General features: G+C 32.7%; 1 protein-coding gene across 1 annotated transcript; it reads left to right on the forward strand.

The window, feature by feature from the left end:
- Window positions 1–36928: 36928 nt before the first annotated feature.
- otp (orthopedia homeobox) lies at window positions 36929–121406 on the forward strand. The gene is made up of 5 exons (XM_085943238.1): window positions 36929–36968; window positions 41822–42174; window positions 111246–111408; window positions 113153–113317; window positions 121090–121406. Exons 1-5 carry the CDS (start codon window positions 36929–36931, stop codon window positions 121326–121328), a joined length of 960 nt encoding a protein of 319 aa, XP_085799364.1. The 3' UTR covers window positions 121329–121406.
- Window positions 121407–121896: the final 490 nt, after the last annotated feature.

Below are 121896 nucleotides of genomic sequence, written 5' to 3' on the forward strand. Positions count from 1 at the left end.
AAATTTGAAAAAATCGTTGTTATGTCCATAAAACGTTTTAAATTGTAAATACTAGAAATGGTTGTCATTATAGATACCTAATTAAAGTTTGTTCGTATTACCATTTTATAAAATTCAAAAATCCCTTTAAAACGCATGTTAAATGAGAACTTTTAGATCGAATAATATAGAAACAGGAAGACGATATAGTATTTACAGTAACAATTTTCAATTTATAGTTAACACCAATATTATTGATTGAATCGAATGACCGCGGTTCTCTATCAATGCGCCTCTGTTTTCGGGGCAGGGGTGTGTTCGGGGCTTCCCCGCAAAATGTCAGGGCGGGAAATCAAGAGTAATGCCAACACGAAACTGCACTACGAACGACGGTCCTCCGGGACAATATGGCGAAGCTCTGCGTCGCTTTCTCGCATTTACCCCTCTCTTTCTTTCGCGGATCAGACCTTCCTAAACTTTTCCAGCGAAAAATATAAGCTTATTGCAAAAATATCCCGAAAGAAAAGTTTTGACATTTTCCTTAATTCATACAAATACATACACAAAGAATTTTCCGACAAGTTTTCTTCTGGGTATGCTATCAATGAAATCCTTGTCCACCCGAAAAGTGTTTTTTAAAGCATTTATTTATTTATTCATGGATTCGCGTTTTTTGATCAACACCATCCAACCACTGCAGGGGTTTGGTTTGGCAAGACATGGGTCGGGTTGCTCATGTGGACACGACCAGCAGGACGCAGAGCACGTCCTGTGGGACTGTCCACTTATGGGCCCCGAACGAGCAGAGTTGTTTGCCCGGGTCCGACCCCATTCGGGCCCAATAGGACACGCGGACATGGTGGCAACCGAAGTCAATTTTGCGGCCTTTACTAAATTCGCCAGAGCGTACGGGGAGCGGGACACTCTCGACTCCCCTTGCGACTCTTCAAATTAAAGTCACTCTGATAGTTGCCATATAAATTAACATCATGCATTCGCACTTCGGTGCAAGGTTGCATCACCAGTCCCGTGCGGCTCTGCTCGGGACAAAATGAGGGTTTAAATTCTTTGATCTGGCACACGTAAGGGTTATGTTAGCCGGCCACGTATGACGTGGCTGCCAATGACATATTAAATGGACAACTCACTTCATACCGGCGCGCACGAGAAATTGTGCATAAAAGTCATTCACAGATGTATAGGTAGATGTCACGTGACCATATGACGTATCCATTTCCATTATGCGATACAAGCTTCGAGAATTTATAGTAATATAACCTTTATTGTAATGGCGTATTAGTGTCATGACTCATTGCGTTAGAAACAGATTCTCGGTTACTTACGACTTCTCGGATATTAGACGCAAGTGAACCCAGCGCATCACAGGCGACTGTCCAATGGTTTCTGTCATTCAATTGCATTGAATAAACATTATCTTAAAATGGCATTTTATAAATAATAATTAATACTAACACATGAAAAGTGATATCCCATCTTTCTTGGAGTGTTTAGTAGATTTTTTTTACAATTTTTAACTAGGCACATTGGCATTTTGTAACACAATAATAACGGTGGAGTCGAAACCTGACAGTCAGAAATTTTGTATGGGCAGACCCAGCGGTGTCGCCAGACCGCTTGCAAGCAGAATGTTCATTTGAGCGTAGGATACCGATATTAAAATATAAATTTCGCCATCCGGCAGACCCGACACAAAGTGAGTGTCATTTTATTTTCTAGATGCTTCGTCCATATTCATGTCATTGCGTGGCTGCATATACATAACGGGAGCGGAGGTGGGAATTTTACACACCATCCTGTTTTTTTTGGCAAACTTTAAAATTTCAGTGATATATTGTTGGTAAAAAGTACACTATTATTAATTGACAACATCACATTACCAATATTACCAATCGACTGCTTAGTCTGCAAACCAGCTAACTCCACTTTTGACCAAAAATGAGATTTTGGTGGAATGTTGTTATAAAGCATGTTTTCTATACTCATACAAAATTTCAAACTCCTAAACCTATAAATACTAAATGCGTTACCGCTCTTCACAAAAAAACTGCCAACTGCAAGTGCCAAATTTCTAATATCGTTAATGGAACAACTTTCTCTTCATACAAATTGTCTTTACCTGTATATAAAAGGGAAGCTAAAATAGTATATTAATTCATAGTACAGCTTATTTGTAAAAAAATCCAAGTGTATTTTTGGAATTGTTAAATTATTACGTTTTTTCTATTTCCTAATTTGCCCAAATGGAGTTAGCCAGTTTGCAGATTAAACAGTCGCAAATTTTTTTTATACAATTGGCACACACCTTTATCAATATAATTATACATGACAATAATCACAACACTTATCTGAGACTTTTAATGATAAAAAAACACACGTGACTTCACCTGTCAAAAAAAATAATATTATTATAATGCACTAACTTTCAGAATGTAAATACCTAGCTTCTAATATTATAAATATTAACAGTTATAAATTCACGGTGCAATAATTGATTAACAGTTTGGGAACGTCTACGGAAGCATTTCCAGGGGAATGTTCTATGATGGCTTTTTAACGTTTGATAAATCGTCCGCGAATAAAATGATTCAATGAAGATTTTTCGATTCTATTTATATTCCTTCCTAATGTCTCTTTCGCTATATAAGTACTTGGTGGGAATTTATTATTTCACAAGTATTTTATTTGCGAGTTCAAAATATATCGTTTAGAAAAGTTTAAATATATAATGGTAACGAGGTTAATTATTAACAATAAGTAGCAATTAATTATTGCAGGTAGATACTTTGGATTCGAATGAAATACTTTAGACCGCTTGGATAACATTCATGGTTTTATATAAACAACTTTCTATTGGCCATGCAAACATGTTTTAGTTTAAAAAATAAAAGAGATCTAATTATTCTTTTTCAGTGGTGTATCTCTTATCCCCGGGAACGAAACGATTAAACAAGTCACACAAAATGGAGCAGTTCACTGACTTTATTTCAAATACCTAACTGATAATAATGCTGTCAATATTATCAGATATTTAGGTATGAATTATTGATACTTAAGAGCACCTACTTTCTAACATACTTACGGGAATCAACAACCCATGCCGTGTCAGCATATTTATCGGCGAGATTAAATAACTCACATAGCTGACTGCAATTATGATTTCCTTAATATCCGTTTTCCCAAATAGTTAGCCAATATCCAATTATCGCAAACTCCATATAGTAGCTGACTTAATTTTAATAGTTATTCCCTAAATACTATTTTCAAGATATTATTTTGATAATGAGTAGGTACGTCGATAAATAATGGATCACAATTATTGATTGAGAATGCCACTCTATCATAACTTCCCGGACTGTCAGTATTTCAGTCTCTATATCGCTCCGCACAGCATCTCAACTACCGAGCCTTGGACCTCGGAGTAGTATCATTACTCTTGTAACATAACTCTTGTACTAACTGTACTTCTTATTCCTTCTTACTTGTTAGTCATACTTATTTGTTTTTATTGAAAAAGATTGCAGATAGTGCTAGTGAGTTTTTTAAATTTCAATTAATCCCTGAATAAACTACACTATATTAGGTATATAATATATGTCATGCGCAATCCGACAAAAATAGTGCACATTTTTCAGTCATACTTATTTCTTTTCCTTGAATTAAGAATACATATTACAGATGGTGTTGGTTAGTTTTTTTAAATTCATTTAGCCCTGCCTGACCAAACCATAATCAATAAAAAATATTCTTCTTTCTATAAAATATTTGAAATTATGGAATAATTTTAGATATTTGATAGATAGAAGAATATATTTTAATGTTATCTGCTATGGATTGGATCAGACAGAGTATAATTGAATTTTTTAAAAACTAACAAACACTATCTACACAATGCAAATCAATGATAACCAATACATTTGACTGACAAAGTTTAGTATGCACTATTTATGTCGGATCTTGGCAGCCTACCTCCACCCTTCATACCTCATCTGTTATGGTTTGGTTCAGGTAGGGGTTAATTTAATTTTAAAAATTTACCAGTACCATCTACAAATTGTATTCTTAGTAGGTACCTACTATAAACACAAATAAGTATGACTGACAAAGTTTAGTTTGCACTATTTATGCCAAATCTTAACAGCCTACCTCCACCCTTTGCCACTGCCATGTAGTTCCGCCATTGTCTGTACATATTGTGGAAGTTTATTGTTTATTGGCAAAAATTTGAAATTACTATTTATGTCTCGTAATATGAAATATTATAAAATATATTCAAAAATGGAATACAATAAACAAAAGGCAATACCTGAAATGTCACATCGTATCAATTGTTTTTAAGCTCTTCTTTATTCACATTTTCAAAGCACACGTCAAATATTCACTCATAATACCAGACACGTGACTTTCAAAGGTAAGTAAGTACACATTTGTATCGTGAGGGTGAACATAATAATAATAATTTTGTTCCCTTATGAAAATATACACAATTGAAGGGGGCTGGGAGGGGGCGGTCGGCGCATCTCTCTCGAAAAGCAATAATGCAACAACTGTCGCTTATTAAATGATGCAATACCTGTATTAGATTTAATTTAACGCTGTTATTACATCCTTTGATGTGCGCCACGTCACAATATTATGATGAAACACTGTGACATTTCGGAGAATATCATAACTTACTCTAGGTAGGTCCATTATAATAGCGTTGTCGGAAATGTGCCAATTTATTAAATTTCCAACTGAAACAATGAACAAGATAAAAAAATAATATATAGTAAAGTTTAAGAGCGTACTTCAGTGAAACGGCAAATAATTTTCAACAGTAGGTGCGACGAAATTTCTCACTAGTCGCCAATCGGAGACCGATAGTCGAGGTGTCCGCACGTCGATTTGTTTTGTCATGGCGTCGGATGGAAATATTCTTAAATCGTGTAAAAATGACTAAATAACTTTACGGTTGTACTTACAAAAGAAAACAATTCAATGAATATACCTACTATTATTTTTAGTAATATAACAATAAACATAACATTAAATGGACGCATGTTGGATTTTTATGACAAGTTATATTTCGTTCGGCACGCGTCATTTGCACAATCCGCACATCGCCTAGCCACGATCTTTTTAGACCATGCCTCAACTGAAGTATAGCCATTATTTTTGGTTCCACAATACAGGTCAGGGTCAATTCGCCTGAAAGTAGCAAATTCCTTGCTTGACAGTTCTCTGCTACGAAGCGCCTTCCATTGGCGCTGATATCTGTTCATAAAAGCTTTGGCAATAATTACTTTTCGCCATCTTCAATGATTTGCTCGTCTTCTGCCCACGGAAGTCGTCCAATCGATTTCAGCCGTGTAAAAGAGATTTTCACACCGGTATGCTTTGTAATATTATATACCTAGTGTTTCTGTTTATTCCGTGATTATTAAACTGCCGCCAAAACATCTTCCTTATAATAATATAAAAAGAAAAGCAAAAATTAAAAAATTCAAAACGTTTCTTTGTCACGTTTCTTGATAATGTTTTTCTGTTAAAAAACTCTTTTCACCTATTTTCCGTATACCTAGTGACTTTAAATTCAATGGACAGGTGCTTACGTAGTGTCAATATAAATCATTACCAAAATTAGTGGCAGTTTGGTTCTCCAAGGGCATGGCTTTTTAAAATTGTATATATTAAAACTTCAAGAGTTGTTTTAAGATATAAATTTTGTTTTCACTATTTTCCGATATTAAAACATATTATATTATTTATACTGAATACATAATGATACATATTCAAAACAGGTGAATTTATAATACAATTTCTTAATACCGTGTCCGATCCTATGGACCTCCACAGGGTGGAGGTTGTATTAACAAAATTTAGTTTTTACGATAAATTGATGCTATCAATTTTCTTAAACTATTGATTCTATACTCTGGTCCAAACACACATTAAAAAACAACGTATGAATTTTCCAGACCCGAGATTTGAACTCGGGACCCACGACGTTATAAGCTAATCCAATAACGGCTCGTACATCTTGGGCGAATTTAATTACACGTACATATTTTCTAATTATATTATATAATAATAATTTGACGGTACTCTCTCAAAACAATGGGGAACTGTTCACAGCATGCAAAAGATACTACCAATAAAACGTCCCACATCACGCCACATTTACTCACATATGAAACAGTACCGGATATCTAGTAAATCATTGTATTTATTTATTGGTTTATGAATAGATACTCGTACTTATAGGTAATACATGAATAATGTATAATTGTAATACTTAAGGCGTGCGCTGCATCAACAGCATCTATGGACGGCACGCCACTGTATCTATATGGAAGAAGATTTTTGACAAACCTTAAAATTTCAGTGATTATAAAAAACTTATATTGTTGATGAATACACTATTTACAATACCATATTACTAATCTACCAATATCTTTTATACAATAGACACGCACCCATATATACAAGAAAATAAACACAATATTTACTTAAGACTTTTATTAATAAAAAAACACACACGTGACTTCACCTGTCAAAAAGAATAAATGCATTAACTTTTACATCAATAAAGAGGCTGCACAAGATAATTCCTATTATCCATATTGGCCTGTCAACCCATTCTCTGCGGCACGTGTCTATAACCGGAGTTTGCGCAGACACCGCAGGGGTTAGAATTTAGTACCTATAAGCCTTCCGGCATATTATTTTCGTAACTAGTTCCATGTCGTTAGTATATTAAAGTGATTATTGTTCTTTATTCGAAAAAACTATTTAGGTTTTTCATTTTGTATTAAGTATTACTTCGGTAATTTAGAAAACAATCGTTTCGAATAATTTCTCAAAAAAAATATTTGTTTTTATCAGTTTGCCCTATTTAATACCTACATTATAAACTACTAGATGGAAAGCTCATCCAAGTATGTACGATGAAATCACTAAACCAGGGGTAGTAAACCTGGACCCTACCGCCCACTTGTGGGCGTTCCAGCTTTTATGGTGGGCGGTAGGGGTTTTTAAAACATTTTCATTATGTTTTCATAAAATTCCCCCAGAAAAAAAATTGAGCCAGATATCCAGTATTTAGTTTCGCAGCATCAGCCTCAGGGATCTCATTAATAATTTTATTAATTAAATGTGATTTCATCAGACTTCATGCTTCTATATATGCAAAGTATAAATAAAAAGATAGATTTAACTACAATAAGTTGTTTTATAAAGATGCATTCTGCCAAACTTAGCGAAAGTCTGACATAAAGTATTTGGTAAGTAAGAAGCCGGTGGGCGGTTAGAAAATTTTACTACTAACAGGGATACAAAAGTGGGCGGTAGGTATAAAAAGATTGACTACCCCTGCTCTCAACTCCTATTAATTATTAGGAACTATATACTGGCATCTATAATTATTTAAGAATGTTCCTCATGTAAAATATCAGGAAAAAAAATCCTAAAGTCCATCCATAAAGTTTGTATCAAATCCTATTATCATTTTTTACCATAATACACTACCAAAGAAAATGTCTTGAGTATGATAAAGTATTATTTATATAATTATCAATAAATGAAGTCATCTAACTAAATGGTTTTCTAAAATCTTTCAATAAACCCTTTCACACTTTCCAAAATGTTCCTCATTATTTTAAGAGACCGCCACAATATTCAATATGCACTTATAATAATTAATTGAATCAATGGCTTTTTTCAATGCGCAATGCAAATGACAGCTACGGCATTTTGTTTTGTTCATCTGAAATCAAGTACCAGATAATGTTTTTTTTTAAATGGAACTACCCAATTGACCCGTTCGCTTTCGGGCTTCATTTTTATGAAAATGTAAAATTACCTACATCAATAATTTTAAGGCAAATAAAAGAATTCCTCTCAATGCCCGAAAGATATATCCATCATAACATGGCTTTTGAATAAAAACAAATTTTTCGTAGCTAATATTTCATACACTTTCTATTCTTTTTAAATGATTGTCCGTTCAAAACGACATCATGCGGGTATTTTTGAAACTTCTTAGGTCATGCAAACACCCGTAGCAGACATCTTGTAAAATGGTATTTAGCGACATTTCAAGATGGTTAACTTAATAAAAAATGACATGATTTAACATTGTTTTATTTGAATATAATGAAAATATTTAATTTTTGTTTTAAAACAGATAAAGGCAACATAACTATTCGAATATGGGACATATTTGTCCAGACATAAAAAATTGGTTATAAATGTTTTGATTATGTGAATATCTCTTTTATTTAAATAAAATGAATATAATAGGCACCGACCAACAAAAAATTTCCTTAATGTAACAGGAGATAACAGAAAAAAAAATTGGTGTATATACTTATGTACGCGCGTTAAAAGTTATACTTCTTTGGCGTAACAAAACAAAAACAAAACTTGTGATAAACTAGATTCTTTGACTAGCTTTTAATTATCTTGTTAAATTACACACTCAAGAAAAAGAACCGCTTATTGGAACGCCGTTGGTTTATTTCTATACACTTTAACTTATATTACTAAATTATATAATGGTTTCTCTTTGTTTTTATTTTTAAAGTACCAACTGTCACTATAACGTTTAATCGTTTGGAAGTTAAGGAACTGCAAATAGCCGACAAAATTAAATTCGCTGCCTAGCGGAACAGTTCTAAACTATGTTATACTGTATAATTGTCACGATTACAGTACCATACCGTGGCGTAAAGGTAGTGCGTTCGGCTGATAACCGAACAATCGGTGGTTCGAATCCAATCGAGTGCGTTTTTTTTCGTGTGAAAAAATGAAGTATGTGTTACATGTCACACGCCAAAAATACACTCTGATCTGATTTCCCAAACGCGTCAAAAGAAGTAAAACTTCAAAAAATACTCTATGTGAAAACCGCTAATTTTTAAGTCTCATTTTCTTTGGTTAAACTTGGTAGACTCCGATGGACGGTATAATGTAGCAACAATGGACAGTGCCCAACAGTATACCAGGCAGGATGGTCGGAGATCAGCTGGCAGGCCCAGACTGGCCGAGAATAAGGGGAGAAAGAAGAAATTCTCGGAGGAAAGCAGGATACGCCCAGGGTTGTTCAGCTACTGATAATAATGAGTCTCGTTTTCATCAGTCAAAAAAAATATGGAATAAACTTCAACGATTTCATTCTTGATTTTGGGCCAACTAGCTTAGATCTCTTAACTATCCATTATATACCTACTCCAAGATCTCCCTGGCCAATCCATCGTTGTTTATTATTTTGTCCAAGGTATTTTACCAATAATAATAATGAATTTGAGTGATTAATTGAAATAATCTCTAATGCCTGTGTGACATATTCTGGCAAAATCAATTTATAAAAGAATTATTACATTTCATTTGTTTTTATAGTACAGACATGTCCAACTTCAAAGAAGCAATGATCAGCTATTCAGTATCAAAACTAACAGTGATTTACCCCACTCTCCAATTATCATTTTTCTACTTGAATAAATGTAAGTATTATATTTGGCGGACGATACTGAAATATTACAAATTAAAAAGCACGTATCGCTACAAATAAATACTATATTTCCTATTCGTCCTGAAAGTTATGGTCCTTTTTGGAGACTTGTTTCACTCATCGTAAACTGTAATTCTCCTACTATACAAAGAGAGGTAGAGTTGCCACTTCATAACTTTGCACTCCGGCTCTAGGATGAAGATTATGTAATATTATATTAAGATTTTTTTTACATATATTATCTATATATTTCTACGTATATAAAGACAAGTGAATATCAATAATTTTATGCGAGGTACTCAGTCGTATTAGTGTAATAAAAAGTTAAAAAAAAAATCAAAGTTATAAAATGTTGAAATTCTCAATCGAATGGGGAAGGACCGAGAAGTTCTACGTAGTATCAAAACCAGGAAACTACAGTACCTCGGCAGCATTATGAGAGGACAAATATACAGCATTTCCCAACTTGTCATTCAAGGAAAGATCACTAGGAAGCGTAGCAGAGGACGGCGCCGCATTTCGTGGTTTAAGAACCTCCGTGATTGGTACGAGTGCAGCTCCACTGAACTGTTCCGGGTAGCAGACGACAAAGATAAGATCGCCTTGATGGTGGCCAACCTCCGCTAGGGGATGGCACAATAAGAAGAAGATAAAGCGTTTACTCTACTGCATAACAGTAAGGGGAAACTATTCCTTGGTTTATAGCGTGGAGATTCAGATCTTCTCTTTTCCTCACTATTGCAACAAAAATCAGATCATACGATGAGGTCACACGAGATTCCTAATGGTTAATTTTAAAACGACTCTCACGAAAGCTTTTTAATTAAATAAGAATAGACGTGATTAATGCATACCTATTTATTAAAATCGCAATGAAATCATTTTATATTAAAACTGAATGAACATGGTTTTTACATTTTTACGTCTCAATTCCTATGTGGCGATGTTGTGATCGACCAAAATCCATCGTCATTATACTCTGAGTTTGTCACTGTAAAAATTTATAATCTTAACTTCCACTTCCACATATCGAGTCCACAATAGATTCCTTAGATTACTCTACTTAAGAACATACGGGTTCTTTCCTTATGACAATGATAATAAAATGAATTTCCCGACTCGTTTTCTTCTGGGTATGCTATCAATGCAATCCCTTTCCACCCGAAGAGTGATTGCTCTTTTAAAGCATTTCTTTTTACTTCTTCGTGGATTCATTTACAATCCGTATATACTGGCAAATATTAATTTTCATGTTCCCACCAATATCACTCGTAACTCGACGGTCTTCAAGATACCTCGTCGCAGGACAGATGTTATGTTTCATGATGCTGTGTATCGTGCGATTAACTTATTTGATGGCACCATAAAGGTGATTTATTTTTTATTAATTATAATATAATGTTTGTGGACGTGTTAAATAGGTTAAATTTATAATTGTATATATTATCATGTTTCTTTAATATTTACATATACACATGCTGTCTTTTCTACTGTCTTTTTATATTAGTTGTTATTTGTAATTAAGATATTTTTATAATTTTGTATTTATTATGTATTATGGCGCATTGGCCAATCGCTGTAATGCCGTAATACTATTTTTCTAAATAAATAAATATCTAGTTAAATACTTTTGCAAACACATAATATTTTACTAAATCTTGATTTAAAAGCAAAGTTTTTCCAGCTAAAATTGTATTTGATATACCTACCTACGTTATTTTATTTACCAGCGTCATAAAACAATAAATTATCATGTCGATCACTAAGTTTGTTAGAAAACAAACAATGTTTACTTAGAAATGGCTGTTAACACTGGTATTAGTACAGCATCCTACGACAACTCTATTTAAACCTGGGGAAACGAACATTACATATTAAATAAATTTTATTGATTCAACCGGCACGTGTCGATGCACGTGTCCAGGTGTGACGTCAGTAGGCTCGCCGCGTGTGCAGCCGCGTGCAATAGGCGATTGCTTAACTACCCGCCATGCTGAAAGGTTTTATTAGGGAGAGGATGACCTTTGTGAATTATAGATTGTTAGATTGGTGAGTAGTCCTATACCTGTGAAGGTGAAGGCTGAATCTGCATTGCCATATTTAAATGATTTTTAAGCAAAATACTCATTCTGCGTATCTACATTCCAAACCCAATGCCTTTTAATCCTAGAATCTCACCCTTTAACTAAAAATACTCATTATTGAAGACGACGATGATGATTTCATATAATATGCAAATATTATTGATTTTATTTTATGCGTATAAGTACATAACATCAATTGAATTATGATATCAGAAGTTGCAGTAGTTAGTAATAAGTATTTACTCAATTTGTGATTTGAGTAGAATAATTTAATATTTTTATTAGTTATACTTCTTTTGGCGCGTTTGGGAAATCAGATCAGTGTATTTTTGGCATGTGACACATAATTTATTTTTCACACTATAAAAAACGCACTCGATTGGATTCGAACCACCGATTGTTCGGTTATCAGCCGAATGCACTACCTTTACGCCACGGTATGGTACTGCGATCGTGACGATTATACAGTATAATATTATAGTTTAGAATTATTGTTCCGTTGCCTAGGCAGCAAATTTATTATTGTCGGCTATTTGCAAGTCGTTACGTAAACAAACGATTAAGCGTCAGTTAGCAATATAAGTTAAAGTGTATAGAAATAAACCAACGGTGTTCCAATAAGTGGTCATTTTTTTGAGTGTGTAATTTAACAAGATAATTAAGAGCTAGTCAAAGAATCCAGTTTATCACAAGTTTTGTTTTGTTATGTTACGCGCCAAAGAAGTATAACTTAAGTACACACTCCGTTTTTTTATTTAATGGTTTGAACTGTTTCGATACTCTTTTAAAATCTGATGATGAATCATTGCGTCAAATAATTTTGCCGCAAGTGGTAGTGGACATATGGGAAACGTAGAAAAAGACAGCATATTCAAATAAAAATGCGATAACCTGCGATTAGGGCCTAATCATACAAAATGAAACTCTAACTACAAATATATATTATTATACATATCAGTGGTGATGGCTGACTTTTAGAAAGAGCCTGAAAGAGGTAGGTTGTGGAAATCTGAAAAAAGAGCACACTTGTCAGGTATACTTTACTATATGAACAAAAAAACACTAATTACAACGACACACTAATTTGATGAAATTTCAATAGCTCATTGACGACATAATATTGAGCGATGAGTTTAAATTATGTATTTTCCTAAGTATAGATAGTATGATACACATCAAAAATCATTAGATAAAATTATTTTTTTTTGTAAAATAATCCATATTTATTCATAAGTAGGTTAAATTTCTAATTATTAATTATATTCGATAAATCTGCAGTCATATATAATAATAGTATTCGCAAAAGTTTTAGGCTTGGCGATCGAAGCCTACCATATTGCATACAATGCGATAGACAGATTGAGGTCACGTAACGTAAAGTCCATACAAAAAAACATCAGCATTCCTCGACGAATAATCCGATAAATACGTTAAAGATAGAATGCGCACTGTCGTATATTTTTTAAACCTTTGACAGATTGTTCGGTAATCTATATGTATTATACGTTCTACGTATACGACAGATGTCGTTGGTAGATTAAATTACTTTTATAGAATATAAAACAATCAAGAAATTATATGAATACTATTATTATTACTAATATATATTCAATTGAAAACTATTTTTCGTATTAATTAACCGACGAATTAACTCGCGGGTTCTTGTAAACATCATAACTCCTGAATAAACATTCTGTGTATATTTTCTAAACAATATTTATCATTTTAATGTGAAAATATTCACAATAAACTCGATAAACATGTCGTGTTGGTAAGTTTTCACAAATATTTATCATTCCGTTCCTATTTCATATTTTTTAAAGAATTTATTTTATTCCAAAAATAGCTGGCCCACAAGTGTCCACCTAGTAAAAATTGGCTGGCAGTGATAAGGTTTAATAATCGCCTAATATGGAGTCTTTGCTACTGATGTATATAATATGCTAATCTACAAATACAGCTAGTAGCTTCACGGCAAGAATACATACTTATATTCATGATGAATACTTATGTGATATTGAAGATTATATTTCCATATTTAAACGTGTGTATGTTTTAGAATGTATATTAATATCTTTATGATATCCTTGGATAACTTTTGTCCTTTTTATATGGCAAATTTTATTCCCAAAAATGCCCGATTTTCCTCGAAAATTGCAATAATTCCTCGTTAATATCGAAAAAGCTTAATACTCTCGTCGTGATGGGTACAGCAATATGGCTGTAACTGAGAATGGAGTCCGCCGTTGTCGTATAGCGCCGTTAAACGGCCCATTTGTATGATCCCCGTTTGCCGTTACCCCAGAACTGATTTTCATCGAATCGCAGGGGCGTACGATTAAAAGTCTTCTTGTATCGTCCAATAACAACAGCATTCTAAATAATTACAAGATAAAAAGAACTTTTTATATGCCACGTTTTTATATTTTCTGTTGAATCGTAATATAAACTTGACAATTCAATGTATTAATAAATACTTTTTTTGTACTTGATAGAAATACTGAATAAATATTATAGAATACTGAAATGTCATTTTGACATTTAATATTGATTTCCATAGTAACGCACGTATATACTAATAATTTAGTTGCTAGGACCCCCTTATCAACCAATAATAGTAAGGAGTAACTATTACTTTTAACGAATTTTTTCCGAAACTTAAAACTGAATTAACTGAAAATGAATTCAAGTCTGCTTAAAGATGGCCAAAAGTATTAAAAGAATGCACTGTCGTCGTGTTCTGATAATATATTCTAAAAGTTTCAAATGTCTAGTTATTCGGGAAGTTAGTTAAAAATCGATTGCAAGATTTGTACTGGACAAACAACCACCGGACAAACAAGAATACGATAGAAATGTTGTAAATACGTATAAAAGTAAAACTATAGGTACTCGATAGTTTAAACAGTATATTTTTTATCTTTTGTAAAATGCGTCAACACCACTGGCGGCATTATTGAGCGAGGCATTTTCGTTATTGAGCTCAGCAGTTTCGTTACGACCGTAAACGTTCGTTGTAACGGCGCGTTCATGCGTCGTTAGGCCGTGAACGAAACGCCGTTATGCGTTGTGTAACAAATATCTTCGATTTCATCTAGGGTGAGGAGAAAGTATGCCGGTGTTTGACTTTAAGGTGATGTCTCTAGGTAAAGTTGTTATCGAAAAATAGCTAGAAAAGTTTATTAATCGGTAAATATATATTCAAAAGTAATGAGAAAAATAAAATAAAAAATTAAGATGTATCGTGGAGTTCTATATACCAAAAATACGTGTCAAATTCGGTACATTTCTATCGGGTGGTAAGAATGAATGACATAAGATTTATTATCAAAATTACGATAAAAATGTACGTAAATCTATTACCTAGGGAAACGCTAAACGTTAATTGGAATTTATTATATCCTTATATCTTTTTTTTCAAATTTAAAAAACATCGATTTAGAGGTTAGAAAGCATGCAATTAAAATCGAAACATCTCGGTTCAGACTTAATTTATCGCAAAAAACGATTAGCGTTTCTATTAAAAATATTATTTAATAATTTTTAGGCTAGTTATTTAAATTTAATCTTGTATTTTTGTATATTAACGAATCGATTGTAAATAAAATGAATATTTGACAAGACTTTATCGACATATGCTGCTAACGCGGAAATAAATCGAACTATTTTTGAAACAGTACTTGCATAGATTAAAAAATACATACACACACACATACATTGAAAATAAAGGTTCGCCAGGTACGAAGACAAAAACTGTGTTAATTCTGCTGTCAATAATTTTTGTTTGCGATATTGGAGCATATGTCAATGGACTACATATATCAACCTCCACTTTCTGAAATAGTGTTGTGTAATTATTTCAGATATTTATTACTGTTTTGACGTACCTACCTTTTATAAAGCGATTTTAAAATAAATATAGTTTCATAATAATATAAAGAAAGCATACGAGCGAAAATGCCTAAGATACTTCTGACACACATCAAATTTAATCTTTGTCTAGTAACTGTACAATTTATCCATATTTATGTTAAGTGTTTAAAATGTTATAAGTAAAAAAAAATCGTCTATTCACGTGGTAGTCGCGAAAATTATGAACAATATACAATGTTAAAAATAATAAGAATTGTTAAAATTTCTAGTCACAATATTATTCAAAGACAAATTAACCCGATCAAAACAGCCTCGACAAACTTCCACTTCACTAACTTTTGTTCTATATGTTTATCCTGGATACAGCGGCAAACACATTTTGAAAATAGCCGATATACTGGATTATTTGTTAGTTTGGGTTAGTTTAAGTTAGATTAGGTAATCCTAACAAATAATCCAGTATATAGGCTATTTTCAAAATGTCTTTGCCGCTGTATCCAGGATAACCGACTTGTACCCTAATTTTAATTACATACATACTATTGTACTATATTTGGGCCATCAAACGTTCATTCCTGTCTACGGCCTTAAAATTATTATCTACGTGCCTATATAACTGTATGCCGTCCTGTCAAAAAGTGGAGGTTGATAATTTAGTATGTAGAAAATAGAAGTTATTATTAGTCTCCATAAAATATAGGGTAAACAATTCAGTGAATGAACACATAAGAGGTGAATTTGAAAATAAATTAAATTAAAAACGATTAAATGAACTAAGAAAATTATAACAATAGGTAGGTACAATAAATTGTGTATAACCGTGGTATTACTAATTTTATGCCGTGATGCTTTGATAGTTGAACTTTTCATAATATTTGGATCACTATTTAGTTGCTCATTTATCTGCTACATCATAAAGTCGTAAATATTGTTTTTTTATGAAGCAATCATAAATACAAAAAATTAAGATCTACTTTTCAATCATAGTAGATACCTAGGAATATGGTTTAGGTGTTGATAATTTTTAATTATTTATTCGAGATCTTCAGGGAATTACAAAAGTCCACACCTAGAAACCACTGGGCCAATAAGGTTTCTTTTTATATCTCCAAATCCATTTCACTTACACATTTATAGGTAAAATAAATAAAACTATCTTTTATTTTATCTTGCACTGTTCTTTAAAATCGACATTAGATTTTTTCAAAGAAATAACGTTCTGTCTTTTTCTTAGAATATTATGTAATCAGTGGTGCACTTACTTCAAATTCTAAATTTTTTTCTTACGTTTTACAATTTTTTTTTTAATTTGTCACTTATTTTGTCCTTGGGTTTGCTTATCAAGATTTGTTCGCATGTTTATTTACGTTTTTTCTTACCTCCAACTTCTTTTTTATTCAATTCGTTGCGTGTCTTACTTTATTCTTATCTCAGATATAGTTAGTTAGTTAATACAAACCGTCCACTCTGTGGAGGCCCATATGAACCCATTAGGATCGGACATGGTTGAAACGAAATGAATTGGGATGTCTATATAATATCGACATTGTCATAATTATAACTACAGTCGAACTCGGTTATTACAATCTCGGACATAGCGAGATCTCGGATTTAATGAGGAAACAGTCGTTGACATTTGGTATATGATTTTCTCCGTACATTTTTATTCACTGTTATAACGAGATACTTATCGGATATACCGAGCTAAAATACTGGTAATGTGTTGATCGTTTAAAGACATTTCGACCCTAAGCAATAAAATCCGATCGGACAGGATGCCGCCGGGGACAGATTACGTTTATGACACTAGTTAAGTGTCTAATTGTTGTTTTCGCCGACAATAAAAATACCTATTCTCTGATATAACGAGTACCGCTTATAACGAGCACATTCAGCCGGTCCAACCTTCCTAGTAATAACCAAGTACAACTGTATATTCCTTATTTTGTTTAATAATAATTCGAATGGCATTTGTTTTGCTATTCATTTCATATCATTCTTTTATTCCACCTCTAGTAGAAATTCGATGTAATTGTCAATTGTACAAGATTAAACTCAATCTTATAAACATTTGTACTTAAATGTTCATTTACTACTATAAATGAATTTTACTGTAGAAAAATATTTATATTAATTCGTATTGACAACGTAAAAAAATCTGGTTCATTGACTGGACAGGATACCCTTGTATTGCCACTGTAAAAAAAACTACGGTAAACAAAATGTAAAAATCATAAACACTTTAAATCAAATCAAATAGATATGTTAGAATTGTAAATATTTTATGGGGAAAATATTAATTGTAAATATTTTTACATAGGTAAGTAAATATATAATAAATTTAAATGCATTTTTATCAAGCTTATGATTTTTAATATGTGGCGACACACAATATTTTATTTTATATTTTATTGCCATCTGGTTGCGATCGACGAAAGTTTTTAGTAACACATTTTTAGAAATTCATGGTAGATGCCTGTAGATGCCTTTAGATGGCGTTGAAGTCACATTTGATCGTAAATTGAGGCAAAGAATTCGCCTTAAGGAAATTTTATTTAAAGTTACATTACTTAACATTATGTACAAGGATACGTTATAGGTAGTAATTATATGTCACATTATGTCGTAGTTTCCGTTTCCAGAAACATTTAATTCGGTACTGAACGACTAACACTAAACACTATTGAAGCCTTTTATCATAAGTATTTACTGTTTACTTGTTTAAATACTGTGACCAACATAATAATTAATTAGTAAGGGATGAACCTGACGACTGTCTGCGATGGGTGATCACATAATACTAGGGATTGCAATACCGAATGAAAATGTCAACACCGGTTTTTCGGTATTTCTTATTAAATACCGGTATATCTTAAACGGAAGTAAGTGCTTATCTATAAATATAGCTATTAAAATCTTTTTAAAATATTATGTTATAGCAAAAACCTACATGCCCACATTTATTTTGTTGACATTTAAAAATATGTATTGATCATAATTGTAGAACTAGAGATTTTTTACAAATAATTTGAATATATTGATAATTTTAACTAAAGCCCTCAAAAGTTCACCAAGCGCAAATAAGTCCGGCTGCAGGAAAATCTTCTTAAATTCGACGCTTGTACAGTCATCAATAATTATTATAGAATAATTGAACATTTTTGTCACGGATATGTTTTTTATTTCGAAATAATATTATGATAATTTGTATAATATATTTGATGAAATTTGTTTTATTATTTTTTCATCTATGTTGGATTCACTCAATATGTTTGCACTTTAGCAGCACGTAACTTATAATTCATTTTCAAAAACTTAAACGAGTATGCTTTCTTAATACCGAAAATTCCGGTATTTTGGATTTTTAAAACCGGTATTTCGGTATTGATAAATAATGGAATACCGGTATTGCAATCCCTACATAATACGTAATGGACAAACATGCACCGCATTTAATGGTTCAGAAAGAAAACTTAATACGGTAAGACAATGAATTAAGTAGTTTGATAGCCTACAAATACACTTTCAATTGCAAGAAGTGATTGACTGAATAATGGAAATGGAGAACTGAAAATAGTAGAATAGTCGCTTGAGGCGAAGAAGATCCCCGCATGGTACTAAATAAAAGGACATGTGGACTAACAGGCGAGTGCTTAAAGTCAGACAACGTTATCTACAAAAAAGTGTTTTTTTTTTTTTTTGAGATAACGTTATTTTACATTTACGGCTACATGATAGTCAAACAACGTTATGTCAATCTTTTCTAATTTCTTATTAAATCGTCAGTAAAGTTTAACGCTAACCACATAATTAAGTTACCCTTGTTTTCATATTTTTTTTAAACTATCCCTATACATTTTAACATCATCATAAGCAAGATAAATGTACAATACACAATAAATTATAAAATATTAACATTAGGTTTTAAATAAACATTTCCCTTGTTGAGTTACAAGAATCTAAAATAACGATTTTTGGCTCTCCTGTAAAGTTGCACTTTTGTAGATAGTGTTGTTTGACACTAAGCCCTCGCAGGTATATTATATTATTGGGGAACAATTTGACTGCACACAATACATTTTTTTTTAAATCTGTTATTGTTAGTTAAAAAGGTTTTACATAATTTTCATAGGTGCCGATGGCTCCGTTTTTATAGAAAAAAAAATCTTGCACTCTGCAGTCAAATAACTCGGAAAATGTTAATATTTGATATTTTTACATATTGTATTATATAATTTAAATCTGGTGTTCTGGTTTTTATTAAATTACGTATTTTATTAAAATCAGTCAAAGCTCACATGAGAGCGTGGCGACCTCAATTTGGGTATCTACTCCTGAGACATTCCCAGACGTAAACAACTGCTGATTTTTCACATCTAAACGTGAGGCCTCGTATAAACTAGATTAAAACCGAGCGTGGTGCAGAGCGGATTGGATTGTAGGGTCCATGCTTGTGGGTGTTTTGGTGGACATTTTTTTACTTAAACGTGGGCAATAATGACAAATAATATGTTTGATTTTCTTTTGTCAAACATTGCTGTATTTTTCTTCCAGTCCTACTTATCTTAATAGATAAAACTCTCTACCAGTTTATCAAAGCATACCTACTGATAGATCGATACAGCTACTGCAATATTATTACATTTGTAATTTGAATCTGAGGCATAAATGCATTTCAACATAACTTATCGATCTTTTAGCTTGGGCTGATATATTATGTGCATATTTTCTATTTACCTGCAGCAATAATACCAGTTACAATGCGTATTAATAGTGAAGTATCGAATACCTGGATTCCAGACGCGATACTTCAGTATCTAGTTGCTAAGTATATGAACGGTATATCATGAGAGCGTCATACGAGAACAGGTACTATCTAATTGTCAAAGGCACTGCTATATGAATAATTACTGGATTCAACAAGGCTTTAATTAATAGTTGTATACTGTATTAATTGTGATAGCATTTACTTGGTAGAACTCTATATTATAACAGTACAATGTTGATTATAATCAATTTCTAGAAATTAATATTATTATAGTCGATAACTATACAATTTTGGTTATTACAGAATTAATAAGACGATACAAATGTAAATTTCTTAATTCCTAAATATGCCATTATGCTGTGATAATTCCGCCCGGCTGAGTGATCTGTTACATTCTATTATAACAAGGCCAAACGGCCTTTTATCCTCGCCATCTGTAGTACTTGCATTTTTATACATAATAATGAAGAGCTCATGGCCCTTCGTCGTGGTTCTGAGGAAAGAAAGAAAAATAAATAACAGGGGAAAATAGGGGTTATGTTATACAGTGGTTTCTCTAGTGGTAGCACTGAAAAATATTTTATTTTTATAAATTACCTAAGGGTAATAAATTACATCTCTTTTGTCTACTACTGTAGGAATATATATTTATATGGAGTATGTATTTACTGATAAACAACTTAATCCGAATCAGCATATTGATCGGCCATATTAAATACTCATATACCGTACTGTCCAATTATGGCAAACGCAGTAGATAGCTGATTGTAATGATTGTTTCCGCGATATCCAATTTTCCACATAGTCAGCTATACCCGATGACGCAAACTCCATATAGTAGCTGACTCAATTATAACAGTTATTTCCTAAATATTCTTTTCAAGATATTATTTTGATTGTGAGTACGTCAATAAATAGCGGATTGGACATGTCACTCGAATATAAGTTCCCGGTCTGTTAGTATCTCAGTCTTGGAATTGCTGCGCACAACATCTCATTTTACTGAAATTGGATCTCGGAACAGTATCATAAGTATTGTAACATAACTACTGTAACAGATACTCTTGTACCGACTGTTTTCGCTGAAAATAAAACTCGCTCCTCCATCCATCGGAGCAACCAGCAAATCACGACTTCTTCATCCCCACAGCCACAGCTTGGCCACAGCATTTCCTCATGGTTTCGAAAAATTGATGGGGATGGCTGGATCGTAATTGATAAGATCATTGATCAAATGGTTTGGGAAATTTGCTGTCATGCAATTCTGTTTTTAGAAAGTTTCAAGACGTGCTCGTAGATAGTTTCAACGTTCAAGTTAAGATACTGCGTGGTGGTGCTGGAGGGTCATTAATTTTTGGGTTAGAATGAAAGGTGGGGGTACATATGGATCACACATTGGTTCACGTAACATTGTAGTTTATTAAAACATAGAGGTTAGGGTAAAAAGTAGTCCGCACAGACATGTTTCTTTATTAAAACATAAGAGTTCATTATAGTTATAGTAAAAAAGGTTGGTGGTGACCGTGAACAGGCTCGCCGCGAACTCGAAACGTGTGGGTCTTCATCTGAATGCGGCTAAGACCAAATCCATGTGCAGTGCTGCATGCATCGACGCCGACACTCGGGTTTCGGGTCTGCCCGTCGAGCTGGTATCCAGATTCAAATACTTGGGTGCCACGGTTGCCGATGATGGTGGTATTTCTGGTGAGCTTGGAATCCGCATGGGTGTGGCGGGCTCTGGATTCAACCAGCTTGGAGTCGCATGGAGGTCAAGGCTGTATTCTGTGAGGACCAAATGTCGTTTGTTTAACGCGTGCGTGCTATCTGTGCTCCTGTATGGCTGTGAGACATGGCATCTTACTAAGCTTCAAGAGTCTCGGCTTTTGAGCTTTGAGAATCGATGTCTCCGATGTCTAGTGATACATTGGTACGACCGTGTTACAGACACCCGAGTTCTTGAGCAGACACAACAGCCTTCGGTGATTGGAGTTATCACGAAGAGACTATTTACGTGGCTGGGACACGTATTCCGGATGCCGCCAAAGAGTGCGGCACTTCGTACCCTTGTAGCACAGCCTCAAGGGTTCTATCGCCGTAGCCGGCTCTCCCTCACCCTGCAGCGGTGCTACAAGAGCGACCTACGTGCTGCATGTCTGACATGGCGGGAGCTGCAAGCGTTGGCGATGGACCGAGGGAAGTGGCGCCAACTTGTGCTTGCCCTATGCCCCAATGTTGGGACGTGACAGGGTGGAAGAAGAAGAAGATAGTTAAATTTTTGTTACAGTGGTAAAAGGTTATTAGTACGTAGAAGGGATAGCATTATAGCCCCAGAAAATCTTTGATTGTCTCCAGACACACAATGTCACGGAGAGGTTAAATAACCTTGGATCTTTTAATATTAGGTTTGCACCAGTGGCGAAGACTTCATACTAGGCGATTATCTGAAGCCCACCTTCTTAAGAAAAATATTTTTTAATTGCATATTGACTTATTTATATAATGAATATATTCTATAAAATAATTTATTTTGCCAACGAGAGATGCCGTATGTGTAGGAATTTACTACACAGATAATTACAAAACGGTCTGCAAATGTTTTAAAAAATATACCACATCGCGCCATCTGTCATGATGTAAATAAAGGTCGGATTATGTTTCAAATAATTCTCAATTTTTTTCAAATGAACTATCGAATTGTATGAACTAAGGTAAGCTTCGATCGCAGAGCCTAAAACTAAATAATTCATAATAAGATAATTGAAAAAAATAATTTCTATGGTGTTTAATCGAATATTATTAAATATAGACTGTTTTTAAAAATAAAAAGAAATTTTAACTAATAATTTTTGATGTTTGTAAATGTTTTGAAAAAATACGTACCTACTTAATTTAAACTGATCGCTTAATTTTATGTCGTCAGTGAGTATTTGAAGTTTCATTAAATTAGTGTGTACCTATTCATTAGTAGTAATATCGTATTATCTTCTTATTTCTCGTAAATATACCAGACAAGTGTGTTATTTTTATCAGATCTCCACATCCTACCTCTTTCCAAGAGTCACCCCTCGCCACTGGTTTGCACTGTTCACTTTTTCATTATTTTACTCAAATGTGCACATAAATTTTAAAACTTTACTTTCCCCCTTCACGATCGCTAAGTTAAAACCTGATCAGTGCCACGGACGAATTAACTCGCAGGTTCTAGTAAACGTCATAATTTCTGAATAAACTATTTGTGTATATTTTCTAAACAATATTTATCATTTTAGTGTGAAAATATTCACGATAAACTCGAGAAACATGTTGATTTGATAAATTTTCACAAATATTTATCATTCTGTTCCTATTTCATATTTTTAAGGGCTTTATTTTATTTCAAAAATAGCTGGCCTACAAGACTGAATACGTGTATTAATTAAAGCTCTAAGTACCAAAAAGTATATTGCCTGTAGTTACAAAATACCGAGTCATTGCAGTAAAATTTCATGGAGCAGACCTTTTGAAAAACGTGGTTTTACAGTGTGAAGCAATCACGGCAGCTTCTATAATTTTAGGTATTAAGAACTCGCAAGTGTCAACACACCATCGTCATCCATTTTATATTGAATGAGGTTTACCACTGTAGTGCTATATTTACACCACTATAAATAAAACAGGCCAACGGACTTACAACGTCGACAGGTTTAAATATTTTGCTGTATTTTTTTGACTTGCGTGAGGCACTTAGACCACAGTTGAAGTTATTGGCGTTAGTATGTAGAACACTTTTCTATAAAATGACAGTTTTTTTTGTTTTTGGTACTTAGCGCCTTAATTAATACACGTTTTCATTAGTGTCCACGTAGTAAAAAATGTCTGGCAGTGATAATGTTATTAAATTTAATACGAGTGATGCATTTGAATACTGTATTCATTAGATACTAATGGTTTTGTATAGTATAATACCACGTTTACACGTGCATCAATTTACTGCTGACAATACGTTTTATCACGGCCATAACAAGAAAATGCACGTTATATCGTTGTTACGTTATATTGTTGTAAGTTGCAAGATTGGATGCATGGATCAAAAGAGTTCAGAAGCTTCTGAATTTTCACGCAATAATTGGTACCCGCATGGTTGTGCGCATGCGCAGTAGAACTGTAATGGCGGACCTGCTGGAAAAAATACGAACTACACTGCACAGAATATTTTGACAGATTTGCACAGATTATCTGTCCGAAACTATCCAAACCTCTATGATCTTGTCAAATGGTACCATACAATAAATCATCGCGTCTCGCTTACGCTTGGAGAATGAGATTGGAGAGACACTCAGCATTTTTACGTGTTAACTTCGCGATAATTTAAAATACACGCTATTGGTGCAAATAAATCCATACACGTGTACAGGCACTATTATAGCAAAAATTGACTCGATTATTGAGAGTAACAATCAGAAATACGTTCATAACAAGTATAATTGTCACCATTTTTCAATAGTTATGAAACCTTCATAATACAGTGCATAAGACGTTGTACTTTCATCCGGAGGCTCCGGGTTTGATTCCCGGTAAGGTCACGATAATATATTTATATGAGTTTATCAAAGAATGGGTGTTAGTGATTGTTTCACTTATATTACTGTAATAACACTGTTTCAATGGACCTCATGGCCTGATGTAGTTTAAAAAAACATAATTAATTATTCGGCGTTGTTTGAGCATAACCTGCTGCATAATGTTGAATTTACAGGAGAGTAATTTTAAGCTGTGAATTGCCCCCATAAATCTCGATTCATTTTTTTTTGTCTAATATACATTTTAAAATAAATAAAGAAGATGACAATAATTGCATTTTAAATTATTCCACTAATTAAGAAAATAATATCTGTGACAAAATATGATAATGTCTTTGGTCATGTTTTGACGAAACTAGCCGACGTTTTTGTCCACATATTATCACACCATGGCGTTTTGAGCATTTTCAAATGAAATACAGATAATAATATCTGGTTATTAGGTACCAAAATGAAAATAATAGGTACCTACCTACTATACTATATACCCAATGTGGACTTTTAACGTAAAATTACTAAAATAGCAGTTATTTGGTTATGGCCAAACAATACCGAATTATTTATAATATAAGAATAGTTTTTAGGTTAAGCACTGTTGATTAAATATGGCTTCAAAAAATGAATGATAAAAATGAGGGGATTGAAGTCATTAATCAGTCTCCGTTGAACAAAATAAATGTTATTAATTTCATAGATAAAGTGAAAAATTAACAGTGTTTTCAACAAAATTCGTTATAGGTACTATAAAATATCTACATGTGTAAATATGTTCAAACACGCGCGTTAACATCATTTTACTCCCTACTTCAATTATAGTTTGTCAATTTATGGCTACGGCCGTATGTTGTAGCTTAACCACTGGGGAATGCCAAAAGAAATGGTGTATTTAAAAAAAACACTACCTTATTCTTAGGTCAATAATTATTATAAAGCAATCATTATTCGTAGAATGTTTATCACACTTGAATGGTCAAAGATATAGCTTATAATGAGTATCTTTAGAATTATCTTCAAATGTGTTAATCTTGCCCATTTTTTGAATAATAAAATGCCTAATTCTTGTCAAATTTGGGATCACAGAGATTATCAATATAATTTTTTATCGTAAATATTTCACTATAATAATGTCGATATAAATTATACTGATAGTTTTATAAATGCGTTTAAAAATTAATACAAGTAAAAAATCTTAACACCACTGCACATTTATGTACTGAAATATGACTCTATTCTAAAACATTAGAGCGGAAGTTTAAAAAAATACTATTTTATGTAATAAGAATACTTTATGCAATCATCCAATGTTTAAAATAAATATAAAGGATAATAAGGCTTCAAAATTATATAAATAGATTATCTACAACGTTAAATGTATGGCCAGGATCATGCTTTGAAAATAGAAAAAAAGCTTTATTTTGACCCACGCTGAGCACGTCCGCCCTTAAGTATATTTTTTTATAATTCGCGTTGCTAAAAAATCTGAATTTGAAAGTAATTTATTTTTTACACTATTGCATAGCTAATGCAAGCGATCAATAATCTCCCATATTATTCAACATTCCAGCGTCAGATCCCTCCATCTCCGCTAGACGAGTCAAAAGAAAGAAGAAGAGATGACACTTGACATTTTGATTGATATTAATATCCCACCACCGGGGTTGCACAAGGATGGTGGGTAGGTTAGTAAGTAGCTACATATTATAATATATTTGTGCAGACTTGAGAGAATCTACCCGCCTAAGTTTGTTAGGGTTGCTACTAGCACCGAGAAAACAATTAAGCCACTGAGAAATCAATCAAGTTATAAAAAAACTACCCTTATCTCGGTACAAAACCATAACATTTTAAAAATATATCATTTCGACATTGTCATCGTAGGTAAAAGAATTTTCAAAAATCAAAGACTTAGAAGATAAAATCGATTTATTAAAACATTTAAAAGGGGGCCTCGAAACAGTTTAAACTTGTCATTCAATTAATGAACAATACAAAAAAGACGCGTATTTCTTACAAACTGAATATAAAATATGACCCAAAGCATAAAAAATACTTATCTACGTCTAACATCAAAGGGGCTTTTAACGTAACCTCTCAAACAGATACGTACTAATAATTATGTATAGTTACAAGGTATATTTTTAATAAATATGTATTATGGATATTTGTACTTGATACATTGGTAATAAGAGGCCTCAAAATCAGGCAATGCTAACTACCCCTAACCCCGCCACTACGCCTCGTAAATCGGTGCTAAAACCGTCGTCTACGCGTTGCACGATTATTGTGGAAGGAAGCTGCAAGAGAGATGCTGTTAAAATATAGCACTCATTATAACAAGTACAACCAACTTATTGTAATTGTTTCAATAAGTGCTAATACTCTGATACAAACCTACCCTAAGTTTGATAATATTTATCACTTTATTACTTTAGCGGTCGATAAGTATAGAATAGACCCACTGGTCACTTAAAGGTGGATGCCAAATAAGTGGAGAATAGTATTGAAACACAATTCATTTACGAAACTGTAACCAATTTGCAAGACCAAATACATTTTCGAGATGCATTTGAAATGAGGTACTGGTGACAGATGCTAAAGCGCGAAATATATTGAAGTGCATATCGCATACTATCACGTGACGTCAAAGTAAGCTGCCGCTACGGGGAAAAGTGTGTAATGCCGTTTTTCCCGTAGCACATTTTGAACCTTTAAACGAACATTGACAGTTAGCAAAATTTGCCGTAATCACCAGAACAACAATGAGGTCACATCACGTTGCACTGCATCTGCATGACTCAATGAACGTTTTTTTTATCATTTTCTACATACCTACACATTTTCGAATCATGTCAAAATCGCGTGTTTTTTATTTTGTTGGCACTATTTATTTTCTATAATAATCTATGGTCTGCGGGTTGGTTTCGATCAAAATATTGTTGAATTTACAGAGACACAATACTAGGTTACTCCATCATTGAATTTACAGAAAATATTTTGCAAAATGACGAAACCATAGACTAAAATAAATTGTCACCGTGACAGTACGCGACATGCATCTAAATGTAATCACAACTTTAGAGACTTCTGATTGACCAAACAAACATACTATTTCATAGTTATTAGTGAACTTTAGATTCAACACAATCTCTGCACGACTTCGGACTTGCACCGGGCTCCCTTCAGATTGGGGTCACAATGCTACGGACTTTCACTAACCCTATCCCAGAATGACGGTGGAGGAATCAGACAGCCAAATCATCCAAGTTACAATCCTGATAAAGAAGGAGCTTTAATATTACCACAAAATTAATATATAAAAATAAGTAGGTACCTGCATATAGGAAAAGTGTTTGCTATTTTTAATAACACGTCAAACACATATAATATAATATAATAATATATGTTACCACTACATACATAGCTACTCAGGCATCTTTATACATAGGTATGCATAGCATACAAAGAGTTTTTTTTTTCATTTCCTTTGAAAAGTTTTCAGGTACAAACAAATTCGTTTTAAAATTTTCCTCACAAATCAAGCTACACTCATACCTACCTATAGGCTACATATATTCTAAAACAAAAAGAAAATTCCTTGACACTATAGCATAGGGGCGAAAAGACTATCACACTATTGTTTTATTTTGCAATTGGGCACGGGGTAGCAATTGGATTGAAGTCTAATGCTTTTCACAAACGCTGAAAAGCTATAAATATAAAGCCTATAAGTAATTATTTTTATTATTCAACGAATAATTCACAATATTTAAGAATGTAACATTCTAATTATTGAACATACATAATTTTGAAAACACTTCTGAGAAAATATATTATACTTAACCAATAGAAAAATCTTATTCTTGCGGGGTGTCTTACTCTTTCCAAAAAGATTTTTTCCATTGGTTATAATATATTTTCTCGTATTTGTGTGTTTTCAAAATTATGAAATATAAACTCTACAATAATTGAGACTGTTAGTTTCAAAGTCGATAAGTACCCTCTCCATTCTGCCATTGTCAAATAGATTTTTTTTTCTTTTTACAAGTATATTAGTAAATAATTATAAAATACAAATGGCGAAATAAAATAGAAAATCTCTAAAATGAATCAATAATATGTTTAACGTTGATCTAAAAATATTAAAAAAAAAAAAAAAAAATGGTGACTGATAAATATAACTCAATTTCCAATCAACCTCTGCACTAATAGTATTTTACTAATAAACAGAGCTGGATTTGATAGTTTATGAATATACATACGATGGAAAAATCCAAATCATGAATAATATCAACAACAAAAAATAGAGGTTAACGACTTAATTACGAAACGAAAATCTTAAATAAATTATATACTTCACCATCCGATTTAGTCATTGTTACCATTTTCACGAGCTTTATAATAGTTTAAGCTATGTTAAATTTTTATAAATATTCTTCCCACAATCTTGTATATTGAACCAATTAAGTTATATAATCTCATATGGTTGACATCTATCTTTGTATAGAAATAATCAATGTCATTTATTTAGCAATCAAATTTTAACGTTTTGAAAATGGAACAGAGATCAAAAACAAAAAATAGGGGTCGGTACATGACGGATAGTGTATGTTTTGGTTTTTACTTAAATTCTTTACTCGACGATCTCAAAGATTGTTTTGAGTTCATCATTAATTTATAATCTGTTCAGAGTATTGACAAACAAGGGAAAGTTTTTCAATAATATCGTGAGGTTACTACCAAAAGTTGTTAAGTCGATAAGTTAGGTATTTAGAGTTAACAAACGATTATGTGTCTATATAAGAATATGTATGCTGGGAAAAGTCAAGATCATCCAATATATAGATGGAACATGCACATAAAGAACAAAGAAACTAGCAACGTGCCTGATGTTAGAGGACATGCCAAACTTCAAATTTCAAATATCCATAACATGATTTCGAGACTTACCAATTTTAGCAGAACCGATGAACATAGTTTTAATGGGTCTAATTAGTCTGTTAAGATTCTACTGTACTACTGTATAAAAGAGGAAACGGTGATTATTTTGTTTATGAATAAAAATAAAAAATAAATAATTTTCAATTATCTAGTTTAGACCATTTTCTTTTTCCAACAACATCACGTTTATTTCAAAATACAAAGAGAAATATTGCGCCCGGCATACCCTCCAAACGGTTGCCATAGCAGCGATCCAGCCAAAAAGGGAGACAAAGCTATATGTATATTCCGATGAGGAACAGGGAGCTAGTAACAAATATTGTATAAGCGCGTTCGTAGCTTTGTATGGAATGCGATTCGCAAGAGGATACTGGAAGCTTTGTGCCGACGTAGAGGGTCTACGTAGAAATATGTTATAAATTTTACGTACCTATAAACGGCTACGGTTTTATATTGAAACAACGCAATAAATTGTTTAATTTTAATAATAAATTCTGCACAATAATTAAAGAGAATTTTATACAGTTTTGTTTTGTTTTAGTAACAGAATTAAGTGGAAATAATATCTGCGTAGCACAGATTTGTAATGATTTGATTAAAATCATTATTATTGTTTTAATTATAGATCTACCATCATAAATTGGCGTTTCAGCGAGGGCGCTAGTATGACATTGAGAATTTTACCATAACTAACAAAAAAATAGTAATTTATAATTTATTATTGGTAGTAGATTTCTGTACAAATATTATGCAATCCATAATTCGAGAAACATGTTGTAAAATTAAATGGCATTTATAACAAATTTATCCTCGATAAACAATTTTAGTTTCAAATTCGACCGGCTGCCAACTTACGATGGTAGATCTTTAGTCAGTATATATAATTATGTTTAATTGTTGATATAATAGTGTATGTCAGAGGTTATCCCACAGGTACAGGAGGCGCCAGTTACCTACACAAATTCGACAAAAAGAAGCCTCAAAGAACTCCCGCAAATCGTAATTAAGGATTCCATGTACCTACATACCTATAATTTTGAATCAAGCTGTCAAATTTAAGCTAGGTGGTCAGTTTTTCAGACTAATCCAGATGGTCTATGTCAAATATATATTCAAAATTGTAATAGGAGGACGGTATTTTTCAAAGTAATATTAGGTTATAGTTGTATTCAAATCCATAATTTTCTTTCTTCGGTATGGTCACCAAAACTTAAGCTTGATATAAATAAAAAATATTTCAAGTTATACTTGTACATTCTTATTCTTTATAAGAATCGATGTTTTTTAAAAATAAATATGAAAAATCATTAAAACTATAACTAATCAAAAATCTTTTCAGTGTATTAAAGAAAAGTTAATAAGCTATATTTTAACAATAAGCATTACCATAAAATAATATATGATAATAAGATGGGACCCTGTAACGAATTGTAATAAACTTAACTTTTTAAAGTTTATCTTTAAAAACAATAATGTTTTGCAATAAATACCTACCTACCTACGTTTTTCTGAAGTAAAACAATTTAAAATATAAATTATCAGAAAAATTTCTCAAATTGCAAGATTCGTAATGTTCAGCTAGACGACGCATTCGTCATTGAAAAACTGTTATACCTATATATAATATGTATAGTATGTACATATTATATGTAGTGAATAGGTAAGTACACATTTTAAATTCAAGACGTTTACAGCATGACATGGGGGAGAAAAAGAAAATAGTTGACAATAATAAAATTTGATTGTTATTTTTCATGTTTTTGTAATCTATAATTATTATGAATATAAATATTTTCAGAATATACATGCTACACATCTAAATATCGTATAGGTCTAAACACCCGCAAAATTCAATTAGTTTCTAAATCCTAGTAATAGGTACATATTAATGTAGCAAATATTATCTACTAATGTATTTTTCTCAACAGCATCCTTTTAAGCAAAAGTCACCGCACGCCAAAGTTGTGAAGAACGGGTACCTTCAACATCCATCTATATCAGGAGACCTCATTTGTTATTAGTGTTGAAACTAGATAATATGTGCTAAGTAAATGACTTTTTTATTGTTTTCTACTCTAGGGAGCGAACACTGGTGACATGTTTGAATGTCATCTTGTGAAAATAATTCTGCCCAATGCGGCCTCCTCAAAGGTTTTAGCTCCATGGTAAATAAAAATACTACGACATCAATAATTTTTGAAGTAAATACTTTTACGTGCGGCACCAACACAAAATTCTTGGGATCATGAAAACAGCTGATCGGTGACGAAAAAACCGTCATGGAGAACTCAAAAAAACAAAATAAAAATCAAAAGCAGTGGGCGAGATCTGACCCATAGACTTTTCGAGTATCAAGCGCGCACGCAGCCAATTACACCATTTTGGGGATCCGGTGAATGACATTTTGTGTATATCAATAATAAAACTATTATTTTAGACGCAAACCAATTGTTTATATAAAAACATTAGTTCGTGTTAATATCAACAGATGAAAATATAAAATTGATATTTTTTTTTAAAGAAAATTAGTTTGAATACAAATATTTTGAAAAATCAAAAAAATATCAATTAAACCAATTCAAAAAATATAAATGTAATTTACTATGGGTGATACTTAGGTATAACGTGTATCTAGATGTCCAAGAATTGTAACCAAAATAAAATTTGTATTTCTTTTGCGAGTGCTCAATCACAGAAAATATTGTCGGACAATTAAATGTGTACCTAGTATAAAAATGTATAAGTATCACTATTTTTTCTACATTTTTCTCTGAGAGCTGGTTTCAAAGCGTCTCCTACTTGTGCGGGATAATAATATAAAAATTTCATAAAGCAGTTCCACTGAGTTCGAAACATCAAATTTGTGAAATTCCATTTGTCTAATATTCGTTTTTAACCACTTCAATATGCAATATCACGAATGCTTTGTTCACCGTAACAATGACGCCACGCCTCCCCTTCACAGGCCACGCCCGAATTTTCACGAAAAGTGATTTATATGACGTCCCATTGGTGGGAATTAACACAATGGAATCGTCCATCCGAGACCACTTAGTGAGATAGAAACACACAAGAACAATACACTAAAACGAAACAAAAAACTCGATGCAACATTCTTTAGTCATCGTAACAAAGACAGCGCTATGCAATTGACAATATACACCGATGAAACAGCGATACGATTGCAGCTGATAGATTTTAAAGGGGTAGATTTTCCGGCAGAATACACGTGACTACAATATTTCTATCTCTTTCATTTACATCAATATTCAATGATGACTAAAAGAGACACTAAATGCATGCATGATGCTTCATGCTATATTCAATAGGGTTGCTTCAAAATTCAAATGTGCAGAATATGAATATATTTATCTCTGTTTCTAAAAACAGATTGTGTGCTGCAAGAAAGAGATGTAATATTTTATGCGATGCAGTGCTTCTATTTGTATCTTTGATTCAATATAAAAGCGGATTTGAGAGTTGTCTCTTTTGCTTATATATGAGATTGTAACTAGTGTGAAAGAGACGTAAAAGCATTGTGTAATATTGCACATTCGTCATATTGTTTTGTACAGAAAACAAAGAATTCAGAAAGGAGTACTATGGACATTTCTCAGTCAGTTCGGAGATAGCATTTAATAGAGACAAATTTGATATGTGTATTAATAATTTTAATTTGTCTCTGTGGTTTAATTTTGGATTAATTCCGAGACAATATTCAATTACATGGAACGTTTTAGTCTAGTAACATTCGGTTTTAAACGGTTTTATAAAATTGTGAGTATTAAAATGTGCGGTTATGTTTATCTAATATCCAGTGGATTTTCTTTAATAAAAAAAACAATCAAAATTTTAAAATACATTTACTAAATTGATATAATGATTATATCCATTCGTTGATAATATTAAAAATTCATAATTTTATGACAAAAAATATCGTACAGATAAATCAGTGGTGTGCAAAAAAAAATCGATGGAAAGGGTTAAAATAAAAAATAAAATAGAAAATTTATGTGTGTATCTTAGCACTGGTTGTCGATGTGCACCTACGTTACGTTTATTTACAAAAAATAATGGTTTTGAAACAAAGTTTTTGTTAATTATTATATATTATGAAATGTTTTTTGCGATTGCAAAATTATTAGCAAAAGCTTTCTTTCCAACCACTATAATAAAGTTCTATGGTCACATAAACGCCAGCTCAATTAATACACATATATACCTACTGTTAAAATATACAAGCTTTCTAAGTACCTAAGCAGTTACACGTTAGCTAGATACATAAAACTCCAGTTTTTTTAATAACTATGCCAATATAAAGTAACAGAGTACATAAATATTAGGTACTATAGTAGTGGTACTACCTATAATGATTAAGAAACTAAAACAGTTAAATATTATGAAAATGTACTTATCTTATACAATCACTTAAATCTGTCAAGGAAAACGTATCTGATATATGAAAACTAGTAGCGAGCGGTGGAGGTAGGTTGTTAAGATTCGACATAAATAGTGCACACTAAATTTTGTCACTCATACGTATATGTTTTCATTGAGCCAAGAATGAAATTCATTAAACCCTGCGTAACCCAAACCATAATAGCTTAGGTATGCTATGGACGATCTGAGAAAAATAGTTCACAACTTTTCAGTCATACTTATTTGTTTTCGTTGAATTAATATTATTACAGATTAGTTATTTTTAAATTCATTAAGCCCTGCCATAGCAACCCATAATCAATAAAAAAATATTCTTCTAAGTATCTATAAAATATCTAAAATTATGTATGGTTTATTAATTGGCTAAATTTTAAATATTTTTTGACTATTATGTACTATGGCGTGGACTAGGCAAGGTTTAATTTAATTTTAAAAATTTCTTTTTTTCTTTCTTTTGACCATGTCCGATCATAATATCGTCACTGTTCTGGCAGATGACACTAATTCGAAAAAATGACATATTGAGTTAGTTATACCAAAATGTTCCCTATTTAAAATTTACCGTCTGGAAACCTTCTTAATAAATAAACAGTCTTTATTTTAAAGTCATCCTTTTTACGATTACTTAATAAACTCACATGATAGACCATTTCAAACATTTTAAAAACTTCAAAGTCAAATTACTCAAAACTAGTATTCTCCAGTTAGTGTGTTCTGCCAGAACAGAGACGATATGGTCATATGGGCCTCCACAGAGTAGAGGTTTTGATTAACAGATTTTGTTTTTTACAAGAAATGGATGTCAGCTACTTGCTAAACCTATTAGGTCCATACCCTGACAGACACAAATTGAAAAACAATACGTGTACTTGCCAGACCCAGGATTCGAACCAGGGTCCCACGGTGTTATAGTCCAATGCTTAAGCCGCGCGGCCACTGTGGGTGTAAAAAGAATTTTAAAAACTAACAAACACTATCTACACACCTTCGCTCAATGAAAACAAATACGTTTGACCGACACAGTTTAATGTGCACTATTTATGTCGCATCTTAACTGCCTACCTCCAAATTTTACCACTTACTAAAAGAACTAGTAAACGCTAGATGATATCTATATTTACTTATACGCGGTTTAAATGAGAATTTTGCCATTCTTCGTATTATTTACATGTGTGTCCCTGATATCTTCGCAAATCGGGAGCATCAGTAGTTCGTTCTTCCAAGGTGCAGAGCTAGCCTGCCAAATGGGAGGATAATAACTCTGTTCAACCAAATCGCTTCGGATGGTGATATATTCCACTTTCATGAGGATGATTATAGGAGAACGTTGAATAAATTCTTAAAATATGGTCTACTTAGCTCATTCGGAGTACTTCCATGTATCTACTTTATATTAAATTTGTAGTTTTTCTAATACTGCGTCTATTGCTTTGTTTTTATACTGTTTTAAAACTATTTCTTTTTTTCAATTTCATGTTGAGGACGTCTTAAACTTATAATTTGTAATGTTCACTAAATTGATTTTTTTCAACAAAAATATTTGAAAAAAATTTTGCTAATTTCGGCTAATTTCGTAGTAGGTACGTACTACTACATCAAATAAAAAATATTTTGCCTACCTATATACACACACGTTTTTTACCATGTTCGATCCTAAGAAAATCATAATATGGGGATTCGAACCACATGAGATAAATTATGGGCAGACACGTTACCGCTCGGCTATCGTCAGCGTCAAAATAATATAAAAAATATTAAATCATGTTACCTAGGATACATACGGGAAGTTTTAAATATTCTATCCTATTCTGAAAATTGTACCTACCAACAAAGAAGTAACGGTATTTAAGAAAAAATAAAACGAAGAAAAATAAAAGAGAATAGAGGAACATTTTCTTTAAAATATTTTGATACAGACTTATTTTTACTCAAGTTTTTTATTTCATGCAATAAGGTACATAGGTACTAGAATTTTCCGACATTTGATAAAAATAAATATATTTTTAATATGAAAGCTGGTATAATGGCTAGATATTTATAAGGTAGATAGTTCAGTGACGTCCTTTGAGATTAGGGTAGGTAGGACAAGCGTGGTGAAGGGTGGTAAATTACAACTTTCGAAAATATGTAGGTTCCGTAAAAATAACTTTATTTTCATTTGCGACGCTAAAACTACAGGTACATTTTCGTACAAGGAACGTCAATTGAATAAATTCGTACTTATGTAAAAATTTGATTAATAATTTCGTAAATATCTTATATTTATATTAATAATGAAGTCATTTGTACCTAAGTCCTACCTATAGGTAGTTTAAATTGTTTTTTTTTTTAATTCTAATGTAGGTATTAGATTGACTAAGTGAAAATTATTATTTTTTTAATAACTAACATTTGTAAAAATAATTTTAAAAAAATAGTGACATTCAAAATTAAAAAAAAAACATAAAAGTAAAATTACTAGTGACTATTTTAATTTCTTAAGTGAATAAAAGTCTGTGAGACCAATTTGAAAATAACAGTTTCTTAAAAAAAGCATAAATAAAAATTATTCAAAAGTATTAGGGACGCACGCGAAATCCCGGTACTGGTTATTTTTTACAAACCGGTAAAAATGTCGCGATGCCGCGCCTAATCGTCGGTTCGCCGTGGCGGTGGTGACCGCGGGAGGTGGTCACCCGCTCCTCCGCGGTGAGGGTCTGGACTTCCCGAGGGTCCAGGCATCCACGGCTCCAAGATTTTGTCCCAATTCGGGTTGCGGCACGGCCCGCCGGCCGCCATGCTCAACAACCTGACAGCGGTCGCCAACGCCATCGGCGGTGAGTGTGAGAAACATTTATACTTTTATTTAATTTAATTACAAATAAGTAGGTATGAACATAGAATTTTAAATCCATATTTGTTTTAGTTTTAGTTTCAGAAACAATTTAATTTTTGTTGAGCCTCTTCAAACCAAGATTTGGTTCTCATCAGAAGTTAACGTTGCTATCAAATTATGTGGATATGTGGACCTAGGTAAACCTAATTAAATACTATTAAATTTACTTACTCACCTGATTTTAAATTGTTATTAATTTTATATAGATAAAATTAAGATACGTACTCACGTTAATTTATAAATCGGAAAATGCCTTTGCTATCTGAAATTATACTCTAATAGCAAGCCCCAGTAGCGAGGAGTGGGTGTAGGTTGTTAAGATTTAACATAAATAATGCACACTAAACGTTGCCAGTCATACCTATTTTTTTTCATTAAACTAAGAAAACAATTTGCAGATGGTGTTGGACAGTTTTAAAGTAAAATTCAATTAAACTTTGCCTAAATCAAACCATAATAGTTTAGGTATGTTAAAGGCGATTCGACAAAAATAGTGCGCACTTTTTCAAAGTTTTGTATGCAAGTTATCTCTATCTCCATCCTTCATCAGTGCTGAATACATTAGTTCCTAAATTTCATTGATTTATGGATTAAACTTAGATCAATATAACTATTATCCATTGAGATTTTAACCATCTGTGGCATACATAGAATAGGCCATAGATTTAGATTTATGTTTTATAGTGGAGTCATATTATTTTCATTCAACTTTTTAATATATTTAACTTTTCACATCGAATATGTTGACTGTGACGGAATAGTGCTAGAGTCACTGAACATGATTAACAAAATGACAATAAAAAGATCAATGTTTTAGATTAATTATTTTTAGAGGTTTGTAGATGATCAAAGTAGTTTATTTATATTATAAATATTGTTACTGATGTCACTGCTGTATATCATTCACATAACATATATTTTTAAACTACCTTTTCAAAATTAATAACAATTTTTTTGATCCGCTAGTGCAGTACTTCTCAAACTGGGGGGCGCGGCCTCCTAGGGGGCCTTGTAGCTCCTGCCAGGGAGCCGCGATATATTTCAATATTTGAAAAAAAATCATAAAAATGATCACTGGACGATAATATTATGTATAATATATATTTAATACTCTAATAACTTAAATGAATACCACGTTACAATTGGATAATAACACCATTTGCTAAATCCTTAAAATATGATTATATGGCGTGGACAGCTCAAGAAGAATTGATTAGTATTAGATCAGATAATTCCCTTGAAGTCGAGTTTAATGGAAGAAGTCTTGCAGAATTTTAGATAAGGCGACAACAAGAATATCTGTCAATCGCAAAAGTAGCATTGTTAATCGTAGTTACTTTTGCGACAATATACTTATATGCAAAACAGCATTTTTATCTTTACTGGTAATACAAAAATAAACACACTAGGTCGTGTCGTTCAACGGACACTTTGGAGCAAACCCTGCGAATTAGCATTTCAAACATTGTACCGCATATTGGTATATTATGTAAAAATATGCAGTTACACCCCCTCTCATCAAATTGTTTTTAAATTTTTAATAAAATGTACCCATAACAATAATAATTTTTAATCGTAACTAAAGTACTGTTGGTCACCAAAGATTAAATTTTTTTGATTTTTTTTTCTGATTTCTGGGGGGGGCGTGGTATGAAAAAGTTTGAAAAGCACTGTGCTAGTGGGTTACGAGTTATTGAATGAATGAACATTTACATAAAGAAAACAAAGTGGAAAGTGAGGGCTCGTTACATCATTCAAAATAATCTATCGACACAAGTGTAATCTTTGCGAAGGTGACGTAATTTTCTAACATACTGATAGACTTAAATAAAAAAAATGGTTAACCAAAGAATCCTGCATTTTTTGTCAGCGTCCGGAAAATAATTCCTGCGAAAATCTTCGGCAGGTCGCGAATCGTGACTCTATGTTTGCCATCCTCTCACGACGACTCCCGCTTGAGTAAGATGAATAAGACTTGCTAATTGGAGACGCACACCAGCTCAGTCACGAATTGCAGTAAGCCTTATCACGATATGGAGGAAAACATCTTTCAAATGCCTATTACGTACTACCTACAAAATGGTGTTACATATTTACATGATTTCAATAGCTTCCTTTGTGAAAAATGACATAGTAATAATATTATGTAGGAATGACATGACACTGGAATTATATGGAGTACATAATTACTATATTATTACATATTATATATTACAGACAGTAGTGATTTATCGAACGGGCACCGAAAATACCCATGTTTTTAAAAAGTGTGATCACGTGATCGGGGGGGCTGACAGGGCTTTAGCCTAGGTCCCGGGCTCAGGGGGGCCGGTGTGGCGAGTCAATCACATATTTAAGATACACATCACAAATTTGCTCTAATAGTAGGTAAAAACAGTCGCCTGCGGCGCTATTTCACGAGAGAGAATTTTACATTTAAAAAATGAGGTCATTAGATGCATTTTGATTGTTTTGTGTTGATACTCGACAATTAGGTACATAATTCAAGTAGATGTATTAAAACTACAAGAATCTCTAAAAATAAACCGAAGGCCCTTACTTTTTCCTATAACACAATTTTTAAAACGCTTCTGTTGTGCGTCACACATTAAACTTAGCGATAAGTAGGGGGCCCGCGAAAGACCCGTTTTATATTCTGGAAAATTTTAATTTTTATGCACCCGTCAATTACATGCGTGGTCGCAGCCATGACCTATTTTGGGTGAAAGCTGTTTCCTCATGTCAGGCTCACCAGGCACCAATAGCGAGGGCTGTGCGGCTGGTCAATGCACTCCCTAGAGACGAAGATATTTTTGGCGATCCATTATATATTCTGTTTTTTAAATTCTATTTTTTTGTTTAATTTGTTTATTTTTGAATTATTGTTGTTTTTTTTTATTTTATTTCTTTTGTATAAAACTATTTTTGCTTTGTTTTTATTCTCTACCTTGTTTTTTTCTAACTGATTACTTTTATATATGTAATTTTTATTCAAAATGTCATATTGTGAACGTCCTGAATTAATAATTTGTTATGTACTCAACGTGTCTTTTTCAAATAAATAAATTTAAAAAAAATATTCTAAATAAATTCAACTTTTACCTGAGACTTCCAATTAGTATCTAAACGTCCACTGGGGTCTATGGGTCTATAGGTGCAGGAACACAAAAATATGAGAAGTATTTTGCCTTCTGGTTGAGACTGTAAGTAGGTTTAATTCCAGGGTGTAGAAAATGCGGAATATACTTACAAACATATTATAAAAGAATAATTGTTATATTCAATGGTTACATACTATTATTAATTATGCTTCATAATAAGTATACATAAAAAGTTAGTCACATAAATAAAACGCGCATTCAAGATTTGGTTCGTAGAGTCGCAAAAATCCATCTGGAAATTTTAAAAATATCCTTTTTATGAATTATTACATATTGACATTTCCTTACAAATTGGGATATTTATCATCATCCTTTTATGTCAGTAAATAATATGATGTGAAAATAAATTACATATTATAGGCATGGCCCCCACGAAGCGGGCCCCCAGGCCAAGATCTTTGGCGGGCCCCCTAACTATCACGAAGGTTAAAGGCAGCCTGACGCTCTACAGTGGCGTTTTCTAAATGGTGTTCGAGGTCTCAATAAAAATTCAGTGTATTTTTAGCGATTTTTAACACATCTAAATATGGAGTTGTCCGTATCAACACACAATAACCAAAAATTGCATCGCACAACCATACTTCGCAGGCGACTTTTTTATTATTAGGGCATATTTAAGATGTGTGTTTATCTCAATTATATGGTCGACCCGCCACGCCGGGCCCCCCTGAACACGGGCTCCTAGGCTAGAGCCCTGTCAACCCCTCCCCCCCTTATGGGGCCATGATTATAGGTATTGACGTAGTTAGTATGAAGTAAAAACCGTTCTTCTTGTAGAGCAATTCTCCAGGCGGATTTTGTGACTCTGTGACTTAATTTGTAATATATCTGGAGACTCGAGAGGTTGTGTATTTCTTGAGAATTATAACATGACCACTATTAAGTAATAAACCGAAAATGACTTCAAAGCCGTAGTCTATGGCAACTGGCTTTCGCATTACTATTTTATTAATAATACCATGTACTTACTGTAGTCTATATGATTTTCGACAATAAAGAGGCGTACCTACATGTATTTTATGTATTACAACATACCTAATATTTGACACAAATTTCGATTCAAGCATGATTGAATTATTGTGAATTAACTACAAATATACCTAGTCTCAATATGATATTAAAATATTTTCAAAAACAATAAAATATAATATTAAAATTCTAAAGCCGGGTACACGTTAGCGAGCGTTCCAGATACTGTAACCAACTCTAGATGCGAAATAATTATTTATTAGGCTCGCGAACTAATCATTTGGCGTACATACAGGTTACTGTATCTGCAGCGGCCACAGTTTATTTTTTTATAGTTTATTAAATTTATTTATTTAGTTAAAGACTGATCATTTTAATTTATTAGTCTACTAACAGCTGCAACGGATTACATCTAAAATTACACTGATTATCGTAAGTATGTAAATATCTATCGATATGCAATTCGAAAAACCAATAAAGCACGTTTTTTATATATATTTTTTTTTGCGGGCGATTTTGTCTAGGCGGATTTGTCCGGGCGGTATCGACGAGCACTTTTACGGGCGCATTTGGTTTGGCGGCAATATACGGGCGCCCTCAATATTACTACATGTGCGATGCTAACTCAATGCTAAATATTTAATCCATTTTTTTCTTCATACAGGGCATAAGGACGTCTGCAGCGACGACCTGAAACGTCACCACGAAGCCTTACTATCGGGCGCCCGCCTTCCACCAGGCCTCCACCTGGAGCAGTCTTCTGCCAGAATAGACTCCCAACAGGCCCACTCGTTAGGGTCAGGCCACAATCACTCCAACCAACAACAACAACAGCAGTCACACCACCAGGGTTCAGGAGACCAGGATAAACCGGCGAAGCAGAAGCGGCATAGAACCAGGTTTACTCCAGCCCAGTTGAATGAGTTGGAGAGGTGTTTTTCGAAGACGCACTATCCTGATATCTTCATGAGAGAAGAGATTGCAATGAGGATCGGATTGACTGAATCTAGGGTGCAGGTTTGTTAATGTCAATCACTACTTTATTTGTAAATAAGTTATAGGTTAATTTTCATCTGAAGGTTATAATATATGAAACGTACGACAATATAATTGCGGGTGATCGCAATACTATATTTGACATTCAAAGGTTAATAAATATCATTGCAATATTAGATGAACTGCAGATCAATATAAACTATTTATTATATCTAAGAGTTCGGCTTACTGTATTTTTCGCAAAATAACGGTGTATTTTTCTTATGGCCATGGCCCCCACACGATGAAGCGGGCCCCCAGACCACGTATCCGAAAGTCGATTGGTTTATTGTCTATCCTCGAAATCTGTCAGCGCTTGGAGAATGTATATGCCTTAATGAGCCTCTACTGTTTAACGATATTGGACCACTTGAATGTTTCACCTTTAGTCAGAATAAACGTTTTTACTTTATGGAATAAAATATTGTGTCATTGTTCAGGATCAGAAAAATAATTCTGTTGACTTATCGAGAAGATACCTAAACATTAAATTGATAAACCGTCGACTTTCAAACTTTTTTATAGCTTATACTATTTTTAATTTAATACATTGGACGCTAAAGACGCGTCCAGGGCGTAACGATTAAGGTGGCCATTCGATATAATAATTAGCATGCTATCTAAATGTGATAATTAAAAAGTAATTATCTAGACGATCTTTATATACAAGATTTAAGAATACAGCATTCGTTATCGATGATGCATAATTTGGAAAACATCAAAAACATATATTAAAATAATTATAAGATAAAAAGAACTTTTTATATACAACGTTTTTAAATTTTCCGTTGAATCATATAAACTTGACAATTCTATGTATTGATAATTTAGGACAAATAAGGCAATTGTCAACAAATCATTTTTTTGCTATTTTGCAACAAACAAACAAATATAGAATACTGAAATGTCATTTTGATTTCCATAGTAACGCACGTATATATTAATAATTTAGTTGCTAGGACCACCCCCATAGCAACCAATAATAGTGAATTGGATTACGGATTTCTTCCGAAATAACTTTTCATACAAAGCAGAATTAACTGAAAATGAATTCAATTCTACTGAAAGATGGCTAAAAGTATTAAAAAATGCATTGGCATCGTGTTCTGATATATTCTAAAAGTTTCAAATGTCTAGCTAGTTGGGAAGTTAGTTAAAAATCGATTGCAAGATTTATACCAGATTAACAACCACCGGACAAACAATAATTCGAGCTAAGAAAAACGTGGTAAAATAATTGTACCGAACGTACGTATTGCGTGAACCAACTTATTACGGCTAACGTTTGTTATTAATCAAACAATATATTAATCAAATAATATATTATAAGTTATCATAATTTACTAATTATCTACTATGCGTATAAGGTAGTATCACTAACTCTACCTAGTCAAGGTATGTATTTAATACTTTGATTCAAAATGAGAATTTTAGTTAACACTCGACCACGTAGTTATTAGCAAATATCGGATATTTAGTATTGTGCAAATTACTTATTTGGTAAAGGACATTGGCCGGAATCCGATAGATACAGGTTTGAGTCCCAGTCGGTATATTTGTTTCCAATATTATTGTATGTTATATTAAGACTTTATGAAGTACACCAAATTGTGTATGTTGTGTATATGCATGAAATGTTTTCAAATTATGTATATTCAATATATAGAATTTTACATTCTCAAATCTTGTGTCTTATTCGTTGAATAAAAAAAATAGTTTATTAAATCATTAGCAAGTCTAAGTACATTATTAAAACTAAATACTGGAGTAATCCGCGACGTCGGTTAGTAATTATTAAGGAATTAATTGATACCTATCTTCACTTAATATACTAAAACCGATAGCCAACATTATAACGCAATTTGATAAGCGTTTCATATGATAACTACTAGTAAAAATCATTGTAATTAACTAAGATGTCCGTAGCTTAATTGGAAAAGCATACTGGCGCGAATCCAGCAGATAAAGGTTCAAGTCCCGTCGGGCGTCGTATTTTTTTCTACAAAAGGATTTTTTCTAGTGTGTACCCATATGCATGAGATGTTTTCAAATTATATATTATATTCAATATATGGAATGTTACATTCTTAAATCTTGTGTCTTATTCGTTGAATAAAAAAAATAGTTTATTAAATTTCAGACACCTATATCTGCAATTTTAATAACTGTGTAGGTTTGCGGTGATGTATCTACCTGTTATTTAGTTAGACAATGACCCAACATTGGAATTTTTGCAATATTCACAGGTGTCAATATTGATTTGTACGTAAAATTGACTATAATAATATGAAAGTGTCACAACTATAAGTACTGTGAAAAAATGAATAATTGCTTGTTACATTTAACACATTTTGGCTGTCTGCGTACAAAACGGTTTTTTTTATTATTTTAAGTGTTTGGTAAATTTAAAAACATGTAATATTATACAATCATTTCATCGTATTTATCAGGCGTGCATACAATGCGGGGATCTTCGGGTTCCTCCCCAGAAACAAAAAAAATACAAATTATTTAGTTGAATGAAATTTTACTTATTTTTCCTCATATTAGAGATTAATAAATATAATTCCGATAGGCTATATCCCAATACATTTTTACGCAGGGTTTTGAATGTGTGAGTAGTGTGTGTTACAACTTTCAAATACTCCAATATTGAATGAGCGTCGGTGGATAAAGCGAGAGCAGTTGTCAGAACGAAATATAAACGTATTCTTTATACGTGTTTAACTGTATCCCATATTCTTCCACACTCGAGATCGATTGCCTGTTTCTCCACACCCGTTAGGTATTTCAGTTCTCATTATTTCTGAGTTCTCTATTTTTCCTATTCACGATATGATCATGACCTGGATGATTTGTCTATCGAACAGCCTTCCATTTGGACTCACTCCAACGCAAGACCCGTGGCACTCATGAATTACTGCAGCCAGCTGGGTCACCCAATATTTGCTTAATATTCTGATGTGTTATGTCTAAAAGACAAAACAGCGTGGATGACACAAACGGCAATTAACGATCCTAATAATTATGACCATTAGGCCACGTGCATTCGATTACTATTTCTCCCAATAATTCATAGGCGCACCGCACCCTTAATTATACCTGCAGACCAGGTGATTATTACTAGACTCAAAGTGTGGAGTGACTGGGTATCGGAATGTACCCGGACTATTAAGTGGGGTAAATATAGAAGTCAGCGGCATTTGCTATATTTTGTTAACCGGTCTTAAAAGTAAATAATAAATTATTATTGATATTTTTCGAATTGGACTCTCTCCCAAACCATTGTTCTGTCTGCACATATAGTTACCATTGAGTTTAGATACGAAAAATGAGCTTAAAATATAGCATCTTAAACTATTTTCTTAGAACAGAACAAGCCAAACTGTTTTTTTTTTTTACATTTTACAGTAGTGCACTTTTAAACCTTTTTTGTCATCAATTTGAAAACTGTAAATATAAGAATATTGATTTAAATATATGATAATACATTAGTTCAAAGCATTGTTTATGTGAAAAAAAAACATTAATAATTACAAGATAAAAAGAACTTTTTATATACAACGTCTTTAAATTTTCTTTTGAATCATATAAACTTGATTGACTAGCTTGAACGATCAAAAAATTTGTACTTGATAGAAATACTGAATAATGAAATGTCATTTCATATCGATTTCCATAGTAATGCACGTATAAATTATTTAATAATTTAGTTGCTAGGACCCCCTAGCAACCAATAATGGTATCGAAATAACTTTTCATACAAAACAGAATTAACTAAAAATTAATTCAATTCTACTTAAAGATGGCTAAAAATATAAAAAAAAATGCATTGACATCGTGTTCTGATATATTCTAAAAGTTTCAAATGTCTAGCTAGTCGGGAAGTTAGATTTGTACCGGACATACAATCACCTGACAAATAAGAATACGACCTAAGAAAAACTTTGTAAAAAGTAACTATATTCTGTTATATATCGTATTACCTTACCGTAGTTACCTATCTATATAATATATCTGATGAATATTAAAATTCTTAAAACCAAAAAGCCGAAAGTCCGTAGTAGACGTAACGCGGCTGAAAAATCTTAAATTGCACTTTTCGGAAAGTGTTCATTTTTCACATACGATACACTGAATCTTGAGGAATACATTATTTATAATGAATTTCGTCTATGTACTTAAATCATTAGATATATATATATATATTTATATGTACATTGTTATTATTATTTTAACTATCCGTTCGATTATTTCATTCATACACTTTTTCATTGAGACTTCCAGCATCGATTTCAATACAACGTATTGTAACAAGATAATGTTAAGACATCACGTATGATTCTCACGGCATTAATAATGTCTTCGGCTTCGGTTTATTACACTTTTTTAGTATCATCCACGGCAGCACAATACTTGCTACAATGTCGAGGATCACATCTCCGACGACGCGGTAGATCGGACCTTGCTTTGTGAAGTATTTTATGTTGCCTACTTGAGATGACCATGGCTTGATATTTAATCGGGATAATCTTTCGAAAAAACTATTGTCGGTCTTCCAAATGCAGGCCTCAAAAATATAATTTCAATGTACACCCTCGATTACCCCTACGCAACATATTATATATATGACCATTATGCTTTAAATACATTATCATCACGTTATGTGCTATCACGTGCTGTTACAGTAAGATTTCGCTACGGGAAAAATGGTGTAATGTCGTTTTTTGGTATTTAAAACGTTATCAGACTGATGCGACCATCCCGTATCACATTTTGAACCTATAAACGAACATTTTCAGTTATTGAAATCGCCAGAATAACAATGAGCCCACCTCACGCTTACCGCGCTACATCAGCAACTGCATGACTCAATGAACGCTTTTTATTATTTTCCACATGCCTATACATTTTCGACTCATATCAAAATCGGGTGTTCTTTATTTTTAGTGGTTTTCTCTGTGGATTTTTTATTTAATTAATATATATGTCTGATGTTTACGTCTGTTATCTATGGTTTGCTGGTTGGGTTCTGTTCAAAATATTATCTATGGATGCAATATCACAAGTAATTTTAAGGTACGCACACGTAGAAACTGTTAAAACTAATTGAAATTAGCATGAATAATGAATAATAATTCAAAATACTAATACATTAGAGCTGGCACTCTACATCATTGAATTAATAGAGATAGTAATCATTCAAAATATTCTGCAAAATGACGAACCCTCAGACTAAATTGTCACCGTGCCCGCACGTAACGTGATCATAATGTAATCGCCGCTTTAACCTCATCCTATATCCGATATCATAGATATATCTCATTAGTTAACTCCATCAATTTCTATTGTTCCCAGAATGGACGATTTTACACCTCTTGAGTGTAGTATTTTTATTGTTTATAATTACTAATGATTTATTAGGTTTCACGATTTATTATACGCTTATTGAGTGTTGATAAGATATGAGGTTTTTTACAAACACTTCAACCTTCAACTATTCATAATTTGTTTGTTATATATATTTTTTATTGGATCGTAGACTTAATAGGTAGGTGATAAGTTTTTACCTACTTCATTATATTGATTGATTATATAAATTAGAGTTAATAGTGTTCGTTGTCAGTGTGTGTTTGCCTTTTGGTGAGTGTACACAGCGCCTGAAGATGCCGAAAGACGAAACCCGCGTCGCAAAAAACGACTCAAATGGAATAGTACAAAACTTAAATCTATTCGAACTTAAATTCAAATTCCATCAAGTAGCTTAGGTCGATAGAATTAATAATATAATTATCTGACAGGAATGTTGATATTGGAAAGTATATAAGACTAAGTATATAAGGGAATATAGTATGGCTTTGCTATTTTTGGTAGTTTTATGTATATTGCGGATAAGCACATTATACGTGGAACGTTTATTAATCGATTAAGAGATTTTGTGAACTTCTTGATTGATAGGTTTGATTTCTTGTATCGTGTTAACTGGTCGATGCATTGTATTGTTAGTTTAAATAAAACGCAAATTTTATCATATCTACTGATTACACTTTAATTAAATATAAACACAAGTTGAAAATGCCCCTCTGAGGCGGACAAAACTTGTCCAGTTATATTTAGTAAAAGTGACATCTGTATGTGCATTTTATTTGAACCAATATTAAAGGTTTGATATCGACTGGTTTTATTGTAAGAATAATTTACTTTCTTTTTCTCATTGATGGTGTTTCTACAGGCTACCTAGAGATTTCAATACTGAATGAAAATACTACTACCGCTATTTATGTTTTTCCTATTGAATATCGGTATTAACACCGGGCAACGGAAGTAAACCAGACATCGCGTAACCCGACAAAAATACAGTCATGTTAAACCTTTTATGTTAATAAATACATTTTGTTTGCATTTTTAATACCGAATATATCGGTGTCGAAAAAAACTGGGATACCGATTTTAAAATACTGATATTGCAATCCCTAAGACTAACCGACTATGCCTACATGTTCCGATCGAGATTACTTGAACCGATACTAACTACAAACTCTTTGTTCATATACAGCGGCTTAACTATTAATTACATACATCCAAATAACTTTATTTGAAAATGTGGTTACCATTTTTGGTTGTCGGAAAAGGACGTAAGAAACGAGACGGTACGACGATCGGCACACAGAAGCCTGAATGTTTGATGAGCCTTTTTGGCACCTCGCGGTCAAATCTCGCACCATGGTGACATACGAGAATACACTCATGGGAACGGGAGCGAACTGGGAATATTAAATATAATAAAACGTTAAAACCTTACACAACCAACCAACCAACAACATACATTATTTATTTGAGAATGTAATATTCTATAATATTATAATAGTGAACCTACATAATTAGGATTTTATGTAAGAACTACTAGTTCTAATCGTTGTAATTAAGTAGGATGGCCGTAGCTTAATTGAAAAAGCACACTAAACGCAAATCCAGCGGTTGCAGGTTCAAGTCCCATTGGGTGTCATATTTTCTCTAAAATGGATTTTTTTTAGTAGGTATATGCATGAGATGTTTTCAAAATTTGTATGTTCAATATATTTTTTTGTAAAAATATTTACATTCTGCATATTAATTAATTATGCTCAACGGTAACGTAGTTAGTAGAGTGGGGATAACTCTAATGACGTGTCTGGCAAACCGTTACTTCCCGTGAGAGGAGGCAGGTTGCTTAGAAGCATAAAATTATAAAGGGCAGCAAATAGAGGAAGGAATACGATCATTACAACTTTTGACAGCACTGGCAGTTCTCCATGAAGTGGACGATACGGTTGCTTCGATGGAAAGTACCGACATCTTAGTTTTAAAATTAACAAGGGGCCCTCCAAACCTGACAGCGTCTTGGATTTCGACATATTTAAAATCACCGCTGTTTGAGAGTGGGTTTCCCCTAATTTTAATGAGGTTAATCCTCAGTAGATTAATGTACTATTTTTTTTTTCATTTTTTTTTGCATTATTAAAATAGGTAAAACTTCTTTGTCTGAGGCATATGATACAAAAATGCTTAACAAAATATCATAACGTTGGTATTAGGGCAGCATAATATGCGAGGAGCTATATTATAAGCGAACCTGAAAATAATATAAAGAAACATTTTAACTACAAAATATACGAAACAAATGAAATTAATTCTATTGCCAGATCTTCCGACCATGTCCGATCCTAATAAGATCATATGGGCCTCCACAGAGTGGGGGTTTGTTTTAACAGATTTTATTTTTACGAGAAATGGATGTCGGCCACTTGTTTAACCTATTAGGTCCATACTCTAACTCTAACTCACACAACGGGACCCACGACGCTATAGGCCGACGCTTAAGCCGCGCGGCCAACGGCCTGATCTATGAAACGTAATTTTTTTTCGGCGAGAGATGAATACAATTTCTTAATCCAAAAAATACAAAAATTTAAATATTACAAATTATTAATTTACACTTGTCTTGATCATTATTAGATTATACTTTCCACGGACTTGCATACGAAATATATATTTTTTATTGTATAAAACAGGACCATGTTTTTACCTACGATTTCGTCGAATTCGGTTCTGTAAAAATAAAGGTACAATTACATACAAATCCTTTCATTCATTCTTCCATATTCGGTCATTATGTCGTGATTTTTTTTTTAACAGTTAAAAGACTCGTAGAAAAATATTATAAAAATATAGGTTTTAGTGTATACAGTCTACTACAGTCTACACGTATCTAAAATATGGCGGTATATTTTACGAATTCTTTTATGAATAATATCATCAATGATTAATTTGAAATATATCGAAGACAACAATCTAATTTTTCTTTGTATAAGTTCAATAATATAATGGCCATAATTTATTATCTATCATAAATAGTGTACATTAAACGTTACTAATCAAACGTATTTCTTTTCATTGAATTAAGATGACAATAATGTTTGTTAGTATTTAAAATTCAATAAACCCCTTCCTAATCAAAGGTATAGGAGATACTAGTAAAATAATATTCTTTTATCTATAAAATATCTAAAATTATACCATTTATCCACCTATATCACTTTAGATATTTTATTAATTTTAATCGATTATGGTGTGGTTAGGCAGGAATAAAAAAAATCTAAAGAACACCATTTTTTAATAATATGTATTCTTAATTTAACGAAAATAAATAAGTATGAATGAAAAAGTGTGCACTGTTTTTGTCTGATCACCCATAGTATAATATACATAAACTACTGTGGTTTCGTTTAGGCAGGGTTTAATTGAAGCTTAAAAACTAACCAGCATCATCTGCAAATTGTATTATTAGTTCAACGAAAAGAATTAAGTATGAAATATGAATGATAAAGTTTTGTGTATACTATTTATGTCGAATCTTAACAACCTACCTCCACTCCTCGCCGATGTTATCTACGGATAATTTTTTTCGTTCGTTTGGAATTGTCAATCGTCATAAAGATACATAATTTTGAAAAACATCAAAAACATACTTACATATTGTTGGTACCGTGATTCAAACCACAAAATCCAATATTAATGAATTTTGTAAAGCACTTTAGTTGTGTGATTATTCATTGTAGGTATTGTAATTAGGTAGAATTCAGCTAATTCTCTTCAATTCAAAAATAACGGTCAATATAAATGCATTTCAAAAAGTCATCAAATTTATACACTAAATTCAACTATGTTCACCCCACAAAATTACATTATAAATCATTAATAGTACGAGACGTTGATTCGCAAACAGAATATGATTCTACGATACTTATACAGGGATATTTTTAATCGTGGCTCTTTTCAAAGAAAACTAAACTGAAACTCTCATTAGTTTTAATACTACTGACCTACGAATTGGAGGGCTGGACATAATTAAAATAGATGAGGCAATTTTGGACATGTTGAAAGAAAGATGTTGGGTAGGGTCTTTGGAACCGTATGTAAAGATGGCACGTGCAACACCTAGGTCATAATTATGTGAATATGACTTACTCAAATAAATGGAAAAGAACAGAAAAGTTCTGCATAGTATCATACCCATAAAACTACGTACCCTGACACATTATACCTATAGGATATAATATTAACCACATCAGTCCCTATCTTGTTATCAAAGGAAAGATCAGCGGTAAACGTCGCAGAAGACGAAGTCCCATTTTGTGGGTTAAGAACTACGTGATTAAGACAAGTGTAGCTCCACTATTCAGGGTAGTAGATCAGTAACGTTCCATAGGGGTAGACAGGTCATACATTGCTTAGAGGTGGCATTGAACGAATTTGAACGTGACAATTTTTGAAAACAGTAAAGTTGTAGATGATGTGGTCCCTTAGAAAGTACCAACATCTAAGCTTTAAAAAAATACATGGGACCTCCAAATTGCATGTACCTAAAATCACAGCCGGTTGAGAGTAGATTTCGTATAAATTCTCTCTAAAGCTCAGTAGATGGTATATATCAGTGGCGAAGACTCCATACTAGGCGATTATTTAAAGCCTAGGTACCTTCTTAAGAAAAATATTTCTTAATTGCATATTGACATATTTATATAAATGTATTATTTTATATTGTATAAAAATAATTTAATTTACCAACGACAGATGTCGTATAGTATGTTGAAATGTATTATAATGATTACCACAGCGCGCTATCTGTTTTGACGTAAATAAATGTCGGATTCTTTCTCAAGGAATTGTGATATTTTTTCGTGTGGACTTTACATCACGTAACCTCAGTCAGTCTATCGAATTGTATAAAAGATGGTAGGCTCCTATCGCAGAGCCTAAAATCTTCGCCCATAATATTATGACTGCACTTTGTTCAAAATAATTAATAATTAGATAATTTAAAAAAATCTATTGCATTTAATCACATATTAATTATCTACTTAATGATTTTTAATGTGTATAAATGTTTTGAAAAATACATAATTTAAACTCATCGCTCAATTTTATGTCGTCAGTAAGTTTTTGAAGTTTCATTGAATTAGTATGTTGTTGTCATTAGTGTGTATGTATTAAATTGTAGTAATATCGTAATATTATAAATAATTGTAGTAAGTCCTGACAAGTGTACTCTTTTTCTCAGTCTCTCAGTCTCCACTCCTCTTTCTAAAAGTCACCCTTCACCACTGGTATATAATATGTAATTTTTTTCAAAATTTAGGTTGCACTTGCTTAAGATTATAAAATATGTAGGTATCTACCTAACAACTTTGCATACACTTTGAGATTAAAAATGAAAGGGGCTGTTTTCTAAGTCTGCCTCAGGTTAGCACTTTGCCTAAGACCATCACTGTAGCATATGAAATAGCAAAGCTCGTCCTGATGATGATCGACGTCAGTAAGTGAATGACATTCTATAAAAATGTATTATCAAACATAATATATTACCAATACAATCAACGGTTAACTTAGCCAGTGGACGACGCCGAATTCCATAGCTTTAAAAGCTCTGTAATCGGTACAAGTACTTACAAATCCATCGAGTTATTCCGGGTAGCAAGTGATAAAGAAAAGATCGCTCTCATGGTGGCCGATGTCCAATAAGGAATGACACAAGAAGAACTATTATACAAAAATATAAATATGGGTGTTCTACTAGAAAAGCTATCTCATTTTTATTTTGTTCTACAATATAAAAGCCGGTAAATATATATATTGGTAATCCTGCGCTAGTACCTATATGTGGTAGGGGAAGGTTGCCGGAATTACTACCGATCGAATTGAGCGCTAAAACTGCCGTAAAACGAAACGAGATCGGCATTATTCCAAACCGTTTCGATCCATCCCTAACAAAGTGATTACGTGAACAAAAAACAAATACAAATAGGATCTAAGTTTGCCCGTCGTTTAGCTATACGCAGGAACACAATCAAGGTATTTTTTTTTACAGAAGTAAGTTAAAAACAAAAGGGCTACTTTACATTTTATTAAATACACAACAGCCACTCACTGTAGTGTTCAAATTAAACCAAATATCGTTTAGTTTAAACAATGGTTATAATTTACATTACATATTATGTGTCTTAATTTATCTGTCTGTAACGCATAAACTGTCTCTCTCTGACGCATGTAACTTTTTATGAGAAAGAGTTTGCGTCTTTGTAGTGTGATAAAATTTCCACGTTTTACCCCTTTCATGCGTTCTGCACTACATCGCTTATTCTTCTTCAGTTCTTTAGCTATGAATCTTAGTATCTTATATTACTATGTTTATTACAATTTAAAAATTGTATTTTTGATCGCAATTGACAAGATTGTTGACAGGTGATAGTGTCACCTGTCAACTTTTAAGTTAGAAAAGTTAGTTAAGAAAAGTTAACTAACAATTAGTGTCAACAAACTATCAAATCATACTATCACAAACAAACAATCGACCATTGCCTGAGACCCAAGCACGAATCAAATCGCGAAAATACCTTTTAATAAAATTCTTCCGTTATCTTAGTATAGTTCTCGATTTTTTTTTGGGCATAGTAAATGGATATAAACGTCATTGTAGTTATTGATTGGTATATTTTTATATAATCAATGACGTTTGACACATTTGGTTAGTTTGATTAGTTGCAAAAAACACCACCGGAGCGCGACCATCTATTTTGACCAATGCATGAGCATTTAACACATTTGGTTTAGTTGCAAAAAACACCACCGTAGCGCTACTATCTAATTTGTCCAACGCATGATTAAAATAACTAATATATAACGCAGAAAAATTATCGCCGAATTCACGCACTCGGCAGATATTTTGCCTAATTCAAGAATAAAGCAACGAGCTTGCATTTTTCATGAAATAGGCAAAATTTTGCCGATTTTATGTACTATGCAATTTCACACATTCCGCATAATACATATAAAAACTCCTCAAAACTATAATTAGTTTCAATGTGTAGATAATGAAAAGTTCATAACCCCTTTTCTCTTGACCTACTCAATATAGTAAGTAGTGGTTTTCCTTGGAGCACATGAGGCCCTCATTTTGACAGAAAGTTCAAAAATCCTAACACAAAACCTACTTACAATTATTATGCTTATGTTCAAAATCTGATCGTAAAAGAAGTCCTGCATCACAACTCTATTACTGTATGTTCAACACTTAGTGGAAGCTTATTAGCACGGTCTTAATTTTGTAAGGGGCCTCCAAACAAGTCTAAATCTATCATTCAACAAAAATTAAAAACACTACAAAACTAACTGCGACTCATCCACAAATGACGTCACATGATTATTTTGAATAAAATTCCCCCTCTTTTTTTATTTTTAAATCTCAAGCTTTCTGGGATTGCAATGCCATATTTATTTATACTATTTTCTCACGGTCTCCTTTAATTATGTGTAAAAATGCAATAAAAGTATTTAAAATTGGCGACCGCCCATGACACATTAATTGTTTGATTTCTAGGCGCGCACCTCACCTCACATTGTGTTATTACAACGTTTTTCTTAGCTCATATTCTTATTTTCCCGGTGGTTCGTTGTCCGGTACAAATCTTGCAATCGATTTTAACTAACTTCCCGACTAGCTAGACTTGGTTTTCTTTTAAAGTAATAAAGTTCGGATAACACGGCACTAAGATATGACTGTCATATTGATTTTAGTTTAAGCTGAAAGGTTTACATATTAGACTATAGATACATCTAGACGCCACCCGTTGCATTGCTAAATGAAGCTACGTGTCGTGCGTTTGGTTTGTGGGCGAGCGAACGCATTCGCCTAAAAATGTTCGAGACCATAGACCATTTTCGCTAGTGCTCGCCCAAAGTGCTCGCACTAGACGCTCAGAATTAAAATATAATTTTCTATTTTTTTATGTTATATAGTATTTTTAAGCGGTCAAAATGCAACTAATTAGGTAAAGATATCTATAATTTAAGTTATTTTAAAGAAACACTAGGTCACTGATATTAAAATAAATAATAATATACAAATAAATTGTCACGAACATGTATCAACTTACCTATGAAACGTAATACCATCTTCTTGCTTATGAGTACAGCTACCATATTTTAATACAACACGCAGAACCACCTTTCCTATTTAATTAACTAAAAATATTTACCACTGACTTTACGTTTAACACAAAAAATAGCAAATTTAGCAACACGAACTCGCAAATTATCGACGCTGCGTGAAGCGATTCAGCACGATTTGCCGGCGATACTTTTGGAAACTAACTAAAAAATAGGTAGACCTTTTATCTTACTCTAGCGCGTGTCGCAGAAATTATAAGGGTGCCGAATACTTTCTCACTCGCACTCTTGCCAATGCATTTTTTAATACTTTTAGCCATCTTTAAGTAGAATTGAATTCATTTTCAGTTAATTCTGCTTTGTATGAAAAGTTATTTCGTACACCATTATTGGTTGCTAGGGGTCTGAGGTCCTAGCAACCAAATTATTAATATATACGTGCGTTATGGAAATCAATGTGTCAAAATGACATTTCAGTATTATTTCTATTAAGTACAAATTTTTTTGATCGTTTAAGCTAATCAAGTCAAGTTTATATGATTCAACAGAAAATTTAAAAACGTTGTATTTATAAAAAGTTCTTTTTATCTTGTAATTATTATATATATTATACCTATACGTAAAAATTTTGTGTCAATTTATTTTTTGTACTATGTCTATCTGGTCAAAGATGTTGAAGTGATAATTACATTATTATGTAGATGGCGTTTTTTTATTATGAGACAATTAGTTTCAAAGTCGGTAACCTCCATATTCTGTAAAGTAAGATAATTGTAAAAAATCGTCAAGTACCTGCTTTCAATTTAAAACTGACAATATAATATTTTCCTTTTTGCAAACATATTAGAGAATACGAATAGAGAAATAAAATTACCTTACCTTAAGGTTATTAAAACTAACAAAATATCATGTTTAAAATAACTCCTAACATGCGTAAATAGTGCACACAAGTTTCTCTTGAGATATCGAGAATACTAAACGTCCACTAAGTTGGTACCAACAATGTATTAGCTTTAAAAGTTTCATTAATATTAGACCAATATTTTTAAACTATAATCAAACAAACGGACAGACAGATACTCAAATATCATTATTAGTATGTATAGATTGTGACATATGTACGTCGCAAGCTCATTAGCGCCGCAGGCAAAAAAATCATTAAATAATCATCTTCACAAAACCTCCTCTAACTAGCTAATTTGTAACTGGTTTTATTTTTGTTCCTAATTACGCATTACTTGCTAACTCCTACTGTGCGGCACTATATAAAAATTTCGTAGATACAATTAATAACCCTCATTCGTAGAAAATTTCATTATAATTTCAAAAAGTATGTTCTTAATAATATGTCCCGTTTGAGAGAAAAATGATTACCTACAAGTTTAGTGTAGCCTTACCATAACCTTATCATGGATGTGGACAATTCGGTGGCGATCTGCGTAACCAAAAATCTTCCACTCTTTTGCGTACAAACACATACCGTCACTGTTCTGGCAGAAAACACTAATTCTAAAAAATGACATATTGAGTTAGTTATACTTACCAAAATGTTCCTTATTATGGAAACCTTCTTAATAAAAAAACAGTTTTTATTTTAAAGTCATTCTTTTTACGATTACTTAATAAACTCACATGATGGACCATTTCAAACATTTTAACAACTTCAAAGTCAAATTACTCAAAACTAGTATTCTCCAGTTAGTGTGTTCTGCCAGAACAGAGACGATACATTCTAATGATAAAAAATATTTCTTATTTATTGTCCTATATCGCTGTAATTATAATATCATGGACGTGGACACAATAGCAGGTTAATAAGATAGAAATGTGAAAGTCAGTCGCCATAAAGTATAGACCAAGGTTTTGAAGCCAGTTCTGGTTTACTTAATGACGATCAGGTCATAAAAACGCAGAAATTTAAGACCGCTCAAATATTACCAATATTAAATGTGCGTTTCGTTTAAGTGAAAACTTTAATTCATAATATTATGATACATACGTGAATATGAAAAATAACATTTTATTTATTTCTCCACACTTAATAATTGTACCTTCATATACACACGATGGCCGCGTGGCCCATAAGGTATTCCTTACGTTTGTGTTCCTTGGATGTGGACAACTTCGCTGATATCTGTGGAAGTAAAAATGCTTCCAAACTTTAATGTACAAATTTGTACACCCGGCCTCCACTTCTGTCTTTTAATCTTTATAAAATATATTGCTATGAAATTACAGTAATGACCTGTTTGGTTGTACACGATAAAATAAAAGTAAAATATACTATACAAGTGATTTTGTGTGAGGATTTATTGAGAATTTTGTATTGTTGATGATCCGCGCATCTCTCTTTTGTTGACTGTACACCCCTTTGAAAAAGTTACAGGTAGCGAACTGACGTGGGAGGTATTTTAGCACCTTTATAAAACGCGATTGTTTTGTTCCGAAACAGAACCCGCACGCATTTTATACAAAACGACAAGTTAACTCCGCCGGGATATCATTTTCAATACGATTCGCATGTGTCGTGAACCACGGGGCACTGGCCAAGAAAAACTATCTTTATTTTTAAAATATTACGAGTACAAATGGTGGTAATATAATAGATCACACAAATATACTTAATACTTAAATACTTCTTAAACCCACTAGTAACGTTAGAGTATCTGCTTCTCAGTGGCGAAGGGTGGATATAGGCTGTTAAGATCCGACATAAATAGTCCACAATAAACTTTGTAAGTCACACGTATTTGTTTCCATTGAATTAAATCTACAATTTTCTTACTAAGTTTTTTTTAAATTCAATTATTAAACACTGATAAAACCAAGCCACAATAGTTATAATAATCAAAAAATAATCGTCTACCTATAAAATATATAAAATTATACCATCAAATCATACATAATTTTGGATATTTCATAGACAGAATTATATTTTTTTATTTATTATGATTTGGTTAGGCAGCATTCAAGCTGAAAAGTGCTTCGCGAGTGCTCAAACCACTTCTGAAGCCAAATTGTGTGTCATCCATGTCTTCTTCGCATTTTCGAAAAATCCTATTATGGATGATTTTTAATAAAACTTTTAACACGTGGCTCATCAAACTTGTTGTCTCTCATATAAACACGCTGCACTTCTTTGCATTGGTCTTTTTTGTTAGAGTGATGAATGTTGATTTCAACCAATCATCGGGAATTATGCCCGTTACGTAAACCTCGTACCTCGGCCACATTATGAGAGGACAAAAATACAGCTTTCCCCAACTTGTCATTCAAGAAAAGATCAATGGTAAGCGTAGCAGAGGACGGCGCCGCATTTCGTGGCTTAAGAACCCACGTGATTGGTACGAGTGCAGCTCCACTGAACTGTTCCGGGTAGCAGACGACAAAGATAAGATCGCATTGATGGTGGCCGACCTCCGCTAGGGGATGGCACAATAAGAAGAAGAAGGTTAGGCAGGGCTTAGTGAATTTTAAAAAACTAATAAACAACATGTGTAACATGTATTTTTAATTCATAAAAAATAAATAAGACGTATGAATGAAAAAGTGTGTACTATTCACGCATGTTACGAGTAATTTTAAACATGATTTTTCGTTAATTTTTATAACCTTAAGGTAACTCTATTTCTCTATTCGTTTTCTCTAATATGTTTGCAAAAAGGAAAATATTATATTTTCAGTTTTAAATTTAATGTAGGTACTTGACGATTTTTTTCGATTATCTCAAAATGACAGCATATGAAGGTTACCTACTTTGAAACTAATTGTCTCATAATAAAAGCTCCATCTACATAGAATAATGTAATTATCACTTCAACATCTTTGACCAGATAGACATAGTACAAAAAATAAATTGACACAACATTTTTACGTATAGGTATAACATATAATAATTACAAGATAAAAAGAACTTTTTAAGTACAACGTTTTTAAATTTTCTGTTGAATCATATAAACTTGACTTGACTAGCTTAAACGATCAAAAAAATTTGTACTTGATAGAAATAATACTGAAATGTCATTTTGACATAATATATGTAATATTGATTTCCATAGTAACGCACGTATATATTAATAATTTATTAGGACCCCAGGCAGCTAGCAACTAATAATGGTGTCGAAATAGCTTTTCATACAAAACAGAATTAACTATTCTCTTTACTTAAAGATGGCTAAAAGTATTAAAAAAATACATTGGCATCGTGTTCTGATATATTCTAAAAGTTTCAAATATCTAGCTAGTCCGGAAGTTAGCTAAAAATCGATTGCAAGATTTGTAACGGACAAATAAGAATACGAGCTAAGAAAAACGTTGCAAAATAATAATTTGTGTGGGTATTTACATGTCTTTATTTTACTCTCACTTTTTTTTTGAAATAACCTAGGCACCCACATGCGTACTGTCGATTTTCTTTTCTGTGGTCGGACTATTATAGTCCTCAGTCCAACGCTTACATATTGCTTTTGTAACCTTAAATATTTGATACCTAATTCATATTTTTTTGATACGGCACCAACATGTAACATCCCTGGCCAGAATCCTGGTTAAATAATACAAACGACCGTGTTTTTTGTTCATACATTGTTTCGTTTTTTCATAAATATGTGCCATGAAATTTATTACCTATATACCTATTCAAAATATTATCTTTTCAACGGATGTGAACTATAAAATTCACTTGCCGTGAATATCTGACAATTAAATTAAGTATTTAAAACATTACTCATTTTACTCAGGAATCACTTTACCTACCTACAGGTTTTTCTATTAATTATTATTATTGCATAAGAAGGTATATTTTATTACAAATATAACGATGTAACAATAAGGGACGGAAACTAATACGTTATTATGATAAAAAATAATTTTGTGGCTTTATTCGATGATTGTGCTATTGTTGTTTGTAGTCTATGGTCCTGGTATCAGTCATATTGATACAAGAGTATTGAAGTCTTGATCAAAAAGTATCTATACTTCAAAGTATCAACACTGTTTCAACGTCGCTTGCTATTAAGTGACTGTAAATACATTTAGTGGCTGAAAACGAGACACCAGTTTCACAAAATCTACTGAGAATTTTCATTTTAAATTATTTTAATTAATTAATATGTAGGCCAGCGGAGCCCAACCCGTTGCTCGCGTACCGTTTTAATGTGGCTCGCGTATTCAGATTATGTATTAAGCGCGCAGTGTATGTCAAAAATCGGCAAAATTGCTACTCACTGTGGCAACACCTCGTCGGCAATCACCACTGGCGAAAAGGCGAGAGTAAAGCCAGCGCTCCATTGGCGAGCCAAAAGTCCGAGGAGAATAAATCGTCCGATTTGTCTATGCTCTGCTACTGATCAACGAACGAATAAAAAAGTCGAGCTGTCAAAAGTTAAAAGTTGCGATTATCGTAATGTCTTCCGATAATCCTATAATTTTGTGTTATTTATATGTAGACTTGCATAAAATTATATAGCAGTGAAAACAACACAATTTTTACGTTTTCATAAATACAAATAAAAAAATAATTGGTAAATCTCTTATTTTCTAATGTGTCAATTAACAAATTAATCAATGAAAATGTTTAAAACAATTACAGATTTTTTCGGTCCATCGGTTCGGTTGCATAGTGATCGACGGACGAAGTCTGGCAACTCGGAGAGTAAAATATCAAACATGATTGAAATCCAACGAGCCTGGTCTGCGGATTAAAAAGTCCACAGATATGGGGTGCTTCACGCGAAAAAAAAATCCGAAGACTGTAAATCGTCTGACTTGCGTGCCAATGGAGCGCCGGCATAATAGTATAATATTAGTCTATGTGCGAGATGAAGCGCGTTCTGACACAAGTATGAGTTTCACAATTATATTTATCATAATATAGTTAGCCTTATAATTATTATATCTGAATATGAGGGCGAAAAAAGGAAAAACGGACATACACTTTATATATAAAAATATTTTTTTATTTATTTTAAGCAAATGTATTTGTTTGATTTGCGGTTCAACAGTTGCTATTGGAATAAAGTGCAACGTAAAACGACATTTTACAATGGTTCATAAAAAATATGCTACTACATATCCTATCAACAACAATTTAAAAAAATCTAGAGTGAAAGAATTGAAAGACACAATAGTTGCCCAACAATCTATATTTACTAAGTCCGCAACTAAATCAAGAGCTACTACAATTGCTTCATTTAAGATTGCACGTCATATACTTGCAATGCACAAAAAAAAATCATTTTGAAGATTTTTTCAAAAAAAAAGATCATCGTACTATGGGTGGCTCGCCTAAAATTTTAAATTCTTAATTTGCTCGAGATAGACTAAAGGTTGGGCACCACTGATTGTAGGCATTCATATAGGTATGCATATCAAAAAGAAAAAATGAATATGTTTTAAGTAATAATAATAATTATTATAATTATAATAAAAACATATAATTTAATAAAAATGTATGTAGCTACCTAATTCATAGTTTTAACGTATTCTTAATTTTATTCAAAATACATCGATTTTTTTAGAAAATAAAAATGTGTGTGTGTCACTTAGAGTACCTACTTATTTTTTTTTTGTGGTTTTGCAACCATAACGAAGCTCGATTCAGTATAAATATAAATAAATTCAAGTTAAATACATTTTTATTTTCAAGAAATATAAATGTTTTTTTACATTAAATAAATACCTTATACCTTCAAAGATGAAGTGAAGCAAAAAGGGACCCTCTGGGATCATACAAACTCTCAATGCTCTCCGTCATGTTATTTCTGTCATCCAAACAGAAACGGCACCTACATCAAACTGAAACTTGTTTTACTATCTACCTACCTCAGAAAACATATATGAATCCTAGAAAATTGGTTAGACCAAGTAGGAGTCGAACGTCACGTCGTTTCACTGACTGGGTGACTGCTCTGTCTCTAGAGCTACTGGCCTGACTTTTATCCGTGCGAATTAAATCACATTTTTACGCGCTTTAAAATCTTCACCTAGTTAGATCATCCAAGTTTGTAATAACATCGAGTTAATTAGTTACTATTATAACACGATTTGTAGACGTAGTTAGGCGGATAAGTCTAATTTAATTATGACGTCTTTGTACTTGAGAACCACTATTATAATATTGTTTTATTCAATGATAAATAGAAACAAGATTTAGCCAATAGAATAGGTGATACAACAGTCAACGAAAACAGTAAACAGACGTAAGGTTTGACAGCCACTTGGCATAACTTTTTTTCTAAGATTTTTATAATTTGTATTAAGTATGTATTTTGTATTTTACTACGTTTTTCTTATCTCATATTCTTGTTTGTTCGGTGGTTGTTTATCCAGTACAAATCTTGCAATCGATTTTTACATTTTTAGAAACTTTTAGAATATATCAGAACACGATGCCAATGCACTCTTTTAATACTTTTAGCCATCTGTAAGCAGAATTGAATTCATTTTCAGTTAATTCTGTTTTGTTTGAAAAGTTATTTCGGAAGAAATCCCTAAAAAGTAATATACTATTATTGGTTGCTAAGGAGATGGTCCTAGTTACTAAATTATTAATATATACGTACGTTACTATGAAAATCAATATGAAATTTCAGTATTCTATAATATTTATACAGTGCTTATATCTATCAAGTACAAAAAAAGTATTTATTAATACATAGAATTGTCAAGTTTATAATATGATTCAACAGAAAATTTAAAAACGTGGTAAGTATATAAAAAGTTCTTTTTGTCTTGTAATTATTTAATATTCATTTTGACTATCAATAAACACATAATTTAAAAAGATAATTTATAAAGCTCATCCATTCCACAGTAACAATCAACAAAATGTACTTACCTACCCTTAAAAATAACATCTGCTTATACAATATTACATATTACAGTGTATCGATAATAATTATTATTCTGATGCATTAAGGGTGTGTCAGTCAGTTATGAATCATCCATATAAACTTTTCATTTGCAAATTGACTCCGGTATTCCGAATTAAGGAACAGCTGATTTAAACTTGACCAGGTGCTGCACTGATTAGTGATTCCATTACTGACCTACAGGTGATAAGGGGGAATCATTTTATTTATTACAGTGCTTAGCCTATCATTATATTATGATGTTTTGTATACAGTGATGTCCCATGGGGGTAGGCAGATTGAGCATCGCTTGGGGGCGGCAGTTACTCGAAGGGCGGCAAATCGAGATGAATCAGTAGGTACCTATATATAGAAATAGGTATCTAAACATAGTAACAACAGAAATATTTTTCCATTAAAAAATTCACCACACTGGTTGGAAACAAAATGTATTAATTAACATAAAAGGTTTAACAGGACTGTAATTTTTTGCCGGGTTTGCGATGTTTAGTTTACTTCCATTGTCCTTGGACGTAACGTCCTTGATGACCAGCAATGACACATGGAAATTTACGAAATATATTTGAATTAAAGGTAGATACATATTTACCTAATTAATTTATCCGAATATTTTTGCCAGTCACTCGCGAGTTTTGAAAGTTGTCAGTTGTATTTTACCATGTTTTTATTAGCTCGTATTCTCTTCCCGACTAGCTAGACATTTTAAACTTTTAGAATATATCAGAACACGACGGGAATGCATTTTTTAATACTTTTGGCCATCTTTAAGCAGAATTGAATTCATTTTCAGTTAATTCTCTTTTGTATGTTTCGGAAAAAATTCGTTAAAAGTAATATTTACAACTCACTATTATTGGTTGTTAAGTGGGTCCTAGCAACTAAATTATTAATATATACGTGCGTTACTATGAAAATCAATATTAAATGTCAAAATGACATTTCAGTATTCTATATTTATTAATACATAGAATTGTCAAGTTTATATGATTCAACAGAAAATTTAAAAACGTGGTATATAAAAAGTTATTTTAATGTATCTGAAACCGTGGACTCGTAATATTGTCTATTGAAGTAGAGATGGCATTTATATTAGATTTAGTGTTATATATATTTTAGTAATGTATCCACACAACACATTTGTTAGATATTGGTGTCATGAAAGGATGATAAAAAATAATGTATAAAAAATTGGGCGGCATTTTGGCGCTGCCTAGGGGCGGCATTTTGCCTAGGGACGTCACTGTTTGTATAGGTGCATAGATTAGTGGTTGATCCCACTCAACCGTTATGTAGTTTAGTGGTCAAGGTGTTGACATATTATACCGAGTATAGGCGAATATAATGCTCTTTAAATTATCCCCATAAGTTTTGCCTAGTTTTTGTATAAACACTAAATATTATGACAAGGTTTGCAATATTATGTCTAAAACTCCATAAATGATACAGTGTGAACAAAAAATAATCCGATACGAAAACACCTAGGTCATTACTTGTGTGTATAGGGCGAGCCCATTGGGGTAGCTTCCAGCAGGCAATATATTACAAAACTAATTACAAGGGCTGTATTGGATGTAATCCCGTGATTTCACCCCCGGGCGGCTGCGAGAAGGCCCGCTAAGGGTGGAATATCAACACCAAATGCGCAAAGTACAAATCATCTGGAGCACACTGTACCTATCATATTATTATGAATGTAAATTGTCTTTGGTTTATTTTAGTATAGTTTTTTTAACGTGGTATTTAATTCAATCATTTTGGCTATGGGTGACTTAACTACTTGAGAGTTTCAAATTTAAGTACCTACCTATTTAACTGGTTTTTTTTTTTAATAAAGCTATTAGAATCGAAAGCATAACAACATCTCACTACTGAAATTTGGAAAATTACAAAAATCTCTCCAATTAATATGTTTTCTAATTAAAATAAAACATATTATTTTTAAGTACCTGAATATTCTTTTAAACAATTTATACATGATATTGATAAACTTCTTTACTAGGGAGGTAACAGTTTATAGTTAACATTATATGTGTGGGAGTCATGGTGGATGAAGAAGTCGAGATTTGGTGGTTGCTCCGGTGGATGGAGGAGCGAGTTTTATTTGTAGCGTAAACAGTCGGTACAAAAGTATGTTACAGTAGTTATGTTACAATACTTATGATACTGTTCCGAGGTCAGAGTCTCGGTAGAATGAGATATTGTGCGGAGCGATACAGAGACTAAGATACTAACAGACCAGGAACATTGTATATGACTGACTATATGGAAAAACTGATAGGGAAGTCATAATTGCAGTAAGCTATTTACTGAATTTTCCATAATTTGACACTACGAAAAATGGATATTGAGGAATTTATAATTTCGGTCAGTTATTTATTATCGCCGATTAATACACGGATTGAGTTGTTTTTTTTTTTCGACCATGTCCGACCCAAATAAGATCATATGGGCCTCCACAGAGTGGAGGTTTGTATTAACAGATTTTGTTTTTACGAGAAATGGATGTCAGCCTTTTGCTCAACCTATTAGGTCCATACTCTGACTCATATACAAATTGAAAAACAATATGTGTACTTGCCAGACCCAGCTATAGGCCGATGCTTAAGCCGCACGTCCATCGAGTGTTTATCCCCATATATTCATATTCAATATCATTAATTGAAATAATGTATATTCAGATCCCTGACTCACTTCCTAATTCAAGACTTTATGACCAAGATAAGTTTTTTAATTACTTTTTCTATTAAATGCAGTTATTTTTTTCATATGATAATAGATCAATCAAATATAAAAATACACATAAAACAGCCGATTCCTACTTACGATGGTTTGGATTTGTTTATAGTATAGAGGTTCCCAAACCATAGATCACGACCTCCTGGAATGGGCGGAATGGACAACAGCTAAAACAAGTTTATAAAAATATATAAATATTCATTTATTATACATACTTATGTCAAATTTATCCATACATATTATTTATGTGATATACACTCAAAAGAAATTAATTTAATTTTTACACTCAATTAGCCTCGTCAACTGACAAATAGTTTCAGTACCTAAGTATAAAATTGCAATGAATGATATTATATCCACATCAAAAACAGTTAGGTTTTTTACGATGTTCAATCAATCCGTTATCTGTACTGATAATACGTCAACGTGTGCTTGTATATAAATAAAAATCGCATTGGATTTTTAAAACTGTGTCTCATTTTATGTATTTTATAATTTTAGCATTTAAATTTAGCATTTTAAATAATGGGTAGTTTTTACCTTTTTAAATAATACTCTACTTAGAACCAAATAAAGTAATTTACCTAATTGTTTTTATTAAAATTTGTTTTTCGGTCTATCATTTTTACCAAAGTAAAATTAATAAGTGCTGACGAAGTATTATATTATAAAGTTTCTGAAATTTTGATTTTGAATGTTAAATCACTATTTTAAGTTAGATTGACTTCTTCGATGGCGCTACAGCTCAAGTCGAGCCCTGGCCTCCTCCACTGCCGTCCTCCAGCCGGAACGGTCCTCCGCACCTAATTCCTAATTTCCTTCCTAATTTTTAGCAGCTTATTGGCTATCTCCTGGGTTTCCTTCGAGGATCTTCTTCGGTATCCGTGACTGCGCTGAACATGGCTTGCCCAGTTTAGCCTCTGGGGTTTTATGAAGGTGGAGAGTTTTGAATCTTGGTATAAGCGGTACAGTTCCGTGTTGTACCTGTTTCTGCACTCCCCACCATCATTCATGGGACCGTATATCCGCCTCAGGATCTTTCTCTCAAAGCAGTCCACCATTTCAGCTGCTTTCATTTTAGCGTCCATGACTCACACCCGTATGCAACGACTGTGCGTATGACGGTTTTATAGAGCCGGGTCTTAGTTTTTCTGTGGACATTTCTGGATTTGAATATGGGCATCAATGAGAAGTACGATTTAATTGCAGTGGTTATTTGGGCTTTTATTTCTTCCAGTTCCTCGTTCTCTTTTGTAATATTGGAGCCCAGGTATGTGAACCAGTTTACAACCTCAAATTGATGGTTTCCAAAACTGGAACTTTGGCCCAGCCTACTCTGATTTTGTCGGCTTTGTACCATGACTTTAGTTTTGTTTTCATTAAGTTAGATTGATTATAATACATAATTTGAAAACACATCACAAATATACTAAAATAATATGTCGCCAGAAAATCAATGAGAAGTGCTTCAGTTGCATGACTATAAGACTATTTCGTCATTATTAGGTAGGGCGCACGACGCTCTAATTTGATAAATCACAATAGCCAGAATCCGATAGATGCAGGTTCGAGTCCTGTCTGGTACTTTTTTCTAATAGGTATGTTCCTGAGATGTATCTAAATTATATCATCACCTCAATACTACAACTAGATAACTTGATTTTCATTATTTTGAGATAGCTATTGAATATGGTTATACATTAATTTCCTTATCTACAAAATTATAAAATTAGGTAAGTCAGAAGTTAATGGGAACTGTATTCATTTTGTGTGTTGAAAATATTAAATAACTTTAATATTCAAACAAAAAAAAAAGATATATATTCAAAATAGAATTAACGTAGGTACTTAATCTTGTGAACGACTCGTTGAAAAAATAAGTTTATTAGATTTGACTGTTAATAATCTCAGGATGCTATTTATAAATGTCATTTACTACACACAATATCAAAGTTTTCCTCGTTTTGTATCTCAATATTTTATTTTGTATATTTGACGCTAAAAGGACGGGCCCTTTATTGTACAAAACTTCACATACACATATCAGAATATGCTTTCATTGTCAAACAAATACAAAAACACACGTGAATTTTAGATTTTTTTACTGTTTTTTTTTACCAGTTTCGTATTTTTTATCGTTGGAATTTTTCAACCGAAATATTTTTTTGATACCTACAAAAACTATGAATATTTATATGTTATAGAATTTTGTACACCTGTAGTATTTAAACAATAGTCACGTAGCGTGTACGTTTCATAGCTTTGCACTCCGGCTCTAGGATGAAAATGATGTAACGTATTCAAAAAATATATTTTTTGCATATATTATCTATTTATTTATTTATTACTACATATATTAATACTAGTTAATATCATTTGATCTAATTCTATGCGAAGTAGTCAGGCAAAGAGGCGTATCAGTGTAGTAAATAGTGCAAAGTTATAAAAAATAATATACTCTATTAAATACATTATATTTATAAAAATAATAAGAAAACTGGACGCTTTCGAGATGTGACTGTATCTTCGTAACTAGAAGATATTCTAGGCTGACCACATTACAGTGGTCAAAACTCTATACTAGGCGTATAGGTCATAAAGCCTAGGTACCTTCTTAAGTTAAGTAGTATACTTGTAAATAACCTAATGACATTTTCAATGTAAAAATATTCCAACAGACCCATTCATTTATAATTAGTATTGAATTTAGGTTTTACGTACAGATCCAAGTAATGGAATCTCATGAAAGTATTGAGTACTTTAAATTGTACTTAATTTTCTTGGATTTCTAATACCCAATTTTATTATGGTGAATAAGAAATAGATTAATAAGTAGGTCGCCAGTCAACATATAAACAACGAAATGCATTTATATATTCAAACATTGGCTTGGTAAAATCCAAAGTTTTTTTATATGAAGTTTGGTGGTTTTCTTGAGATGTCAAAACTGTCTACTTCGTATAAAACGAACAATAATTCCACGACAACGCCATTTTTCCTTTGTGTATAATCTGTAATGACTATAGTAAGACAACATCTTTTTGACTACGTGTTAAAACTGTGAACTAACATGCTCCTCCCATTCTTAACCGCACTTCCATTATAAACTAACAAGCTCCTCCCATTTAACCGACAACAGCGCTTTCTTCACGTAGCTAAGAAGATGTTGCAGAAGAATATGTTATTTAACGTACAGTAGACAAAATCTGGGTAGCCCACCGGACAAGAAACCCAGCTAACGAAGCAGTAGAGTTTTTTTTAGCACAAGTTCGATTCCAAGTGCATGTTGTCTTTTTTTTAGTGAAATATCTTTAAAAAAAAAGTAAAATATAATATTTTATATTTACTAAATTGTTTCAGTAAAATACCTACTGAAAATGAAACAAAATTCAAATTCAAGTCCCGTAAATATGCCTGGCATAAAACTTTTTTCATTTACCTACTACAACCTACATTTCTTATAGCCACATATATCAATGATGATGTTTTAAGTATAGCCAATAAAACATGGGAACTTATGGCTACTTGCAAAATTGATAAGGTCCATACTAAGGCCATATTCTACGCAATGAGAAGTAAGATGTACTTACCCCATTTCATAATGCATAGGAGGTAGAAGCTAGCAGAAGTTTTGGTGGAAGGAGATTTTCTTGTCTACGCAACATACCTAAGTAGCTCGTTGTCCAAGATGTTGGTCATCTGATACAAGTAGCTAGGGATAAGAAGGTGTAGGTACTGCAGGTTGATAGTACACTTCTTTCGATAGAAGATTGTACCAAAAGAATATTTATAAATACATAATACGAAACTGGTATAGGTACAGGTTCAAAGTCACGTGACACATTTTCATTATATGTATTTAATTTTTATAATGAATTCAATTTATCATTTTTTTAAATATCACCAACGTATCAATGCATATTTAAACATTTATTATTTATAATATTGAATAGACTGAAGGTACTTGATGGATATTAGGCGAGTTTATATGTATTTTTTTTAATAATGTTATAAAAAAAGTAGGTACCATGTAAGAGTATTATTAAAGACTAATATCTCATTAGTTAACCCCATTAATTATTTTTCTTAGAATTGACGATTTACACGTCTTGAATGTAGTATTTTTATTGTTAATAAAGAATAATGATCTATTATTAGGTTTGACGATTTATTATAATAATGCTATCGAGTGTATTGTTATTAATGATATAGGGTTTTTACTAATTAGGTTTTTTACTGAACAACTATTCATAATTTTTTTATTGTATTTTTTGTAGCCTTTGACTTGATATGTAGATAATGGAGTTTTTACCTACTTTATTATATTGATTTATTATATAAGCTAGAGTAAAGAGAGTTCGTTGTCAGTGTGTGTTTACCTTTGGTGAGTGTACACGGCGCCTGAAGATGCCGAAAGGCAAAACCCGGGTCGTAAAAAACGACTTAAATGGAATAGTACAGAGCTTGAATCCATTAGATATTATTTATTTAATTTAATGTTTTTCTCCAACGTCTTTGCGGTGATGTATGAAACTGAAAATCTTTTAGCACTTTTCTCATCTTTATCTACGTATATTCTTCGTACAAATTTGTCCTGCTAATCCCTGCTTCCATCTTTTATGACTTGTTGGTTATGCATATAATGCTAACCGGGCAAAACAGAATATTCAGGGGAAAAATGAAACATTAATTTTTGTGGAATCTATTAGGTTAGGTTAGGTTAGGCTAGGTTAGGTCATTATTTCGATGTACCTAGTCATCCAATCATTTTGAACATATTATATTGATTAAGATGACATATACTAAGCTTGCCGACAAAGTCCCGTTTATTTGAGGCTTTCTAGCGATTAGGAATGCAGAAATTAGGTATATAATTTGATTTATTATGGCATATTGAAAATCTGTGCTATTAAAAATCTATCAACATAATAGAGATAGGACAATTTCAATATTAAATTTATATTTTTCCTGTAAAGTCATAGTTATATTTATCGTTGTTCTATTTTGTCACTGTTCTGTTTTGTCATGTTCTGTTTTGTTAAGTTCTGTTTTGTCATGGAACCATATATTAATAATTTGGTTGCTAGGACCACCCCCTTAGCAACCAATAATAGTCTTTTACTTTAACTGAAAATTAATTCAATTCTGCTTAAAGATGGCTAAAAGTATTAAAAGAATGCATTGTCGTCGTGTTCTGATATATTCTAAAAGTTTCAAATGTCTAGCTAGTCGGGAAGCTAGTTAAAAATCGATTGCAAGATTTTTACTCGACAAAAAACCACCGGACAAGAATACGAGCTAATAAAAACGTTGTAATTAAATGTAGTGGAAATATACTCAGTTTTTGACAGATAATAAATTGGCAATGCGAAATCAATTGCAGCTAATTTAAACGATAGATCTAGAATCATATCTAAGCTTTCGTTTAATATACTTAGATCCATTTAGTAGAGAAAGGTCTCATCAACGTCTTTGTTAATAGCAGTACGAAGGAAAACAACAACAAAGTAACTAGAACTAAAATTTTATTAACCCGTTTACTCTCACAATATTTTCCAAATATTTTTCCACTGAGTTAACCCCTCAACGCCCTTGCATTAAATATTCATTTTTTTAGATTAAACCCAGCGACTCACCACAAGTCATCACTAAAATTAACGATGCATTATATTTGCATATCGGATCATGCCTCAAAATGCAATATGTTTTTTACACCCCCTCTTTTATGCCTTTATGGATATACGATGGAACATGTAAGGCTCGTGCTATTGCTACAATATAGTGACCATAAGTTTGACATATATAAACATGTATTGATTTTATTTTACTTATTTATAAAATTAACTCTCCGTATAATACAAAAATTTTGCATTATTTAATTCAAATTGATTCTCGATTGAGATAAAACCGACAACATACTTTTCATGACACAGTAAAGAATTGCAACAAAAATAAAATATTTCTTGCAAAATTATGTATCTATCTCACGTTTTTTACCACGTTTTTATTAGCTCGTATTCTTGTTTGTCCAGTACAAATTTTTTCTTGTTTGTCCATGATTTTCATTGGACGATTGAAGATTTTTAACTAACTTCCCGATTATCTAGACATTTGAAACTTTTAGAATATATCAAAACACGACGACAATGCATTCTTTTAATACTTTTAGCCATTTTTAAGCAGAATTGAATTCATTTTCAGTTAATTCTGTTTTGTATGGAAAGTTATTATTGTTAATTGCTATGGGGACCCTAGCAACTAAATTATTAATATATACGTGCGTTACTATGGAAATCAATATGAAATGTCAAAATGACATTTCAGTATTCTATATTTATTCAGTATTTCTATCAAGTACAATAAAAAGATTTTATTAATACATAGAATTGTCAAGTTTATATGATTCAACAGAAAATTTAAAAACGTGGTATTTAAAAAGTTATTTTTATCTTGAAATTATTTAACATGTTTTTAAATCCATATTACTGTTCTAAAAAGTTTCGTGATTAAAGTTAGAAACACATATGTTTAAATAACGACACTAAATGTATAAAATGGTTACAAAAAACTAACTCTGGCCTACTGAATAAGTTAGCTATAAGTAACTATGCATTGAAGAAAACTTTACACTAATCATTTTATGACTTTCCACTGTAATTATAGATTCACCCAATTAGTTAAGTACATACATGGATACTATGTGCAGATAATGCCAAAATAAACCTTGAATATTAATAATGAATAATTATATTCAATATCAATTTGACGTGCATCTCACATATTGAAGTATCAATTCAGATATTTTAATGTAAAATGTACCTATATATAAATACATAGACAGCCAAAAGTAAGATATTAATCATAATTTTCATGATGAATAAACATGTAAAACACTGATAAATGCGTACATATGTCATGTAAGTAAAGTAACAGACTTCAAACTAAAACGCAAACAGCTAATTTATTTTGGAGCTCCCAATAGAAGAAAACATGAATGGAAGTGTTACCAATAATAAATACAACAATCATAAGATTCGAAAATCGAAATGCCTTCATAATTCTTAATATGAAAAGCGTACAAGATTCCTTATCGGTGTCTAGTTATTTTGTTTAGAAACCATTTCTTGTTAAAAATCTGTAATAAGATGGCAAAACATGATATGTCCACTTTTTGACAAATTGAGTTATGTATACCTTTAGACTCGTCTCAGTGAGATCTACAAGATATCAAAATATGGTATGTCTAAGTCTAAGGTTGGGAGAAATCAGTGTGCCGAAGTGTGATAATTATATCTATTGCAAATAATTGCTATCCTGAACAATTTAGTAAAATGGACGTGTTTTGCCATTTACTAAAATAATTTTTATATAAACCTCTTCGATTAGAGCAGTACAGTATCTTTAGTGATATGTCATTCCACCATATATCCGGAAATTTGTACGTAAACAGTTCACATGTACGTGAAACATAAGTTCGTGTAACATTTCATCAAATGACGAGTTTTTCGTTGAACATGTCACCGTGGAGTATATTTGTACGTATGCTTCAACATGTGGCGCTAGTTTGCTGTTCCAATTAGATTCAATACGAATTTTATGAGATGTCTTTACTAGGTTAGGTTAGGTTAGGGTTAATCTAATATTGGAACAATACTATTTGCAAACTATCATCGCATTTTGTAAGATACGTACAAATGTATTCCATGGTGAAATGTTCAACGAAGAACTCGTCATTTGATAAAATGTTATACGAACTCATGTTTCACGTACTGCGGCGCACGAATAAGTGTCCCACGATGAACTGCATACGTACAACTTACATGTAACCATTCCACCAAGGGTTATATCAAATTATTTAAGACGTCATTGAAAGAAAAAGATTTAATCGGTTTCTTTTATCATCAATTTTATCACACGTGAGTTATGATTTACCTAAAATGCCTTAATCTATATTTTAATAATCATATTATATAAAGTTACGTTATTGACAATATTTTAAAGTACATAAGTGTATGTCGCGCAGTTACCTATCGTAATATAATTTCGATGAATAAAAAAATCCAAGCGATGGTCACACGAAGTTCTTCATCCCCTTTCGTAAGTTTTTAATAATAAAGGGATTTAGTCACCCCAACGAAGGAATATAGCCTCCACCTGTGATGATTTAAGCGAAACAGACGACTCAGGATTAAAATCACGATGTTTTCAATATAAACTTCCAAACTATATTAACATACGTATTAATATTTTACATTACCTACAAAACACAATAGGGTAATATGTATTATTTATTTACTTAGGGTACCAAACAATATGTTTTTCGAAATTATAATATATTTTTTATTTCAAGAAATGGATTTTCAAAATTTTTAGAAATTTACTTGTTAATTCGCTCTACAATTATTAATTCGATGTGTGATCTTGAAAGCCTCATGAAGAGGTTACGTAACAGATTTTTTTACGAGAAATGTCTTGTTAGCCAATTTCTCAATCTATTAAGTCCATGTTCTGAAACACACATTGACAAATGGTTTTTCTAGATCCAGGATTTGAACCAAAGACTCACGAATTTATAAGGCCGATACGTTACCGCTCGGTCATCGCCATCGTAATATGTTATATAGTATTATGAGAATGAATAATATGGGAAATATCTTAAAATTAAAAATCACTAAGTATTTATTTGTTCTTATTTACTGAATCGAAAAGACTACATATTTGGTTTTTTATAGATAGATAGATTATCACAGTAGTTATCATCTAGTGTTTAAACTAACTATATAACGAACTATGGTATCCTCAGTTATACTATAACGCAGTGGACTGAAACTGGAAAGACTCCATATAATCATAAAATCAGATAATATTAAGTACACCAGTCCCTATCTTGTTATCAAAGGAAAGATCAGCGGTAAACGTCGCAGAAGACGACGTCCCATTTTGTGGGTTAAGAACTACGTGATTAAGACAAGTGTAGCTCAACTATTCAGGGTAGCAGATCAGTAACGTTCCGTAGGGGTAGACAGGTCATACGTTGCTTAGAGGTGGCATTGAACAAATTTTAACGTGACAATTTTTGAAAACAGTAAAGCTGTAGATGATGTGGTCGCTTAGAAAGTACCGACATCTAAGTTTTAAAAAAATACATGGGACCTCCAAATTGCATGTACCTAAAATCACAGCCGGTTGAGAGTGGATTTCGTATAAATTCTCTCTAGAGCTCAGTAGATGGTATATATAAGTGGCGAAGACTCCATACTAGGCGATTATTTAAAGCCTACCTTCTTAAGAAAAATATTTCTTAATTGCATATTGACATATTTAGATATATATAAATGTATTATTTTATATTCCATAAAAATAATTTTATTTGCCAACGACAGATGTTGTATATATATAGGAATGTATTATACAGATTATAAAATAATCTGCAAAGGTTTAAAAATATATATATATATACCACAGCGCGCCATCTGTCTTAACGTAAATAAATGTTGATTATTTGTCAAGGAATTGTGATATTTTTTGTATGTACTTTACGTCACGTAACCTCAATCAGTCTATCGAATTGTATGAAATATGGTAGGCTCCTATCGCCGAGCCTAAAACTACCGCGCATAATTTGTTGTCATGAATGCACTTTGTCCAATACAATTAATAATTAGATAATTTAAAAAAACTTTATGGCGATTAATTGCATATTAATAAATATAGATTGTTTTTAAAAATAAAAATAAATTTTATCTAATGATTTTTGAAATGTTTTGAAAAACACATAATTTAAACTCATCGCTCAATTTTATGTCGTCAGTGATTTTTTGAATTTTCATTGAATTAGTGTGTACCTATTCATTAGTAGTAATATCGTATTATCTTCTTATTTCTCGTAAGTATACCTGACAAGTGTGCTCTTTTTGTCAGATCTCCACAGCCTACCTCATTCCAAAAGTCACCCTTCGCCACTGCTATAACCAACCTATTTAATAATATAGCTGGGATAAATGACAAGTTGAACTGTATTTTAACGAAAGTTATACGATGTGATAGTGGTCGAGAAACTGATGAGATGACAATAGGCTAGACATATCGCTTGGCTAGTGGATTACTGCTGGACGACTAATAGTCGCATAGTTGTAACAGGGAAATTAGAGGCGTTGTCACAAGTATGTTTACGCTTGCGGTTTTTTTTGCACACAAGAATTAGCAGGAATCATTAAAAAAAACTGGTACGATCCCACTAAACTTGCAGTGGTCTTTACAGTTGATATTTGACAGCGTGTCAGACAACGCTCGTAGAAGTTTTCTTGTAAGACATGGAAATGGGCCATACGAATGTTAGTTGTACATGCATAAAAAGAAGGAATATGGCACGATTACAAAATTAACATACAAGAACACTGAACAAAATATCTAACTTACTAAAATAATAATGGAGGAACATAATAATGATACGGTACCTATTGACAACACACTTTTAAATTCGTAAATTAATGGTTACTACTTTGTAGTACCTACCTTGTACGAAAAATCAAAGGTGTGGTTCACAATATTATAACATAATAAAATAAAAAACACAAAGTCAAATCATGATTTAAACATATACATCTTTCACTGAAACTTTCCAATAATTGGATAAAATATTATTAATTTATTTGCCACGAATGGGTGTTGATATGGCAAGGCACATTCTACCCTTGTAAAATCAAATTTGGAACCGCATTGCGTCCAGGGTTTATTATTGACTTACTTCATTTCATCCCTATTGCATATAATACTGCCAAATAGTGATCCCAGAAATGGGTAACCTTTGTATAACAACGTTTATCATATTTTAAAGATTCACTGAAAAACAAACATAGATTATATAATATATTTTTTCCTTCTACCACTACAAACCTGAGTTGGTGGGTGTTCTTCAAAATCACACCCCAAGAATCGCTATTCTGAGAAACTTGCATTCATTTTTTTATATTCCTAGTTTATTGATGTCACATTTGACATTATCTATCCATCTTGTACCAACAAACATGGTCGGCCAATATTTTTCTGTCATTCGGCTTCCCGAATGTTAGTAATTAACTAGTTTCACCATGCGTGACATGACCTAATCATCTGAAACGTTCCATCTTCAAAATTCAAAATTAAAATTAATTTATTCATGTACATAAATATTATAGAGAACTTTAGAAATTAAATACCTTCACAATTTGACATGGAAAACAAATAAATAGTATTTTGAAGAAAATAAAAAGAATTTCATGTTATTCAAATTTATATTTTTATAAAAATCGATGTTTTTTTAAATTATTATAAAACAATTACAAGATAAAAAAAACTTTTTATATACAACGTTTTAAAATTTCTGTTGAATCATATAAACTTGACTTGACTAGCATGTCATTTTGACATGTCATATTGATTTCCATAGTAACGCACGTATATATTAATAATTTAGTTGCTAGGACCCCAGACCCATAGCAACCAATAATAGTGGATTGGATTACGGATTTCTTCCGAAATAACTTTTCATACAAAACAGAATTAACTGAAAATGAATTCAATTCCACTTAAAGATGGCTAAAAATATTAAAAAATGCATTGGCATCGTGTTCTGATATATTCTAGAAGTTTCAAATTTCTAGCTAGTCGGGAAATTAGTTAAAAATCGATTGCAAGATTTGTACTAGATAAACAGTCACCGGGCAAATAAGAATACGACCTAATAAAAACGTTATAAAATATCAAAACTATAAATTAGTCAAAAATCTCTTAGACGATGCTTAGAAAACTTAATACTTACCTAAACTAAATTTTAATAATAAATATGACCATAAAATATATGTCATAATAAGATGGGAACGTAAACAAAATTCACATTTTATAACATTTTTCTATAATCGTAGGTTTATCTTTCACTAAAAATATTAAATATTAACGTTTTCAGATACATAATATGTATTAATTAATACAGTTGAAATTGTAAATTATCAAAAAAATGTCTCAAATTGCAAGCTTCATATTTCTCCGCTAGGTGCCTCTTGTAGAAAGGCTGAGTAAAGATATCACCTTTGCATATTTCTTAAAAAAATATCATAAACTAATTATTAGTATTGGTTGACGACGTCTGTGATCACATTTAATAGGGTTCCCTGCAGATATTATGGGATATTAAATGTAAATAGGTAATCGGTCTGAGATTATCCTGCACACTACCGCCTGCCTAATGAAATTTGTTCACCCCACCACGCCAGTTTACTTAGAGCAGGGTTCGTGAAGGGCTAAGAAAACTATATACGTATAATTTAATGATTACTTTTCTAATTTTGCAATGTATTTTGGTGTGCAAACATATGTTAGAAACGATTGTCTTATTTTAATTTCCAAATAACCGAAGTCTGAAATTTAAACATCTCAGGAGACCAATCTTGATAAATAAACAACTTTTCAATGATACGGTTAACTACAATTGTACATTTATATAATATAAAACTAATTTAAATACATCCTAACCTACATATAACTACTCCTAAAGTAATTAAATTTTGTTTGCATTTGATAATCTGGAATGCACTTATTGCAACAATTACAACCAACTTATTGTAATTGTTACAATAAATGCTAATACTTTGATAGAAACAGTGACGTCCCTAGATAAAATGCTGCCCCTAGGCAGCGCCAAAATGCCACCCTATTTTTTATACAGTATTTTTTATCATCCTTTCATGACACCAATATCTAAGAAATGTGTTGTGTGGATACATTGCTAACAAAATATATACCACTAAATCAAATTTAAATACCGTCTCTACTTCAATAGACAATATTACGAGTCCACGGTTTCAGATAGGTACATTAAAAAATACACCTGACAACTTTCAAAACACGCTAGTGACTGGCAAAAATATTCGGATAAATTAAATTGGTAAGTATGTATCTACCAATAATTCGCAATTGCTGGTCAGCAAGGACATTACGTCCAAGGAAAACGGAAGTAAACTAGATATCGCAAACCCGATAAAAAAATACAGCCCTGTTAAACCTTTCATATTGATTAATACACTTTGTTTCTAAACAGTGAGGTGAATTTTTTGATGGAAAGATATTTCCGTTATTACTAAGTTTAAGTACCTATTTCTATATTATATACCTAATGATTCTTCTCGATTTGCCGCCCTTCGAGTAACTGCCGCCCCCAAGCGATGCTCAATCTGCCTACCCCCACAAGACGTCACTGGATACAAACCTACCCTAAGTTTGATAATATTTATCACTTAATCACTTTAGCGGTCCATAAGTGTAGAATAGACCCACAGGTGTCAGTATTAGCTAGGTAACAATAATATTGTAAGCGAAGCAATATAGGTTAGCAATATGCATAGCTAAAGATCACGTCGATTTGAATACAATATATATATACTTATTGGTAGTTATCTATTTCGATAAAACCGGTGCATTATACGCGAATAAGCAATAAAGTTGAATGTGCATGAGAGAAGTGCAACTGGATATTGCGAACACGCAACACAGACGCAAACTTATCCAAATTTACGTGCGTCAGAGAGAAAGTTTATGTGTTACAGACAGAGTATCAGACACATAAATAAATCAAGATAAATACGTATATAATATAATTATTGTTGATTAATAATATAAAACTTCATATTGGCAATAACAAATAAGATTTAAAACACCATAGCTTTACTATCGCGGGGGTTAGTTTTATGGGGTTCACTTGCCATGGTTTAATAGTGTTAGCCGTGTTTATTTAGTGCGGTGGTATGGCGTTTATTTGCCCCAATGAAAAACATCCCTTTGACTTGTTACAGATTTATTACAGATTATTCACCCCCTATCCAATATCACCTTGCTAAATTACTTGACAATATTATTGTGATTTTATCTAAAAGTATCCATTATTTATTATTGTGTATTTTTTTCATATATTAAGGTCTAGAGCTCAGAGTTTTACTATTGCCATTTCTTTCCAGCAAAAGAAATGGCGTATTTCAAAAAAATACTTCCTTATTCTTAGGTCAATAATTATTAAAAAACAACCATTGTTCGTCGGATGTTTTATCACATTTGTATGGTCAAAGACATAGCTTGCAATCAGTATCTTTAGAATTATCTTCAAATGTGTTAATCGTGCCCATTTTTTGAATAATAAAATGCCTAATCCTTGTCAAATTTGGGATCACAGAGATTATAAATATATTTTTTTATCGTAAATATTTCACTATATAACATTGACGCTCATTTAATATTGGTGTATTACACACACTATTGCACGTCTATAATGCGTGGTTCATTTTCGTAGAACACTCACATATTCAAAACCCTGAGTGAAAATTTACTGTATCGGTATATACCTAGCCTATTGGAATTCTATTTATTATCTGTTCTGTGGCGTGGACTCTTCTTGTGCATCATAAGCACATTTGTTATGCCCATACCGGATTTTGGTTGAGTAAATCGCAATTAGGAAACAGTTGCTCACGCCTGATGCTTACCAGCCACGTCGCCAGATATTCTACTCCGTACTCTCAGTCTGAAGAAGCTCTTCTCATGCAAGACGTTTCTTTAGTGTATGTATAATCGATACCGTATTCAAAACTGAAAACCTTAGAAGCGTTAAAAAATTTTAGTAAAAATAAATTTAGCAATATACATTTTTTACAGCTTATTGAACAATAAACCAATTGATCGTATATAATCTAAAAAATGGTTAATTCCAAAGAGTGACGTCACACGGCTAGCCAAAATGAATGACGAAGTGGGAACACCATTAAGACTAGTAATTTTTATACAAGTCTTGGAAAGATAATATTTTTTTTGCATAAAAGTGGCATTTATGTAGTACGTCATACTTCAGCAAATTTGATAGAGATACTATAGATGGCTCCATCTGGATATCATATCTGATGATATCCAGATCTGATGATAATCAAGTTTCCACTTCGATCTTTACCTCCACAAAATCTTTCTTTATACGTAATCGTTTCTTGAGAAAATTATACGATGTCAATAATTATTGCTATACGAGTATTTTTCTCAATCACCCTATCACTAAAACAAGTGAATGGTTACTACCTTCAATATTTGTATTAATTCCTGCAATGAATTTAACATTAAATTCTCGATATTACCACGTTTTTATTAGCTCGTATTCTTGTTTGTCCGGTACAGATTTTTTCTTGTGTTTTTTCTTTTTGTCCAAGATTTGTATTGGAAGATTGAAGATTTTTAACTAACTTCCCGACTAGCTAGACATTTGAAACTTTTAGAATATATCAGAACACGACGACAATGCATTCTTTTAATACTTTTGGCCATCTTTAAGCAGATTTGAATTCATTTTCAGTTAATTCTGTTTTGTATATTTCGAAAAAAATGCGTTAAAAGTAAAACACTATTATTGGTTTCTAAGGGGGTCCTAGCAACTAAATTATTAATATGTACGTGCGTTACCATGGAAATCAACATGAAATGTCAAAATGACATTTCAGTATTCTATATTTATTCAGTATGTCTATCAAGTACAAAATAAAGCATTTATTAATACATAGAATTGTCAAGTTTATATGATTCAACAGAACATTTAAAAACGTGGTAAGTATATAAAAGGTTCTTTTTATCTTGTTATTATTTTTAATTATCAAGTTTGTTAGTTTAGTAAAAAGTAGTGTTATTACATGTTATTATTTTAATTTTAATTGCCTAGTATTTTTTTACATTTCGGTCTCACCGACTAATGATACCGCTCGACAGATCACACGTTCACTATGACTGATTATAAATACAAAAAGACAAAGTGCTAAATTAATGTACCTACTGATTTATAAATAATGTTCATTTGTACAAATGTATGAATCCTTGTGTACCATTCGTTTAAATAGAACCAGTATATTAATTTGGTTTTAGTTGTACCCAAAATAAAAATATAGTTTCTGTCACGTGGTTCCACCGCTTGATTGATGATTTTTAATGCTATCCGTACTTCGTAAACCAGGGCTTCCCAACAGTATGCTTATATCTTTTACAATTTTGCAATACCGAAAAATTTAATCGTATGTCGAGATAAGACTACTCGGTGGCGCTTTTTGCAGTGGACTGTATTTTGAAGATGGTAGTGGTGGATTACGGATCTAGGAGGGAAGGCAATTTAACCAGGATACCAGACACTGACCTTTTTATGTTGAGAGGGCTGGCGTGCGCTGGAGCTGGTTTGGTGTTCACGCACTGCCGCACTGGTAAATTGACGGTTCAGAATGTCACTATCACGGTTTCACTTAGGTTTTGGGATGATCGATGATGAAAGGTTCAGGATGAACGAGGGTTTTCCAAGAATTAAATACCTTTATTCATTTTTGGCGACGCGGATGTTATTTCTCAAAAGATGGCAGCACTAGCATGTAGCGTAGACTTTTCTCTCCAGATGAGTGGTGAGCCAGCTCAGTAGTTGCTTCAGTATGACTTTTGCGTCCGTTTGAGATGGACGCTTCGCTGTCGAATCCCGCCGCCTGCGAAGTGCATTTAATTATTTGGTTTCTCAACCAGGAGGGAGTCCATCCTGTTGAAATCCATCATCGTCTCACATCCAATTATGGTAATGTGATGAACCAGCTGAATGTCAGGAAGTGGTATACTGAGTTTTTGAGTACTAAAACGATTGTTCATGATGAGGAGGGGAGTGGAAGGAGGTCCTCAATTGGTGACGTTTTGTTGAAGAAAATCAATGATAAAGTTCGCGAAGATCACCGTTTGACAGTCCGTGAGCTCGCAATTTTGATCTCAGATGTCAGTAAGTCTACCATACAAACGACTTTGAGGGAAAAAATGGGGTATGCAAAGGTGTGCTCGTTGGATGCCCAAGATGCTGGCGGAAGCTCACAAACAAAATCGTGTGAAAAGCGCATAGGTCTTTTTGAACCTTTAGGACTCATTCAAATGGGATGTCTTACATTATCCTGCTCATAGCTCCGACCTGGCTCTGAGTTATTCCCATCTTTTTCTTCACCTGAAGCAACATTTGACCGGAAAATGCTTCGAGACCGACGAGGATGCGGAGGAAGAGATGACAACATTTTTGAAGACAGCGGCGGCGGAGTTCTACGACAATGGAATCAAGGACCTGTGCCATGGCTCACCAAGTACATCGATCGCAACGGGGACGACGTCGAAAAATAGTGGAGATATGTACCCAAAATTTCGTATGCTTTTTTTATAAAAATATTTTTTTCTAATCTGTAAATAATAAAAGTCTTTAATTCTTGGACAACCCTCGTATATATTATACAAATCAGGATTTTACTAATCGCTCATATTGTAAAATTTTTGCCAGGGAAGACAAAATTAATGTCAACTGGCTTACCTAATCGAGCATGGTATAACATGGTAAAGATTTCAGTTGTTGAAATAATTATGGTTTTATGGATTAAAATAATAAAGAAGACCCTGCTTCAACACTGCTACCATGCCTCGTAGACTAAGCCAGTTTCCATTATTTTTCCCTCGGTGTTTATTGCTCTTCCAAATTAGTTTCAAACAGCATTTTTTAGTTTTCTGTTTACAATATCTAATACAATATCTTTATTGTAGAAAACAAAGAAGCATTTTTATATCATAAACAGTACGTACCTACATACTTTTGAAAAAAAGAAAGAAAAAAAGAAATAAACAACAAATTCGTAAGTGGAAGCTTCTTTACAAAAAAGATGTAGGTACCCGCTACTCATAAATGCAATTGTGATTTTAAAATAAAAACAGTTGGGAACCCCTGCCGCAGACAGTTGTTTTATTTTGTACGAACCTGGTCTGTCTAGTTTGGACAAGTGTTTGTCAACAATTTAACATTTGGCGGGAAAATCCAAGCTTTAAAAATGTTTTCCCGCTAAAGAGCGTTGTTTATTTAAATACCTAGATGTCAATGGCTGACTGTCTATTTCGTAGAATCACCACAGTAATTGTAAAAGTTAATAAATAAATCCCTACCATTGATATAGTAATTGATTGTAGATTCAAAAGTAAGTATCTAAAATCATATTACTTTACAACTTTTCGCACCTCGGTTTTTTAATCTCGCAATCAATATGAAAACACAAGAAAAATTAACCGAACCCATTAATCGGAATCACAAATAGCAGACAACTGTTTTACCAATGCATTAATGTGTACGAATTTTAAGTAGCAATGATTATATTTGATCATTTATTGAAATAAATATTTAATAATAATTATTGTGGGTACTTTTCTACTAGAATTTTCCAGATTGTACTGTTCTCTCCTTGTTACTAAGCAAGTGGCTGAAATCGTCACTTGCATATTAACACTTTCTTAAGATGCAATGCATCCATTATTTGACCACGGACAAGCATTGTATCTTTTACCAGCTCTTATCACTAGCTATGGCGTATTATCAGAGACGTCCCATGGGGGTAGAAAGGTCACGTTTATTATGGGCGGCACATTATAAAGGGTGAAAATGAAGGAACGAATACGAATGCTACAACGTTTGATAGCAGTGGTAGTGTTAAGCAGACAATGTTGTCGCTTCGTTACAGTGTCGACATCTTAGTTTAAAAATAATGGAAGTATAAAAAAATCCTCATTTTTGTTTTGTAACAGCCAATGACAGTTTATTTCAATTTGAGACAAAAACAAAAGTGAATCCAGCGCTCGAAATGGAAAATTTTACAAGCCAGAGCGCTCGATAATTTTACGAAAATATTAACATAGTTATCTAATTATATGTGCATTTTATAAAAATAAGTGTGTTCGATTTTTTTTTATATGGCATATCCAACTCAGACGGTAAATTTAATATTTCCATGAGAAAAAGCAATAATCTTCAGGATTTTATGAACTGGAACGGCGCTCCGGTCCAGTTCGAGCCCTGCGAATGGCATTTTAAGTCTGCCTACGGGCGGCACTTTTTATATGGACGTCAGTGCGTATTATTAACCATTTCGGTATCTACAATTTATTTTTGAATGGTTGGTTTAGTCAGTTTAGTGTACAATAGTTTTTTTAGCCTGCGGCGCCGATAAACCCTGCCTGCCTACTTACTACCAAGCATCAATAGGGATGCAAGTCAAAAATTCCGATATTTTTATTGGATGTTTCCGTTTCAGATAACACAGAAGAAATGAATAACGCAATTAGTAATGAATTTACATACAATTTCAGACGAAATATTGAAAAGGGTGACATATTAATTGAAATTTTGGTTATTGATCAATAAATGCATATCTCTAAAAACAGCAACCAATTAAAACAGTTATTAGCAAGCCAAACTGTAGTGAGGAATTCATCCACTAATGCAATTAATCCACGTATATATACTGATTCCGATTATATATTCATAAACCCACTTTTTGGGACACACTATTCTTCAATAATTAATGTACAGTTACTAGAGTGGGCACATGTAAAATTTCCAGTGGCGTACCTACGTAGGTACACTTTTCACGCTAAATTATCGAATTCATTAATATTTATACGAAATGCTGCCGATGTTGCAGTGATGTCATCTGCTTTTAAATAGGGGTCGCACTTTACTGCAGCCGCTGACGAGTAGTGGTCGTCAAACTGTGCGAAAACAGTGTAAGCCAACATTTTTTTTTAAATAAATAAATTATCTTAACACATAAGATCTTACCAATTGCAAATTTAGGGTCGCGACGTACTGTATGATTTTAAGCCCTCCCCAAGATACAAAAATTAAAACCATAAATAACATACTTTTACTAAAAAATAGTTGTTGAGTGATACATAATAAAATTAGTGGGTTTTTCCTGTGTACAAATACGCATATATCTGAGTGTTTTTGAGGCTTTTAATAATTGAATACGTGTATTAATTAAGGCGCTAAGTACCAAAAACAAAAAAGCTGACAAAATATTTAAACCTGTCGACGTTGTAAGTCCGTTGGCCTGTTTTATTTATAATGGTATAAATAGCACTACAGTGGTCAACCTCATTCAATATAAAATGGCTGACGATGGTGTGTTGACACTTGCGAGTTCTTAATACCTAACATTATAGAGGCTGCCGTGATTGCTTCACACTGTAAAACCACAATTTTTCAAAAGGTCTGCTTCATGAAATTTTACTGCAATGACTCGGAATTTGGAACTACAGTCAATAGTACTTTTTGGTACTTAGAGCCTTAATTAATACAAGTATTCATTATTATATACAGAGATTTGGTATGCTTTAAGTTTTGGTATAATTAATAATTGTGTGACCTATTTGAACTATTTCGATTAAATCTTTTGATGAATCGATGGACTCACCTGCATCAAATAAAATCGTCTTTTCGCCTCATATTAAATTTGACTTAGGATTAGCTGTCGATCAATAATATTTTTTCGGTTTATGTATTTTATTTAGGAATAAATGATATTTTTATTAAATATATTATTAAATATATTATGAAATAAATACCCAACCCGTCGCTCTGAAACGAATAACGTTACCCAACTCATATTTTTGTCAAAATGGATGAAAGATTGGGAAATTGTTTGCTTACATTAAATCTTTACTACACTGCTTACCAAAAATATTAATATTAAAATCTCTTAAACGATTTTTTTATTAAACATAATATTTAGATAAAGATTTGTTGATAATGTTCTTCTAACCGTATGAAATCAGACTTGTAACGTACCTACTATTAAAATATTTGCAGCAAGATATGCATTCTTATGTTAAAAACTTTAGAGCGATGTATCTCATAGTAAAAAAAGTAATTTTCAGTGTCCCTTCCTAAGTGAAACATAGAATATAGATCAGTGGTGGCCACACTTTTTTTTTCTAGGATCGACTAGTTGAAAAAAATATTTATGGCGATCGACTGATATCACTTGTAATTATATCATGCGAGAACAATAAAAACACATTTTTTTATAATTCAAATATGTATTTTTAAAACAGTTATTTTATACATATAAAAAATAACGATACAGAAATACCGAATTAACGACAATAATATACTTAAGTAATATATTGTCTTTCACTTTTTAAAAAAATAAGTAGGTTAGATTAACTGTAATTTCGACATAGTTACACAATTTACCTGTATATCGAATATTAGAAATTTTGTAGTAGGTACCCAAGTAACATGCAAACCTTCGCCAGGAAGAGTTGCATGTTAAAATGTTAAGGTTGGGTTGCATGTTAAGAGCTGAAAAGTCGAGTAGTTTTGACGCTTTGAACAAGAAATAGTACAATATTATTATTATGTCCGCGATCGTCGCACTGGCCATCCCTGGTATAGATAGACATCCACGTGGCACTAGATGAAGGCTTTGGTGGCCACAGGTGATATTAAATAATTTGGGATATCCATGTGGACTAAGACTGAATGATCTGAAGGTTTTGTAGACAATATATTTATATACATCTCATTATGTTTCGCTGTCTTTTCTCATATTAATAAATAATATTTCATGATGATAATATAATATGAAATCCATAAAAGAGTACTATTGTAAGCGTCGTCTAGTAAATATTGATAATAAAGCCACATTGAAGCCATGGGTAGGTAGAAAGGTCGATTGTAGTCAGGCCGGGATACTGAATAGCGAGTTACTATGGTAGTGTTATTTATTGATTATTTTCGAATTCAATGAGGTGACTTGAAAGCAGTAAACGAAGATTTTTTAGATTGTATATTTTGTAACATGAAACAATCATCATTATCTACAAATAGTTTAACATATTGCTCTCGAAGTCAATAACTAGTAAGTATTACGATTTTTTTTAAGTTTCCTGTCACGGCCTGACTATTGTTGGCCTTGGTAGATAGGCACATTAGAGGCTCGTGGTTAAAGCACTTTTTCAAATTCTTATTTTGTCAACACGTGCACAATATTTTCATTTAACATTATGTAATGCCACGGTAGCCGCGCGGCTTGAGCGTTGGACTATCACGCCGTGGGTCTCAGGTTCAAATCCTGGGCCTGGCAAGTACATATATTGTTTTTCAATTTGTGTGTGAATCAGGGTATGGACCTAATAGGTTGAGCAAGTGGCTGACATCCATTTCTCGTAAAAAACAAAATCTGTTAATACAAACCTCTACTCTGTGGAGGCCCATATGATCCTATTAGGATCGGAGATGGTCGAAAAAAAAAATATATATGCGGTAAAATTCTTATTGGAGTTTTCAATTGACGCGTAATAACTATGAAAGAATGCACCTTGAGATAATAATTAAACTTTCATAAACCGTCGTTTTATGGTCATAATACTAACAGAACGTAAAATGGTGCCATTTCTTTCAAATTAACAGGTAATCATAATAACATATAGGTACATATGCCCTACAAAGTCTACATCTTATTCAAGTGTAGCTCATGAAGACCCCATTTTTTTTCATTTTCGACTTTCACATGGCACCTGCGCCGTTAACATATTTTTAAACGAGGAATGGTTATTAGCCGTTCGTCCAATTCATTAGAATCTTACACTGAATCAATCACACATCAAAAACAACATACATACAAAAACAACATACATTTTGCCAGCCACGAGATCGAACCCACGATCCACGTCTGGCCGCTCTACTATTCAGTTTGCAGAGGTGCACTCTGGGCATAACGCGTAATAACAAAAAAATATTATTTGATAATTAAACAAATAGTGGTATGCGATAATATAAAAGAAATTGCATATAAACCAAAAATAGAAATCTGCATGGACACAGTTCAAAAAAGAGATTATCACTGATACAATCTAGTAATGCATTAAAAACTTAGAAATTTATATCAAAAGGCCGCTTTGTCGACTAAATATGTACCTAGTTAAGTTCTGCGGATGTACTGGGCAACGCAATGTACAATACCGAGAGGAACGGAAGCAACATGGAGAGACATTCGTCTAGCAGTTAATCGATGTTAGGTGATAATATAATATCATCACCTCAATACTACAACTAGATAACTCTGAATAATTGGTCATTATTGGGAAAATTAAATATAAACCTTACTTGATTAACATAAATCTAGGGCCTAGGCTATAAAAACGGAAACTTGTGCTTGTCTAATTGGGAACAATTAAATAATGTGCAAGTGTATGAAACAATATTGTCGATATATTATTTTATTTATTTAATGCATTTATGATTTTAAAGTTATCTTATATTATTTTCAAACACAAAATTAATACAGTTCCCATTAACTTCTGACTTGCCTAGTTTCATCATTTCGTAGAGAAGGAAATGTAGAATTAATTATCCTCAATAACTATCTCAAAAACAGTGAAAATCAAGTAGTTATCTAGTTGTAGTATTTAGGTGACGATATAATATTATTATGTACATTTTCTCCAACGGCGTTATAAAGCAGCTACCCTGCTACGGTTAAAGAAAGATTTTCTTTTGCGACCCTCTGAAAATCAAAGTAGTTCATAAGTTGTTTTTCCTGTAGATATAAGTCAACCACCCCTATCGCGCAATATAAGGGCAGATGGCAACGCCTCCCCAGGGAACGGTGAAACGCATAAGCAGCATTAGGGATGGACAACAGAAGAAGGGGTGACTATCGGATGGCAAGAGACTGAAAGGTTGGCTAGTAGGTGACAACTGATTGATAAATTGTGGGGAAGGCTTTGACTTTTGACCTCCTAGTTTCTATATCATCAGCAATAGCTTATAATTTATTATTGGATGAAAGTTTGTGACGCATTTAGTGACCTCCGCAAGTAGGCCCCTTATAATTAAAAAAATATATCTATGCATTTGAATGATATATTATTAATAATTGTACATTTGAATGAATTATACAAAGTTTAATTAATAAATTTAATTTATTCCTATACAATACATATAATCTTATTTTACAAATCACAATACATACATACAACAATACAAATTTCTTATATACCTACGTAGCATAAAAGCTTTCATGAATTTATATTATTAAAACACAAACAGAATGTAAATCTGTGAATTACAATTTTTAACGAAGATACCTACCTCTCATCTTTCAATATATATTTTAAACTTTCAAAAAAAACACGTCCACGGAATCTACTATCAAAAATCTAGGTAGGTATGCACAATTTTTCTTTACTTTTCTGTCTTTAAGCAACGAATGACCTGCCTACTCTTATAATTTTAACATTGTTGAATGATAGTTGAGCATCTGTTTTGTGAAATCGAAATCGATTTTATGAAAAAAACATAATTTTATTTATTATACTTTGTGAACTGTTATAGCATCTTCACTTTCTCTCATTTCTGTGACAGGCCGTGAGCTATACAATACGAATCAAGTGATACGACGATATCAGGCGTATTATCGCTGCCATAACAATAAAATGTATGGGTAGACATTTATTATCCTGCAGTTGCAAGCTTGCATTCATGAATCAAAAAAGATTGAAAGCTGCCGATTTTTCATGCGACAGTAGGGATTTTTTCGATCTGCGCCTGCGCAGTAGAACGATAGTGGCAAACCTGCTGGCAGAAAAACGAACTATACTCATTTTAAGGTTAACCGATTTTCACTAGGTATCTGTCAAATAGTACTCGTACCATAAAATGACAACATCGCGTCTCGCTTACTCTTGAAGAATGAGATTTGAGAGACAGTCAGCACTTTTACGTGTAAACGGTTATTGTCACGATAGTTTAAAATACGCACTATTGTTGCCAGTACATCCATGCACGTGTACATGTGCTATTAGTTATGTAGAATTTATAATTACATATTATTATTAAATTTAACCTACGCACTTAGATCGTTTAAATACTCAGCGCCTCGATTATTAATACATCATTAAAATAAATCACTTGACCATTTAATTTCAATACCGCTGTCCACAAAAATAAAATCAATCAATCCTCGAGGGACCGGCGAGCGCGGGTACAGCGCGACCCCACCCCCAATCGGTTTCCCGGTTAAAAGTGAAAGACTGTCTACAGAGTACCGGGCCATTTCGTTCGCTACACGGATTTGTACTTCGGTGGCGATATTTCTGTATGGGATCCTCTCCCCGGGGACCGTACCGGCCGTTATTCTGCCATCGCGTGGTATTGTGTCAAATGTTGGGTGGCATTATTTTATTGGAGCGAATTTGAAACGTATTTCGTGTATTTTTTGCGGTGTGGCTGTTTTTTCTTGTAGGTGCGATAGGCTCGGAACCATATACATATAACTGAAATAGGCAAAAAGCATGAAAAATAAAAGTGACTCGTGAAAGACGGCGTTTACTCATTTTTTTTTAATTCGTGAAAATTGCAACTTTGGAAAAATTTTATTTGGCTTAAATACTTCCATTTATAAATTGATCTGACGGTTTCGGACATATTCATTTCGTACAAATTATTCAATTTTTATATAGAACAATGTACCTATTGTTTGAATACTTCTAAGTTGTCTTCTTCGACCATATCCGCCCCTTAGTTGGAGCATATGGACATATAGAATCCCTGTAGCTCGCCAGTCTTTTTGCTTCGTTCCAGATCAAACCAGAAAATCAGTTAGATCCGCCGTATACACTCTATCTATAGATAGTATTTAGCGGCCTTCGAGGATGCTGGAATCCGGTCGGCTTGAAGAACAGGCAAGCCAGGTTGAGGTTCTTTTCTGGCGTCCGCAGCACGTGGCCGAGCCAGAGATGTCACTCGCCAATTATGTCCAAAAAACTGTTACATTTAATCGATTATAACGTTAAAATAAATATACATAGCGAAGCTAGAATTATACAACTGTGTAGACAAAGGAGACTCCTGACAGTAAATATTAAAAATCAGTCAGTACAACTGGTAATAGAAAACATTTTTCGATAACTGCATTCCAGCAGCCGTTTTATGTGCATAATCCCATGAGATCTCAACCCTTCTGCACGTTTACATTATTACAAAATACAACCATTCATATAATAAACAAAATACATTTAAAAAACATTCCATTCGCTATCTTCGTCTAGAATCGCCTTCGCTAATAAATTACTTAAATTCTTTTACTAAATAACAAATCAGGTAGGTACATTAAAATAATATTAACCCTTTTACGATATTTGTCTGAAAATTTTATGCAAGCGATAAGAAATACTTAACTGGTTTTTAAGCCCCTAAATCCTACAACTGTAGATTAATTGAATTTTCTTGCAACCCTCCCATACTAACTATGGCTTTCCTTAATGTAACCGTAAGACGTGTATATTTTAATAGAAGACGTTTATTTAATACGCGGGTTTGAACATTATGCAGAATAGAATTTATAATACATTTTCAAAGAAAAGCATTTGCAAAATATACACAATTATTATTCATATACGAGGGTAATATTATTCTCAATTTGTGTATAAAACCTTCAAGGTAAAATTTGTATACGTAAGAAACCCTTGTCGAATATCGCCAGTTCTCTGCTGGGCTTTTTCCGGACGTGTATCTGGAGAGATCATAATATTGTTAGAATAGATTCTTCGAGATAGGTGGAAAATCCAAATTTTTGATCCTGAAAATATCTCAACAACTCGTGCCATATTTCAAACATTCTAATAATGACTTTTCCTCGTGATATCCACCGGAATTCTAAATAATTACAAGATAAAAAGAACTTTTTATATACCCCGTTTTTAAATATTTGATAATTCTGTGTATTATTAAATACTTTTTTTTGTACTTGACAGAAATATAGAATACTGAAATGTCACTTTGACATTTCATATTGATTTCCATATCCATATATTAACAATTTAGTTGCTAGGACCCCTTAGCAACCAATAATAGTAAGTAGTAATACAAAACAGAATTAACTGAAAATGAATTCAATTCTGCTTAAAGATGGCTACAAGTATCAAAATAATGCATTGTCGTCGTGTTCTGATAATATATTCTAAAAGTTTCAAATGTCTAGCTGGTCGGGAAAAAACGTGGTAATGAATTCAATTCTGCTTAAAGATGGCTAAAAGTATTAAAAGAATGCATTGTCGTTGTGTTCTGATATATTCAAAAAGTTTCAAATGTCTAGCTAGTCTGGAAGTTAGTTAAAAATCTTCAATCGTCCAATACAAATCTTGGACAAACAAGAAAAATTTTGTACTGGACAAACAAGAATACGAGCTAATAAAAACGTGGTAATATAAAAGTAGATCGACGATTTTATTAGATAAGAAATGTACCCATATCCTTATAAATGAATTTAACTGATCGTGACTGTAATTTTCAACATTTGTTTTAAAATATAATTGAAATATTTTTAGCTGGTCTTCTTTATGCTTTTGTCAAAATTAGATCCTAAATCTTTAACGGAATCCTTAATTATTGTACCTCTCAGACAATTTGGGGAAACGTTGCTATATGCCCATTCCATGCCCAACTTTGTAGGCTACTTCTCATTCGTATCCTCGGCACCTAGCTATACACTTGAGAGGGTTTGAACCTAGGGGCGGCAGGTTATATGAAAGTATGGTGAAGCAGGCTAGTATGGCGAAAAAGTATGGTGGGGCGGGCTGGTAATCAATTTGTGGAAAAATTTGAACGTTAACATTATATTATACGGGTACGTTAGAATGACCAAAGTAAATCCTCCGTGATGCCCTGCATTTTTTTTATCCCGTCACTAGGCAGACTACTCACACGGCAGTTGGTGAAGAAACTGCTACATTATTTAATTTACATTACGAATGTAAGTAATACATTGTCATTTACAACTACCCAGGGTCCCGTACTCATGGGTGTAATTCAGTTTCACGGTCCCACTAAATATACAAAAAATTGTGCCCCATAAAATTTGAAAAGGGATGGGTTTTGGTAGCATTTAATGTAGGTGGACAATTTAATCAGTTAAGATTTATAATTTTATTGTTACCTGTTATATTTATCTTTTGTATAAAGTAACCATACACGATTTTCCCCTTTTTAGCACTACAGCAGACCATAATCACGACACACCTATAAAATCACATAAATGTGTGTTGTGACCTTACAATAGTGGCGAAGGGTGGAGGTAGGCTGTGGAGATGCTACACACTAAGCTTTATCAATTATACTTATTTGTTTTCAATGAACTAATAATACAAATTGCAAATAATGGTGTTGGTTAGTTTTTAAAATTCAATTAAACCCTAAAACTACTTGCTAATGATTTTATAAACATTATGTATGCACATAATAATGTTCAATAAGGAATGTTACATTCTTAGATCTTGTGAATTATTATTTGAATAAAAAATAATTTATTATGTCTATGTTGTAAAAGAAATGTTTCATTTGTTTAAATTACGTTTTGTCATCTTATTTTCAATTTTGAAGTTATGTTCTGGACTCCAATCGTCCTGCAGATGGACACCAATGTTTTTTACGTAGACTGTCGCCTTTTTAGACTTGCTATCCTACATCATACCTTAGGAATTCTTCATTTAATTTTAAAATATTATGAAATGAGCAAACCACACCATTTTAAATAATAATGGCTCCCCATTTCGGTGCAGTGTCTTACATTTTAAATCAATTGCTATCTCCATTGCCAATGGAAACTAGTATAATAATAAACGCCTATGTAAAATATTCGGTCTATATCGCTGGAAATACACTTCAAAGGGTCGCTCGTGGAAATTCAAGCATATTTGCCCCTCCCCTTCCGGAAAATGTGGGGACTGCGCGCGCAGAAATATATATTGAGCGCGACTGCCTTAGTTACGGACCCCTACCCCGGCAATCGACGTATCGCCGTCTCTGTCTGGGGTATTGTTACCAATGGTTACCTCTGTAATACCGTCTCGCTCGTTTTCCATTGTTTTTTGTTGTTGTATTAGAATTGAATGGCCGCCGTAAATGGGGTGACCATTGTTGTTTTTAAATAAAACAAAACTTATAAAACAAATTTACTAATAATATTTAGAAAAATATTTTTAACTTTTAACTTGACATTTCTCATTTGCTAACTTCATTTAATTCCTAATACGTATAAAAGTTCTTTTGCGTACAAGTAATGCTATTTTAATGTGCTTACCTACTGAATGTATTAATAATATACTAGTAATATATAATTTATTTACTACGCGTTTTTACATACACTTTAAATATTTAAAATAATAAAAAAAAATATACCTGATCCTTTACTTAGTTAATACGGCTTTTACTTTCTTCTACTACATATATTAAAAATAGACATATAAACGATAATTAACTGTATGCGTTGCCAGTGTGTATTCGTCATTGGTGAGTGCGCATAGTGCATGAAGATGCCGAAAGGTGAAACCCGGGTCGCAAAAATGACTCAAATGGAATAGAATAAAATAAAATAATTTAAATTTAAATTTACTAATATTCTTAATTCGTAATTATAATGACGGAGTAAAGAATCATTGCTATAGACATACTATATAAGCGTGAAGTACGCGTTGATTTGAATACCAATGCGTGTGAGCGACATGCATATATTATATACGTGAAATGTGGGTGCTCTATGTACGCAATCCCCCAAAAAAAACGCGTGCGTGCGTCAGAGAGAGTCAGCTTGTGTGTTACAGACAGACAGATATATAAATAAAATTAAAACAAAAAAACAAATAGGTACATAATGTAATTTTATTTAGATCACCTTTTTTGTGCCCCTTGGTGATGTATTTGGTGGAGGACCAATATGAAACCGTGGATGAGTACGGATTGCGTGAACTAAATTTTTTTTTTTGTTTCAATTTTCACTTGATCCAATGCAAGAATCTAAAATAGTTTCTAATAACCATTTTTTGTAAAAAAAAAAAATCTGGTAATATGATCTCTATTCTGCATCACTTGGTTTGTTACATATTATTATTCAGCGTCATTTTGTCATAACTTCTGCAAGTCGTGACATCCATTATCAGGAAGAAGTCTATCAATCTCGATGATCGTTGTCTCTATCTTTTTAGGTAAATTTCATAGTTCTAAGAGCCTTAGTAGAAGAAACCTAGCAGCATCCTTTACTTGGTAACTCCAAATATTATGGATCCTTTCACGTTCGAAACTTAACCGGCGACGACAATCCTGTTTGAGTTGGCGAGCAATATACCAAAAGATTTATTGGTACTGTTCGGTTATCAGGAATACAGCGGAAAACACATTTTGAAAATAGCCGATAAACTGGATTATTTGTTAGGTTAACCTAACCAAACCTAACCTAACCTAACCTAGCCCAACCTTATCTAACATAAACTAACCCAAATTAACAAATAATCCAGTATATCGGGTATTTTCAAAATGTGTTTTACGCTGAATTCCTGATAACCGAATAGTACCGATTTATTTATTCCATCAAATTTAGTTTATCGGGGTGGTCACCCTACTCGATTTACTTGAGACATGACATCAATGTCGTCAAAGGCAACCAACTTAAATTAAATTCAATTAATACACGAATATGTCCTACTTTATATATGAAACAATACTTTTATTCTACTAATACGGACATTTTGACAAAATGTTCTATAATTAATTTTACAAGAGAGCAAAAAAAACTGAACGAAGCGTTTTTAATAAATGATTTAAATGAAAAATTTTCAATTTCATTTAATTTATAAATCACTATTGTTGTAGTTTAAATCTTATTTTGCAATCAATCTATCGTATATATTTTAAGAAAATCGTGAGTGCTCTTATAAGACGGTTTTAAGATGGTTTTCCGTAATAAGATATACGTCAGGTTTTTAGGCACGGAAAAACTATTGCGATAGTTGTATCCTATCGATTGGTTACCTACCCATATACGATATTAATTTTCACAGAAATTTTGAACAATACATATTGCTAGAATGTCACCAAAATATGCATACATATAATATACCTACAACTACATAATTATTTATTATGAAGCACTTATCGGTGTCCATAAAATTCGAAAAACACTTTCTGCGCATGTATTATATACACAAGACTGCTATCAGCGGCTATCGGCAGCTATCGAGGGTAGTTTTGTATCATTGTAGTATTAGCACTTATTGTAACAATTACAATAAGGGGTACGGTTCGGTTATCAGGAATACAGCGGAAAACACATTTTGAAAATAGCCGATAAACTGGATTACTTGTTAGGTTAACCTAACCAAACCTAACCAAAACTAACACAAACTAACAAATAATCCAGTATATCAGGTATTTTCAACATGTGTTTTCCGCTGTATTCCTGATAACCGAACAGTACCCAATAAGATAGTTGCAATAATTGTTACAATAAGTGTTATGTTTTATCAGCACCTCTCTTGGGTGTACTAAATTTTAGAGCAAGATAGACAGTTTTGACTTTTTAGACCAGGGGTAGTTAACCTGGTCCCTACCGCCCACCAGTGGGCGTTCCAGCTTTCATGGTGGGCGGTAGAGGTTTTAAAAACATTTTCAATATGTTTTCCCGGGTGCCTTACAAAAATTGAGCCAGATATCCAGTATCTAGTTTCGCAGCATCAGCCTTAGTGATCTGATTATTAATTTTATTGATTAAATGTAATTTCAACAAATTGTATGCTTCTATCTATGCAAAGTATAAATAAAAGGGTAGATTTAACTACAGTAAGTAACTTAGCAAATGTCTGACATAAAGTATTTGCTAAGTAAGTATTATTATATGCTTTAACTTGTTGTAATTCTGCTTTATAAATTTTATAAAATAAAGTTACTTCCCTACTTTAAAAATCACCATTACTGTGGAACCGGTGGGCGGTTAGAAAATTTGGTACAGTTCGGTTATGAAGAATACAACGGAAAATACATTTTGAAAATACCCGATATACTGGATTATTTGTTAGGTTAACCTAACCTTACCTAACCCAACCTAACCTAACCTAGACTAACCCAAACTAAAAAATAATCCACTATATCGGGTATTTTCAAAATGTGTTTTCCGCTGTATTCCTCATAACCGAACTGTACCGAAAATTTTACTACTAACAGGGATACAAAAGTGGGCGGTAGGTATAAAAAGGTTGACTACCCCTGATTTAGACGGCTAACTTATTGTAACAATTATAATACTTCGATACAAACATATGAAAAACAACCCTCGATAGCTGCCGATAGCAATCTTGTGTATAGAATAGATACGCTGATTTGACCAAATACAAAATGACTTACTAAATAAAACGCAATGTGTCTATCAGCGGTGATTTCCTTTGACGCAGATGACGCAATCGATTCATCAGACGTTTTACAAGGGGTCTCGAACCACTTCAGACCAGTCATGCAATTATTACATTAAACGAAGGTTTTAAAAGTATGCGCATTTCTCGGAATCCAGTATAAAATATTAGCCAAAGCATAATAAAATAAGACGGGCCCTTTACATAACCACATAAACGGATACGTACGTCTTGTACACAAAGAAATAAATTTTCCTCACTGTCCAAAATATTTTGAAATACTTACACTTTTCTTACATTGCTCTACTTTCGTGTATACAAAATTCGTGCACAGTTTCAGGAACCAATTATGTACAAAAGTCGAAAACCTCTGTACCACCAATGTTTAATATTGTGAATAAAACTATACCAGTAATAAGAAGTAGATTTTTTATATGTAACGTTTTATTTCACCCTTACAAGTGTCGTAAACGAAAATCCTGCAATTTTTGTCACCATCACCGCCGACACCCTTGCCATCAACTTGCTTATTTCGGTAGCGACCCAAAAAGATAGACGAAAAAAATACAAAACAATACAAACGCCCCCCCCCCCATTTGCTTCGCTTCGTTACGAATTAAATTGGATCGTGAATATTTAATTTTTATTTTCAACGCGCGGGGATATGCTATGTTGCTTGTGTTGACATTTTGTAAATATTTTGAAAGAAAATAGCTTTGATAAATCGTATAATACAAAAAAATCACAATTTACTCTGCTAGACGTAGCATGTTATTGAAATACGTTATCTAAACATGTTACGGTAATTCTGGCGCATACATAAGGTTAAGTGCTTTTGGGTCCGGACCCACATCAGGAACAAAAAATTACAAATTATTTAAGCGAATGAAATATTACATATTCTTTGTCAGGACCTCATGACTGATGATCGTAATCGGATGATTTGGCTGTCAGAAAGCATTATGCCCGTGGTACTCGTGCCATCTCTGGGGCCAGTTTGCTTTAGGCACGTCGTTAACTAATATTCCACGCTCATTCGATCACCACTTGTGGATTCGATAGCTTGCAATAACTCGTAGGTGAGCACCCGCAGTTGAGAATGGGACAACTGGACGCACGGACAATTGAACGCCGCACTGTCGTAGACACGTATACTGAACGTAGACGAGGAATTTTAATCAGTTTGTACCTACTATTTAGTAGTTCATTCATTCATTTTACCCTTAACATAATGTTTTTTTTATTCCAGATTGAGAATTACCATCCTTAAGGCTTTATATAAAATAAAAAACTCTTTTTTTGTTGGGACTTAATCATATGCACGATTAAATCATTATTTACGTGTGCATATTTAAATTCTCACCAATAATATAATATAATATAATATAATATAATATAATATAATATAATATAATATAATATAATATAATATAATATAATATAATATAATATAATATAATATAATATAATATAATATAATATAATATAATATAATATAATATAATATAATATAATATAATATAATATAATATAATATAATATAATATAATATAATATAATATAATATAATATAATATAATATAATATAATATAATATAATATAATATAATATAATATAATATAATATAATATAATATAATATAATATAATATAATATAATATAATATAATATAATATAATATAATATAATATAATATAATATAATATAATATAATATAATATAATATAATATAATATAATATAATATAATATAATATAATATAATATAATATAATATAATATAATATAATATAATATAATATAATATAATATAATATAATATAATATAATATAATATAATATAATATAATATAATATAATATAATATAATATAATATAATATAATATAATATAATATAATATAATATAATATAATATAATATAATATAATATAATATAATATAATATAATATAATATAATATAATATAATATAATATAATATAATATAATATAATATAATATAATATAATATAATATAATATAATATAATATAATATAATATAATATAATATAATATAATATAATATAATATAATATAATATAATATAATATAATATAATATAATATAATATAATATAATATAATATAATATAATATAATATAATATAATATAATATAATATAATATAATATAATATAATATAATATAATATAATATAATATAATATAATATAATATAATATAATATAATATAATATAATATAATATAATATAATATAATATAATATAATATAATATAATATAATATAATATAATATAATAATTTAAATTTAAATAATAATATTAAATATTTTTTAAAGTACCTATAAGTACCTAACGTCTGTTTAATTTCGAATTGCGTGGCGTCCAGTTGTCCCGGCGCCAAATCGTCCTAGACCACCCGCAGTTATAGCTGTAGGCCAGGTGCTCATTGCTAGACTCAAATTTTGGAGTGTCTGGATATGGGGTATGTACCCATAAAAATGAGGGAATTCGCGGTTGAATCGAAATGATAAGCAGTGTGTAGTATGCGAGGTAAATTCGAGCGTCTGTTACACCAGTGGGTCTATTCTATGCTTATCGACCGCTAAAGTGATAAAGTGAAAAATATTATCAAACTTAGGGTAGGTTTGTATCAAAATATTAGCACTTATTGTAACAATTACACGAAGCCGGTTTTTATTGTTGCAATAAGTGCTATATTTTAACAGCACCTATCTTGCTGCTGTTAAAATATCGCACTTATTGCAACAATAAAAACGGGCTTCGTGTAATTGTTACAATAAGTGCTAATATTTTGATACAAACCTACCCTAAGTTTGATACTATTTATCAATTTAGTGTTCGATAAGTATAGAATAGACCCACAGATTCATTGTGTTAACCCGGTTCCATCCATGTGTGTTAAAAAAATAATAATCATTTATTTTGGATTATTTTTCGAAATGACTTCCTCCCCATACCACTTTTTTCCGTGCCTTTTTTCTGCGGAAATTAGTTTTTAAGCATTTTCTTCAATTCAAATACAAATTAAAAGCGACAATACCGAAACGTACTTCGCATAGTAGGTATTATAAAAGCGAATTATAACTAATTAGTTCATCTCCAACGAACACTAGGAACTGATTAATTTTGCTTATTGTACCGTCCCCATCAGAGTTCAGCTGTCATCAGGGTGATCTTCACACCATCGCTTCATGTCCGGGGAGATTCGATGGATATCTGCATTATACACATATTACATTACATCACCATGTTCGATCCTTAGAGTAACACACTGACTTCCACAGTGTGGAGGTTGTATTAACATATTTTTGTTTTTACGAGAAATTTATGTTACCTACATAGCGACCAGTTATGATCATACTTTAGGTCCAAATGTACATTGAAAAACAACATGTTAATATGCTAAAACCAGGATTCGAGTTCGGGACCCACGACATTATAAGCCGATACGTTACCGCTCGGTCCGTAAATTAAGTTTTCTAGTTTTGATGCTACGGCGTATTTTAGTTACCCAGCAGTTAATAACTAACCTAAGTATTAATCTATAAATATATATGAAAATATGAAACTTCCATGGCAAAATAAAAAAGAATAGTTTTACAGAATATAAAAAAATAGTTGGACATTGATTTTTTGACTACCTACTAGCATTCATCTACATATATTTTTGCTATAATATCCATAATAAACGTTAATTACATTTTTTTAATTTTGTCAAAATATTCCCTAGATGTCAAATTCAGCCATGTCCATAATGGATGAATCAGAGAAAAACAGCCTTTTTGTCAACAGTCACGAGGGTGAAGGTTTATATAATTCCGATTATAGAATGTTTAAAATTAATAAGTTCCACATTATTGATTTTCATGTAATTTGCATAGATTCTTAAAAAATGTTTTTTTTATGTGGACATGGCTGAGTGTGATATAATTAGTTCAGTGGATGTGGATGAATTTGAAATTACTGTTCAACTTTGGCTTTGATTTATTTGTTATATAGACGGGTTTGGATGATTTCGATAATGCAGAAATGTTAGAAAGCAGTACTCGTAATTCTTCAGCAATTCACAAAAAGTCAAAAATATCTAAAAGTGAACTTGACTGATTTTGAAATCTATCGACACGTATTTTTAATACGGTTTCCCAGTAAGTAAGTATTATTCTTGAATTGTTCAGGGTTAATGAGATACATTATTTCTCCTCATTCTATAAGTTCGATACCTAAGCGTAGATAAGTCGTTCGATTTTGTAGTCTTGATAATAGTGTTACAACCGAAACAACTATCGACTCGACATCATGTAGAATTCAATATGATTTATATTATCATTTTTTTATATTACTAAGTATTTAAAAATTGATCTATCACTTTATATTATTTCAACATATTATTTCTCACTAAAAAAATACTATGCCTTCTATTAAAATGTAACTTGGAAATTTTATCAACTCTCTCTTTCTCGGAATATAAAGTTATTTTTTACGCTTTTTCCGTAGTATTTGACAATCAATAAGCATATAATAATATCAACTAAAACATAAGATGCCTGTACATCCATTAGTAATCCCATAAAGCTTTCCATGAGAGTGAAAAACGTATCGTATTAATTTTGTTATATGTGGTTATTTCCAAGTACTTAATAGATTCATTTTATTTCGATAAAAAATATTCCATGAATTATTTTATTATTATCTCTACATTTTTATTTTAAATTCAAATATAAAATCAGAGGCAGGTATCTAAAGGCCTCGCTGCATTGAAAATAATATACTGTTACCCATTTTAAAAAGTGGGTAAAGTCATGTAAGTTCTTTTTCTCGTTCAGAGAGCTTTGTTATAAAGCTTTCACTGTATGAGTATTTATTTATAAATAAACAAACCCAAAAGCTTTTTATTTACACGTTCTCATAAGAAAATTCTCTGTTGTCGTAAAACTTTTTTTGGTGGCGCCTCATTCAATTTTCGGCGAAAGATTTAGTTTTGATTACAGACATTAATTTATTTCAAAATAAGACATTGTGAATATTACAAAATATTAGAATTCAGGACGTTATTAATATGAGATTTTAATTGAAAAGGAACTGGCTTAAAGCAAACGAGTTAAATAAAAATACATATCTAATACACAGCAAATATTACCCTCAAAAGAGAAAAGAAAAACCATAAACACTGTAAAACAATAAAATATAATTGCAAAAATAAAAGACAGCACATTACTGAAAATGTTTATGCCTCTACGGAGCATTAATTAGTCTGGCAGCCTTCGCTAATGGTGCCTGATAAGCCTGACACGAGGAAACAATTCTGATTCAGAAGAGGTCATGGCTACGTCACGTAGGTTATTGTCATGCGCATATAGATTAAAATTCTTTATGATCTCAAGATTGGAAACCATCCATCGTGAGAGTAGAAAAAATATATTAAGACCATTAGCGTCCTACGAGCTTCAAGGGAGTGAAACGGGTTGAAGAATGCCTGTCGGAATAAAATCGTTTCACGAATTATCGAAAGAAAAATAGTTATAAGTATGTATTCAAATAAATACATCGAAAGATCTACATATCAGATCGACAGACCCCCTAGCAACCAATAATGGTGTCGAAATAATTTTTCAGACAAAACAGAATTAACTGAAAATGAATTCAATTCTAGTTAAAGATGGATAAAAGTATTTAAAAATGCATTGGCATCGTGTTCTGGTGAATTCTAAATGTTTGAAATATCTAGGTGTCGGGAAGTTAGTTAAAAATCGATTGCAAGATTTGTACCGGACAAAGAACCACTGGACAAATAAGAATACGAGCTAAGAAAAATGTTGTAAAATGCACGTGTAAACATGTATTATCGTGCTAGTTGCAAGATTACATGCGTGAATCAAAAAAGTTCAAAAAACTGTACAATCATGTGATAATGTCCTTTTAAGGAAGACAAAATTTAATTAAAAAAGTAGAATAAGTACTATAAAATGTTTTATTTAATTAACCAAACAATTAATTAAATAATACAATGCAGTTCCACCATGAATTGACAGTTAATACTATAAAAGAGATTAATATATGTAGTAATAAATAAATAAATAGATAATCTAATATATAAAAATCAATATTTGTTTGTTTGTTTGTTTGTTCGTATTTTATGCGCTGCCATACCGTTCATCCGATTGCGATAAAACTTATTGCTTGCACTTGCGCGAAGAGTATAGGCTATATCTTATATATAAAAATGAATGTCTGTCTGTCTGTCTGTCCCGTATGCGTTCCTATACCATTCATCCGATTGCGATGAAATTTTGGTAAGTGGTTGTATGCACACCCGCAAAGGTTTTTGAATTAGAAAAAATCATCACCTTCTTCTTCTTCTTCGTTCTATTTTCTTTTATTCGTATGGTTCCTATACCATTCATCCGATTGCGATGAAACCTTCGTCAGTTGTTGTGGTAACACCCGCAAAGGTTTCTAAATTAGTACAACCATCTTCTATTTCTTCTTCTATTCAATATTCTTCTATTCTTATGCGTTCCTATTCCATTCATCTGATTGCAATAAAATTTTCGTCAGTAATTGTGCTAACACCCGCGAAGGTTTCTGAATTATAAAATCATCTTCTTCTTCTATTCGTATGCGTTCCTATACCATTCATCCGATTGCTATGAAACTTTTGTCAGTTGTTGTGCGCACACCTGCGAAAGTTTCTAAATTAGTATTATATAAAATACAAAGTTGTCGTTTGTTTGTTCCATTTAATTTTGATTTTTTTTACTACATATTAACAACATTAATAACATTAATAACGTTTTCATATTTTGGATTCGATTTTAATTTAGTGTTCTTTTGTTTGACCTCTACTCTTATTAGAATTATTTTCATATTGCCATATTGTATTACACAGATATTTTAATATTAAAAAAATAATTACCTCTTATTATTTTTTAAATATCTAAGATAAATATAACCACGAAGCGACCCTGTGCGAAGCTAGTATTATATAAAAAAAATATTTTTAGAATATATTACACCATTTTCGCCCTAGAGCCGGAGTGCAATGTTATGAAGCATATACTCTACCAGCAACCTTAACAACAATACACTTTTAAAAGAATTTATTGTGGCTAATTACTATGTTTGATGGTGGTTTTGAAACCGACACAGTTTGAACACCTCAGAGACACAAAACGTACAAAAGCGCGGGAAAGCGATCGGAAAAGGCGGCAAAATTGCTACCGACCGCTGTGCCGCGGAGGGAGACGCCATGACAGCGTGCAAGCGAGACAAAGCGTTTAAGATTTATTGCCGGCAGAGCGAGAGGGAAAAGAAAGAGCGGGAAAAGTCCATTTGGAATGTGTCAGGCGCAGGGTTTTCCGGCCATTATTTATTTTGTACCTACTACTTCTTTCTGTGTGGGATAGGCTATAATTTTATTTGGTGTGTGTGGGTTAGTTCTATTTGGTCAGGGGGTTTCAAACGATAATTTTGTGGTAATAAACATAGTAACGAAACGCAGTCTCAAATGGAACGATGCAGTGGCGAGGGGTGGAGGTAGGCTGTTAAGATTCAACATAAATCGTGCACACTAAACTTCGTCAGTCGTACTTATTTGTTTACATTGAACTAAGAATACAATTCACAGATGGTGCTGGTTAGTTTTCAAAATTCAATTACACCCTACCTAAACCAAACCATAATAATTTGGGTATGCTATGGGCGATGCAACAAAAAGAGTGCACACTTTTTTAGTCAAACTTTTTGGGAATGGGACGACTGGCCTCCGGACAATTGGACGCCGCGCTGTCGTAGACACGTGTAGACGAGGTATTTTAATCAGTTTCTATCTACTACTTAGTAGTTTGAATTTATTTTACTCTTAGCATAATGTATTCTTTATCGCGAATTGAGAATTACCATGCCTAAGGCTTTATATAAAATAAAAAACTCTTTTTTCGTTGGAACTTAAACATATGCACGATTAAATCATTGTTTACTTATGCATATTTACATTCTCACCAACTATTAAATCATATTATAATCATTAAAATATAAATAATAATATTGAATATTTTATTTAAAGTACCTATAAGTACCTAACGTCTATTTATTTTTGAATTCCGTGGCGTCCAGTTGTCCGGTGCCAAATCGTCCTAGACCCGATTAGGCAGGGTTTAATTTAATTTTAAAAACTAACAAACACTATGTAGACATTGTAGTCAGTTCAATGAAAGCAAATACGTTTGATTGGAAAAAGTTTAGTGTGCACCACAGAACAGATTAATTTTGTGTTCCCTGGTGTTCACGACTTATGTCGAAAACTTAACAGCTTACCTCCACCCTTCGCCACTAAACGATTGCTTAAAATAGAAAAAAACCTTCGGTCACACTTACAAATGATTTAAATGCATTATTGTTATATTACTAGATTTCCTCTCAAGTAAACGACGTAGGCAATTAGACAGTTATTATATAAAATATGAATTACGCAATGGGTATACTAAAACAGTACACCTACTTAACGCTCCACATGGTCAGCGTAGGTAAAAATGGAGCTTTTATGGAATTTTCAGAGCATAACCCTGGACATTCCTGAAACGTTGTAGATAAGCTGATTACATCATTTTGAAGCCTTATTATCCTTTATATTTATTTTAAATATTTGATGACTGCATAAAATATTTTTATTCAATAAAATAATATTCTTTTAAACCTCTCGCTCTAATGTTTTAAAATATAGTCATATTTCAGTACGTCCATGTGAAATGGTGTTAAGATTTTTTAGATTTATTAATTTTTAAACCCATTTACAAAACCATTAGTATAATTAATGTTAACATTATATAGTGACATATTTACGATAAAATAAATATATTTTATAATCTTTTTGATCCCAAATTTGACAAGAATTAGGCATTTTATTATTCAAAAATGGGCACGATTAACACATTTGAAGATAATTCTAAAGATAATGATTATAAGCTAAGTTTTTGACCATTGAAATGTGATAAATATCTTACGAATAATGTTTGCTTTATAATAATTATTTACCTAAGAATAAGGTAGTATTTTTTTGAAATAGGCCATTCTATTGACATTTCCCAATGGCTAAGCTACAACATACGGCCGTAGCCATAAATTGACAAACGGTAAATGAAGTAGGGAGTAAGATCATGTGTTAACGCGCGTGTTTGAACATGTACCTAACCGATTTTTTTTTTTAATAAATGCGAATACTGACAGTCTGCTCTTGGTTTATGCATTGACGCTCATTCGTCTATAATGCGTAGTTCATTTTCGTAGGACACTCCGCACATTCAAACCCCTGAGTCAAAATTTACTGTATTGGTATATAGCCTATCGGAATTATATTTATTATCTGTTCTGTGCACAAAACGCAGATTACAGAATTCACCTCACATAAATAAGTGGACTAAATCAATATTCCAAACAATTTGGTTGAACACAGCTATAATTACCGTGCTCCTCCGTCTTAGCATCATCAATAATTGCAGCTTTGTTCTACATCTATACCGTAGTATAAGGTATGTAGAATATAAACAATCTTACATTCTTCTTGTGAAATATTATTCGTTGAATAAAAGAAATTCACAGTGTGATATGTGTTGCCACTTAATCAAATCGTTGTCAAAATAATATGTACTGTCTTGCGACTCATATATACATAGGTAGCTAAAACTATTGTATTAGTTAAACACACAACTACAAAAAAGCAATTTAATAAAAGATAGATTTGAATATTATACATAATATACAATATAATATGTACCAAATATTTGACCTCCCCTGTATCGGTTTTATAATACGGGGTAAAAACTTTTTAGAAAGATTTTCCCGGGGTGAAGATGAATCGGGAAATTCCCTTGATTCCCTATTCCATTTACTTTTTCAAATACTGCAATATTTAAAACAACTCGGAGCTTAGGATTCGTACTTGAGTGCAGTTTGTAATAGGTAGGTAAGTAATAAATTATTTTCATTCAACCATAGATAACACTTGACTTGACAGTGTTTTAATCGTAGGTAAATCAGGGAATCAGTGTACCGATAAGTACCGTGAAATTCATCAATTTTCAACACTGACGTTGGTACATACCAGTGGCGAAAGGTGGAGGTAGGCTGTTAATATCCGCCATAAATAGTGTACCTTAAACTTTGTTAGTCATACGTATTTGTCTTCATTGAACTAAGACTACAATTATTTACATAAGGTATTGATTAGTTAATAAAATTCAATTAAACCCTGCGAAACCAAGCCATAATAGATAATAGTAAAAAAATACTCATTCATAAAAAACATACATCATTTTGGAGATTTTGGAGATAGAATAATATTTTTTGTTTAAAACGAACCATCAATTTTTGTACTATACGTTCTATAAGTAAGTATGAATGAAAAATGTGCACAATTTTGTCGTATCGCCCAAAGTAAACCAAAGCATAATATATAGTCTGGCTTAGGCAGAGTTTAATTGATTTTTTAAAACTAACTAACACCATCTGTATATTGTAGTCTTAGTTCATTAAAAACAAATACGTATGACTAACAAAACGTAAGGGCCCACATGCCCAACGTTGGTCAAAATGAAGATGTTATGGCTTTTTTTCAGAGCATTAGCCTGGATATTCCTTAAACGTTGTAGATAATCTATTTATACAATTTTGAAGCCTTATTATCCTTTATATTTATTTTAAACATTTGATGACTGCATATTTTTATTACATAAAATAGTATTCTTTTAAACCTCTCGATCTAATGTTTTTGAATATAGTCATATTTCAGTACATCCATGTGCAGTGGTGTTCAGATTTTTTAGGTTTATTAATCTTTAAATGCATTTACAAAACCATTAGTAAAATTAATGTTAACATTATGTAGTTAAATATTTACGATAAAAATTATATTTTATTAATCTCTGTGATCCCAAATTTGACAAGAATTAGGCATTTTAGTATTCAAAAAATGGGTACAATTAACACATTTGAAGATAATTCTAAAGATACTGATTATAAGCGATGTCTTTGACAAATCAAATGTGATAAACATCCTACGAAAAATGATCGTTTTTTAATAATTATTGACATAAGAATAAGGTAGTATTTTTTTGAAATACGCCATTTCTATTGGCATTTCCCAGTGGTTAAGCTACAACATACGGCCGTAGCCATAAATTGACAAACGATAAATGAATTAGGGAGTAAGATCATGTTAACGTGCATGTTTGAATATGTACCTAGCCGAAATAAAAAATCTGTAGGATACGTCATTAAATTGTTTTTGAAAAACACTTATCTCCGGTTTCCAACTGGTATCAAACATAATTTCGAGAAGTAGTATGGAGCAGCACTCGAAATGGAAAATTTTACGAACCGAAACGCTCGTAAATTTTCTGAAAATATTATCATAGTTGTGTGTTTTATAAAAATAAGTGTGTTTGATTTTTGTAATATGGCCATTCTAGTTCAAACGGTAAAATTATTTTTTCCACGAAACGGAACGACAATGTTGCCGATTTTACGACCCGGAACGGCCCTCCGTTGCACTCCGGTCCATTTCGAGCCCTGGCATGCGTTGGTTTACGTGGATTTAAGATTTGAGAGAAACAAGGATAGTAGTAGCTGGAGTAACGTCCCGTGTGGCCTCGTGATCTTTCGTTACTTGGAGGTTGCAAATTATGGAACAATATGTGAATAATATAACTTTTGGGTATTCCGTACAGAAGAATTGACGATTTTTTCGCCTATGGCAATAGCAATTTTCATAACATTATGACTAAGGCCCTCCTCCCACGGCGCAACTGAAATCTGGTGGAACTGGTTGGTGATGGTACTCATAAACTGACAAATGTGATGCTTAGCACACGGCGCTACTGAAACCACTTGAAATAATAATCACATAACCTCAAACTGTCAAACTGGACCATCAGCTATTTTGTACAAAAACCAACAACACGCACGCTGCCGCGTTTACTTGAATAAAATTAGGTTATTTCAATTTTGCTTGTCTTGTACTTTTGACGTCTTGGGTTGTAAATGGTTTTTATAGCATGACACTTGTTCGCAGTGCTACCAATTTTGGTAAGAAAATATGATTTTTCACCGAATCTAATGATGTTGGTACCACTGTTTTACGGTGACTGGAAACTTGAGAGACCGCGCGACTAGCATGTCGCATCTCTTCGCGACCGTTTTGAAGCCGAGAGATTCCAGTCTCGCCGTCAGCGAGCCGCCATTGAAATACATTAGCTAGATACTGGCTGGAATTTTAGTTTCAGTTCCGAAGGACATAAGTTGCGCCGTGGGAGGATGGCCTTAGTTATTCGCTAAAAAAACTGATCTCTTATTTTTAGCTAAAGTTATCAATAATAATTATCTCAAATATAAAACTGCACCATTTAATGACACCTGCTATTAATCGTCATCATTTAAATCCCATAAATTGGAAGAATACGTATACCTTGAGTGTTGTTACCATAGCTCCCACAAGGGGGGGCTGACAGGGCTTTAGCCTGGGGCCCGAGCTCAAGGAGGGCCTGGCGTGGCGGGTCGTCCAGATAAATAAGTTCAATTGACATCACAAATTTATTTTAATAGTAAAATAAGGTTGTGCGATGCAATTTTTGATTGTTTTTTGTGATGTATGTGTGTCGACAACTCTATAATTGAAGTAGACCTAACAAAAATAAATCGATAAAAATACACTGAATTCTCCTCGAATACCTCGAACATTATTTGGCCACCCTCCTCCCACCTCCCAGGCGCCACTCTTTATGGCAAAACTATTAAACTTCACGCTGATGTGGTATGTTTATAATACTTGATACCTATCTGATACTCTTTAAACTAATAGCATGTTTTCTTTTGCTTCCATTTCAGGTATGGTTCCAAAATCGTCGTGCGAAATGGAAGAAACGCAAGAAGTCAACGAACGTGTTTCGGGCCCCTGGATCTCTTCTACCGTCCCATGGTTTGCCCCCCTTTGGGGCAGGGGCAGACGGCCTTTGTCCTCCCGCCTGGGGCGTCACCTCTATGGGGCCAGGTTAGTAAAATTATTTTCTTCACACTGTTTTCTTATCACTCTTCTCCTACATTCGAACCAATTAGTGATAAATTATGCAATAAGCCTACAATATTAAGGCCAGAAGGTCTCAGCGCATACAATTAAACTTATGACCACATCAGATAATATTACAATGACAATCTAATACGTAAAAAAATAGCTTAGAAAGATGGCCAATTATTATATTATTGAATAATTTTGTATAAAATAAATCTACAGGTATAAGTAGATAATATTATCACAAATTGTTGGTATACATACTTACGAGTACCTACCTATATAATCTTTATTTGTAACCAGTTACCTATATAATTATAAAGTGTCATTGTTTACCCCTATCGAATCTGATATCAGCTGTCAGAGAGGGTTGTGAGTTTCTCTTATCTGACTCCAGAATAATTATTTAGTATTCAGGTAAAAACTACATACACAGTATTATTATTAAAATTTACTTTTTAATATAATTTGGTAGCTTTGGGAAAAGAGCTACTTAAGGGGGGACATGCTCAGCGTAGGTCAAAATGGAGCATTTGTTTTATTTTCAAAGCATGATCCTGGACATACCTTAAACGTTGTAGATAATCTATTTATATAATTTTGAAGCCTTATTATCCTTTATATTTATTTTAAACATTTGATGACTGCATAAAGTATTTTTATTACATAAAATAGTATTCTTTTAAGCCTCTCGCTCTAATGTTTTAGAATATAGTCATATTTCAGTACATAAATGTGCAGTGGTGTTAAGATTTTTTACTTTTATTAATTTTTAAACGCATTTTTATAAAACCATCAGTATAATTTATTTATATCGACATTATTATAGTGAAATATTTACGATAAAAAATTATATTGATAATCTCTGTGATCCCAAGTTTGACAAGAATTAGGCATTTTATTATTAAAAAAATGGGCAAGATTAACACATTTGAAGATAATTCTAAAGATACTTATTATAAACTATGTTTTTACCATTCGAGTATGATAAACATCCTACGAATAATGATTGCTTTATAATAATAATTATTGACCTAAGAATAAGGTAGTGTTTTTTTTTAAATACGCCATTTCTTTTGGCATTCCCCAGTGGTTAAGCTACAACATACGGCCGTAGCCATAAATTGACAAACTATAATAATTGAAGTAGGGAGTAAAATGATGTTAACGCGCGTGTTCGAACATGTACCGTTTTTTAAAAAATCGGTTAGGTAAGCATGATTCTGGACATACCTCCAGGATCATGCTTTGAAAATAGAATAAAAGCTCCATTTTGACCCACGCTGAGCACGTCCGCCCTTAAGGTGAAAGGTTCGTGGGTATTTAAAAAACAACATTTTTGACTTCTGTTGACATCTAGTTTTTTTTAAGTTAATAAATAAATGTCCATTAAAAAACTTTCGTCAATCTCCACCAGGTGGCAGGATAATAATAAACGAAATCTGTTTTTTTTTTTATTTTCAATAACTAGAATATTTTAGGCAATTAGTGTTAGAATTAATAACTAATATTGTATATTTAATCGATGATTTATATTTTATCATATCATTTACTTTAGTCTATGGTAATGGTTGACAGTTTATATCATAGACAATTCAATATGAATTAACAAAATGCCCACATTAGTACGTAATCAACAATAAATTCTGCAAGTTGCTTATTTTCACAAATGTTTTTACGTAGTTAGTTTTTCCCAGACATTTATTTTATTAAACTTTATTTTCAGGTCTAAGTCAACTAAGTCAAGGCGGAATGGGAGGCTTCAGCCAGATGAGTCAAATGAGCCAGGCTTCCCCGTTAACCCCTTCGCTACCGATCACCTCCGCCATGGCCGGCAACGGGGGTGGGGTTTACCAGGCCCACTACGGACTCAATTCGTTGGGGGAGTTCTGTAAGTATTAATTGTTATTTATTATTTTAGACAGTTGTGCCAGGTGAAATTTACCCCATGATATAAATAGACACAACAGCCCTCTATGATGCAAAATACAAATCATTAAACGCAGAAAGCAGACAAAACACGACTGACCTCATTTTTTCGCTCCTAAACTTATAATATAACGTACTATGTGAAAAAATGTAGGCTGCGGCGCTATTATGGGACGTACCTGCCTCTAAAGTTGTGGTTATATTGAGATGCATGTCGCGTACTGTCACACTGTCACGGCGACAAATTTAGTCTATGGTTTTGTCATTTTTCGGCATATTTTGAACGAACACGATCTCTATAAATTCTATGATGGATTAACCTAGTAACGAGTCTCTGTAAATTCAATAATATTTTGAACAGAACCCGACCCGCAGACCATATATGAAGCGCCTAGTTTCAAAATCCCCTAAAACGATTTTAGGTAGTTTTGAGAAAAATGAGAAAAAAATATATCTATTAAATATGTGAACTTTATGTATTTATTTTTTAATTCGTTACATTCTAAAGAGTATTTTGGCTTTCCATTTTAGGGGTATTTGAAAAGCACACCCACCCATTTTAGCGGGTTTTGAAATTTACCCTAATTTTTGATCATACCAGCGCTCGAAATGGAATATTTCACGAACCGGAGCGCTCAATATTTTATGAAAATGTTAACATAGTTATCTAATTGCTTGTGTATTTTTTAAAAATAAGTGTGTTATGCCGTGTCCACATTGGCAACAAGTTGCTGGCAACCTCATTAAATTTCGATTAAAATAATTTTTGGTCAAACAAATTTTGATAATTATCGTGAAATTTAATGAGGTTACCAGTGTGGATAAAACTTTTAGATTTTTACGTTAAATGGCAAATCTAGCTCACTGTCCACGAGACGGAGCGATAATTTTGGTGATTTTATGAACCGGAACGGCGCTTCGGTGCGTTCCGGTTCATTTCGAGCCCTGGATCATACGTCTTAACGGTTTTTGGCGTTTTATATAGTTCAATCTTTGGCCATAATATATGTAACAAAAATATCCATCTAAATACATATATAACTAAAAAAAAATCAAAAACCATTTTAGGGGCTTTTGAAACTAGGCGTTACATATAATAGACAACAATCTTATAGAAAATACATAATGGCAACCGCTAAAAACAAAAAAACACGCGATTTTGACATGATTCGAAAATGTGTGTGCATGTAGGAATTGATAAAAAAAACGTTCATTGAGTCATGCAGGTGTCGATGCAGTGCGGTACGCGTGAGGTGACCTCATTGTTGTTTTGGTGATTTCGGCAGGTTTTGCTAACTGACAATGTTCGTTTAAAGGTTCAAAATGTGCTACAGGTTGGGAGCAGCAGTCATTTTAAACATCAAGAAAAACGACATCACACACTTTTTTCCCGTAGAGGCAGCTTACTGTGACGTCACGTGATTGTACGCGACGTGCATCTCACTATAATCACAACTTTAGTGTTTTCAAACCGAATAAGCATACAAATCTCTTCTTATATAAATTCATAAGGATAAGGTCCAATTTATGAATGTCCGTCATATTAGCACCTAATTCGATTGACCATAGCAACCAATAAATAATAACTTAACGTGACGTATGTATAGAGAAAATGAGGTAAGTATGTAGATTGTAGGTAGTGACCTCTGTTAGTTGAAATGCGATCGAATACTACCACGAAACGCCTGCTTTTAGTGAGGATAATAATTTTTAAAACAAATATTATGACGTAGGCAGAGAGTAAAGTCGCTCCATTCGAGTGTAAGTATTTGATATTGGAACAATGTCTGAAACATTTTTAAAAGCCCAATTCACAACTCGTTCTAATTATCACAAAGGTGTTCGCATTACTTACTGGGTTTTCAAAGTTTTCTGATTTTATATAACAGATGTTTCATTATTTGATGGTTTTAGACATAATACAGATTACGCTGTCCAGGGTTTTTCTGTATGGGTGATGCTTCCCGTAGCCAAAGGTCTCTCGTTCAGCTTTCTCTTCAGAGTTCTCTCGCCAGAGTTTCGCCTTGCACCCTTCTCTGTTAGCTACAGATAGAGTTTGGTATTTTCCGAGAAAATCGCAGTCTCGAGATATTGGGAAATTTAAAAAAACTTGTAAAAATCCTAAAATCAGTGTAAAAACTGACAAATTCCAAAAAAATATGTAATATATTTTTATTTATGTAAGAAGACAAACAAAATAGAAGTAGGAGAACAAAAATAATTCAAAACATTACTTATTAAAATAGAATTTAAAAAATACATACTGTCAATCGCTGCGTCTGACAATCGCGTACGCTTTTGAGACACGAAATTCCCTGATGTTGCAAAAATTGCACTCATTTTGAGTCGACGTTGGCTTAATTGTGTTAAATGCTCCGATCAGTCTTTGAACGTTTTGTGTTTCTGTCCACTTTTTTCATATAGAAAATCGTTTTTTTTTTTAATTAATATTTGATAATAAAGAAATCCCGAATCCCGAGAAAAGATTCTCGAGATCCGGGATTTTCCGAAATGTTAAAAATTTCAATTCTTGAAATTCGGGATGGAAAATCTCGAAAATTTCTCGAGAATTCCCGTCAGGAAATTCCCGAAACCCAACTCTAGTTAGATATATGCTGCGTCATATACTGCACATTATCTGCATTGCCCGAGGGACGCCGCGCGGCGGCTGGAGATAGAATTTGCTGACTTTCTTGGACAGTGGCGTCTCAACATTTTTTAGAAGTAATATACCTTTTGGCATAAGTATATCTGTATACCTCATTGAGGCCGTAGTCAGCCTTTGTCAATGAAATAATAAAGTTCTGCGGAAGTACGTGGTAACGCAACGCACAGGACCGAGAGAAGTGGAATCAGCTTGGAGAGGTCTCCATCCAGCAGTGGATAGATTCAGGCTGATGATGATGATAACAGGTGTTACCGAATTCTCCGTCAGGGCGCCCTGGGACCATAGAGCATAGATAATATACGTAACCTGAGACACAGAAAAATATTCTGATATAATTTATAATTATTTAAGCTCCTTTTATGTCAATTCATGATGGAACTGCATAGTATTGTCGTTTAATTTAATAAAACGCATTTTTTTTTGTAGTACTTATTCCATTTTTAATCAAGAAATTAGGACCGTTTTCGTCTGCCTCAGAGGGACATTTTCAACTGAATATTTTTTTTTTAAACAATATTTATCAAACAAAATCCAAAGCGACTCCTTGGTCCCATAATCAAATTTCTTGCCTATGTCCATCCAGTGTTGCAATCGATATGATTGTGATATATGAATCGATCGTGAGGTTTGGCCAATATACTTCTTCTTACATCCACGACATTTTATCTAATACACACCCTCTGAATCCATAATACAATACTTAACAATTCATACCCTACTTCCTCAAATTATGTTGTCAAAGTTAATTCGTAAATAATTATTGTATTTAATTACATCTCTCATAATTCCGTCACTATTGGACAATATATCTAAGGTCAAAATTATCTAGTGTGGAAAATATGAAATAAACTTGAACATCAGCGCATCTATTCTATAAACAAGACTGCTTTCGGCCCACTACGGCAGTTATCTATGGTAGTAAAGTATCGAAGTATTAGCACGTATTGTCAATTACACTAAGTTAGCCATCTAAACTGATTATATCGCTCTGAAATTCAGCATAGCGCATAGCCAAGAGAAGTGCTGTTAAAACATAGCACTTATTGTAACAATAGTACAACTAACTTGTTGTAACTGTTACAATAAGTGCTAATACTTCGATACTTTCCTACCCTAGATAGCTGCTGTAGTTGCCGAAAGCAGTCTTGTGTATAGAATAGATGCGCAGCTGTTAAAGAAAATGTTATTTTCAATAGTTATGTCAATACCATTATGTATTAAAGTTTCTGACATAAACGAAACGCGAATTCATCGTTTGAGGATATTCAAGAGGCTTCGTATTTCTTGGGTATGCTACGGCGACTTATTTCTAATATCGTCTAATCGAATGTATCTACAAAGTTTGAGAATCATTACACCTAGTGAGAGTTTTTAGCAGAAGCACAAAACGCGAGTTAAATGTCGTCCATTTTCGTTGAATTCGATTGCTGTTTGTTTGTTTGTCCAGCATTTAATATCGACTCACAAATTAACGCCTTAAAAGAACAGAAAAGTGCTAATGAAAAAACAACCAAATATTTTCGCAATTCCAGATTTCACACGATCCGAAATAGTTGCGTGTCTAACTAGGGGTCAAATAAAATATTTACCTATGTAAAGAGAAAAAAAATCCAATCAATGTCGGTAGCGGCGATTTTCCTTGACGAAATGCTTACTTCATCAGAATGATCCAATATCTTCAATAGATGTGTAGTTTTTACTATTTCCGGTCTAAAAAAATATTGCAACACAACTATAATTTATTACCAATCGATTTTTTAAGACTTAATAACGGCTTAGATAAATGTACCCACCATCTTCTTCCACGGCGCTACATCCCGGGGTGGGATTTGGCCTCCTCCACTCACTACGGTCTCTCGCCACACTTCTCCAGTTACCGGATCTTCTTATATGAAGCCAGTCTTCTTCTATGGCGTCAGCCCATCTCCTTCTTGGTCGGCCTCTGGGTCTCTTCCGTTGGGGTAGCCACTTCGTCATGATCCTTGGCGCTCTAACTTCAGGCATTCTCTCCACATGTCCCGCCCATCGTAGTCTTTGGGACTTACAGTATCTTATGATTGTTTGTTGTTCAATCAGCTCTTCCAACACGTGGTTCATTTTTATTCTGTAGTTCCCATTTTCCAACGAGGGTCCAAAGATTTTTCGGAGTATTTTGCGCTCGAAGACAACTAATTTATTTTCCTCGTTTTGAGTTAAGCACCAAGTCTCACAGCCATAAGTGACCACTGGCCTTATAATTGTTTTATATATTAAAAGTTTACTTCTTCGGCCTAGAATTTTCGAGCCCACCAGTCGCTTGCAGACATGCCAGCATTTATTCCCGGAGATAAGGTGGATTTTTATCTCCTCTGCTGTCTTATTTTGGGTATTTAGGCTGGATCCGACATACGTGAACTTGTCCACCCCTTCATATGCATGCTGTTCTATGTCTATATTAAAAAATGTACCCACCACAGAACAGAAAATAAACAGAATTCCGATAGGCAATGTTCAATACGCTACATTTTGATGCAGGGTTTGAATGTGTGAGTATCCTACGCATGGCCCCCACAAGGGGGGACTGACAGGGCTCTAGCCTAGGGGGATGGGCTCAGGGTCGACCAGATAAATGAGATAAATACACATCTTAAATGTGCTCTAATAATGAAAAAGGTCGCCTGCGGCGCTATTTTACTTCTGGGTTTCGCCATTTTTAAATACCTATACCTATGGTTGTGATGCAATTTTTGGTTTACTTGTGTTGATACTCGACAACTCCATTATTCGATGTGTTAAAAAATCACTAAAAATACACTAAATTTTATTTGATCTCGAATACCATTTAGAAAACGCCACTGTAAAGCGTCAGATTGGCTTTAACATTAGCTATAGGTAGGGGGCCTATACAAAGATTCTTGCCTGGGGGCCCGCTTCAGGATGTGGGGGCCATGATCCTACGAAAATGAAACACGCATTATAGACGTGCAATAGTGTGTGTAATACATCAATATTAAATGAGCGTCAATGCATAAACCGAGAACAGTTGCCAGTATTCGACGTATGACGTATTCTTGACGTGTTTCAGTTTATCCCGGATTCTTCCTTACTCGAGATCGGATACCTGCTATTCCTTACCCGTTAGGTATTTCAGTTCCCACTAACTAAATTCCTCAAGAGGCATGTGCATACGAAATACGAATAAATAAAACATGAAATCGTCACTGTTCTGGCAGCAGACACTAATTCGAAAAAATGACATATTGAGTTAGTTATACTAAAATGTTCCTTATTTCAAACTTTACCGTCTGGAAACCTTCTTAATAAATAAACAGTCTTTATTTTAAAGTCATCCTTTTTACGATTACTCAATAAACTCGCATGATAGACCATTTCAAACATTTTAACAACTTCAAAGTCAAATTACTCAAAACTAGTATTCTCCAGTTTAGTGTGTTCTGCCAGAACAGAGACGAAATAGACACGCAAATTAATAATTAGGTAGGCATATACCTACAATACTCGCATCGGTTCGAATCATGGGTCTGGCAAATACACATATTGTTTTTTTTTATTTGTGTTTGCAGTCGTATGGGCCTAATAGGTTGACCAAATGACAAAAATCTGTTAAAACGAACCTCCACTCTATGGAGGCCCATAAACGATCTTATTAGGATCGGAATTGGTCAAAAAAAACCTAGAATATAAATGAATTTATGTTTTATAGTTACTAAAATTAGTATGGCTTAAATCCGTATATGGCGTGAATATGTTGATAAATCTAATAATATAAATTCTCAGGGCAGCTATTTGTACGTTAATATATTCGTGCAATATATTCACGCCATACATGAAAATTATATCATATATGAGCTAAAATCAGTCAGCGCCTGGAGCCTCCAAGTACCTTAAGGTAAATGATCATTCTACCAGAATCACATAGCGGAAAATACGAATTTCGAGTGCTGACTATGAGAGAAAGAAAAGTCTGCTGATGAATCGATGCTGTTTTTGAAAGTGGGCAAAATATTCTGACCCCACACCTGCCTAGGGGCCTAGCACCTCTTATGACCGACCCTGACAGTGACTCACTGTCCAAGTGTATTTTGTTTACCATTTTTTGTCATGTCTGATCCTAAGATCATATGGCTATGAGTCTCTACAGCAGGGGAGGGCAAACTGCGGCCCGCGGGTATTTTTTTGCGGCCCGCCATCATTAATATTGTACTTCTGATTACGAATAATTTTTTTATAATTTTTTAAAAAATATTGAAATAGATTAAAATTTGAAGAATTTATTGTTTCGTAAATGTATTATCACAATACGTCTTCCTTGCGTCTCGTCTTACACTATGTAACCACTATTTTCTACGTTGAACATCGATTTCAATAGATATTGATAGTGTACCGACAGAGCTACAACTTGAGATTATTGATCTGCAGTGTGACACTGATTTAAGAAAATTGCATCGTCGTGAAGAAATCTCCAAATTTTATAATGCCATTAATTCAAACAAATTCGACCAACTTAAAGATTATGCAAGAAAAATTTTCGTTGTTTTTGGATCAACCTATATATGTGAACAAACATTTTCGATCATGAACCTCAATAAAAATTCCTTACGGTCAAATATCTCCGATGCCCATTTACAAGCAGTTTTGAGAATATCAACTACACAATTAACACCTGAATTTAAAAAAATGTACAACAATTTCAATCTTCTCATTAAATTTTTTGTAATGTTTATTTTTCGTGATAATAAATAGTGTATATCTAAAAATGGTATTTTACTTGCGGCCTGTCGCTCATTTTGAATTCTTGAATTTGGCCCTCCATCCAAAAAGTTTGCCCTCCCCTGCTCTACAGTGTTAACCTCTTGCTCAATCTATTATGTCCATACTCCAGGGGCAAACACATATTGAAAAACAACATGTGATTTTTTTCTAGGCTCAGGATTTGAACTGGGATCCATGACATTATAGGCTTGACGCGTAACCTCTCGGCCATCGTGGGAGTACTAATGTACCTATATTCCACGATTTCTTGATAGAATCAGAATAGTTTCTTACCTGTGATCTTTTCATTCCAGGCGATACAATGATGTCATACTGCAACAACATGGGAGGTGGCGGAGGGGGAGGCGGCAGCGGTGGGGGAGGTGACGGATCAGGAGGTTCGCCTGGACGAGAGGGGGGTTCCCCTGGCGAAGGAGATCTGTGGCGAGGTCACAGCATCGCGGCGCTGAGGCGGAGGGCATCCGAGCTGTCGGCCCAGCCTCCGCCATACCTTCAGCTGCCGTGCGATGCCCACAACAGCCCCGTCTATTGACAGGGGCACACGCACCCCTCTTACTCCTGAAGAGCTCCCTGGCACCGAGCCGAGTGTTTTGTGTCCAGTGAAAATGACAGTCCGCAGTGAATTTAGTTTAAACAATATTTATGCTCCTATACCCGGTTACGTTTCACCGGAACATTTATGAAAAAATATTATAATGCCCAGATCGAAGGAGAAACTAAAGGGCAACCCAAACAGTCAACAAACACAGAAATCTGTGACTGCCTGCGATCAAGTGTGACTGGCTTGCGATTCATTACATACACTTGACGGCAGGCAGTTGTGTTTTTATGATTGCATGCATTTCATGTGGGCTGACCCTATATATTGAGAAACAGCAGTCACATACCAACCAGAAAAACATGCCAACAGAATACAAATGTTTGTCAACTGGGATATATGGAAAAAAAATTTCAATAAGTGTTATATAATATTATGGCTCGTAAACACCTACAGACTGCGGCAGTTACGCGCTGCATTCAAACAAATTATTTTTCCACACACACCTAACGAATGTCCAATGAGCATTCCACAAACCATTTGAGTATTTAGCAGAAGACAT

This window comes from Rhyacophila brunnea, unplaced genomic scaffold (assembly GCF_057557595.1).
Source record: "Rhyacophila brunnea isolate RB1 unplaced genomic scaffold, BYU_Rbru_1.0 scaffold_15, whole genome shotgun sequence".
NCBI classification, from domain to species: Eukaryota; Metazoa; Arthropoda; class Insecta; order Trichoptera; family Rhyacophilidae; genus Rhyacophila; species Rhyacophila brunnea.

Coding starts and splice junctions, on each gene's coding strand:
- otp (XM_085943238.1), top strand. CDS start 36,929: ATGCTCAACAACCTGACAGCGGTCGCCAACGCCATCGGCG. Junction 42,175..111,245: donor TGACTGAATCTAGGGTGCAG/GTTTGTTAATGT, acceptor CTTCCATTTCAG/GTATGGTTCCAAAATCGTCG. Junction 111,409..113,152: donor CGTCACCTCTATGGGGCCAG/GTTAGTAAAATT, acceptor CTTTATTTTCAG/GTCTAAGTCAACTAAGTCAA.